This window comes from Bidens hawaiensis, unplaced genomic scaffold, assembly GCF_021521415.1.
Source record: "Bidens hawaiensis isolate Kalapana, Puna unplaced genomic scaffold, B.hawaiensis_p1.1 tig00009479_1, whole genome shotgun sequence".
NCBI classification, from domain to species: domain Eukaryota; kingdom Viridiplantae; phylum Streptophyta; class Magnoliopsida; order Asterales; family Asteraceae; genus Bidens; species Bidens hawaiensis.
Genome location: NW_027491704.1, coordinates 458,619 through 602,797, shown reverse-complemented (window position 1 = coordinate 602,797; position 144,179 = coordinate 458,619). Strand labels below are relative to the sequence as shown.

Sequence of the window (144,179 nt, the reverse complement as noted above, 5' to 3'; positions counted from 1 at the left end):
TCGACTGGAAACGAATCGAATCGGAAATTTGACTCGACTAGAAATGAATTGAATCGAATCAAGAAAACTCGAATCGATCGTGACTCGACTTGACTCAATCAAAACTCTACTCTATTAGAATGTACTCCATTCAGCTTGTCTGGACTTGACTCAAAATCATGAAAAGGTCATTTTATGATGAAATTTTAGTAAAGGCTTATTAACGAAAATAAAATTTTTCCAAGCTGACTTAGCAGCTCTGTTGGGTTGGATTTTTGATAAGGAAGATTGGAATCTTCTCAACCTCCTCAGAAAACGGCTAAGTATGGAATACGAGCAAGCCCAGACGATCGAGCATGGTTTTTACTAATTCTAGCAAGGTTCTGAACCTTAAATGGTTGATTCTTCTAAGTGTTGAAGGCTTCGAGAAAGATACACTTCAACGAGCAAGAGTATTCTTCTATCGAGCATGGATTCTTCTAAGTGTCACGTGAATCTAAGCAAAGACTTCGAGCACAGTTCAGTTACCGAGCAAGATTTACATCCGAGCATGCTAAAGATTGCTGAATAAGAAAAGCTGAAGACATCAAGAAGAATGAGCTTGCTCGATGGACTTATTCGAGCAAAGTTTGGACAAGTCAAGAGGAATGAAGCTTACTCGAAGGGAATATGTATTCTTCGAAAGAGAATATATTCTAAGTAAAGTCTGCTCGAAGACACTCATCGAGCACACCTAGTATAGGAAGTTTGCTCGAGCAAGGTATGTACCTTGCTCGAGGACTGAAACACTTGTATTAGATTTATCTTTCATTATGTAATGACTAGGACTTATAGAAGGAAAGTCAGAGTCTACTTTCACACAACATAATCCAACTCAAGGAACAGATTACCAGGCATTATTCTCAATGTTCACTGAGTCTTACCATGCCTTTGTGGCCAAGAATCTGATAAAAACAAGCATCGTGCAAGAAGACTTAGAACAGATAGATGCTGATGATTTAGAAGATATGGACATCAAATGGCAAGCGGCTATGTTGGTAGTAAGAAGCAAAAGGTTGTATAACAGAACTGGCAGAACCAGTTTCAATGGACCAAATGAAAGGATTGGATTTGACAAATCCAAAGCCATCTGTTATAACTGTCAACAACCGGGACACTTTGCAAGGGAATGCAACATGCCAAGGCAGTCTGGGAATCAAGTTAACCAGAATCAGTTCTATCAGAATCAGAACCAAAACTTTCAGCAGCAAAGGAATCAAATGTCCAACCAAAATTCCTATCAAAATCAGAATAGAACCCAGCAACAAACATTTCAACCTCAGAGAAATAATCAGATGCAGGTTCACACAAATCAAAACAGACCATCTCAAAATAGTGCGAACCAGCAAAGGGATCAAGGGAATGTAGCTGTTGCAAGGGTGGCTCAGGATGGAGAGTTTGACTGGAGTAATCATGCTGCTGAGATGGAAAGGGGAAATGTTGCATTCATGGCCAAAATAAATGACAAGGCTGAATCTTCCAACACTCAGGTAAATTCTGACACTTCTATTTCTGATCTTCTTGCTAAAATTGATGAATTAAATCAGGAGATTGGAAAATAGAAAACTGAATGTGGAAGGAAGGATGTCTTTCTGAATGTGTATGCGGATAGTGAAGCTACATATGAAAGTCAAATCAAGGGATTGGAGGATGATTGTATGGTATCATATCAAGTTCAATCCAGAATGAGAGTTGAGATAGAAGGACTAAGGAAGATGTTTGCTGATGAAAAACTCAAGAATGCAGAATTATTGATTGAAATGGAGTTTTTGAAAAATCTTGTCTCTACAGGAAACATTATTGGTCATGTTGACAAAATGACAGAAGAAGAGAAATACAAGAAGGTACCACCACCTTTTTGTGACAGTTATCCTTTGAAAGTTGATAAAGAGAGCAGAAATGAGTATCTCAAACAGTTCAAAAATGTGTTTGATGATAAGCCCGAATTTATCAAGCAGTATGATAATGTGACTGTAGATCAGAATGGAGAATTTGTGATGAAACAGCCTGATAAGTCAGAAACTGTGATTGGTGAAAAGCTTCCAGGAGAGAAAAAGAAGTGGAGTGAATACTCCAATGAAGAAAGCAATTGTAGCTGTGGAAGCTCTAAGTCATCAAAGAGGAAGAAGAAGAAAAGAACAAATAAGAAGAAAAGTGACAAAATTCCTCTTCTTCCACCATGACAGCACATGTAAGAAAGCACCATGAAAGAATGAGAAGAGAGCATGTTCCATTTGATATATGTGCTAGACCACAGCTAGTAATCAAGAAGAGAACAGACCCACAGACAGTCATAAAGAAGAAAACTGAACAACCAATGAAATCTTCTTATGATCAGAGTCATCCACCAATCTACCCAGTCTTTTCTAATCATGAATTGTTTGATGTTGGTGATGTGTATTATGCTCCAAAAAGAAGAAATTCAAAAGAAGAAGAGGGAAGTTCTTCAAGATTGCCATCCAAGCTGAAGAAAATCGTTTTTGTCAAAGAAAAATATCCACAAGCACTGGATCTCAGCAAGCCAATCAAGATGGATTTTTCCAACACTTTGAATCCAAAGACATCTTTAGGATTTGACTTCCCTAAACCAAGTGACAAGATCAAGGACAAGAAAATCCTTGAAGACTTGGGAAGCTTTGCTAAAGTATTCTGCACGAAATGTGATGCATATGGGCATCATACTGACTCTTGCTGGGTTCTTGAGGATATTTTTGAAATTCCAGATGTGGTTTGTGGCTATGACATGAAAAGCTACAAAGAAATGTATGAGAGATACTTGAATGGAAATAAAAACCCATCTGAAGACAAGAACCATCAGCCTATGTTGAATCAAAGGCTCAAAATAATTTTGAAAATCAAAGAAGATGACCAAGTCCTGACAACAACAGACAAGAACAAAAGGTCACCAAATGAAGTAAAAGCAAAGAGGAGACCAGGTGTTCTAAATGGTGATGAGAAGTTTCTATTGAAACAAGAATTTGAACCAAGAGGATTCAAGTGGAAGGCAAAGAAGGAAGTAGAAGAAGGGAAGGATAAGGTGATTGAGGAAGTTGATGATTGCACTAAAGAGTCTGCAGTGCACATTGGATCAGCATATGACACTGATGAAGATTGTGAGGTCGTATATGAAGATCCACCACTAGTTCCAATGCAAACTTCTGATGCATCCTCCACTATCTCTGAACTACAAACTGATGAAATTTGTAACTCAGAATCAAACTGATTCCTTTTGTGTGTGTGCAGGAACAGTCCATGAGTAGCAATGATTTATGGTATATGGACAGTGGATGTTCAAGGCACATGACATGTGACAAGTCTGCATTGATTAATTATGTGAAGAAATATGAGGGACCAGTTGCATTTGGGAGTGATGAAAATGGAGGAAAAATTGTTGGAAAGGGAACACTCACAAATGGCAAAGTATCATTTGAGAATGTTCTACATGTTGAAGGCCTAAAGTATAATTTGCTGAGCATTTCTCAAGTGTGTGACAAGGGATACAAGGTTGTCTTCAATGATGAACATTGCCTGATTTTGAAGCCAGAGTTTGTGATTCCAACTGAAATGATTATGATGATGGCTCCAAGAAATGGCAACCTCTATGAACTGAGAATGAATACTGCAATCTCAAGAGGTGGTTCATGCTTTGTATCAAAGGCAATTGAGAATGAAACTGTGCTATGGCATAGGAAGATGTGTCATGTAAATTTGAAGAATATGAACAAACTAGTGAAAGGTAAACATGTTGTTGGCCTTCCCACAAGAGAGTTCAAGCTAGAAGAAAAGTGCACATCTTGCCTAAAAGGAAAACAACACAAATCCTCTCACAAGAGCAAACTGATAAACACAATAGATGAGGTCTTGGAATTACTTCACATGGACTTGTTTGGTCCAGTGAGTGTTCCAAGTGTTGGGAAGAAGAGATACTGCTTTGTGATAACTGATGATTGTTCAAGATTCACTTGGGTATATTGCATGGGCACCAAGGATGAAACTCCAAATTTGATCAAATCCTGTGTACTCAAGATGGAAAATCAACTTGACAGGAAAGTGAAGGTAATTAGAAGTGACAATGGGTCAAAATTCAAGAATGACATTATAAGTGAATTCTGCACTTCTAAGGGTATTTTCCAGCAGTATAGTGCTTCTAGAACTCCTGAAAAAAATGGTGTTGCAGAAAGGAGAAATAGAACTTTAATTGAAGCTGCAAGGACCATGATTGCTGATGCCAACCTTCCTGTTACCTTTTGGGCAGAAGCAATAAACACTGCATGTTATGTGCAGAACAGGGTTCTACTCAACAAGGCTCAAAACAAGACTCCATATGAAATTCTCTACCAGAGAAAGCCTTATGTGAAGTTCTTGAAGCCTTTTGGATGTAAATGCTCACTCTTGAACACAAATGACTACTTGAACAAATTCTAGTCTAAATCTCTGTAATGTTTCTTTGTGGGCTATTCATCTCATTCAAAAGCTTATAGAGTTTATGTGAAAGAGCACATGGTGGTTATTGAATCATCTGACATCATCTTCAATGAAAACCAGTTCAACAATACTGATGGTCCAAAATGGCTGTTTGATCTTGAGAAAATGATCAAATCATTTAAAATCTATAGTGAAGACATGGATGATAGTATGTACAGAACCAGCTTTAAAGAAAAAGAAAAAGCAAAACAAGTTGATCTGGACAAACTATGGTCATCAGTTGCTCATGAAGCAAATGGTTTTGACTTTGGTAGAAATATCCAAGAGGAAGATGATGTAGAGAGAGTTGGACAAGAGGCTGCAGTTGAAATCTCAAATGAAGGTCCAAGTGTTATTGAAAGTGAGCCCATCCAAAGTCAACAACCCTCTCAGACTGAAGAAATGTCTCTGTTGCAGAACCTATTTGACTCATTGCAGCTAGGAGGAAATGATGCATCTACATCAGGACTCAATCATGTTCAAAACTCCACTGAGAATCAAGTCAGATCAGAAGATGAATCTGCTGAGATGAATATGACAAATCTAGAAGCAGAAGTGTTTGTACCACCAGTTGTTCAAACTACCTATGTTGAAAGAAATCATCCTGCAGAGAACATAATTGGAGATTTAAATGAAAGAGTTACTAGAAGTGCATCTGAAAGAGAAAATATCTGCCTGTATGCATGTTTTCTATCCCAAGTTGAACCAAAGAATATCAATCAAGCTTTAAAGGACAACAGCTAGGTGAAAGCTATGCAGGAGGAATTAGCTCAGTTCAGAGACTTACATGTGTGGAACTTGGTGGACAAGCCCAGAGGCAAGTATGCAATTGGTACAAAATGGGTTTTTAGAAACAAGAAAGATGAAAGGGGGATAGTGATTAAGAACAAAGCTAGATTGGTGGCTCTAGGGTGTCTACAAGAAGAAGGAGTAGATTTTGAAGAAGTATTTGCTCATGTTGCAAGACTAGAGGCTATCAGGATTTTTCTAGCATATGCAGCATCAATGAACATTAAAGTCTATTAGCTTGATGTAAAATCTGCATTTCTGAATGGAAATATTGATGAAGAAGTTTGTGTCACTCAACCTCTTGGATTTGAAGATCCAATTCATCCAAACAAAGTCTACAAGCTCAGCAAGGCACTTTATGGACTACATCAGGCACCAAGAGCCTGGTATGATGAGCTTTCTAATAATCTGTTAGAACATGGTTTCTGTAGAGGGGCCATTGACAAGACTTTGTTTTACAAAAGAAAGAAAAAAGATTTTGCTACTGCTGCAAGTGTATATGGATGACATCATTTTTGGTTCAACAAATGAATAAATGTGCAAAGAATTTGAGCAAGTGACGAAGTCCAAATACCAAATGAGCTCAATTGGAGAAATGAATTTCTTCCTTGGACTGCAAGTGCAACAGAAGACAGATGGAATTTTCTTCAATCAATCAAAATATGTGCAAGAGATTCTCACCAAATTCAAGTGCCAAGACTTCAAGACAGTGTCAACACCAATGGACACACATGAGAAAATGGTACCTGATGAAAAGGGGGAGCCAGTGGATCAGCATGAATATAGGGCCAAGATAGGATCATTGATGTATCTCACAGCATTTAGGCCAGATATTATGTTTGCTGTGTGTGTTTGTGCAAGATTTCAAGCAAACCCCAAGGTGTCACATATGCTAGCAGTGAAAAGAATATTCAGATACTTGAAAGGAAAACCAGACTTGGGAATTTGGTATCCAAAAAACTCTTCCTTTGATTTGATGGCTTATACTGACAGTGACTATGATGGTTGCAACATGAGTCGAAAATCAACTTCAGGAGGATGTCAGTTTCTTGGGAACAGACTCGTGTCATGGCAATGCAAGAAACAAACCACAGTGTGAATCTCTACTGCTGAAGCGGAGTACATTGCTGCATCTGCTTGCTGTGCACAGGTTCTGTGGATTCAAAACCAACTGCTGGATTATGGTCTGAATTTTTTACTCACACCTATTTTAATTGATAATACTGCTGTCACCCCCCGACTAGCACAATGCGGAAGCATAAAACGGGAATGTAACAGACACCTCTGGTATCAACACATTGTTTATAAAGAAACATTACAAACTAATTTACAATATATTACATTTCTTTGTTCTATCATTGTTTACAGTCTAGGTGATACAAACAAAACTAGTTCGTTAACTATACGTTCTTACTACTAACACCCTTGCCTCTATTCACATAGCATCAACACACACCTTGGGCAAGTGACAGATCACCAAATCATTCCGATTTAGGTATACCTGAAAAGCAGTTTAAAACGGGTCAACTACTAGAGTTGGTGAGTTTCACGAGTTTCAAGAAAACAGCAATGAGTATTCACAAGTTAACACTTGTAATCATGAAATAAGTATGTATGTATGTAAATGATGTAATTATGCTAAGCTACAGTGAAGCCTTGACTGTATGTGCTGCGTGCATCCATTTCCCATGCTCAATCAACCACTGTGGCCCCTTTTCGCCCACAATATGCCCCAAGTAACTATGTCTAACACTACATAGCGTGTTGTATAATTATGGTCATGTGCAAACGGGGTAAAGTCTCAGCAATACATGCCCGCTCCGTTTGGGTTTGTCAAACCAATAATACTATTCACAAGCCATCGGCTCGAAGTTAATCACTGTGATCGTGGGGACTTTCGTGTGTTAGCACTTAGATAATTCACATCAATACATGTTTCAGGTATGTATATATAATCAAACATGCTTTTCACCCCATAAGTTCGTAAAATAGTTTAGAAGTGGGGTCATGAAACTCACGGTTTAGTAGATAATCAGTACTGTATCAGCTCGTGGTTTGTTTGGTCCGCTATCAGTAGTTCCTATAATCAATATTATAATAATATTAATATTTTAATATTATTATAATCTCAATACTAAACTGGACTGTATAACTAATCTGGGTGTAGCTGGAACGCCCAGAAAGTGGCAATAGGCTTAGGTTGTGATGTTGTTAAATGTCTAATACTTAAAACTGAACTTGGCTCAGATTCCCGCTTTCCCAGCTGGGCCAAGTTGTTCGTTTACGCGTTCAGAAAACAGTTATGGGAAAATAAGCTTGGGTAAATTTATTGGTTAATAAAATTATTAAGTAATAAAGAAGGATCACATACTGGGGTCCCGGATTAGCCACGGGACCCGTTTCCGTTTATTCAGTTTGATTTGAGAAGAAACGCGCGCAATCCACCCGGATTGTCCAGGTTTCTCATAGAAAAGTTCGTTTTCACTTAATTAGTTCAAAAATATGATTTTTGATCACTCTTGGTATTTTGATATTCCCGCAGATTCGTTAATTGCGAACTTGGTGGTTTTTATAAAAACTGAATTTGCTTAATATTCAAATTAGCATAATTAATTAACCGTTAATCATTAAATTATGAAAATTTAACCAGTTATCAATTAAAATATGTAGATTTTTATAAAAATATTTCTGGAATTATTTACTGATTTATTAATTTATAAAAATTCATTTTATCAGCTATATTTCGCCTGAAAATCGTCCGTTTACCCCAAACAATTTCCAAAAATTCCACAAAATTTCCTAAATACTCAAATCATGTCCCAAAATAACTTGTAACAATTTCAGAATGTAAAAAGCTCGTGCGATATTCTTTTCGACCCAAATTCGACTATAAAAATTCACACGAACGCATATACACAAAACACCTTTAAACTTCTCCAAATGATCCAAAATTCATATGTGATCAAAATACATAAAATCTGAGTTCCCAGAAAAATTTCATAATTTTTGAAGTATTTTAGCTATTTTTCCCAAATAAACATCCCAATTCGGTAATAAATTCGCCAAATATTCTCGGATGGTCGAAAAATTACCAAATTTGAACAGGGACTCAATGATATGGTCCCTGATGTCCCTGAAAATTTTCATGACCTAAAAATATGCACATCACAACCATAACCTAAAAAGCCCGTAAGCGAGTATTTCGGCATTACCTTAGCGGGTTTGGCTCGTTTCCGACTTTCTAATAAAGTTTTCAGGTTCTTGTGCTTCTACGAAAGCTAGATACAAGTCCTATATCACAAACCAAGCAGGTTTCATCAATAGAACAGCCCTTTAACTTAGGGTTTCGGCTAGTGCACAAAAATGAACTTTTGAACCATAAAAACGCCGTTTCAACCCTTTAATCCGTGTTTATGGCCAAAAAAGATCATGATTCTGATTTGAAACTAGGTTTAACATCAAAGTATGTTTTTGAATGATTTTTGAGAGTTTTACATGGTTAACCATGAATTTTAACAATCAAGACATGTTTATATGTTGTTAAACGAGTTTAAACGAATCAAAAATCGATTAATCATAAGGTTTTTACCTAGTTTCTTGCTGGTTTTGGCTGTAGAAGAAAAGTTCCAGAAGTTTTGTTTGAAAATATGTGTAAAAATATCTCAAATCTAGTTTATATGTGAAAGGAAAAAAAAAGGGGTGTTGTGGCGGCTGCGGCCGGAAGCCCATGGGCCCATTTTGGGCCCATTTTGGCCCAAATTTCTGATTTCTCAAGCCCAAATACGAAAAGCCCAGTCCAAATTTAGTTCGGGTTCGGTTTTTGGTGCGAAAAAACCTATCGGGTGCGTTAAACAGCGCGAAAACGAGTGTTTTTCGGCTAGTTTTGTGTAAAATTATAAAAACATATTATATGTTTGTAAAAATCAAAAATATTTTCACAGATCGTTTAAAACATTTCAAATAAGTGTTTGGTAAGTCTTTTTCGGCTTAAGGGATGATACAATGCTTGGTTTGTAACTATCTTTCGCGTTTAAATCTATAGCGGGTAGTTAAACGAGCATGTTTTCGTTTAACTTGTTTTTTATCAAACTAAGGCCATATTTCTAATGTTTTAGCTTGTATTGAACGTATTTCACTTATAGATGCCCCCCCCCCGAGATATCTGGGTCATAACCCGACCCGTTCGGTTAATCGTTCGTTTGTTACGCAAAAGGCGTTTATTTGCTTAATCTGTAAATACGTACTGAGGTGTACCTTGTTTTGGCTCAAATGTCACAACTGCTGCTTTGTTCATAGTTAAGAATCCAGTCCAACATTCTAAGACTAAGCACATTGAAATTAGACATCATTTCATTAGGGATTGTCAGGAAAAAGGGCTTATAGAAATGAAAAGGGTAGACACGTCTGATAATTTGGCTGATTTGTTCACCAAACCTTTAGATAAGACCAGGTTTCACTTTCTGTTAAAATGCCTAGGAATGATAAATGCTGACGAGGTTTAATTTAGGATGTGTGCTTAAGTGAGGTGCTTACTGATGATCTATGTTACTCACTTTGAATGTTTGCATGATAATATTGTTATGCTTAAATGATTACTCAAATTGCATGAATCATGTTTGTGACTGTTCTTGTGTGGAATTTCTGTTAATCTTGAGAATTACAGATGTTAGTACTTTGATCTGTGCTTGCATGATGAATTTTTATGATTCTAAGTACTTCGAGCATGAATATGTTCTTGATGATGTGCTTATTGCTCTTCGAGCACAAGCATAGGTTTTAGTGAGACTATTCTAAGTCACTCGAGCACAGATGTCATTGCTCATCTGCTCGAGCATGTTTCGAGCATGCTTATGTGAAAGATGGGTGTTTAATGCTCTTCTGGCACAAACAATCCATACTTGGAAGTTCAGGATAAACTTATTCCTTGTAACTTACTGCTCGAGCACAAAGTTAAGTCTCTCGAGCACAATCATTAAACTGATTTCTAAAGTTGCTCGATAGATTTTCGAGCATGCTCGATGAAGTTCTGAGCATGCTCGACAGACTTAAGTGATGCTTTGTTGTTTTATGTGCTATCTGAAAGTCTGTGTCTTGATTCTATGAAATTGTGTGCTTCATTACAAATGCTTAAATGACAACACCATTTTTAAAATCACTGTTCTTCAACTGAATTTTCAAAAGGAAAATGGTTTTTAAATGGTAAAGAGTTTTCAGCAACACGGTTTTGGTGATCATACATGAGAGATGATAACATTATCCACGTTCCAAATCAGAAGTGAAAAGTGTTTTCAAGTGGAGATTGAATCCAACTAAAATGGGAAATGATAGTATATTGTCCAATCTCCTAACTCATGGATTATAGGCTTAAAAGATTTCTGTTCAGTAAACTGACAATTTGTGTAACTTCTTCTCATGAGTGCAGTGATCAATGTGATACAAATACTATAATCATGCTAAGTTTGATGTGGTGATTCATTTGAAAACTAAGGTATGTTTCCTTGCACATCTCTCCGAATGATAGGTAGAAAGGCAATTATCCAATCATACACGAGCCTGTTGATGTTCTGGTCTACCAAAAACAGTTTATCAAATTATGAGCAGCTACTAAATAGCTATATATATATATATGTATATTTATATTTGAAAGTTCATAAACAGAAAATGAAGCAAATGAAAAAGAGTGAAAAAGAAAATAAAATATGCTTCAAAATCATTAATGATAAATAAATATATCATGACCTTAAGGGGCACAATCAGAACTACAAGAGTCGGGCATTCAAATAAGTCCTAAACACTCTGAATGAAAGGCATGTAAGTCCGGATGGCTTGTAAGTCCAACGTTCAACCTGATGGTTTGATATCTAAGTATCTTATTACTAAATAAACTGCTCGGACAAATAAAATTTATTTTTGACCAATGCATCAGGGGGTTGAAGTCAATTCGGGGTGATTCGGAGAAAGCTAAATAAGCTTTGAGAAGAGATAAGGAACAACTAAAGTCTAAAGTGTGACCATTCTAACTCAAGAAACTAATTGAATCTTAAGAATATCACAAAAATTCATAAGAATCATGCTAAGAACCTACACCTAGTGTTAGCCTGACTTAACTCATAATACGGCTGAAAATGAAGTGGTGTGACAGTTATTGGACAATCTGATCCCATGTTGAGATCTTTCCAATGAATTGACATAACTTTTTGAACTGGATTTTGATCACTTGTTCACCTCAAACCCAAGCTTGAGCAAACGGAATGATTTCATTAACTTGTAATCTTAATTTTTGCAAAGTTTGAGTGTGATTTTTGTCTTAACTTCTAGGAAAATGATTATAATTTCACCGCTGTTATCTGTGTTTGTTCTAAGTATTTTCGAGTATGATCTAGAAATTAGAATGTACTTCGAGCCTACTTTTGATGTGTTTTGTTATCTTTGATCTTCTAGCACGAAGATATACTTTGTTATTTTACTAAATATCTTCGAGCATGATGGCATGAGTAAGTATGATTTCAAGTTTACGAGCACGAGAACTGAATGATAGGAAACATCTAAGTGTTTCGAGCAAGGTCTGTGCTAGGTGTCTTTGTGAGCGTGTAGAGATGATTGAGCTAAAATTTCGAGATGAGTAAAGATGATTTTATTGCTACGAAATTTTTGAGCACACTAGGGTACCAGTTTCTGTGCTCGAGTGCGGGATTACGAAAGATTTTAAGGCTTTTCAAGCACAATGTACTTCGAGCACACAGGAATGCATCTCGAGCATAAGAAGTTGATGATATATTTCTAAGTATGCTCGAGCAAGCATTGTACCATGTCCTTGTGTACAGGGGGAGCAAGTTTTTTATTTTGGCTGTATACTCGAGCAAGGGCGGTAAATGTGAATTTGAAATTAAATGACAACTGTCGTGTGCTAGACGACAAACTAAGGTACTGTACCACCAAACCGTTAAGTATAAAAAGGGGACTTAGTTTTTCACACATTGTTCTCTAATTAAACCTAGACGAAAACCCTCTTGCTCGTGCTATCTCCCCCTTGCTCGCTGTGTCAAGTACTTGTTAATTTCACTTCAATTATAGCTATTAGCTCTGTTTCGACTTCGGTAAGACATCGCAGTTCGATAATCGTCGCACCGTTTTTAAAATTAGGGTTTCCAATTGAACAAATTGACTAACTCTTTACTTGTTTTGCAGGTACGCATATTACTACGGAACATGTTAATTGAAGACGCCATTCATCATCTATCTTTTCTCATATATTAGTACTGCAACTATGTGTACTGACAACTCTTGTTGTTTTGCAGAACTGATGGCCTTAAAATTCGAAAAGAGGCATAATATGTGCGCTTAATTGGAGCTTGATGATGAAAATATGGAGCTAGAAGTTATGATAAACTTTCTACGAAACTCCAATCTACGGGTGGCGTTGACAGAGAACCCCATTATCTACAGGAATCATCTTACAGATTTCTGGCAGACAGCTACTTATGTCAGTGATGTAAACGGACAGCGAATCGAAGCATCAGTGCTCAACAATGATATTGAAATTACGGAGGCGTCAATTCGAGCTGCTTTGGACTTGAATGACAATGTTGGGGCTTCGCAGTTGTACTCGGTTCCTCGGTTACTGCGTATTTCATGAGACCATGGGATACCAAGGCGTTGTCAAGGAAGGTCAATTTCAGAAAGGGAGTTTTCCTTTGGTCTACCGATTTTTGATCCATCATGTAATTCAGTCCCTATCTCCTCGGAGAGGGTCTTGGAGTTTGCTTAGTAGAGAGCTTGGGTCTCTTACCGTAGCCATACTATATCGACAACCCTTCAATATTTCACGACTTATTTTTCAAGGGCTAATCTCAAATGCAGAGAAGAATGTTACTCAACGATTTCTGATGTATCCAAGGTTTCTTCAAATTTTAATCAACAGAGCTATACCTGATATTCACAGCACAGGTCAGGTTTTGAAGTTGCAAGACCCAAACATCTGCAAACGCATAAAAGATGCCAAAAGTAAGTTTGTTGAGAATAATGAATGGGATATTCTGCCATGGCTGCTTGTTCCGGCATTGGATGCCATTGATGTGCCGAGTACTCCGGGAAACAATGAATATGAGGCAGAAGTTGATGATGGTGATGATAATGATAATGATGATGATGATGGTGCCGATGGAGGCGAGGCGATGGTTATTGACAATGTTGCTGATACACAGGTTGTAGGTGATGAGACTATGTATGAAATCAGTCAAGTAGCTCATGAGCCAACTGCTGATGCTGAGATTCGTTCTTCACCTGTCACAATTGACCAATCAACTGAACCTACTCTCCCAACCCAAATCCCAGAACCATACCAAGTTCCATCCCCTGAAACTGAAGCAACTGAACCATTCTCTGAACCAGCTGCAAAACCTACTGCTGATACCCCACAATCAAGTCCAAACCTTTATGATGTGGTGTGTGAAAATGCCAAACTGGAGTTTGAGAACATACTGCTAAGAGAGAAAAATGCCATTTTGGCTGCGAAGAACTCAGCTCTGGAAGCTGCACTGAAGGAGGCGTTATTGAAAATTCAAACTCTTGAGGGGCAATCTGAGGTTGAGAAGACCTCAGATGCACCAAAACAGGGGGAGAATATTAGTGTTGAAGAGGAGGTTGGACCATCTGATGCTTTAAACATGCTAAACCAAGCATATGATGATGAAGAATTAGAGGATGAGAAGGAAGATAAAGAAGAAGATGAAACTGAAAAAGAAAATTTAAAGAGGAAAGAAAAGGGCAAGGGGGTTGCACTTACAGACGATGACTTACACCCCCTGCCTCAACACACAACTCAGTCTAATGACATTTTGTTTAAAGAAAATGTAGTTGATCAAGACATGGCTGAGGCTGAATACGTGAAAATAGCTATAGAACTGATGAATGAAGAGTTGGAGGCTCTTGAAAGGGAAGAAATGGTGGAAGAAGAGGAGGAAATCCCACAAGAAGTCATAGAAGCCTTAATAAACATGAAGGAAAAGGAAGAGGCAGAAGAGAGAAAATTAAAGGAGGCTGATGATGCTATTAAAGCTACAATGGAGGCTCTAAAAGCAAGGCAAAATGATGATACACAAGAGCCCATATCAGTTGAACAAGATGTTTTTGAGCCTGAAGTGGATGAAGAGTCTACAATGAATGAACAAGAAAAAGATGCAGAGCCTCTGATCTCTGAGCCTGAAGAGGGTGAAGTAAATGAAGATGAACTGGGATTGGGACCAGTTATTCATGAAGAAGAGGAAACCATTGAAGTCTCAGCAAACACTATGGTTAAGTTGATTATAATGAAGGATCTTACACTGATTCTGAATAATCCAGAGAGACATCACCCAGAGATTGTGATGGCAGCAAGAAAGGCTCAACGAGACTTTATAAATCTGAGCAAAGGAGAATCAAGATCTGAAGAACATGTTGAACCAAGTGAACCCATCATTCAAGAGGTCACTGAAGAAACTGAAGAAACTCATAGAAATGAAGATGTTATTGAAGAATCTGAGTCTGTGGATGAGGAGATACTTATTGAAGAACCAGAAACAGAAGTGGAGCAGCCCGAAACATCCACTCCAACTCAATCAAGTTTAAAAAGGAAAGACACAACTGATATTGAAACACCAAAATCCAAAAGACAAAAATCTGTGAAGAAATTGGTGTATAAGATGAGGAGAGACAAGCTAGAAGAAAGAAGAAGAGCTCAATCCAAACAAAATGATGAACCAATGATTGAGGCTCTTCATAACCTTGAAGAAGTGGTGGAATTGGATGGTGAAAGTGAAGATGAGGAAGAATTGAAGGAAGCTGAAAAGACAAATAAAGATGTTGAATATCTGATCAGCTTGGGTTATGATTCTCTGTATGTTCAAAGACTATCAAAAAAGGATGTGGCAAAAGAAGATGAGGGTTGGAGAGTAAGGAAAGGAAAGAGAGAAGTATTGATAAAGGCTGGTCACAAGCCTGCTTTCCTAAAATTACAACCATTTGACAAGATTGATAGTTTGTACAAAAGGGCTCTCATGGAGAATCTGTCTGACTATGTGAGAAGGGTGTCTCAAAGGAAGAAAGAGAAAGAAAAAGAATTCAAAGAATCAGACAGTAGAAAGAAAAGGACTGAAAAGAAACAAAAGGATGAAGAAGCATATAAATCCTTAAAGTCAAAACATAAGGATATCAAATTCCTTCAGTTGTATGGCTACAGCTACAACTTCCTGATAAATCTCTCTCCTAAAGAACTGAAAAGAAGAATTCAACAGATTAAAGACTCTCACAAAGATCAAGAAAGTCGAGAAAAGTTTGAAAGAGAGCAGGAGTTAAAATTGAGATTACAGAAGGAAAGGGAGGAAAAAGAAAAGAAAGATCAAGAAGCAAAGAGGTGGTTTGAGGACCCTCAGAGGGTAGAGATGTTAAAGAAAGTTGTGATGGAGAAAGGGATATCAGAAGAACAGTTTCAGAACATGCCTCTTGCTGAACTAATGGAGATATATCACAGAGAGCAGAGGATGTATCTTGAAACACAGAGGAAACTGCAAGAAGACAGAAGGAGGGCAGAACAAGAAGTTCATGCAGAAATGATGAATGCCCTCCACAAAAGGGAGTAAAAATGTCAAGACTGTTAATGCAAACTGAAGATACAATAAAGAGATGGTATGTTGAAGAGGGTCTTGATAAGATTAAGAAAGTTGAAATGGGGAGCTCAAGCAGAACCCATAGGTCAGAGAGTGTGAGGCCTGTGCAGCCAAGAAACTTGAATTTGCCCACACATCTCTATTTTGACAGAAGATCGAAGACCTTGAGGGCTGTGACTGAAGATGAAGCAGAACATCTCATCATCTTCAGAGATGATTTGAGAAACTTTACAACAGAACAACTGACCAAGATGGCTGAGCTGACTTTATATGACAATCAAGTAAGGAGTCAGCTATCTGGTCAACTGAGGAATGATCTCTCAAAGTTTTTAAAGGATCAAGCAGAAAAGGGATTCCCATTTCTGCAGCAGAAGAAGAGAGAGATTAGGAGCCAAGCAGAAAAAGAGAAGAGGAGGAAAAGAATAAGTGAAGTTCACATATCCGAGCTTTTCCTCTCTGAATCAAAGAAACAAAGAACTCTAGCAAGCAGCTCTCATCAGAAAAGGAAGACCTTAAAAGAGTGCTTGGCTATGAGAGAAGTGATGAAAGAACCCAACTCAAGAGTGCAACAATTTGGAAGAATCACATACATAACGTACAATCAAAATGATGATTCGACCACTTTGAGAAATGAGTCAGGGATACCAATTGCAGTCATAAGGGAGGATGGAGATCTGCATTATATGCATCCACAAGATTTACAAGATTTGATTAATGCAAGATTCCCAAGTGATGCCTCTAACTCCTCTGAACTTGACATGCTGAAGCAAAGAGCTGCATATGTGAAGAAACTAAAAGAAAGAGCTGAAGCCAAGAACAGAGGAAGAAGATAACAGAATGGAGCTAATGGATGATTGATTTTTATTTCTGTTTATCTTTGAATTTTGTTTGAGTTGTAAAAATTTAGTTTGTAATACCCATGTGGCAGTTATGTAATGAAATGACATGTTATTAAATGATTTATCTAGAAATCTGATACATGTGTAACTCTATGCAGGTATGTTTTGGTGCATTTGAGCTTGTTCCAATCTAGGGGGAGATTGTTGGGTTGGATTTTTGATAAGGAATATTGGAATCTTCTCAACCTCCTCAGAAAACGGCTAAGTATGGAATACGAGCAAGCCCAGACGATCGAGCATGGTTTTTACTACTTCTAGCAAGGTTCTGAACCTTAAATGGTTGATTCTTCTAAGTGTTGAAGGCTTCGAGAAAGATACACTTCAACGAGCAAGAGTATTCTTCTATCGAGCATGGATTGCCAATCGAGCAAACAGCTTGATCATACAAGTTCCAGCCAAGTGTTACGAGCACAGGATGATCGAGCACATGGGGACGAGCATGGATGCAATAAGAGGATGTCACGTGAATCTAAGCAAAGACTTCGAGCACAGTTCAGTTACCGAGCAAGATTTACATCCGAGCATGCTAAAGATTGCTGAATAAGAAAAGCTGAAGACATCAAGAAGAATGAGCTTGCTCGATGGACTTATTCGAGCAAAGTTTGGACAAGTCAAGAGGAATGAAGCTTACTCGAAGGGAATATGTATTCTTCGAAAGAGAATATATTCTAAGTAAAGTCTGCTCGAAGACACTCATCGAGCACACCTAGTATAGGAAGTTTGCTCGAGCAAGGTATGTACCTTGCTCGAGGACTGAAACACTTGTATTAGATTTATCTTTCATTATGTAATGACTAGGACTTATAGAAGGAAAGTCAGAGTCTATAAATAGAGGTCCTAGGGTACTTTTAGCAAGAGATTTTCAAGACGGAATTGGCAGGCACTCACTGATTACGAAAAACAGCCGCCGTCATACAAAACCCTAGACATTCCATTCACTGTACCTTTGACGTATCATTAAATATAGTGAATCTTTGTCTCTGAATAAGCTTTCACTGATTATCATTTACTGTTTTGTGTTTGATATATGTTCACAATTCCTCATTCTCAATCATTGAATATCCTGATTCCGCCAGGATATTCAATCGGTTTTTTGAGTATTTGTGTCGGTGTGTTCTTGTCAAACCTTTGCTAAGGTTTCACCCGATGGACGGTCCTGACAAGCTCGACCCCAGCTAGGGGCTCTGTCCCTTAGATCCTGCTAGGGGCTATCCCCTAGACCCCGCTAATAGGGGCGCTACCTATGGGCCCCCGTTCATTAGGGACTTCACTAACCTAGAAATAAGATTTAAGTAGGAGTAGTTAAGTGATGTTTGTAACTTGTTAAACAGCTAGCTGTGCCCAGCTGAAGAGAGGTGTGACCATAAACTTCGAGAGGAACAGAAGTCAGGTGAGTTTCTAGCCCCTTTTTCTGTTTTTTTTCGGGGCTGTGTGCATACTCCTATGTGTTAGTTAATACACTTACATTAACTGGTAAGTGTATGCTATATGATTGTTTACGAATGTTATTTGAATGATATAGAAAGAGTTAAGAGTATGTATGTGGATGCATATGAATACTTATATATATACATAACAAAAGATAGGTAAAGTATGTATGGTTGTACGACAAGGTATGTATGGTTGTATGGTTATGAGTGTGGCAGACCCTAATAATATCTGTGAAAGGAGGGTGGCAGACCCTAATAATATCTGAGAGGTTATAGGGTAAAAGGCTCTTTAAAACGTAGAAATAGTTATGTATGTATTAGTAATCTAAAACAAGAAAGTATGAAGGAATGTAGGTAAGAAAGTATGAAAAAATGTAAGCATGAATGTATGAAATTATGAACGTGTGAAGGTATGTATGAATGAAATATAAGCAGGCTATGCACGTCATATGTATCTCTGGATACGTATAAGTAAGTATGTGAAGTATGTTTCCTGATTAACTAGAACTTACTCAACGTAGCAAATAGGATGAGGCAACTAGCTTGATGGAGACGTATGACATTGGACTGAAGAGACTGGTATCTTAAGAAGAAATGTCATGATGTTTTATGTTATGTTTAAGACAAGTTTAAATTCTATTCAGACAAGATTTAATGTTTTGTAATGAATGGTTGATTTTTTTATATTCCGCGAAAAGTTTTAATTCACTCTGATATTTAGAACCGTGTTTATGAGTAAATCCAACACCAAATGTAGGGAACCGAGATCTGGGCTTTACACCAAAAAATACAAAAGTTGACTTACCTTTTTCATTGATTCATTCTGATGTGTAGGGCCCTGCTCTTGTTGGTTGGGGGGGGGGGGAATTTTCGATATTTTTTACTATTTGTTGATGATTGTACCCCGAATGACATGTTTGAAAAGTTAAGCATGTTTTATACCATGATCGGAACACAATGTCAAAGAAAAATTCAGGTCTTTCGATATGATAATGGATGCGAATTATTGCCAATTACTTCCCTTGCCATAGTTCTTAGTTATAAACTCCTTCTGGATTAATTAAAATGGAGAAAAATTTGAAGCATTTATTATTGTCAATTATGTTTTTGTTTAGGAGAGTGGTTACCTCAAACCAATCATATCAACTAGCACTTTCATTCTCGTCTTCATGCCACCCCGTACGGATTCCGCCTCAATGGATGACCGAATGCAGTCTTTGACCGAGAAATTTGACCAGTTTGATGCCACCACCGCCTCCAAATCTAAAACTACAACCCACTTCGAAGCTTTAACCACCTCAGTTACTTCCCTTGCCATAGTTCTTAGCAAACAGATTTTGGCTTCTCCCTCATCTAGATCTTCTCCTAATTCTAATGCTCTACCGCTGCCCATAATAATCCTTCTAAACCAAAAATAGTCCTTCGAATTAATGTTTGATGGATTCAACTCACTTGGTTGGATTTTTCAAGTAGACAATTAGGTCATCTTTTATACCGTATCGCTTCACCAATGGATTGTTAACCACGGCAACAACGGATTGCTAACGACTTGGCTCATTTTCACTCGTTCACTCAAGCTATGATTGGGTCCTTTCACTTACGAAAACCATCAAGCCACCCTTTTCAAGTTCTAATAAACCACGACCGTTATCGCTTATTATGAGTTGGGGTTTTAGAAAGTTTTGTAGGTCCTCTAGATGGATCTCAAGACTTGACTCGGATCAATCCGTGTTGTTGGTTAGCAGAAATCACCAACGACACTCGGATCTTGGATCTTAGTTTTGTATAGTTTATTTGCTTGAAGATAAGAAAGAAGAAGAGGATGGAGAGGAGAAACTTTATTTTCTAAAAAGTGTCTTGAGTTATGATTAGTTGTGGAGAAATGGGTTAAGTGGCCTTTATATATGGTCCTCATTTCTCCAAAGTTTACATAATAAACCTACAAAATAAACATACCGAGTACGTAATACACCGACTAAAAGCAAACTAGAACGACATATACAGTCCTAAAAACAATATATAATATTGGCCCTACAATCTCTCTCTAGGATTGAGTATGTCGAGGAACCTTCTTCAAGTTCTTTGCTTCGTCTTTATTTCTTAAACTTAGTACTTGTCTTGATCCAATAGCTTGAACGAGATTGGATCTTGGACAAATCTTTATTTTCCGGTCTTGTAGACTTGAATTTTCATCTTATATCTGGGAAGGATCGACAATTGCAAATTTTAGAAATATCAGATGCGGGAGGCTTGACATCTAATTTTCTTTTGTTGACTTTCTTGCCGATTGGTTTCTTTCATTGTCTTTGAATGCAATCAGTTCATTTTTAGCTTCAACCACCAGCTTTCACGTTCTCATTTTCTTTTCGCTTCAGCATCTGCAACTCCAAGCAGATTTGATCTTGATCTACCTGTCCATGTATAGCTACACAAAACTTAAATGATAAGATTCGTTCACAGACCCTCTCGAGGATCAAGAAGAAATCGTTCATAGGTCCTCCCAATTTCAGTCCCTCAACTTGTAAATGATTTGTTTAAGTCCCAGATTTCCAACGAACTTTGCATGAACGACCTTGACAACAAAACACATGATTTTGAATGAAACAAAGTTTAACAAAATATGTACGAACATAATAAAAACTTAAAATCTTTTTGGCATTTTCATATATTTTAAAAATAACGAAAATATATACATAACATTTTGAAGTTGAAACTAAAATAAAAAAAAATCAAAATAAACAATAAAAAATAGGAGTAAAGATGAAACTAATATTATATATCAATAATATTTACAAAATTTTCTAATGATTTTAATATTTTTGTGAGAAAGATCACAACATGGAATCATATTGATTTGCAATGCCCTAGATCGCGTTTCTATTTTGATATTATTATGTCATAATTTCATCACCGACTGTAGATATTGTTCGTTTGTTTAAATTGACAAGTGTTTTGATGCCAAAGAGATACATTTGAAGTACAATTAGGCACGGTGCTTATGTGGTCCCCACTTAATCTGACATGTTACTTATTCCATCATATCTCGGTCTTACTTTGTGTTAACATATCACCTCAACTTGACTTAAACCTTTTTTATTTGATCACAGTACTCTTATTAACATATTTGACACTTTGTGCTTTATTTTTGCACACTTGACTCGATCCAGAAAGATTAAAATAAAGCAGAAGATTCAGGACCTTAACAATCAGATCTTGTATGACTACAAACAGAGAAAGTCCAAGGCTTGAATCAAAATAAATGAAGAAATAAAGCAGAAGTTAAAATCCCTAAGATTGATTCTTTTTCAACTCTTTTTCTTGATTTTTCTTTTTCTTTTCTGCTTCTCTTTTTCTTTTCTTGACTCGTTTTCTTTTTCTTTTATTTTATTTTCTTTTCTTTTCCTGACTCGAAGAAAATTAAAAATTGACACTTATTTCATAAGACAACTGTGATCAGGTAAAGAGAGGCTTGGGTATGACATGTATAATTACATTTCTGCCTTCATGAATATGACTTCACGGAATCATGCAACCGCTTCATAATCGTATATCCACTAGTACCGGTAGTAATTTAGGTTTATATTACACGACACTTACTTGCTTGTCAAGCCTATCTACACATCTGTGAGTGATTTTGTAGACTTTTGATCTACTCTTTTTATGCGCTAGGATCATTGCATATCAATGTACTATCATTTTCCGATGGTCGGATCAATTTATCAAAATTTGAAAATTTTAATTATCCGACTCCATCTAAGCAGGAGCTTCCTCTAAATGGGACAATTCCTTTTAGATTTTTTTAAAAGTAATATAAAATCTTTTTGGTAAATCAAATGATTTGTTTTTGCTTTTCTTAAGATGAATTGAAAATCTTTTTGGTGAGTTAAACTTAACTCATTTTCTCCCTCTAAAATTGTGACATATTTGAAAAATATTTACAATTTTAAAACAAAAAGATAGATAGGTTGTTTTAATCAAAATTGATCATGCCGAGCGATTTGGTCAGAGATTCAAATCGGTCATGATCGATGGTTTCAGTAAAAAATTCAGCAAAGTTGTTGTCAGATGGACTATCTTAAGCATGCATCATCACATTGTATAACAAAGTTGAAAAGATTCAAACCGAGATCCAACAGCTGATGCTAGATCCATCACTTGAGAGAAGCAGTTGGACGAGGTTGGTTTGAGAAACGCTCGAAAGTTGTTGTTGAACCATTTAAACAAGGCTTCCCTTCCTTGAAGTTTGTCCTCCCAATGTCGCTTATGAAAGACTCAAATCCTCCATCGAATGGTTTAGCATCAAATAGCAAGGGTTCGTCTCCCATCATATGCCGGATGCAATCACTATCTAAGTACATAATACTATTGATAGTCCTCATTGATTGACCTTGCATGCACTAAGCGTTCAAATAGACATGGGTTCCCGGGATACCTTTGTCTCGGGAAGGTCAACTGTAAATCAACTAAACTTAATTTTATTTCCTGAAAACCATTTGTTTCTTAGTGGAGCCTCACTTGATGAAGAACAGTCCTTAGGAATCCAAGCAAAAACTTGTTCCTTGGTTTTGTCAATTTTGAACTTTTCTTTTTTTGATTTTGAAACTATTTTTGGTGAATCCCCAGACTTTACAATCTTAGGATCCTTTTTGATTTTATCCTTCTTGGTTTTCCAAAAAGGTTTATTTTTGTGTTTTACTTTATTTACTTTGGATCTAACATCCATTTCACTGGGTTCACTATCAGCTTGATCAGTCCTTGAATCAGGGCTACTAAAAGCTCCTTTTAGGGACTGACTAAGCCGCCTTTGAATATCAAGCTGTTGCTTGAACTAGTGCTTGCAATGTCTTGCAAGGTGAGAAGAGTGACCACACACAAAACAACACTTTCTCCTAGGAGTGCCATAGAACTCATCTGAACTATAATGTGGTCGGTGCGATGGGAAAGGTGATCCTTGGAAAGGAACATGATTATAAAACACATTTGTGTAATATGGATCAACAAAATTTTGTTGATAATGACCATAGTAGGTGTTGTCACAGAAGTTGTATGGCTGAGGATTTCTAAATTGATTTGTTGTTTGAGAAAATGATCGTTTATTTGGTGGAACATATTTACACGAAGTACTTGGTTTTTCATTTTCAAAAACTTTACTTTCACTTGAATTATCCTCAGTCTCACAACTTGATGATGAACAACTTGATATGTTCACCTCAACAGGCCTACTTTCATTGACACATTTTTCAACAAAAGTTACATCACAAACTGTTTCATAATCACAACTCGTGTCCGTTTCCACCGACCCACTTTCTTCTACACAACCAGCTTCAAAAGATACATTGATATTAGATTTATCAGATGATGGGACTGGAACAGCAGTTTGAGAAAATGGAGGGACAAATTTCACAGGTTTTGGTATTCTACCAACCCCATATGACATTTCTTCCTCGGGAGCAGTATTGTAGCCGAAGTGGGGTAAGCTGGTATAATTATCATTTAAATGTGGAGGTACAGCAGTATAATCATACCTCAGCCCCGTTTTCAGCTTAGTACTTCTCTGGGCTCCAAAGATATCATCCAACTTCTCAGATGATGTTTCAAATCTTTCGACTATCTTTTCATGTTTCTTTTTCTCAGAAGCATCAAGTTTCAATTTTTCAATTTCATCTTTCAATTCATTCACTATGTTATATATAACATCATGCTCCTTTTGAAAAATTTTAAGTTTAAGATTTGCCACATCATTACGATGAGTATCAATCTTCTCAACGTAAATCTTATCAGCCTTTACATATTCAGCATTTAATTGTCGAAGTTTTGCATTTTGGTTCAAAACTTCGTTTTGATGATATCTATAATATGTAACCTTATCAATGCAAGTCTGTGTGCATAAGTTGTGGTTTACCTCATCGCAAGGTGATGTGTCGGGAATGATAGGACATGCATGACTGCTTTCACCTGCAGCACTTGTCCCAACTTTATTACTTGTCCCAACTTTATTTTCTTTTGACTGATTGTTCATTTGAAGCTTATCTTCCATTCTTTCAAAAGACTTGATGGTAGAAGCCAACTCTGAGAGTATTATGGTATACAGGTTTGTGGTTCTCTTTATGGTAACAATATTGACGCACCATGAGTAAGGCAATGAATTCAATAGCTTCATATTGATCTCATACAAACCATTGATGATACCGACACTTCTCATTTTAGAGACGAGTGACTCAAATCTGTCGATGAGAGAGACAATCGATTCTCCTTTAATATGTATAAACATGTCGAATTCTCTTTTTAATATTTTCTTTCGGCTTTTTCCCATATCTAGATTTCCTCCAAGCTCAGGTTAGTAAGACAATTTTTTTTAACTCGGTTAGTTTTTTTTTTTTAAATAGAAAAAAAATTTAAGGTTTTTTTTTTTTTTTTTTTTGGCAAAAGTGCCAAGTCGCTACAGTGTTTCGCATTAGTTGCTACAGTGTTTCACATTAGTTGCTACAGTACCCCCGATGCAAAGCGATTGTTACAGTACCCGTGCGAAGCGAAACGATTACTACAGTTCCCCTGTGTGAAGCGAAACGATTTGCTACAGTACCCGTGCGAAGCGATTGCTACAGTACCTCGGCGATGCAATTGCTACAGTACCCCCCCCCCCCCCCCGCGATTTCTATAGTACCTCGGAAGCAACTGCTACAGTAACTGATGCGAATTTTTTTTTGAATATAACACCCAAACTTTTAAAAAGTCAAAAAGACTTTAGTCTAAAAATCAATAAATTGGCTTAGATCTGAGTTTTTAAGCCGAATCTGAGCTCAGACACAAAATTTTAAAATACTAAAAACTTAGATTTGGTGATTCTCGTGTATTTTTAAGGTGAAAGTGTAACATTTCGGTTTTTCGTTTCATGTTTGTACCCGACCCGATTCGTAGTCGGTTAAAAGTTATTAATAAAAGATCTCTTTTATTTAATTTTTCCTTTTATATTTATTAAACTATCAAGAATGACAAAAACAACCCCTAACTAAACTTTATACCCGTTTTGTACCCAACTCAACAGACCAAGGACCAAGTTGCAAAAAAATTCAACTCTTTTCCTCATTTCTTCTTCCTCACGCCGTATACCCTCCCCCCCACCTTGACTTGGACCTCAATTTTCGGATATAATCATGAAATTGATTCACACCAAATCGTTTATTACCAAAACACGATCTCACCGACACGTTAAAATTGGAAAAACGAATCAAATCAACAGCTAATACAATCAATCAAACCCGCGGCCTTATTGACATCTAAAACGCTATATAAACACAATTATTATACAATTAATCGTGCACACATCTTCCTCATACCCTCGCGACGCCAAACCCTAACCCAATTGCTAAATACGTAACCGTCAGGACTTGTTGATCGTTAAAGCTCAGCCGCGACCCGTTGATGCTCGTTAACCCTCATCCCGCCACTATAAACGGTAATTGAAACATGCTTATGATTCGCGTCTGATCAGTTAACAATACCCCTAAGTCAATTAAAACGAACAATGAACGAATCATCGGGTTTAAACGGCTAGGGTTTGTAATTGAAACTGGTTCTGGGTTGAGTCTTGTTATATAGTTTTGCGATGATTTGAAACATGAACTGAAGCTCCAGCCCGTTGGCTGGAGCGTTGTGATTAAAACCTTGTGAACCGGTCCAGGGCGCGGGTTCGAACCCCCTGGACCCGGTTTTTCATTTTATTTTTGTTTTTGTTTAAATCTTGGTTTTACTTTTATTATAATCATAATATAATATTAAATAAACCTTGTTTTAATGAAAACGAACCTCGAAAGCATTATTTTGGCCAAAGTTCTTATCTAGATATATATAATATGAAACAAAAAAAATGTATTTTTACCGATCTAGCTTAAAGATTCAATTAATTTTTCCGTAATGTATATACCTAAATATATATATATATATATATATAATTAAATAATTGACAATAATGGTTCATTTGTATATACCATGTTTATTAATACCTAATATTGGTTATTATTTATTTATAAAATCTAGTTACTTGAAAATACGAACATGATATATCACCTATATTAGTTACCAAATAATAATATTAACACTAATAATAATAATAATAATAATAATAATAATAATAATAATCTTAAGTATAAAAACAATAAATAAGGTATCTAAAACCTAAGCGACTCTCATTTATCAAACCGATTAAATCGCAATAATAACCTAATATCTAATCGAATCTCAAATCGTTATTGGTTCTTTTCCTCATTTATTAATATTATTGTTAAACAATTAGGACATTTTGGTTGACGTATCTCGAAGGCTTGAACGTGTTCATCCTTATTTTTTTATTATTATCTCATCCTCACTAATCCACTCACTAAAGGTAAGTAATTCACATCACCTTTTTACCGTTTTATATTTTGGGGGCATTATGCGTTAAATCGTTTTCACTACAATTCCACTATTTGCGTTGTATGATATTGCCCAATTAGTTATACGTGCAAATGTGAATATGTGTTTATTTTATGTATTGGTGGTTGGTATCTCATCCTCATCCTCATCCTCATTAGTATGATCATACGCCGTCGGAGTAGCTCGTTATCCATGGGATTCGAGTGAAAAGACAACTTTTATATTATTGTTATATTGTTGTTATGCTAGTTGTAGTATTTCATATTATCGCAAGGAATTGTCATTTTTATATTATATGTATTCAAAAACCGTGATTACTTGCTCAACTTTATGTTGACAAACTATGTATTTTCCCGCATGGCGCAGGTAGCTACATTGGATGAAGAATCAAGGGATTAAAGAGTAGTTGGACCTTAGGATGCATGATTAATTAAAGACTATATATTTCTTTATATTTAATTGTCAGGTTTATTTATATGAGACAATGTTTGTGCTTTTGCGTATTTGAATAATATGAATTTAATAATTTCGATATTGACACGTGGATTTATTTTAGTGTCTTTTGAGCTATGATAATTATGTCGCGCCCCGGTATATTCCGCCGTAGGTTGGGGTGTGACAGAAAGGGACTCCAAAAGAGATAAATAACATGAAATCAACCTCAAATCCAACAAAAACTAAGATCAAAATCCGAAAAGTTTGACCCGAAAAACACAAAAAGTCGAGCCGAAAGCTCTGATACCACTTGTAAGTCCTCTAAATGGATCTCAAGACTTGACTCGGATCAATCCATGTTGTTGGTTAGCGGAAATCACCAACGACACTCGGATCTCGGATCTTAGTTTTGTATAGTTTATTTGCTTGAAGATAAGAAAGAAGAAGAGGATGGAGAGAAGAAACTTTATTTTCTAAAAAGTGTCTTGAGTTGTGAAGAGTTGTGATTAGTTGTGGAGAAATGGGTTAAGTGGTCTTTATATAGGGTCCCTATTTCTCCAAAGTTTACATAATAAACCTACAAAATAAACGTACCGAGTACCTAATACATCAACTAAAAGCAAACTAGAACGACATATACAATCCTAAAAACAATATATAATATTGGCCTTCAAGTTTCCATCTGTGTCATAGGTCTAAGGAATCCCTTCTCAACTGTTAGAGCAACTCCAAGGTATTTTTAGGAGTTTTTACATCCTAGGTGGATGTTCTTATCCAATACACCATTGGAGATACAAGTTCTTTAAAGGTTTTTGAATGCCAAATTCTTGTCCTAAGAATCTTGTAAAAACTCATTCATGCAAGAAAAAAGAATATGAGTGGAACCATGGGTTGGGTAATATTTAAATTTAAAAAAAATATTCTTTGTTTTGAAGGTATATATAGATTATAAATTATATATATATATATATATAAGTAATATTAGAAAATTTAAAACTACTTTATAAATTACTAGTAGGTGTACCCGCGCGTTGCGGCGGGACTCAATGAGGATTAGCTCGGTATGAGTAAGGTTCACGGTGTAGATGCGACGGAAATTGAATGGCATTGGTACGGTTTGTGACGGTATCGTAGTTTGCTATAGGTTAATGCAACATTTGTCGGTGTGGGTTGAGTAAAAACAAGGCTAATAAGACATAGGATGATGTGTCTTTTAACATCAACACAAAACAATTTACAAGGCGATCATACACTTTACTAAGTTTTAATCACTAACAAATATTATGAACAAATTTTAATGAAAGAAAAGGCATAAAATTTAATATTTATGATACACATCATTGCGTCATCATCAAAACAGATAATTTGTAAATTGCACACCAAATGGAAAAGTAAGCATGATGGTAAAATGATTATGGTCAAATACTAATCTTAACAATCGCCCATGACCACTTACCACTACTTATGTTTGTTCACTCATAAATCTAATGTTAGTAATCGTAATAAATTACCGGTTACGATTCTTTGCCATTATGTCACGATCACGAATACGTTGTAGCACCAAGACATGTGAATCGAACAAGATGTACACATTTCAATGCACTACATGACGTCACACTCGTGCTAGATTTGGATACTTCAATGGACAGCTTGAGTATTGTGTCAAACAAGTGATTTTTTTACAAACCAAGTCAATCTAAAACATACTTTTGTACAAAAATTGCTAAATAATTTGTGCATCAAATAAAATTTAAAAAAAAAAATAATGCTTAACTTTTTTTAATACTATGGCTTATGAAGTTCCATGCATAACAAAATTACTTTCGCAAACTTTTGTCCCAAGTCACCCAACTCATTCAATATATTTCTGTTTAAGTCGGACATAAAATAGTAATACAACATGAATCAAACCATTCATATCCAGAATACTGAATATAACCCAAACTCATTTAGTTCATGTCAAATAATTAACTTTTATCTTGCTATGCAAACTTCCATGAATAATTAAAAATTTTAAAAACTTACATGAAAGAAACAAGGGATGCCAACCACCAATTTGTATCATTGGTCTATATTTGTAGTGCTGTAAACGAACCGAACGAACACGAACAAGGCCTTGTTCCTGTTCGTTCGTTAAGAAAATAATGTGTTCACGAACGGTTCATGAACACTTACCGAACGGGATTTTATGTTCGTGTTCGTTCATTAAGGAAATTAATGTGTTCACGAACACAAACGAACACAAATAAAATCGGTAGAGCCTAGAGATTGAGATCGATATATTCATTAATATGAATAATGAAAATCGGTAAACGAATCGAATGAACACAAACAAGAGCATGTTCATGTTCGTTCATTTAATTTTAAAAGAACACGTACACTTAATCGAACAAATATTTATGTTCATGCTCGTTTATTTAAAAATGGACATTTGTGTTCGTTTGTTTAAAATCTAAACGAACATAACTGAAAAAAGATAAACGAACATGTATGAAAAAATGTAAATGAACACAAATATAAACGAACTTATACGAAAACACTTAAATGAACACAAATTAACAAATACAAATGACCTATCCAGATAATATTTAATTATGTTCTATTAATACATAAACAAACATAAACGAACGTTCATGAACATAAATGAACGAACGGAACATGTGTTCATGTTCGTTCATTTAATTAAACGAACACAGATTTTTTGTTCATGTTCATTCGTTTATTAAATAAACGAACATAAACGAACTTCCTGCCGAACGGTTCACGATAGTTCACCGAACGTTCAGTTCGTTTACAGGCCAAATATTATTTGGTGTTTTGGCAATATCAAACATTCCAGCATAAGAGGTTTTCTTTTCACCTAAAAACTCGGTTTGATTAAAAAATCACAATTCTTAGTTAGAATTGGATTCTGATCTTGTCTAAATAAACCGAACACGATTTGGTTTGGTTCAAGTTTTGGTTTTTTCAACTAAAAAGTTTGTTTAAATCTTTGTTAATATGAAGAAACTGTTTCATTATTTATCTACATTAACATCTTATTTTGCTGCACACTATGAAGCTCCAAAACTAAGGTATACATGTTCATATTTTCTAGCTAAATATCACATATGGTTTTTCTCTAACTTTGGACACAAAAATATTTTATGTATTTGTTATTAATATAATTATTATTTACTGGATTTGAAAACAACTATGCCAGAGTTTTGTAATGAACTGAATTGACTAAAAAGCTGATTTAAGACGAATGAGATATCGATAGTAAAAGTACTTAAACATATGTTGTTTTGTGTTAATTTTGAAGACAAATTGCAGACAAAGTTGCAGCAGCTTGATTCTATGTAGTAGTGCCTGATTTCTTCTATGGAGATCCATATGTACCCGACACGTCATTGTCTTCCTGGTTTCCAAATCATCAATTCGTATATAACATATATGATGTTGTAACTTTATATTCAGCAATAAAAGTGCCAATAGCAATCTTAGGTATCGAAACCAATGAGTATTCTCCGCCTGAACAAATTAAAAAAATTGGCGAAATTCTATCAGCAAAACCAGTAAGACTTCCTGCAAGAATTTTTCATAATAAAATATTAAAATCCGAATGATATTTGATTTTTTGTATTTATTTTTTACATTTTGTAAATAGAAAATCAATATTTACAAATTATTACCTCTGTGGCACCATGACCCAACGCGTTCGGCTCCACCTTCCCTTAACTATCCTTGACTTTATATGTAGGTGATCCGCCTGCTTAAACCTAAAAGTAAAATAACTATACCATAATCATATTTTATAAACTAACTCTCTAAAAGTTTAAAAAAATTAGAACAAAGGTCTTATGGGGTTAAGTGTTACTCGTTTTGACCAGCCCACCCAATTCGACCTATACCAACAAATTACGCATATATTTAGAATGACCCATTTCAAGTAGGGTCCATTTGATTCGTTAGGTCAAACAGGTCAAATTTTTAAGAAATAGATAAAAGAGAAAGAAGTCACAAGGGTTGAAAATTACATGATATCAAAATTTGAGTGGTTTAAAGGGTGTTTTGATCCATATTAAAAGTTATTTGTTCCATTCATCATAGGCCCGTTGACCCGTAGTCTCAGATGGCAGACACGACATGCCACAATTAAAATGGGTAACAGACACGGACACGGCTTGTTTAAATAAACTGTCATGTTTAATAAATGGGTTACACGACACAGCCCAATTAAGATGATTAAATATAACCTGCTAAGAAGGAAAATGACATGGCATAACCCGGCCTTTTTAGAGTATTAGTTTTAGGAGTTTATTCTTGTAGAATATAATACATATATCATACACTCCATATATTGATATAATTATATTCTTTTAATAAGCTTGTTACAAAAGTGTCGTGTAGTTGTTAACCCGCTTAACACGATTAATTGACCTGTTTTGACCCGAACCCGTTAGGACCCGGGCGTTCGCCACATTCAGAACACCATCGATCACGAGTAAAATAAAAATGTACCTTAAGAAACCTGCCTCTAAATACGGATGTTGTAAAAATTTGACCTATGAAAACACAAGAATATAGTTGAGCTAATGATTTCTTTTAATTATAAACTGTGCTAAATTATTATTACCTGAAACTTCATCTATGTTGGTGGCCTGGTCCATGACTTCTTTTTTGCAATAGTTAAAATCAATTCTTCTGTAGAAAGAGTTGATACCGTTGGGCCTAGAAATTTGTGTATCAACCCTTACAAGTTAAATTTATTGATGGTGAACCTAACGGGCATCAACGGATAAAAAAAAATTTATTAAAAAAAGAAACACAATGCCGGATCAACAAGGGAATCGAAACGATGTCATCTGCGCTACAACCTGATGCTTCAATCATTCGAGCTACATACATTGTGTTGTGATTTCAATGCGAATAATACTTGAAAATGAAAAATAAAAATCTTGTCAACGTCAATGACATAGTTAAAATAACAGGGATGGGCTACTATGAGAATCACCTATGTTCAAATTAGCAGCCCATCACAAAGCATACATAATGCACATATATGAAGCTATTTTGTTGCAGATTGAACTAAGTGATAGTGTAATGCTTTTGGTGTTTATGATTCATATAGTGGTAATTAAATCATTAAATTTACTCATATTGTTATATAGATAATAAATTTCAATGAATATAAGCATAGTTTATTAGTAACTTATTTCAAGTTCCTATTTCAGATTACATCAATGAAAAGGAATGGGGCAAAAAGTAGGTTTGGTAAATAAACTCTAACCTATCAGCACCTCTATTTCTATTTCTCCACCTTGTCCGTCTTAACACTTTAATCAAACATGAAAACAAAAGTACCAGTAAAAGTTAAATAAAAAACAATAATTCATGAAATCTAATTTCATTACCTTTTAGCCGTAGCTTAAATAATCCAATACTACGTGTGATTTAATTTTGATTATAAATGTAGAAGCAATATCAACCAAATTGAGAAACCACCAAACCTTCTCAAAAAAGAAACATGGTCCTTTGCTGGAAGAATCACCAGTTCTTCAACTGCAGGGTTCCACCATGGGTCCTTCAATAATTAGCAATGGTAGTTTTGTATACAAATCAAGAAACGTAGTCAAAGTCAAAAGATCAACATGGTTACATACCATAAGAAATACATTAAAAATTACAATCAAATTCAAGCCAACTCCACCCGCTTTTAAGTACATTAACAACACCTACAAGAAACAATAACCTAGGATTTATAATTAAAAAGTAACTAAAAATTCAACCTTAATGCACCAAGACTCAAACTTGATAAAGGTAAAATAGCATTTTCACTATCTTTTTATAAGTTACGAATTCTGAAGTTTAACAACTATGCATTATGTGTATGATAAAAATATTGTTATTTATCCTCCTATGAATATCAGTATGTGTAAAAACATTAAATTAACTTTTTTAAAATAAGCGAGCAGGCTCGGGATTTTTACAAGCTGGTTTCGAGCAACATTTCAGCTCGTGAAGATAAACGAGACGATCATGCTAAGCTCGTTTACAGCCCTAGTTTTTATAAGAAAAAGAGTCGCCTTGAACTGTTTCAAGAAATGGGAGTAAAACCTAACACAATAATAGGTAAAGTACCGTTGTTTTCCTCTTCAAACCTGCCCATTTAATTACTCTAGCACACATTCACTTTACTCTCTTGTAAAGTGCTCTTGAGCTGCTCTTCAGTTTTGTTGTCCGGAACACCAAACACGGCGCCACAATATATGGCACATCGAGCTTCATCAGCGCCTCAACCGCTCTCGGGTGATCTTGCTTTGCGGTCCCTCCGACAAATGCAATCTCAGTCAAAGATAAAACCGAGTTCACAAACGGCTTCTTCGTGATGAGGTCAACCAGATAAAACTTAAGTTATTTAAAACTAAAATTGTACCTCAATTTATGCTACCTGAGACAAAAGTTAAAATCAACAAAATGAATACATGGATCCTAATATAGTCATGAACTTAAATCCTTTCCAAGGGGGGCAAGTAATAACTCTGATTACCAAATTATTAGCCAATCAGAACAAACATGAAAACCCTAAGCATGAATCTTATAATTTTGAGCTAACTAAAATCGCAACTCATTGATGTTACCTAAGACAAAAGTGACGCTCGACTCCTGCTACCATTCTTGTTGGATTGACTTGTAGACGGAGCAATTGCAGGTGGCGGCGAACCAATTATTGGCAAAGTCGATGGATTTTACAATTAAATAGGTCGGGGATTGAAGGTCGGCAAAGTTGTAGGGAGATCTGTAACGTCGCTGACAGTAAAGGGAGCAACTGAATGAGTAAGCCAAGTAAAGTGAGAATTAAAGTCGCCTGAGGTTGACTGTAACGTTGCCAGATAGTTATCAAAGTTGCCGGAGCCCTTAATTAACATTTAATTTCACGGCGTCTGAAGGAGAAGGAGAGCGGGTTCAGAAGATAAAAGGGCGCCAATATGCTTTATAAAGTAATATAGATATAGATACACATAAGCAGTAAATATTATAAACTAAAATAATTAATTAATTTATATTTAAATTAAATAGTCAATTATTTTATTATAATTTATTACTTTTTCTACTTTCTCTTATCAACAAACATATGCTTCTTAGGTATTGTGATGTTTAAATTAATTATGTAACGTTCAGGTATTATAATCTTTAACTTATGCGCTATTTGAAGTTCGAGTTTCGGTATTTAAAATTTTATCTAAAGCGAAAAGTGTATATATTTTAATTTTTAGCACAATGAAAAATATTTAAGTTTTAATTTTACCCTCCAACGGGAAAAAATATTTAACTTTTAAGCTTTTATTTAAAACGAATAATATATAAATATTATTCTATATAGTTTATAAAAATAAAATATTTGTAATTAAAATAAATATAAAAGGTGGTGATGATGTGACATTGTTTTTGAGTGTTTTTGAGTTTCCTTATTGAGAAGGTTTTTGAAGTTGTTGAAAAATGAGTGTTATTTTGATTTGACAGCTAAATAAACAGGTTTTTTGGTGTTTTTAAAGTTCCTTACTAGTGATATCTCTAGCCTTAAGCATAACATTCAAAGTGAGTTAGAACAACTACAGCCTACGAAATTATCGCAAGCCTGTGGGATGTCCAACTCGTTGAAGACATGCTTTTTGTTAGCCTCGCCATGTATACAAGGGACAACCTGTAGGTCCTGTGACGGGAGGATCTAACAACGTTCTTGGATCAACCTAACTTAGTGCTAGCGGAAATCACACTAAGCAACCTAAGAGGTCTCGGATCTTGAACTTTATATTCGGGTGGTTTGAAAGAAAGGGAGAAAGCCGAGAGAGAATGAGAATTTGGCAAAAAGGTTTCTTTTTATTAAAAATGAACAACCCATCTCTCATGGCATGCTTCTTATATATAGGGAAGCATGCATGAGAAGTAAGTCACATCAAATGCCCAATGGGCTTTTCAACATTATTTCCTTTGGGCTCATACATTCAAAACTAACAACTAAAGCCCAAAACATATAATTACAATACAAAAGACTAAAATAAAATGGGACTAACAATCTCCCTCTAGTCTTTAGTATTGGAACCCGTCGGTGTCGTAATCCAGCCAGCCGTCCTCGGGTAGTGGAAGTTCAACAACTCTTTTAACAAACTTGTTGAAGGCTTCAACTATCCAGTCTGTGTTTTGATGACCGATGTCCTCGACGGTTCCCAGGGGTGAATTGTAGAGCTTCTTGATGTCTTCTATGTGCAGCCCCATTAGATCGTGCTCATCAAATACACGAATCTCAGGCAGATCTTTGCAGCGTATGACGGCCTCCCCTGTTGTGTTGTCGAATTCCCAGCCAATGAAGTCTCGGAGGATGTTAGGAATAAAGGGCTCACCATGGTAGATGATATGACAGTTCTTTGGTGCCCTGTATCTCCACATTGTTCGTGGCACTCTGGTGGCTGGGTCTATCTCCCTTGGGTTCTTGTACTTCCGACCCTTATTCGGCTCAAAAGCTTTGTAGTCGACTTTCGATTGACGATGAAGATAATCCGGAATCCAACTTTCCAACGTACTCCCAACCGCACCATGGCCTAGAGCTTTTCGAAGATAATTAATGTCCAGTTCTGGTAACTACTTCAGCTTGTGGTGGTTGAGATAGATCATATCACCACTATATCTTCTGATGGCCCAACACGCGTTCTCCTTATTATATTTCGCATAGACAATCAGCGAATCGTCGTGGCGGGTAGATGAGGTCGCGGGCGCATGCATGACTTGACACAATATGATTCTTTCTCTTCTTCTTTGGTGGTTCCTGTGTCAAGTCGGCAGTTTGATTGGAGACGGGACCAGCAGCAGGAGTCTCTGAAGCTTGAACTTGAGCTGGAGGCATATCTGGATTTGGCGAGTAGTTAAGGTAGTCCTCTTCTATTGCCTCCTCCGTGATAGCTATAATATATTGTTTCAAGTCCACTCCTGCTTTAATAAAATCATCTATAACACCTGCAAAATCATCAGGAAATACATCTTTATACATGTCAGTTATCTGAGTGTCATGCTCCTTGACTTTGCCAGCCGAGTCGTGAGCACCAGGGTCTTGAACTTCATATTGAGTGTGTGGAGGTGATTGAGTGTTATCTCCACCTCCACCTCCTGCTGCCCCGGCTCCTCCATTTCCACCGTCTCCGCCTTCATTGCCATTACCATCATCATCATTATCTTCATCAAAACTATCATGCACATCTTCGTCATCGTCTTCACCATCATCATCATCTTCGTCATCACCATCATCACTTTCAACGTCAACATCTTCCTTTTCACTTTCCTTTCCACCACCAATACCACTAGACTGGCCACCTTGTTGTACTAACCAACCAATGGTCGCCTCACCTTCAGATGCCTCAACCCTAACTCCTCGCAAGGCCACACTTGGACCTACGGTAGGCTGCGAACCACCAGCCTGAGAAGTTTCACCAGACCTTCTCCAAATCCTGAAAACTGTATCAAGTCGATCCTCAAGACCGTGAAAGTCATCCTCATGAATACCCATAAGGTCTGAGGCTGCTTGATACTTTCTCACCAGGTCTTCGTTTGTCTTTAATTGGAGCTCATTAAGACGATCATGTTCCATTACCTTTTCTTGAATCACCTCCATTTCGGCTCTGAGTGTATTGAGGGAAGCGGATAAAGCGAGCTGATTCTCTAAATTTGTGACTCTAGAGTTTGTAGCTTCATTCTCAACATCCCATCTTCGAGTGGCATCCTCAATCTTCTTGTTGATACTAGTCCTGAGAACACTTGCAGATGGCAGGTTTCTTTCAAGAGTGGCCAATCTGTCTCCAAGTCTTGAATTATTTGCTCTCAGGTTTGCGTTTTCCGAGGCTTCTCGGTTCATCAGCACTTGAAGATTCTGGATTCGGGTGTGGAAGGTGTTAGTCAATAATATTTGATTTTCAGCAAGTGCGTCGCTTGCTTCCTTCTGCTCTTCCAACACCCTTATCCTCTCTCTTAGAGCCGCTGATGTGTTGTACAACACACGTATTTTCCGCACCTTTTATCTACGTATTGTATTACATCTTATGTATTTTAACTTGTTTTAGATAGGTTTTATATATTTTTATTTATCTCGTAGGCAAAGGGTGGAAAGGAAGAAAAACCAGACTTTTGGAGCAGTTTATGGCCTTTCACGCATACGATTTCAAGATCAAGCTCAAAGCCCGGCCCATATGCATCATGGAGGCCCAAGTCTTACACATTTTATAACATAAAAAAAAATATGGAACCCTAGCCCCCTTGGACTAGTCCAATCGGACTGTGGCAGCAGCAAGCAAGAAAGAAAAATGTTTTTTGGAGCTAGGGTTTGATCATCTAGCGGCTAAGGAAGGAAGAAGTCACAAGAACCAAGCCTCGGGATTGATTCTCCATCGTTTTTGACAGCCAAGAGCAGCCCGGAACTGCCATATCCTTTCATCTTTTTTTCATTGTTCATACACTTTGATTTACTTGTTCAATTGATTAGTAGTTTTGCAATTGCTTGAGATATTGACTTGTTTATGATATTTGTTGATCATTGAATGTTTGAATTGATGTTTGAGATGAGTTATAAGATGTTTTTATTGAGTATTTGCTGCTGTCCAAATAATATGCTTGGCTAATCTTGTCGGTTCTACCTAGGAATGATGATAATTGTTAGGTTTTGATAGGTTTTATGGATTGTTTGATTGATAGACATATATTGTTATTGTAAATTTTGATTTAGACATGAAATAGGTTGTGTTTAAGGGCTGGAAATTTTGGTCATTCATTGCTTAAACCCCGTGTGTCGGTTAATTAGTTTTGTGTTGATTGATCGGTACATTGTTTGATTCTAGACTTTGTGTTTTGGGTTTGTTTGCGGTAGGTACCACCGTAGGGTTTTGTTGCATGATTTATTGGATTAAGTACAGCGGTTAGGCACCTTCTTTGAGACCGAGAGGTGATAGGAAGTTAGGGTTGTCTCATTGCCTTTGCATGCTAGAATAAGAATTGCGCGAGAGCGAGTTCGTTTCTTGTCAGGTTTAGGTGTTTTGAGCGACTAGTTGATCTATTTTAGTTTAAGTTGAATTGCTCCTCTATCCTTGGTTGTGTAGTATTCATTGCCATTAGGGTCGAGTGTTGGTGAGACCGAGAGGTGATCCATCATTAGAACACGTTAGCAATTGTTTTCCGGTTTGGTCGTTTTAGCCAATTTTGAGTAGTTTAGGCTTGTTGAGTGAGACCGAGAGGTAATCCAGTGATCGAGCCCGAGCGATCCTTATTCGTGTCATCTTTAGGGACAGGTGTCTTGAAGTCATCCAATCCATTAGCTTGTTAGGCCTACAGTTTGATTCAGACCTAGGTAGACGTTTTTCTCCATCCTAAGTTAACACAATTAGTTCCCCGTTAAGTTTTCTATTTTAGGCAACTTTTGTCAGTCAGTCTAGTTAGTTCAGTTAAGTTAAAAGAATTCAAAAATCAATTAAATATTATTCTTAGGTAGGTCTTGTCTAGGGTTAGTGATCGTTAGCGTTCTTACGTGTCCACGTGTTCGATACTCGGACTTCCTATGTCTATACTACTTGCGATCGGTACACTTTCCGGTTGTGTGTGGTTTTAGGATTTTCGTTTTATATTTAAAGCTTAGTTGTGAGGGTCATTGTTATAGGGTTATCCGACGCACATCAGCCGCCTTCTCTTTTTCATCCTCAACCGCCTTCTGTTTTATGTCTTTGATGAATTTGAGGAGCACAATTTCTCGTTCCGCCTTTTTAGCGTTGGATTCCTCCAGTGCGACGATCTTATCTAGGATAGGATCGGCGTATACTGGAGGTGTTTACAATTTCCCTCAGGCAATGGGTTTGGGTGAGATGATAGTGGATGGTGATGTGAAGGACAATATGGGTGGTGAGGTTGTTTGCAAATGTAGGGTGATGGGTTGGGTAAGGATTGGTGAAGTTGTAGTGGTGGGTGGTGTTGGTTGTGTAATAGGTGGTGTTATGGATTGGGTTGGGGAGGTTATAACGGTTTGGCTCCATAAGCTTGTTGTTTAGATTGGTGAGCTGAAAATGGATGATGTGAATATGGAGGAAGTTGTTGGTTTAGTGATTGGTTGAGTGGGTGGTGTTGTGATTTGGTAAGGTTCGGTTTGGGTTGGTTGTTTGACTGGAGTTGTGGGTTGGTCTTGAGGTGGTGAGGGTGGTATTTGTGGTAGGAAGGTAGATATTGGTTGGTCTATTGGAGTGGGTTCAGGTAAGGATTTAGGTGAGTCATGGAGTAAGGTTTTGGTTTTCTTGGATTTGGCTTTCTTTCTGGTCTTTGGCTTTTTATAGGTAGGGATTTGGATTTTGGTTACGTCTAAGTCCTGGAGGGCTTTGGCTAAGGCTTCTTTTGTGATCTTGGGTTGGTCAGATGGCTTATCTTGTGAGGGAATCTTGACAGGAAACTTGGATGACTTTTGGGAGTCTCCAATCTTTCTGATACGCTTGAGCTGTGGCTGCTCCTCCTCCTCCTCCTCCTCCAAATCAACATCCTTTCTCTTCTCAGTAGCCTTCCTTTTTAAATCATGCTTGGCTTTAGTGTGGTCCTCGGCCGGCTCATCACTAGAATCAGCCTCAATCTCAGTATCCAACTCCTCAATCTCTTCACTTTCAACATCTTCATCACCCGTAGTTTCAGTCTCCTCAAACAAACCGAACTTAGGACCCGGCCTTGGTCCTTCATACTGATGTCCCTTTCCTTTGGTGCTAAGCAACACACCAAAGATTGACGTCTTGATTTCATTCACTTGATAGGGTTCGGGAAGAGATTTCTTGTCTTTAGCCTTCTTTGACCCCGGCCTTGGAACATCTGGGATCAAATCATCTAGGATCATCTGTACGAATCTCGGGTACATAAGCCATGTGGCTCCACTCCTGATGTTCCCCAAAATGCACAGGAATATTCTTCGAGAGTAATTGAACTTCTCTCGAGTCGTTAATGCAAACATGATCCTGACCCAGTCAACACTCATGCTATCAAATCCTCCACTAATATCCGCAAAGCAATGAGTGACTATGTGGAATAGAAATCTCCAGTATGGTGGGAGATGTTTCTTCTCAAGGCTCTTCCACTTTGTATCATATCCCATACTCGCCACAAAGTCTTCCAACTTCTTCCTGTCTCCCTTCTCATATTTGTAATCTGGCTCGTCAGCAATCTTTAACACCCGTCTAATATCTGCTTCAGTGATGGTCAACTCTTTTCTTGCAACCTTTGTTGTGAACGATAGGGAATCATCAGCAACCTTGGCAAATGCACAGAAATCCAAGACCCACTTGTAGTAAATGGCTGGATCAGCAGATATAGCATGTGCAACGGGTGATTGCTTAAGTCCCTTGACCATAGATGTGAACGCTTTGTCCTTTCTAGACTTTGGAAGCTCAAGAGCACAAAATTGATTATGTCCCTGAAATTAATGCCACAAGATCATGAGAATCATCATTAGATAAAAGCAAAACAAGATAAGTTATATACATATGCCTTAAAGATTTATCTTTTAATTAATTTGTAATAGTTAATTAATTATTTACATTTTAGATTTAATAAGTTAATAGGTTAATTTCAGTTTATTTATAGGCTCCTGATTCCAATATGTACAAGGTTCAAGTCCAAAACAGTCTGTGAATCCAAACAGTTCATTAGTTCAATATGGTCCAGAGGGTATCAGTCTGAAAAACCAAAAAAAAAATGCCAAGTTAGAGTTTTTCGCATGGACTTATTTCGCTTCGCATGAACCCAAGCGAAGCGAAACAAATTTGTTTCTCTTCGCATAATCTCAAGCGAAGCGAAGCGAAGCAGAGACTTATTTCGCTTCTCATGAACCCAAGCGAAGTGAAACAGAAATCCCATTCGCTTTGCATGAGACCAAGCGAAGCGAAGCAGTGACTTTATTTCGCTTCGCATGAACCCAAGCGAAGCGAAAAAGCTTTTTCATGCGAAGAAGTTTCACTTTGTCCTTTTTGATCTTTTGTTCATTTCGCGTGTGTCGCCAAGACCCGAATTGGGTTTCTGGAAAGTTTGAACCTGAAACTCTTTGGTTTACTTGGTCAATTGAACCTCAGAACCCATAAACAAACCTTATAACTACAAACTGTACAAAAACAAATCTAAAACTAACAAATAATGATGATAAACATAAATCTAAGGTCCTAATAACATATTATAACCATGAGAACAACACAGATAAAGAGATCTGTCTTAGATCCAGCCGATGGTTAGTAAGAACCGTCGTCTTGATCCACGAGAACCCAGAAACAAAGATGAAGGGATGAACTGAAATGTTTATGATGTTATACCGAAGGAGAATGATCTGGATTCAGAGGCATAATTTATAATGAAGGGTCGGATCGTTGAAAAATTGAACAATTGAGGGTTTGAAGGTTTGAAGATGAGAGAGAGTGAAAAGTATAAGTGTTAGGTGAATAGTGAAAGATATTTTGGGTTTCCCATTTATATAGGGTCAGTCTATCTTGCGATAAGGTTAAAACATCACGAGTATTCACCGAAAATACACTCTCAGTCCTCGGTCTTAAAAAGATTTTGCATTTTCAAACTCGAAAAACATTTACTCACCGAATCCAAACACTTGTTTAATTTTTTTTTATAGTTTTCTTTTGTCGGTCCGTTACTGTTAAACTTTGCACTAACGATCTCTTAAACATAAGCATAAAAATAAGATAAAAGATAAAATAAATGATAAAAAGTAAAAATAAAAATAAAAATAAAATTAAAAAATAAAAATAAAACTTAAAATATTTAAATGTACAAGTACTTAAAAATTTTAGAAAACAAAAACAAAAACAAAATAAACAAAAACTTTTAGATGAAGATAATATTAAATTAATTTACATAGTTATTTTCTTTATTTAATTTACAAAGAACGATCTTGACATGGAATCATATTGATTTGCAAAGCCCTAGATGACGTCTCCATTTTGAAGTTATTGTGACACAAATTCATCATTTGTAACATCCCGAAATTTCAAGATAATATTAATTATATTACTTAATAATAGAGGGAAAGTTTAGTCGGGTTATCGGGATATAAATAGAGTAGGAGTTGGTATGGGTCGGGCTAGTGTTGGGTAATGGATATGGGTTATGGACTTGGGTTATGAACGAAAGGAAGGAGAGTCCATGGGCTTAAGCCCATGATCCCTAATATAAATACCCTTAACCACCATTTCTCACATATTCCATACACACACTCAAAACACACATTCTAACCGATCAAGATTCGAAGCCGAGACCCGAGATTTTGTTGATAGATCTGAGTTGGTAAGGTAAGAACAAATCCAACAAAGCTAATATTACTGAAAATGGTTAGGATTGGATGGGTTAACCGGACCCGAAACCCAAACTGCCCAAATCGGACCCCTAAAACGTCGATTTTAGGCCGATTTGATGGTTGGGATTTGTAGGCGCCGATCATACGATTCCGTGGGTACCAAAATCGAGTTATTTGGCTAAGAAACGAAGGATTTATGGGCAAACAGATCTGCAGCGCGATAACTTCGCCTGCAAGATTAAGTTCGCCTGATGAACTTCGCCTTCAAGCGTAACTTCGCCTTCAAGCGTAACTTCGCCTAAGGATAACTTCGCCTGAAGCCAAGTTCGCCTAAGGATAACTTCGCCTGAAGCCAAGTTCGCCTAAGGTTTAACTTCGCCTGAAGCCAAGTTCGCCTAAGGTTTAACTTCGCCTGAAGCCAAGTTCGCCTAAGGTTTAACTTCGCCTGAAGCCAAGTTCGCCCGAGGTTTAACTTCGCCTGAAGCCAAGTTCGCCCGAGGTTTAACTTCGCCTGAAGCCAAGTTCGCCCGAGGTTTAACTTCGCCTGAAGCCAAGTTCGCCCGAGGTTTAACTTCGCCTAAAGTGAAGTTCGTTTAGAAAATAAATTAAAAACCTAATGGAAAATGTGTTAAGGCAGTTAATGTAAATAAAATTTTTCCAAGCTGACCTGGCAGCTCGACCCCAGCCAGGGGCTCTGCCCCTTGGACCCTGCTAGGGGCTGCCGCCCCTAGACCCCGCTGCCAGGGGCGCTGCCCCCGGACCCCCGTTCGTTGTGGGTAGTAGTTAAGACTGGAAAGATGATATGAGTAGTGATAGTTGTTTGATACGTGTACTTGTTATACAGTTAGCCGTGCACAGCTGAAGAAAGGGATTACGATTAACGGTGAACGTAACCGTGTTCAGGTGAGTTTCTAGCCCCATTCCTTGTTCTGTTTTCGGGGCTGTGTGCATACTCGATGTGTTGTTAATACATTTATCCTAAGTGATAAGTGTATGTTATATGTGATATGTGTGATAGATATGAATGATTGTTTGTCGGTACGCGAACGATCTTCGGATATTGCGCGTACTGTCAGGTTAAAAATAAAGGTACGAATATTATATATCGAAGAGGTATGAATATTTCAAATGAATACTTGTCGGGGCGTGAACGATCTTCGGATATTGCACGTAACGACAAGGGGTATGGTTGTTAAATGAATGAGGTAAAGAATGCCTAGAGTGTTCTTATGTTATAATGTAAGTATGTGTATATAGGTACACGAATGGCATGTGATTTCTACGTTCGACATAGTAAGTTAGGATGGCAAATCCCTCTAGCTTCTGTCGGACATAGACTCGGCTGGTAATGGCGTAGTTAAGGACTGCGAGCCTTATACGTGTAGTAGATGATATATGTAAACGTAGATAAGGACTGCGAACCTTATACGTAATGTAGATAGGCGTCAGCATAGGAAAGGACTGTGAACCTTATACGTGCTGTATTTGTAGCATAGGGGAGGACTGCGAACCTCGTACGTGCTATGAATTAGGTTGCAACATAGGGAAGGACTGCGAACCTTGTACGTGTTGTGGATGTATTTCAGCATAGGAAAGGACTGTGAACCTTATACGTGCTGTATTTGTAGCATAGGGGAGGACTGCGAACCTCGTACGTGCTATGAATTAGGTTGCAACATAGGGAAGGACTGCGAACCTTGTACGTGTTGTGGATGTATTTCAGCATAGGAAAGGACTGTGAACCTTATACGTGCTGATTTTGTAGCATAGGGGAGGACTGCGAACCTCGTACGTGCTATGAATTAGGTTGCAACATAGGGAAGGACTGCGAACCTTGTACGTGTTGTGGATGTACTATGGTATAGGGAAGGACCGCGATCCTTGTACGTACCATAAATGGTGAACATAGGTAAGGACTGCGAACCTTGTACTTGTTCACGACCTTGAGTACATGTATAGACGGTGAACTATGAACGTACTCTCGGTAGACTGAGGTTGGTGATTACAGATATGTATGTATGTATGGTAGCAAGTATGTATGTAGAACAGAAGGGTAACTAGTGAAGTATGGATATTTATCTACGGATATGTATGTATGTGTATGTATTGTATGGCGTTCGATTAACTAGAACTCACTCAGCGTAGCTGACTTTTAGTATGCACGCAGGTGAGCTGATTATAGAGTTAGCATGAGGATGACACACGGCATGGATTGAACGGCTGGCATCTGAAGAAAGAAGTAAAAATGTTTTGAATATAAATTTTTGTGTTATGGTAACCAAGAAAAGATTTAATGTTTTGTAACAAATGATTGATGTTTTATATTCCGCGAAAAGTTTTAATAAACTCTGATTTGAAGAACTGTGTTTATGAGTAAATCCGACGCTAAAGTATGGTCACCGGGTTCGGGGCCATACATCATTGACTGTAGATATTGTTCACCTTTTTTTTAACTTGACAAGTGTTTTGATGTCAAGTGATACATTTGAAGTTCACTTAGACACGGTGCTTATGTGGTCCCCACTTAATCAGACATGTTACTGATTCCATCATATCTCGGGTTTACTTTGTGTTAACGTATCACCTCAACTTGACTTAAACCTTTCTTAGTTGATCACAGTACTCTTATTACCATACTTGACTTATTGTACACTATACACACGACACTTTGTGCTTTGCACACTTGACTCGATCTAGAAAGATTAAAATAAAGCAGAAGTTCAGGCCATAACAATCAGGTCGGATAATACCATATTATCGCGCAGAGAAAGTCCAAGGCTTGAACAAAAAAAAGAAAATAAAACAAAGCAGAAGACTTAGGGCCTTAACAATCAGATCTTGTATGACTACAAACGTAGAAAGTCCAAGGCTTGAGTCAAAAATAAATGAAGAAATAAAGCAGAAGTTAAAATTCCTAGGACTGACTCATTTTCTGACTCTTTTTCTTTTGTTTTTCTTGCTTTTCTTGACATTCTACTTGACTCAATGAAAATTAAAATTAACAATGACTTTCATAAGACCACTGTGATCAGGTAAAGAGATGCTTGGTTATGACATGTGTAATTACATTTTATCCTTCATTGATATGATTTAAATGGAATCATGCAACCGCTTCTTAAGCGTGTAGCCACTAGCAACGGCAGTAGTTTAAGTTTATATCGCCCTACACTTACTTGTTTATAAAGCCTATCTACACATCAATGAATGACTTTGTAGCCTTTTGTTCTATTCTTTTGACTTGCTAGGATCAATACATACCAATGTACTATCACTTTCCACATGGTCGGATCAAATTCTTAAAATTTTTAAAATAGCCGACTCCCTCTAAGAAGGAGCTCCCTCTAAACAGGACAACACTTTTAGAGTTTTCTTAGGATTTTCTTAAATAGGAGTAAAGATAAATAAATATTATATATAAAAATTAAAATCTTTTTGTTAAGTCAAGTGACTTGAATTTTTGTTTTTCTAAACGCAGATTTAAAATCTTTTTGGTGAGTTAAAGTTAACTCATTTTCTCCCTCTAAAATTGTGATATATTTAAAAAATATTTACTATTTTAAAAAAAACTAAAAGATAAAATTTACTCAAAGGAAATCATGCCCAATGACTCAACGAGAAACAAAAATCGGGCACGACTAAAAGCTTTAGTAAAGAGATCTGCAAAGTTATAGTCAGTATGGACCCTTTTTATGTTGACAAGCTTACGATCATAACAATCACGAATAAAGTGTATTCGGATGTCAATGTGCTTAGTCTTTGAGTGCTGGACCGGGTTTTTAACAATTGCAACGGCCGCCTCATTATCACATTTGATCGTGGATCCATAGAAATTCAAACTGTAGTCCAGCAGCTGATGCTGGATCTATATCACTTGAGAGCAGCAGCTTGATGTGGCGATGTACTCGGCTTCTGCTGTGGAGGTGGACACGGTGACTTGTTTCTTGCACTGCCACGAGATCAACCGGTCTCCCAGTAATTGACATCCACCTGATGTAGATTTTCTGTCCAAGTTGCATCCCTCATAATCACTGTCGGTGTAAGCATGAAGTTCCAAGGGAGAATCTTTTGGATACCAAAGACCCAAACGTGGTCTACCCTTCAAGTATCTGAAAATACGCTTGACAGCCGTCATGTGGGATTCTCTCGGGTCAGACTGATATCTAGCACACTGATAAATAGGGAACATGATGTGCGGTCTGCTGGCAGTGAGATACATCAGGGAACCAATCATTGACCTGTAAAGGTGTTGATCGACTAGTTTTCCTAATGGATCAGAAGCGAGAACGGGTCGCGTAGCGATTGGTGTCATGAAAGATGCTGAGTCCTTGAATCCAAACTTCTGAACAATGTCGTGAACGTACTTCTCTTGGTGTATTAAAGTCCCGTCCTTCTTTTGCTCAACTTGTAAGCCCAGGAAGAAACTCATCTCCCCTAAGGAACTCATTTCAAATCGCTGTTGCGTAACCTCAGAGAACTCCTTGCACAGATCCTCATTCGTGGACTCGAAGATGATGTCATCAACATAAACTTTTGATCGACGATTCCTCTCTTGTATCCATTCTTCACTAAATGATCGGCCAGTGTGGCATACCATGCACGAGGTGCTTGGTGAAGACCATAAAGTGCTTTGTCAAGGCGGTAAACGTGATTAGGATGACTTGGATCTTCAAAACCTAGAGGTTGACTGACATAGATCTCTTCTTTTACTTTCCCGTACAAGAAAGCAGTCTTCACATCCATTTGATACACTTTGAAGTTCATGTATGAGGCGTATGCCAGAAAGATGCGAATTGCTTTTAGTCTGGAAACCGGTGCATAGACTTCATCGTAATCAAGACCTTCACGTTGCCAAAAGCCTTGCACAACGAGCCAGGCTTTCTATTTAATGATCACCCCTTGTGATCTTTCTTATTTCGGAACACCCACTTTGTTCCGATAGGCTTCTTATTTTCTGGCTTCTTCACTAGCCTCCAAACATTCAGCTTCTTGAACTGCAACAGCTCTTCTTGCATGGCTTCCACCCAAGAGTTTTCCTTCAAAGCAACTCTGTAGTCCTTGGGTTCCACCTGTGAAATAAAACAAGCAAAAAGACATCTGTTAATGTTACCGGAAGTACTGTGTGTCTGGATGCTAGCGGATGGATCTCCAATGATGTTCTCAATCGGATGCCGACGATGAATCGGTAATTGTGGAATTTGCTCGACATGTTCGACTGGTGTTGCTTCAAGCTGAATGGTCAAGCTCTCTATGGGATGAAACAAAGCATTCACATTGACGGGAGCATTTGGTTGAGAACTAAAGGGATCTTCATCTTGATCAACCATATGTTTCTGTGCAATGGGAACCTCCCATATGTTGTCATAGGAAGGGACAACTACTGCTGGAATAGAGGTTGTGTTGTGACGTGTGCGAATATATATATAAAATTTGAATAGAAGTTTCACACAAATCGGGTTTTAAAAATGGTTTTCACCAACAACCAAACCACACACGAAAGGCAAGTGTACCTATCGTTTGTGTAAGGCCCCGAACCCGGTAGCCTTACTTTAGCGTCGGATTTACTCATAAACACAGTTCTTACAAATCAGAGTTTATTAAAACTTTTCGCGGAATATAAAACATCAATCATTTGTTACAAAACATTAAATCTTTTCTTTGATACCATAACACAAAACTTTATATTTAAAACATCTTTTCTTCCTTCTTCAGATGCCAGCCGTTCAATCCAGGCCATGTGCCATCCTCATGCTAACTCTATAATCAGCTCACCTGCGTGCATACTAAAAGTCAGCTACGCTGAGTGAGTTCTAGTTAATCAAGCAACTTATCATACAACCACTACATGCATCATATACGTGTCCGAAGACACTTAACCCACTGTCTAAACCGCTACTTCTCAACCACTTAATTATCCCTACAGCTTAGCCAATTAATTACCCCTACAGCTTAACCATTGATGCCACTTATGCCACTTTATGCCACTTGTGCCACTTTATGCCACTTGTGCCACTTTATGCCACTTATGCCACTTTATGCCACTTGTGCCACTTTATGCCACTTATGCCACTTGTGCCACTTATGCCACTTTATGCCACTTATGCCACTTGTGCCACTTTATGCCACTTATGCCACTTGTGCCACTTGTGCCACTTTAATAACGAAGACACGCATAGACTCACTCTACCACGTGCTCACGTTATGCCCCTAACTCTATTACTAGACCCCTATCCACTTCTATCACACTATACTTCTACTTGTCTATAACCCACTTCCTATCAGCACATTATTTACATACTAAGCAAGTAACATCAACAATCATACACACATAATAACGATGGCACGTACAGGCTTTCCCTATCGCGCGCTCACGTTATGCCACTAACACCCTTACTAGATTCTTGCCACTTCTAACACACTCTAGCTCTACCTGCCTATATCACACTTCATATCAGTTCAGTATTTACGTAATAAACAAGTCACATCATAACATTCATACACGCTATCAACCACTTGGAATTTACTATCCTTGGCGATACGTGCAATATCCGAAGATCGTTCACGTACTGACAAGCATTATAAAATATATACCTCGTATAACATCTATAGCATACACTTACCACTTAAGGTAAGTGTATTCACACTTCACATCGAGTATGCACACAGCCCCGAAAACATAACAAGGAAATGGGGCTAGAAACTCACCTGAACTCTGCTTCTTCCTCTGATAGTTGTAAATCCCTTCTTTAACTGTGCTCGGCTGACTGTATAAGTTACACGTATCAATACTCGCCTGATCTAATCTGGTGGCCTAGTATTAGCTTACTTTTACTTATCGTTTTAATCTATTCTCTAATCGAACTTGACTTTAGGCGAAGTTAAACCTTAGGCGAACTTAGCTTTAGGCGAAGTTAAACCTTAGGCGAACTTAGCTTTAGGCGAAGTTAAACCTTAGGCGAACTTAGCTTTAGGCGAAGTTGTCATCAGGCGAACTTGGCTTTAGGCGAAGTTGTCATCAGGCGAACTTGGCTTTAGGCGAAGTTGTCATCAGGCGAACTTGGCTTTAGGCGAAGTTGTCATCAGGCGAACTTGGCTTTAGGCGAAGTTGTCATCAGGCGAACTTAGCTTGCAGGTGAAGTTCATCAGGCGAACTTAGCTTGCAGGCGAAGTTGTCGTCTGCAGCTACTGTTCGTTCTTAAATCCCTTAATCACCTTCGTTTCTTAACCAAATAACTCGATTTAGGTACCCACGGGATCGTCTGACCAGCGCCTACAAACCCCAACCATCAAATCGACCTAACATCGATGTTTAAAGGGTGCGATCTAGGCATATAGGTTACGGGTTCTTTTTATCAATCGATTAACCCATCAAATCATAACCATTTTCAGTAAGATTAGCTTTGTTGGATTCGTTTTTACCATACAAACTCAGATCTAGCATTTCTCAAATCAAACCGAACCTATACGAACGATTTCTAACTATAAACGTACCTTGAACGAGTCGAACTACGAACACGGTTAAGCCTTGATGTTGTTTTGGTCCGTCACGACGTTCCAGCACCAACAAGTCCGGGTTTTCGCCTTCGGATCTTGGTTCGGGTCGTGTGTGTATGGAATATGTGAGAATGAGGATTAAAGGGTGATTAATGGTATTTATATTTAGGGATCATGGGCTTAAGCCCATGGACTCGCCTTCCTTCTTTCATAACCCAAGTCCATAACCCATATCCATTACCCAACACTAGCCCGACCCATACCAACTCCTACTCTATTTATTTATTTCCCGATAACCCGAGTAAACTTTCCCTCTATTATTAAGTAATATAATTAATATCATTTTGGAAATTTCGGGATGTTACAGTTTGTAGCAAAGTATCGGTAAGAACCGAGTGTCAATCCATGGACACGGCTAACTTTTGATACAAAATCTTTGTAATTAATTTAACCAAACCAACAATCCAAATAATTTCTTTTCAATTAACTAAACTAGCATACAACAATGACAAAGCAAATTAAATACAACTAATAATCAATCCAAACAAGGCTACTTAGACTATGCATCCACTCAACTTAGTGACAAAATAGCAATGATAATGACAAACATCATGTATTAAGCACCAACATTAAATTCCAATCAGGACAACCTAATACTAGCAACAAAACAACATGATGGGTTTTCAACAAGTTAATAACCATAGATTAGTAAGTTTGTCAAAACTACCTAATCTTATAATTAAAGGAAAGCTAGAATGAAAACAACAAACTAACCACCTAAAATCATGTAAAATAGACAAGTTCAAGAACACTAGTTAAACACATGAGTCTTTTAATTAGCAAAATATGAACCAAGAATTATGGCCTTAATCCCTAGCAAATATTAACCAACTCAAAGAATCATATTATCACCATACAATTTTCCAATATCAAGTGATAGGTTTCATGCTTGTTAAAATTCATAACCAAGTTAATTTTCACTAGTCATTCCTAACTTAGTGATATAAACAAAGTATGCATACACAAACTAAATTCATAAACAAATACTTAACACATAGTTTTCCAACATACTATGGCTAAGTATCTATCAAACTAACAAGACTAGGAATTAAAACAAGCATTCAACCATCAAACTCTATTCAAGAACATATCATAAACTTGAAGAATACCAACTTGCCAAAATCATGCATAGATAAAATAACACATAAGTAGGAGTTTCAACATAATCTAAGTAGTAAAAGTATTAGCCCATAAGGCTTAATACAACAACCAAAATCAAAATAGTCTTACAAAGCATTGTTAGAAACAAGAAATTGCAAACTAAGATGAATGATGAATGCTACTTGCAAGGATGATCATACAAGATGGAAGCCTTGAATTCTCCCTAGCAAACACACAACAATTTTCCAGAAATTTTAGAGAATTCCCCTAAGGCTCCACACTTGAAATGGGGGTAGTGGAGGTATATTTAAGCTTCTGGACGTCTAGCACGGGCTCGTGCACGGGCATGCACGGTCGTGCATATAAGTGGAAAGTCAACACCCTGCTTTAGCCTGACCAAAAGGTCAGATTTCTCTGTTCTGGCACGGTCATCGGCACGGGCCCGCACGGCCGTGCAGATCCTGCACGGGCATCCGCACGACCATGCATGGTCGTGCACCTTTGAATTTGCGGCACTGGATTTGGCACGGGCAAGCATGGTCGTGCAAGTCTGGCAGATTGCCTATTTTGTCCTCGAAACGCCCTCTTTTCATGTTTTCTTTGTTGGGCGGGCGCCCGGACCTGCAAATTTACAAATAACTCTAATAAGTACCAAAACCAATGAATTTGCATGGAGTTTAACACAAATATGAGGATAATTCAATGCAATAAGATGTATACGTTGGGTTACATCATGTTGGTGTTATCAGAAGCTTCATTCTGACCGTGAACAACTTGCACCGTTGATGCATCGACCTCCACTGCAGGATCTTGAGTATCTTCTTCTGAGGGAAGTGTCGGGACAGATTCCACCACACTTGGTTCTGCGGGAGGTGGCTCTGCCTATTCAACTTGAACATTTTCATTGTTGTCGGCTGACACATATGAATCAGAATCTGAAACAGTCATGTCTTCAACAACCGGCATTTCAGTGGTGTCGGCAGAGGGCTGCTCAACATTAACTGGGGCTGGTGGATTAGCCACGGGTTGTATATTAAGTACGGGTGCAGGAGTAGCTATATTGACATCACCAAGATTTCTCAATACAGCATGCATTGATCATCAACAGGTTGAACCGGTTGAGCAATAACAGGGGAAACCGTTGGTATAGCGGGTGTCATATACATTCCACGAAATTGCTTGAACAAAATTTCATAATCAAACATCCGGTCCGGACCATTGTGTGCATCGGTAGGCTTCAATTCTTGCCAATCTATGTTGAAAGACTCCAAGATCACTCTAGTTTTCTTGTTGTAGACCCGATAAGCACATTTGTCGGCAGCGTAACCAAAAAAATAGCACTCATCCGCCTTTTCAGCAAACTTGGAGGTTGTTCTAGCATTTGTTTGGAGTATGGTACAGGGACATCCAAACGTTCTGAAGAAATTAACCCTTGGCTTTATTCCATAGAAGACTTCATACGATGTCTTGTTCAATCTTTTGTTCAGAAGCACATGATTCTGAGTAAAGCAAGCAGCGTTGATGGCTTCACCCCAGAAAATCAATGGTAGTTTGGAATACGAGAGCATTGTTCTAGCGGCTTCAACCAACGTACGGTTCCTTCTTTCAGCCACCCCATTTTGTTCGGGAGTGTAAGGTGCACTGAGTTGATGAACAATACCCTTGTTGTGACAGAATTCATTCACCACCTTGTTGCATAACTCTGTGCCGTTGTCACTTCTGATACATTTCACCTTCTTGTCAGTTTGATTCTCAACCAACACAATAAACCTAAGCAGAAACTGTGATGTCTCGTCCTTGTGCCCAAACAGAAATGTCCAACTGAAACGCGAAAAGTCATCAGTAATAACCAGACAATAGGCTTTTCGACCTATTGCCATTGGTTGAATTGGACCAAAAAGATCCCTGTGCAACAACTGAAGAGTGGTATTTATAGAATTGACGGTTTTGGGTCTGTGTAAGAATTTGTGCTGTTTGCATTTAGAGCAAGAAAAACATTTTTCAGCACAGTGAAAAGATTTTAAAGGTAAACCCCTCACATGGTCACCTTTAACTAACTTATTCAAGTTCTTAAAGTTGACGTGACCCAAACGTCGATGCCATAAAGATGAATCATTTTCCGAGGCCTTGGACATCAAGCAAGAAGCAGAACGCATGGAATAATTGCTTCTCATGTCTAGAATGTATGCATCGTTGTGCCTCGGAGTACGCAACATAATCCACTCTTCAGGGACTTTAAAACCTGGTTTCAATATAAGACATTCATTTTCTGTAAATAGGGTTGAGAATTTCTTATCGCAGATTTGAGAAACGCTGAGCAGGTTATGGTTGAGCTGCTCCACCAGATTGACCTCATCGAATGTCAAAGTACCATTCGAGACCTTCCCTTGTTTGGTTATTTCTCCTCCAATGTCACCGGCAAAGGAAACATGTCCACTGTCGAATGGTTTGATGTCGAACAACAGGGACTCGTCTCCTGTCATGTGTCGGGTGCAGCCACTGTTCAAGTACCAAATACTGTTGATAGGCCGTCCTGGCTAGACAACACACACAAACAACCAGTTAGTGGAGGGTTTCCCGAGACGTACTTGTCTCGGGAAAATTAAACACAAGATCACCAAGTTTAATTTTATGATTTCTAAAAATGTAATCTTTTGGTGAGTCAGAATCTGAAGAGCAATCCCTCGAGGAACTTGAATTATGATTTCCTCGGTTTTGAAGTGGTTTTCTTGATTGCCTTCGTTTTGGTTTAGGCTTAACCACAAAATATTCTTGATTAGCCTTCGAGAAAACCTTTGAAGAGTTCTTGGGCTTTTCAGCTTCAGATCCCTCAGCTAACCTTTTCCGTTCCCTTTGAGTTAGCCAGAAAGATTTCTTGGGTTTGTCGGTTCTTTTAGGTCTGAAATCCATCTCACTGGCTGAAGTGTAGGTTTGGTGAAGCATTTTCTTATTCTGAGCAGGAAACTTAGATAATGTCTGACCAAACTTACTGTTTAGATCTCTTTGTTGCTTATGCCAGTTTTTGCAATGTCTTGCAAGATGAGACGGATTGCCACAAACAAAACAACATTTTCGTTGGTTGCATTTATAGATATCTTGGTCACTGAGATATGTGTGATAGGGTGATGTAGTTGGGTTAACATTTCTATAACTTGTATCTGTCTTATAATGATGAACATTTGAAAATTTTGAAGCAAAATAGTTTGAATGTCTAGGTTTCTGTAGAGAATAATAATAGTCACTATCAATCTGATCATAATATTGAGCACTATTGTTTAAATTCGTATATTGGGAATATGAGGTTTTCTTCGGTGGCACGTATTTACAGGAAGTGCTTGGTTTTTCATTTCCAAATCTGGATTTCTCTTTTACTAAGTTCTCAACATTATGATCAGTTGATGAGCAACTCTGACTAGTCTGTTCATTAACCTTGACTTCAATGGTTTCATCAAAAACAGTTTCACATTCTGAATCAGAAGAAGAACATTCATTTTCATTACAAATATTTGTACAACAGTCATCACCAGATGTTTCACAAAACACAACTTTTGATCCTGACATTAAGCTTCCTAACATTGATTCACACACTTTATTACAGACAGAATTGTTAATCGTTTTTGTTAGACCCACACAAGATTCAAAACGAGGTTCTAACTCTCCTTTTGGTTTACAACCCTGGTTAACCTTTCCACAATCACCACTTACATCACCTGCTACACAAGACACGTTGACGTTAGACTTATCAGATGATGGAATTTGAGCTTTTGATGGAGAGGCAGCAGGAACAAATTTCACTGGTTTTGGTACCTTACCAATCCCATAAGCCATCTCTTCATCAGGAGAAGTATTATAGCTAAAGTGGGGTAGGCAGGTGTAATTATCATTCATTGGTGGAGGCACCGCTGAATAATCATATCCTAGCCCCGATTTAACTTTAGTACTTCTCTGGGCTCCAATAAGATCATCTAATTGCTCAGATGATGCTTCAAATCTTTCAACTTGTTTTTCTTTTTCCCTTTTATTAGAAACTTCAAGTTCTAACTTTTCAATTTCATCTTTTAAATCATTAATTATGTTCTTATAATAAATAACATTATGTTCTTTTTGAAAAATTTTAAGTTTAAGATTTGCAACATCATCGTGATGAGTTTTAATCTTTTCAACATAGATCTTGTCAGCCGTAACATATTCAGCATTCAATTGACGAAGTTTTGAATTTTCTTTCAAAACTTCATCTTGAAGATATCTATAATATGTAACCTTATTTACGCAAGCTTCAGTGCAAAGATTTTGGTTTACCTTGTCGAGGGGTGATGCATCAGAACTAGCAGCTGAAGATGAAGAAGCTTCATTTGTGAAAGCCATGCATGCTTGATTGAGTGGGTTGTTCAGCTCCTGGAATTGATCATCCCAATCCACAGTCTGGACCTCCGATTGGGAGACAAGGGCTCTTGAGGTTGAACTTTGATTGCCCTTGTGTGGATGACCTCCTATTCTTGCAGCAGAGCTGTTTGGCTCGTGCACTTCATGCTTCTTTCCTGCTGACTTGCTGTTTTCCTCATCGGTCACCTCAGTTACTCGAATATCGTTTGCTTGTTTTGGAGGATTTGTGCACTCCCTAGCAAAGTGACCCATTTTAGCACAGTTGTAGCATCGAAGCTTGTCCTTGTCAAAACCAATTCTCTTCCGATCAGAATCTTTGAAGCTGTCTTTCCCATACGTCTTCATGAAGTTGGTGGCTCTTTGCACAGCCATGGCCATCTGGTACTTGATGTCCATCTTCTCAAGATCCTTTGGATTAATGTCTTTTAAATCACCTATCTCAAACTGTGCCGGCAACAGATTTCCTTGCATCAACTCTTCATGACATGAAAAGAAAGCTTGAACCAATGTGACGTTTGAGTCATTTAACATGGGAATAGCTTCATAGTAGCTTGAACTTTTGCTTGGTTCAGGCTTTGATGAAGAGATTCCATGAGCCTTCAAAGCTTGTGCAACCGCACTGTCGACTGCCTTTTGAAATGAACTTGTACCGGATGGAACTGATTGGTTGCTGGTTGAGATGAATGCTATTGTTGTGGAGGCACACTTGGGGAGTACTTAGGAGTGGTCACAGGATACACATTCTGTTGAGTTTTGCTTATGAAGGCAGTTGGCATTGACGATGCAGTACTCACCCCAGCTTGATTCAGAGAACTCAGATGATTATTCATTCTCATTTGTCTTTTAAATCACCTATCTCAAACTGTGCCAGCAACAGATTTCCTTGCATCAACTCTTCATGACATGAAAAGAAAGCTTGAACCAATGTGAGTTTGAGTCATTTAACATGGGAATAGCTTCATAGTAGCTTGAGCTTTTGCTTGGTTCAGGATTTGATGAAGAGATTCCATGAGCCTTCAAAGCTTGTGCAACCGCACTGTCGACTGCCTTTTGAAATGAACTTGTACCGGATGGAATTGATTGGTTGCTGGTTGAGATGAATGCTGTTGTTGTGGAGGCACACTTGCGGAGTACTTAGGAGTGGTCACAGGATACACATTCTGTTGAGTCTTGTTTATGAAGGCAGTTGGCATTGACGATGCAGTACTCACCCCAGCTTGATTCAGAGAACTCAGATGATTATTCATTCTCATTTGTTCATCCATTTCAAATGATTTGATAGTAGAAATCAAATCACTGTTTGTCATGGCATTAAGATTGGTTGTTCTCTTGATTGTGATGGTGTTTGTACTCCAACTGTAGGGAAACGAATTCATCAACTTGTGATTGACCTTAGAGTTGGTTATGTTGACACTGGCAGCTCTGACTCTAACCATCAGCTTCTCAAATCTCTTTACCAAATCCAACACAACTTCACCTTGACGATGGTTGAACATATTGAACTCTTCCTTCAATAGGGCCTTCTTGTTTTCCCTAATTTCAACATTACCCTCAATCTTCTCAACAAGTGCTTCCCACAAACCCTTGGCACTTGTGTGTTCACGAAGAGTCTCAGTGATTTCATTTGAAAGACAGACGGTTAAAATGAGATAGGCTTTCTTGTCTTGTGCTAATAAGTCTCTGTTTGCTTGATCATAGTTGTCAACAGTCTTAAGTTGTTCCCCACCATCAGTGCAAGTCACAAGAATATGAGGACCTTGTTCAAAACATCTCATTAGGTCAGTTTCAGTCAATGAGATGTAGTTCATGAACCTCCATTTGAAGTCGGAAAAGTTATCATCTAAGGTCATGAACTTAGGAGGCTTCTGAGGGGTTCCCACTTGGTTTTCTAACAACAAATATCCCTTTAACAACTCAGAATCAGTGCTCGTCATGATTTCAGTAGTCTCAACCACTTAATAAACCTTAAAAAAAACTTAAATTTTAAGACAGTCAACTTTTTCGCGCGAAACAACTTTCAAGCGAAGTGAAAAAGATGTTTCAAGCGAAGCGAAAAAGTTAAGCAAGCGAAGCGAAAAAGTTAGGCAAGCGAAGCGAAAAAGTGAACAGTAACGCGAAGTGAAAAAGTTCCAAGCAAAGCGAAAAATGAAGCGAAGCGAAACTCCACGCGAAGAGAAAAGGTAGGCGATGCGAAAAAGTAGGCGAAGCGAAACCCCAACCGATGCGAAAAACTATGCGAAGCGAAAAACTTTCTTGAGCGAAAAAGTTCAGTTTTCTAGAAGAAATCTTTCTTGGGATCTGTTCCACCTAACTTATCAGTACAAGGTCAAAGGTTGGTACACTGATTTTCATGCCATGAGAAGCGAAATTTTTGACTTGTTAAATTCAACACTTTTCAAACCCGTAAACACCAACTTTAACACTTTTAAACCCAAAACCTTTGGATCTAAGGCTAGTACTCTTGTTGTTCTTCACCAAGAACACATTCTAAGACATTTTATGAAGCTTTTGACCGAATCTTTTTGTATTTTTGTGAATTTTCTTTACAAGAACACTTGTTTTCTTCTTCTCAAGATCAAAACCCAAGGTTGTGATCCAAAACCCTCAACTAGTGAGCCGAAGCTCTGATACCAATTGTAGGTTCCGTGGCGGGAGGATCTAACAACATTCTTGGATCAACCTAACTTAGTGCTAGCGGAAATCACACTAAGCAACCTAAGAGGTCTCGGATCTTGAACTTTATGTTCGGGTGGTTTGAAAGAAAGAAAGAAAGAAAGCCGAGAGAGAATGAGAGTTTGGCAAAAAGGCTTCTTTTATTAAAAATGAACAACCCATCTCTCATGGCATGCTTCCTATATATAGGAAAGCAAGAATGAGAAGTAAGTCACATCAAATGCCCAATGGGCTTTTCAACATTATTTCCCTTGGGCCCATACATTCAAAACTAACAACTAAAGCCCAAAACATATAATTACAATATAAAAGACTAAAACAAAATGGGACTAACACAACCGATTAGCTTCACTCAACCCTGACGCAATCCCTGTTGACGTGTGGGCGAAATATTTGGGTTAAGTGAGTTATATCGCGTGTTTTGTATGTTTATATACCAGGAACACGATTACTTTAAGTGGTTTTATGTTCACAGGTGCGTGGAGCTTAAAGGAGCTAAATTGGAAAATATGAGATAGAGTGGAAATGGAGATTTTATTGCATGGAATGATAGAGAATTTGAAGACGAAGACGTTACCGAAAACGGTGCGTAAAACGGAGCTATAACGAAGAAGTTATGGGCAAAACAGATCGAGGGGGCAGTCACCGTAAGACAGTGAGCTTGGACCGTAGGCAACGGTCCCCACCGTAGCTTACGGTGGGGAGACCGTTGGCTACGGTCATCTGGGCGGAAAAACGCGATTTTTAGGTTTTATCTTCCATATTTAAGCCCGGTTCAACCCTACGCTGCCTATGCTTCATACCCTAACATATTTGGGCGATTTGGGGGCCATTCTTCACCATTCTAACACCTCTCAATCACCATAATCATCCATGGTTTCATCCTTCCAATCCATAATCGAGCTAATCTTGATGAAGAGGCAACGCTAAACCACTCGTGACCACTTCAGGTGTAGGGTTTGCATATGAACTGATTATTTTAGTACATTACATGTATTGGGATTTAGTTTTGATTAATCTTTTAGTTGATTGAATCTATTTGTTTATTAGAACCGATTAACAGTTGTTTTTCTAGGACTTTGGTATATCATCAATTATTTGGTTTGTGTTCGTCAACATTTAAGATTAAGTTCTTATAGTCATTGAACCGTTTTCCATTAATCATTGATAGATGCTTAGTTTTGTATTAATGAGCTGATAATTAGGTAGACCGTGTTTAGTTGTGTCAGTTCTTCGGATTAAGTTTTGTGAATCATCATAACCAAACTATTGTATCTAGTAATCATTTATCTATTCTAATATTCGAATCATGTCTATGTGATTTCCCAATTGGTCTAAATTATCATCAATCAGTTCATTGCATTACCTAAACCTGAAGTGTGTCACTGTTTTCTCTAACTGTTTTACAAACAAATCAATATTCAAACCGCTTGACATCGTTTGTCCACCATAGTATAATTAATTAAAAATCATTAAACTTGATAAGCACTTTCCACTTATTCCCTGTGGATTCGACACCTTACTTGCCTTATCTAGTAAAGGTAATTTATAAATGTTTTTGATTGACCTTTCCACATCGATCACCTGTTCCCTCAAGCTCCTCTTCTGGTTAAAACCTCAGTTATGCCAAAATGCAAGCATAGAAGGCCGCTAGTATTTGCTTTCACCGTGATGATAAGTTCCAACCTGGTTCCCATTGCGAGACTCCAATTCTTGCTTTTTGAGCCGCTACCGGACCCATATGGCCCTGGGATATCACCCACATCACCTACCTTCACCTAGTCAAGCCACTAATTACCCACTTATGTTTATCCCTTTGAAGTTTATCTTTGACATTATCACTTTATGTTTGATTTTAACACTTTAAAGAACAAGTTAAAGACCAATGCGTTTCAGTGGCTCGAACTTGATAAGCAAATGAACCATTACGCCAAAAATCCGATAGAATCGGAGCCCTCTTAGCTCTATGTATAGATGTTTTAAACTGGCCCGTTATGGCGGAGACACGTTGCTAACTCAGTTGGTATCGGGCCAGTTTGATATGGTACCGTCAAAATAAAAATTTTGTGAATAAAGTTGAGATGCTAAAAATCTTGGGTTAAAAGTGTAAATGTGTAAAACTTAGGAGGCTAAAATTTAAAGAATATTTAACTTTGGTGGCTAAAATTGAAAATTAGAAACTTTTCAACTTTATTTTTAAACTTTTGATGATTAAAGTGAAAAGCTTTTAAATTTTCTAGTTTAAAACTTAAATTTAGAAAATTTAAAACCTTTTCACTTTAACCAAAAATAAATGCTTCCACAATTTTTGTTTGTTGTGTTCTTGTTTTGAAGAGTGGTTACCCCGAATCAACTACATCAATATATATATTTTGACATATCAGCCGATTATCCAAAGTCTGTGCATGGTCATATTAATACGCATAGCAAAGAGTCTAGTTTCATGAAATCTCAAAGCCTGATGGCAAAGGACTTTTGCAACCCGACCCAAATATTGTTGAGACTGATTTTGCGACTAGAATTTCCTTCAAAGTATTAGCGGCCATATTTTGCGACTCAGCCTTTTTGAGACCCTTTTTTGTGCTAGTCTTTTAGTGACTAGTTTAGAATGGTTTGCGACCGAACTGTTTGTAATCAAAACTACAGACTGTTTCTGTGACCTTAATTGTGACCACCAAGTGACCAAATTTCGTTACAGTAGATTCATGACCCAAAGAAACTTGAGATTGAGTTGCATGATAAAAGTTCCACTCAGTTAATGCAACAAAACTCATACATATAAACCTCATAGGTCACACATTTTATTTATTAATGCATTCATACAACATACATTATTATCCTCACAATAAAACGACATATCTAAAGTACAAAGAAACATATATTTTATTTATTTATGACATTTTTGATACGGTGTGTTGGTGACCTTTCTGCTAATAAATCACTGAGCTTACCCAATGGAAGGAGTTCGAAGAACCACCCCTTTAGAGTTCACCCACACCCACACACGGTCGCACCGAAATTCAGTTGTTACCATATCCCTTCCTTCCACTACCACAATAGCATCGACCCGTGGATTCTCTCTCTCAATAGTAGCCGTCGCGGCAGCTCCCTTTGTCCCTACAAGCTCCGGCCATGAATTCTTTCCTGTAACAATTATCCAAAATACAATTTGGTTCAAAATAATCATATGAAATAGCTAAAAGCAATCAGAAGTGAGAAACTGGATTTACCTTCACAGGTGGTTGACATTTTTAATTGTGCATTGAAGAACGTATTGTATAGGGGGTATAAATAGAGCATGGACTATACGGTTGCGTTACGGATTATACTTCCAAGTTTCAACTTTTGAGGGTTTTCAAATGTTCCCATTTGGATTGTCAATATTATAAATTTTTTTTGGAAAAGTCAAACTTCTTAAAAAAAAAAAAGTAAGACAAACTCAGCCAACATACGGTGACTAAATTAGGATAGTCTATAACAATAAAATAACTTTATTAATAACATGATTTACATATAAAAAAGAGGTATATGGTATAGTCACCATATCTCACGTATTCGTAGCAAATACCGGCTTTGCTTACTTTCGTGGCTAATTTACTTTGCTACAGAATTCTTGTACAAAATTATATTTGCTACGATTTTAGTTAAACAAGAGACATGCTATTTTAGATATATATGTGTTTTGTTTAGGGAAAGGTGCTACGGTTTTTGCTATTTGAAAGGGACTTTAGCTACATTTACAACCTGGAAATGTTATACGACGTAAATGAATTGAAAACATAAGGGTAAAAACTGATCCATGGTAAAGTGACAACAAAACAATTAATTATTAAATCAGGACCATATGTTTATGAATTAAAACGATCAATTTCCATAAACATATTATCCTACAAAATGTCAGCATATTTTCATAAATTTTTACATTCCTAGATTTTATTGAAGGATGTAGCTCAAGTAGAGATGAAAAAAAAAAAGAAAAAAAAAAACGGTTCCTGAATGGGCCTTATACCAAACCCAAACTGGTTTCCAGCCCGACGCAGACCAGCTGTTCATATACCAATTTGCACTTTGAAAATTCAAACCGGTATTGGGGAAAAAAGTGTTTTGTTTTGATTTTTTTCCCAAAACAAGTTTATAACATGAGCCGAATCAATTTGATAGGTTCGAACATCTGTCCTAAACTGACTTACAAGCCTAGTTGGTTTTTTTTCTAACCAATCTTTTAACCAGTTAACCAACCCATTTCGATTTAGAACCTGAACAGGTTTTGTAAAGAAAAGCTGGTTTTGTACATCTCTGGCTTGAAGTAACCGTTTGGAATTTTGTGTATTTCAAGCCCAGCCATTCTTAATTCATGCTAGTACTAAGAAATTCTTAATAAAGTATGTTCGTTACTATTTTCTACTTGTTTGATTTTCAATAAATATTTTACTTTTAAATTACTGACTATTTTATAACCCAGCTGTCAAAATGGTTTTGACTCATGATCTATGGATAGCTAGGATTAATGAGATAGAGATTAGAAGATTGGGGAGGGGGGGGGGGGGGGGGTTGACTATTTTAAACCCAATTGCCAAAATGATCCTGACCCTGGTCCATGAAAAATTAGGATGAAAGAGAAGAGAGATTGAAAGAATAGTAAAGAAAATTAAGTTAGAATTGAATGTGAGCTTGACCCATAAGGCTCATTATTTTACTCTATAATTAGAAGAGTCAGATTGGTTTTTTTGTTTTTGACTAAAAATACAGGTCCAGGCTTCATATAGGCCCCTAGAATGTATCTCACAACTTGTTCTTGAATCAATCTCGGTTGTAAACTTAGCGGAAATCGTTTACAGTGTAACCAAGATCTCGGATCTTGTATGTGTTTGGTTTATTTTCAAATGTGGAAAGGTAGAGAGGATAAGGTGTGTGTGTGCATATATATATATATATATATATATATATATATATATAGAGAGAGAGAGAGAGAGAGAGAGAGAGAGAGTTGGTAGGAGTAGTTTTTTAAAAGGTTAAATGTACGCATGGGCATATCTCCACTATATATAATGGAGTGTATGCCATGTATCATTCTATTATTACGGCCCAATGGGCTTTTGATTACATGGCCTCGGGCCCAAACATACATAGATTAAACGAAAGCTAATGATATACAACCGATAACAAAACAAAATAATACAAAAGACTTTATCACATGATTGGATACAATCTCCATCTAGTCTTTAGTATTTTTTGCAGCTTCCGTCTCTAATCAGTTTCGTACTTAAAAGTGTTGGGATGATCGATCAGTTGATTTTCAACAACGTAACCAACAAACTTATTGAACTTCTCAACTATTCGATCGGTGTTTAGCCGACCTGGATCTTCAAGTGTGCGTAGAGAAGACTTAAATAACTTCATGATATCTGCCTAATTGAATCCCATCAGCTCATGCTCGTCAAAGAAACGGATTGGGTGCGTCTGCTTGCAGTGTACAACTACTTCACTGGTCTCCCCATCAATGTCTCAACAAATGAAGTCTGAAAGCGTATTGGGCGTAAAAAGTTCTCCATGATAAAATTCGCGTCCGTCTTTTGGCATTTCGTACCTCCAGCCCTTCCTTCTCTTTCCTGTTGCTAGATCAATCTCTGTTGGATGTTTGTCGGTCCTTCTTATATTGAGCTTGAAATTTAGGAAGTCATCCTTTGCATTTTTGTGTACAAATCTCTTGAACCATCCCTCCAGCCCCTTTTCTCCAACATCATCACCTGCTAACCTTACAATATAGTTCATGTCGAGATGGGGCAGCGAATGCATTTCAATGTAATGCATATAGGTGAGGTCTCCATTTTGGCGCAGAATAGTCCAAGTTCACTTTCAGCGTGCCATTTGCAGTACAAGATGAGTGATTCATCATGATACAGGTAGTTCCTACATCGAACACTGGCACGTTTATTAACAAAGTGCTGCTTTCTTTTTCTTGACACAGAGACTTGAGTAACATCAAAAGTAGTAAATGAGACTGGATTATCAGCAGCAGTAATATGATCACTGACATCCGTATTTGGTGAATAATTGAGGTAGTTATCCTCATAGTCACAATCCAATCATGTTTCTTTCACTTTTGATTCGGTACCTGCAATGACTTTAGGACCAAAAATAGCATTAAATTCGTCCTCAATCGCAGCATCTCGATCTCTCGTTCTTTGGCAGCATCACCAGAGAAAGGATCGTCCCGAGGCATATCATCAGGTGGAGCAGTTTGATCTCCTACTCCACTACCACCACCAATACTATCACCGCCATTACCACCGTCATCACCATAATTATTATCATTATCTGAGTCATCATCGTCATCATCTGACTCATCATCATCTTCATTTATTTCACCTTCCTCCGTTTCATCCTCCTCATCATCACTCTCTTCATCATTATCACCAGCAACATTAGAAACAACACTAACACCATAGTCACCCCTAGTACTAACAACAGCACCAACAACTACAGCATCACCTCCAACTGTACCAACACCGGGCCCACCAGCACCACCATCACCACCAACAATAACCAGCCATAATAGACTGTCCTTTCTTCTTCTTTCCCTCCTCGTTATCAAAGTCTTCCTAGTTTCCAATAACTTCTTCAAACGCATTTTTAGATCAGACATATTCTGGTCCGACATATCCATAACCTCTGAGGCAGCCATGTATTTGCCCACTAAGTCTTCACTGATTTTTATTTGAGCTTCATTCAACTTGTTTGCTCTTTGTTTTCATCCTTTAGCCTCTAGATCTCTGACTTAATCTGGGTGATCTCTGTCCTAAATCGTTCTTCAAGGTTTCTAGAGGACTCGAGTACTTTCTCCAAGGTGACAACCCGAAACTCCAATCTTTCAACTTCATCAAATCTTTCAGCATTATACAATGATTGATTGTTCAATAAGGTTTGCTGGCTGTCTACTCGTAGCTGAAGGGGTGCAATCATTGTCTCGTGTCTTGTTATCTTGTCCTTGTCGGCTGCCCTTTCTTTCTCCAGACTTTCTATCTTTTCTTTATTCCTTTCTTTCTCCTTCTCAAACTCCTTCATTTTATCCTTTTGTTTCTTACTAAAGCCCATCATGACTTTCTCCTGCTCATCCCTCTTTTTATTTGATTCTTCCAATGCCATAATCCTCTCAAGGACAGGATCTGTAAACATCGTAGACTTTCTGTACTTGCTACTGGATAGAGGGGTTGGGGTCAGGATATTTGGTCGGGTAGTTAAGGGAGGAGTGTTTGAATGGGTAGGTGGGTGGCTGATAGGATAGGCATGGTAATTGTTTGGGTTTGGTAGGGAGTGAGTTGGGTTAATGATAAGGTTTGGATCTGGGTTGAGGTTTGGATTTTAGGTTGGGAAGGGGCAGGTATAGATATAGTAAGTGGTAGGGAGATAGGCGAGGATGCGAATGTGGAGGTCGAGAAATTTGTGGATTTTAATGGAGAGGTGTGAAAGGATGGTGACCTAAATGGTGATCTACTAGGTGATTTATGTAGAGAGAGATTTGTGGTTGGTCGGAAGAGGTTGGGAAGTCTATGGGTGAGGTTACGAGTTGGTCGGGTGAGAATGAGGAATAGAAAGATGCAGTTTGGTGTACGGGAGAAGTTTCGGGGCTTGGAGTGGGAGAGTCGTGAAGCTTAAACTTGGAAGGTTTGGATGTGGGTTTGGGTCAGGAACATGAACTTGGTTTCCATTTAGTTTGGCTAGTTCTCATTTTAGGGTAGTGGGAGAAATAGAATGTGGGTCTTGGTGAGTGGTATTGGGAGGTGGTGTGGAAGCGTGTGTCTTGTGGCCCTTGGAAAGCTTTATTATCAAGCTTGGAACCTTCTTGGAGTCTCCAAGCTTCCTCAATCTCTTCAACGGTTGTTCGGGCTTTTTTTCCTCTTCCTTGGAAGGATTACCAGCATGTCAAAATTTGGTATATTGATTTCAATAAATCTGAATGAATGCTAGAAGAGATCGATACAATATTTTTAAATTATCAAATAACATTAATTTCTCCTAACACTATGGCAATTTAAAAGGAAAAAATAAAGCCCATAATCTCTGCCAAAACTAACGAGATCATTTACTCCCTCTCAAGTTGGAGCGTGAATATTTCGAATGCCCAACTTGACAAGTAAGGTTTGTAGTTGTTGTGCTCCTAGTGCCTAGTAAAAATATCTGCAACTTGAGACTTAGTATCAATTTTTAGCGATTGAATTTCCATTGACTCCACTCGTTCCCGTACAAAGAAACAATCCATCTTCCCGTGCTTCGTACGTTCATGAAAAATATGATTGTTTTCAATGTGAGGCGCAACTTCATTGTCACAAAACAAAGTTGTTGGTCCATTTTGCTCAACGTCGAGCTCCTTTAATAACCATCTCATCCATAAAACCTCACTAACTGTGGATGCCATATCTCTATATTCTGCCTCTATCAATGATCGAGACACCACAGATTGTTTCTTCGACTTCCATGAAACCGGTGCCCACCAAAAAATAATAAATTACCAGTTCATGATCGCCTTGTGAAGGGACAACCCAACCAATCTGAATCACTATATGTGGTGAGATTCATCCCATTCCTTTGGTAGTAAAATTCCTTAACCCATAGTTTTCTTAAGATACCGTAACACACGATTGGCGGCTTCCATATGGACTAGTTTAGGGTCGATGACAAACTGGCTCAAAACATTGACTAAGTAAGCGATGTCCGGTCTAGTGGCTTAGAGGTAAAGGAGCCGACCTACAAGTCTTTGATACTTACTAGCATCTACTTGTGGTTCTGCATCCGCCTGATCTAACTTCAAACTTTGTTCCATGGGGAAATTGCTAGGTCGACACCCCGTCATGCCACAATCTTTCAAGATATCCAAAGTGTATTTCCTTTGGCTTAGCTCAAGGCCTTCTTTTTTTCTAGCCACTTCGATTCCTAGAAAGTATTTTAGCACCCCCAACGTTTTTAATGTTGAACTTTTTATTAAGATAATCTTCAGTTTGCTGAATTTTGTTAGGATTATTTCCCGCGATTATATCTTCCACATGAATTAGGTCGAGACATACAGATCTCCATTTTTGTAAATAAAAAGCGAGTTGCTTGTCTAAAACCAATCTCAACGAGGGTAACAGTAAACTTTTGATACCAGTTTCGCGAAGTTTGTTTTAGGCCGTATAAAGACTTCCTTAGTTTACATACTCTTATTTCTTCATTCTTGCGAAAACCATGTGATATCTTCATGTAGACCTCCTCATCCAAGTCACCATGCAGGAATGCATTATTCACATCCAGTTGGTGAATGGTCCATCCTTTCTTGACCGCAACAGCATGTAAGGTCTAAACGGTGACCAACTTTGCAACTGGAGCGAATGTTTCGTGGTAATCAATTCCTTCCACTTGGGGTAAAACCCTTTGCCACTAACCTTGCCTTATATATTTTGATTTCTCCATTTGGTTTGTATTTTATTTTGTAGACCCATTTTGAGTCTATCACTCGTCTTCCTTTTGGCAATTTTTCTAATGTCCACATTCCGTTTTCTTCAAGTGCTTGGTTCTATTTTCTCATGGCTTTAGTCAATCTTTTATCCTGCACGGCTTGGTCAAAATTTTTAGGCTCATCGTTGGATCCGATGGCTGCCAAAAACACCTTGTGTGAATTAGAGAAATTATCATAAGTGAAAAATCAGTTAGCGGATGTACCGTTGAGGACACTTGATCGTTGTCAGATTGTGCATGGTTTAGGGATGGAGGAAGATTGGCTTTATAATATGCCAAATGCTTTGGTTGAGTTCGGTTCCTTCTTTCTCATGCTGGCCCAACATTATCAATGTTTTCACTTGTATTTATTTGGGCCTCAAAATTATTCTCGGTAGCTATAGTGGCATTTTCTCGGTCCATGGGTTCAATCACATTTGGCACAATTTGTTGGGCTTGTGGCTGGCCTACAACCAAGTCTTCAGTCTCAAGGTCCTTTTTGTCTTCGTCTAGCCCATAAACCAAAACAATCTCATCAATATCTTCATCCCAACTAGTGGGGAATAGGAACATCTCTTCCTTGTCATTTTCTTCAACCACGTTGGCATATGGAAAAGTGTTCTCAACAAATTTCACGTCCCTTGAGATAACTACATTCTGATTTTTTATGTCATATATTTTAAATCCTTTGGCTTCTCTTAGGTAACACAAGAAAATACCCGGCCTCTCCATCACTTCAAACTTATTTCCTCTTGTTTCTGTACTCCTGTAATAAGCAAGACAACCAAAAACTTTCAAATGGTCATACTCCGGTTATTGGTTGTATAATATTTCATAAGGAGTTTTGAGGGCAAACGATCTATTATATATGTGGCTGCCAAAATGCATTCCCCCAAAACATCGTGGGAAGCTTAGCTTCAAATCTAAATGCGCGTGCCGTTTCAAAAAGGTGTCTATGCTTATGCTCCACGACACCTTTTTGTTGGGGCGTATGTGGGCAACTAGTTTCCAAAACAATTCCTTCTTCTACATAAAAAATAAGCATCTGAATGGAAGTGAATTCCCCACCATTGTCACGCCGAATTTTCTTTATAACTTTGTCAAATTGTCTTGATCATCTTATGTAAGTGTATTAAGCAAGTGCTTGATTCACTTTTGTGTTTTAGTAGGAATACCCAGATGGATTTGCTATAATCATATACTATGATTAAGAAATAACTTGCTCGTATGACGGACAACGCACGATATGGACCCCAAATATCGCAGTGTATTAATTCAAAAAAATCATGCATTTTTATTGAACTAATAGTGTTAGGGCACGGATTTTCAGTATCCTCAGCAAACAGTATTCAGGCTAATCTAAGATACGATATCCTCCAGAGGCGACAGGTATCCTAATTACATTATATAACTAACACATTGTCAGCTACTTCCTTTATTTACCAGGTCAAATACCGTTGCCATGATCTCCCAAAGACTCGCACTTGCTGTTATTAGAGTGTGGCCGATAAGGAAATGGCTGATTAGAGGAATTAACGGCTAATTGGACTCATTCTAAAGTTTCCTAATTTATAGGCCATATTGTTAGCTTTGTTTTTGTAAAAATAGAGCTACAACCTTTCATCGGCACTCAAGAACTTACTAGTACTCGCATTCTCTGTAATCACGATCAAGTTTGAGCGCCACAATTGTAATCACCTTTATTATTAATAAACCGGTGGTGATAGTTTTCACCGCCCGGGGTTTTTTACTTGTTATCCTAAGGATAGCGGGTTTTTTCCTAGCAACAAATCCTCGTGTTCAAGCACTTTTACGTTCATTTCATACAAGCACCAACTCCCGATTACTAATTTGGTTACGAAATCACTCTTGTTAATTTTTTACCAAAACAATTTGGCGCCCACCGTGGGGCTAACGGTGCTTTAATCCATTAAATCCGTTTATTTCACTCACCTTCATTCTCTTTCCAATGGCCTCACAACCAAAAACCAGTTCAGTCTTTGCTCCGGTGGTCACTACTGCTTCAAATGTCAACCAAGGACCTCCACCGCTGCCGAAGAAAAATACTCAGCTAAGAGGAGAACTTCCACCATTCGCGGGATCCTCTACACGGGTAGACCCGGTTATTTCTAACAATGATATTTTTGCTTTGATGAAACAGGTCAAAACGCATATGGAGCAGCAAGAGAATACCAACTCAAGGCTATTCAAGGAGATTGAAGGAATCAAAAAGAAACCAGGGCAGGAGGCCACTCCAATCATGCCCAGGGTCCTTGATTTTGATTCTCCAGAATCTTCTATCCTTCAGAATCCCGGATCCTTGGGAACACAATCAGCAAGGATTCCATCGTAGCAGCAATCAGGATACTGGGGAGCTTTTCCTTCGGTATCCTCAGAGTTACCCGGACCAACGAGACCAGGGCCCATCAACATGCAGCCTCGCTCAACCATGCCAACTGGCATATTCTCGTCAGAATCCCCTATGGTGTCCTCGGAAGTGTATGTTGGGGATGACATCCCTATGCAGGCATCACCTTATCCTGGGGATACCATCAATGGAGAAATTAACCATCCAAGCTCAGGATACCAGAGACCTAACCAGAATCTCGGTAACAGTTTACTTAAGTCTAATTTATACACTAACCATGGATCTATGCAAGATAAGGGGATATCCCCCGATATAGCCAGGGAATTGCAGAAAATGAAGGATATGATTTCCAGTATCCCAGGAATAATCCGTCCCATAGCTGAAGTTCCGGTAGGCAGTCAGAGATTATCCAGGTTCACTTGGCCCATATGCGACGTGGAAATCCCCAGGAAATTCCAGACGCCTAACATGAAACTTTATGACGGCACAACGGATCCTGAGGAGCGTGTAGCTCAATACAGAGAAAGGAAGGAGGTCAACCCTATCCCCAGAAATCAAAGAAGCCTGTCTATGTAAAGGGTTTGGTTCAACACTAACAGGGCCGACCCTCAAATGGTTATTAAGTATTCCTTCCAATACTATCACTTCCATTGCTCATTTAATTAACTTTTTTAATAATCAATTTTCTTGTAGTAGATCTTTTGAGAAAATGACAGGTGATTTATATAGAATTGTTCATCATAACAATGAATCCCTAAGGGATTACATAATCAGATTTAGCAGGGAAGATTTGGAAATCCCCAACCTTGATATGGCAGATGATGTTGAAGCCTTCAAGATGGGACTTAGGAAGGATTCTCCTTTCTACGACGACCTCGTCATGACTCCATGCAGGAATCTTGACGAAGTCAGAAACAGGGCATTGAGATATATTCGGCTGGAGGATGATAAAAAGGCTCATGGAAATTTGGTTATCCCGAAGTATGTGTCTACCAACAGAAATCAGAATCTCCCCAAAAGTTCTTTTGGCCGAAGCCTTATTCCAAGCAGGAAAATCCCAAGATCAACATTGTGGAAGATGACGAAGAATATCCTAAAATATCCGAATATTGCTTTAACCTAAATATTGGTGGTGTAATTTGTGTCATGCAGGATCTAGGTGACAAGGCTAGATGGCCTAAGAAAAATGAGAAGCCTGGATCCAACAAAGACAAGTCAAAATGGTGTGCATTCCATAAAGACTTTGGCCATCGGACAGACGATTGTATATGTAACGCCCATTAAATTTCATTAATAAGAAAGTAAGCCTTGTAGAGTTTGTGCATTAACCGAGACCCGATTTGGCATCTTAAAGGACCCTCTAGACATCCTCGAAAGTCATTTTAATTAACCTTTTGGCTCAAGACATCTCGTTTTACAAGTTCGAGGGTCTAAGTGTAACATTTTATAATAATTAACCCTAACCTTGCCTCTCTTCTCTACCAGCCCCACACCTGCAGTTTTTCCTTTTTCCAGCCATTCCCGAGGTTCCAAACTCCAATTCAAGGTTAGTATAATGTTAATATAACTATTTTTCACCATTAAACCCTTTGTTGAACATGTTAGGGTTGAGTTTTGATTATAGCCGTTTCTGACAGATTCGTACTCATTTATTGTTCGGTCTGTAACTCGATAAAAATTTAATTTTTTTGATCGATTCTTGTTTCTATGATGTTCTACTTTGAGTCTAGTTTCCAGAAAGGTATAATATGTAATTTTTGGACAAGATTTGAATGGTTTTTATGATTTTATAAGATCGAGTGTCAAAGCTGATTCGGGATGACGGATTCTGGTCTGTATTCCCGACATCATAACTCTTTTTCGACAAGTCCAAATTGGTTGTTTCCACTTCTGGAACTTAGTATTTTGAGTTAGGAATCAAAACCAATTGGAATCGTTTAATTTGGTTGGGTAATGATTTTTATAAAAATAAAACCATTTTGTTGCGCACTGAAATAGTTGCACACACCTTTCTGGAAAAATATAAGAAAAATATTTTTAGAAATCTAATACATTTATGCAACTCTGGTAAAAATTTCATAATTTATTTCTATGATTTTCCTATGTAATAAAATACATCTTTACATGCTAAAATTTGCACGTCATACTCATTATTGATCTATCGTTCGTTTTAGGCTTAACCGGTGGCTGTCCATTCGAGTACCTTTCAGGGCTGTTTTAAGTGAGGTTTTGCTCCATAATCTTCCTAGGTATGTCTAATATAATATACTTTTGTATCGTGCACTTTGGCGCTCGTTTGATTGGTCAACTAGTGGTAGATTGAAAGTTAGGATTCGGTTGTCTAGAATAGTGAATTGTCGCGTTTAACGCGAGTGTTGAAGTAATTAATGACCAATTCAGTTCGGGGGACCTCGATTTTGATGTACGGGCTGTTGGAAAATTGTTTTTATAAGTAATGGGGCTGAATTGGTTGTCGGTTACTCAAATGGGTCGGTACAACGCGTATTCGCGTTTATTGAATAGTTAGTGCGTTGTACTTGCGAATTACCGACCCATTCGACTCGTGTAGCGTTGTGTGGACTCGTTGGCTGTGAATTTATCATAATGGGTCCACACGGGGCTGAGTTGGATGCTAATCTCCTAAATAACTCTTAAACGTGCGTGTTAGTATCACCTAGTGCTTCCAGGGGTAATTTGGGAATTCTTTATTCCCGGGAGTATCTAAGGGCCGTGTTGGTAAATGTAAGGCCCCGGGGCTGTTATGATTGAGTTTGATGAGGTCGAGGCTTTAGGTAACTCGAACCGTGTTAGAACGTCTCGTAGGATAAACGAGTCCTTTCGGTGTCGTTAGTATTGATTGTATGTTAACCGACAGGCGTTTGAGTTGTGGGGATACTTAGGGGCCCTCTAGATTGTGGTGAATTCGTGCCTTGTGTCATGTGAGTTCATGATGCCCTTTTTACTCTTTTTACGTTTTGGGCTAGCATACACACCCTATTACAAATTTTACCCGATTTTAATCGCTTAAATTATTTGGATTGTATTATATGGTCTTATTCGTGATTGTGCATTTTGAAAGCTATGTTTGAATTATTTTCTATGCCTTAGGATATTTTAGACTCGTTTATGGTCTTATATTCCTTAAGGTTACATACATTATTTATGGTCTATGCTCGAGGATACTATTAGGCCTAGTATTAATTCATAGATTATCCATTATTTATGGATTGAATGTGATGATATGGTTTGGTTGAATGCTTGAAATTGATGTCGGTAAGTGTGTACGTGGATGTGTATGTGTGGGTAAACTGTAACCAGGTCAAATATATTACTTGGGGAAGACCCGGGTTGAGGAGACCCATGTTGCATGTTTATGTCCAGGCGGGTCAAATATATTACTTAGGGATGACCCGAGGTGAGGAGGCCCGCCGTCCTGCTAAACCGTGGTCGGGTCAAATATATTATTTGGGGAAGACCCGGGGTGAGGAGGCCCATATCACGTGTTTAGATGTGTTAAACTGTGACCGAGTCAAATATATTACTCGGGGATGACCCGGGGTGAGGAGGCTCGTGTTGCGTGACTTTGTATTATTAAACTGTGACCGAGTCAAATATATTACTTTGGGATGACTCGGGGTGAGGAGGCTCGTGTTGCATGATTTTGTTGGTTTTTGTTAAACTGCGGCCGGGTCAAATATATTACTCGGGGAAGACCCGGGGTGAGGAGACCCGTGTTGTGTGTTTGATCAAGAAAAGATGTTTAATGTTTTATTTACTTATGATTTGATCAAGAAGAGTTATTTATTATTTTATTTACCTATGACTTGACCAAGGAAAGTTATATAACTAATTACTTATGATTTTCTCCTACATTTTATACTTATGGAGTCAAATTGTTTATTGGATGTTACTTATGGAAAACTTGAACTCACTCAACTCAAGCTGACTTTGTGTGTATGTTAGATTGATTTTCAGGTTGAGGATTGGAGATTACCGCTTGGACGTGCTGGAGACTATTCGAACGGTTGAAGGCACATCTAGTCGAAGAATTAATAACGCAAACTGTTTCTTTTATTTATTATTATAAGCATTTAAATTTTGGTTTTGGGCACTTTTCCTGGTTTTTGGGAATTTTGTTGTTTATTATTCCGCTGTTTAATTACTCTGATCGGATTTTAATAAGATGAACTTGTTTGGTTTTAAAGTTTTGAGAATTTCGGGTATGATTACCAACTGTAGGATTCCCGGGATTCGGGGTCTTACAGTATAGCACTCCGGAAATAAATAGGATACCTTCTCAGCAAGGGACACCTGAAGGAACTATTTGGAAGAAATAAGAACAAGAGTCAGGATCCTGTCAAGATACCTGAAAGGGCACCTTCTCCACCACCCAGAGCTAAGGTGGTATCCTTTATCTCGGGAGGATCTGACATCTGCGGGACCTCGTATTCAGCAGCCAAGAAACATTCCAGAGAAACGAAGATGGACAACGGAGAAAGACCTCTCCGTACTTTCACATTGACAACTCAAAGGATCATATCCTTCGATGAGGAGGATAGATGAGGCCTTGTGGATACCAACCATAATGATTTGGTAATCACTTTATGTATAGCTAACTGTTTTGTGCGCAGGATACTCGTTGATGGAGGTAGCTCTGTGAACATTATCCAAATGGATGCCTTGAAGAAGATGGATATCCCGGAAACGGAGATTATCCCAAAATCCTCAGTTCTCGTAGGATTCAGCGGCAAGACCAAGAACACTTTGGGAGAAATCAAACTTCCAATATATATTGAGGGAACTAACTCCCTACAAAAGTTTTGCGTTATTGACTCTCTATCTTGTTGTAATGTGATTTTAGGCAGGCCCTGGATTCACAGCATGAAGGCAGTACCCTCAACTTATCATCAATGTGTGAAGCTCCCAAGTCCTTGGGGAGTTATCAAAATTGAAAGCGATCAGCAAGATGCCAAGGAATGTTATGCTTCATCAATGAAATGGACTACAAAGCCTACCCAAGCATAGCAATTATAGAAACAACCGGGGAAGGTCCTGCAAGCAAGAGAGCAGGATGTGAAGGAAGTATCTTTGGATCCTCAGGATACTGAAATCAAAGTATTATTAGGATCAAGTATTTCTGAGGATATTGAAATGGAGTTAATGTCCTTCCTAAAGAAAAGAGCTTCTACCTTCACCTAGAAACATGAAGATAAGACAGGTATCTCTAAATCCATAATAACTCATAAACTTGGTATAGACAAATCTTTCAGACCAGTACATCAAAAACGAAGAAAGTTTGCTCCTGAGAGAAACATTATCATACAAGAAGAAGTGTAGAAGCTGCTCAAGACCAAAATGATAAGGAAGGTCCATTATCCTAGATGGTTGGCCAATCTAGTCGTGGTCCAGAAGAAGAATGGAAAGTGGAGAGTGTGCGTGGACTTCACAGACCTGAATAAGGCCTGCCCAAAAGATCCATTTCCACTCCCACACATCGACTCAATGGTGGATGCAACCGCTGGCCATGAACTGCTAACCTTCATGGATGCATCCTCAGGATTTCAACAGATTCAAATGGAGCCTTCAGATCAAGAAGATACAGCCTTCATGACTCCCACAGGTATATACTGTTATACTGCAATGCCTTTTGGACTTAAAAATGCAGGTGCAATATACCAAAGGCTCGTCAACATGATGTTCAAAGACCAACTGGGGGACACGATGGAAGTCTACATAGATGACATGGTTGTGAAATCAAGAAAGGCCGAGGATCATCTCAAAGACTTGGCAACAACATTTTATATCCTGGATGAATACAACATGAAGTTGAATCCAGCAAAATGTCACTTTGGGGTCAAAGCAGGAAAATTACTGGGATACATGGTCACCAAGAGAGGAATAGAAGCAAGCACAGAGCAGATCAAGGCTATCCTGGATATTAAATCACTAAGAAATGTCAAAGATGTCCAAAGATTGACCAGAAGAATAGCTGCTCTCAACAGATTCATCTCAAAATCTTCAGAGAAGGGTAAAGACTTCTATGATATCCTGAGGAAGAATCAAAAGTTCGAATGGGGAGAGAAGCAAGAAAGGGCATTGGTATCCCTGAAGGAATACTTATCCTCAGCACCACTTCTAATGAAGCCAGTTGATGGTGAGCCTTTATCCCTATACTTAGCCGTTTCTGGGAGTGCAACCAGTGCTGTCTTGGTCAAGGATCATGAAGGTCAACAACATCCAATATATTATGTAAGTAAAAGTCTACTAGATGCTGAATCCAAGTATTCCTATCTTGAAAAGTTAATTTTAGCACTTATAATGGCTTTTACTAAACTAAGACATTACTTTGAAACTCATGCTATACATGTAAAAACTAACTATCCTATTAAAGCTGTCTTGAGAAAACCAGAAATGTCAGGTAGGATGGCAAAATGGGCTGTGAAACTTAGTGCATATGATATCTCATATGAGCCAAGGACAGCCATAAAATCTCAGGCACTTGCCGACTTTGTGGCTGATTTTAGCCACGATATACTTGAAGAAGTTGAAATGGAGGTTCAAAAATTGGACGTCAAGGAAAGTTGGACTTTGCATACCGATGGTGCCTCCAACATAAGAGGAACAGGTCTAGGTATCCTACTAAAATCGCCACAGGGGGACATAATACCTCTATCTATATCTTGTGAATTTCATGTAGGTCCCCCAGGGGGCGTCGCCGATCGATACGAGATCCGCACGAGGTCTAGGAGTGCGGAATCCTCCTAGACTCGTTAATGGTGTACAAGATGAAGAACACAAACACGTACACGAACAAATACACGAACAAATACAAGAACGGGATAAACAAATCTGCAGATTCTTTATAATAATAATTAAACAAACACGTTACATACCGTAACATAAACAGAAACACGTCCGACCTGAGGTGAGCTCTACCTCGGGTCGTCCCTAACGACACTCTCTCTCTGTTTGTTCTCTCTCGACACTCAAACTGTAACACACAACTCTCTGAATTACTGGATTCTTAACCTAAACAAGACACACGTATATATATATATAAACTTCAGTAGGCGTCAGTAGGCGAAGTTGTTCATAACTTCGCCTATGGCGAAGTTGTGATAACTTCGCCTAAGGTGAAGTTGTCCTAACTTCGCCGTTGGCGAAGTTGTTCTAACTTCGCCTAAGGCGAAGTTGTTCTAACTTCACCTATGGCGTCTCCGCTGGTCTGAATTGCATAGCGACGGTCACAAAATGCACCAACAGTCTCCCCTTTGACCGTTGCTCTCAATTCTAACAAACACGAAAGATCATCTGTTACAAAACATGCACCAACAGACTCCCTCTTAACTGATGATCTTCTGTTTGCTCTTCAACCAGCCGTGTCTGAAACTGTCCTGTAGCTTCACAAATCTACCAATCACCCAGCGTCTTCCATATCAGATCTCCCCTTCAGTGTAAGCTTCTCCGACTATAATGATTGAGGTCTTTGAAATGCATGCATCCCCGTGCCAAATTGATCATCTCAACCAATCACGTGAGTCCATCTGACTTCACCAACACGTGAAGTTGGGCTTCCTCCACAACTTCACCAACTCGTCGGCATACGATAAGGTTTAATCTTCAACTACTCAACATCAAGTGATCAATTTCATCACAAAACCACCTTGACAGAATCTAACACATGACCATTAATTAATCTGAAGCATCTTCAATCACCAGGGATAACGATCAAGAACATAAATACTTTAGTTCCCGATTAAATCCAACTTGTTCCAGAATTTTCACTCTAATAAATAAGCATCACGTTTCAGGATCCAATTCTCGAACGCCTTGAAAATAACATAAATAATATGCTCTGACCGCAATCCAGTAATGACAAAAACCTTCAGTTCAATTTGACTTTCTTCAGTTGGTCAACCTCGAACAACAACAATTTCATTGCCCACAAACACCCAAATATGTGTCAATATCCAGTTTCAATCAATATCCCATTCTCAAACTCAACTCCATATCCAGAGTTGACACGTATTTGTTCACACGTAAAACCAAGAGATAACAAGTTTCACTCGTTGACGGAACAACGTCTTCGGTCTCACAATAATCGTGTACACCTGGCCATACAGACGAAAACTCCAAATACTTTTTCTTTTTTTACTTTTTTTTTTAACTTCGCCGAGAAGTCAACTTCGCCTAAAGTCAACTTCGCATGTTCATAACTTCGCCTGGCTATAACTTCGCCTGTCCATAACTTCGCCAGTCCATAACTTCGCCAGACCTTATATCTTCGCTGAAACCCTACGAACAGTGACGGCAACTTCGCCTGATGAACAATAACTTCGCCTGCGGCGCTGTTCGGCCAGAAACGCACAGAAACGTGCCAGAAACACCAAAACGCAGATCTCGAACCATAGCATAAGAGCCTAAGGCTCTGATACCACATGTAGGTCCCCCCGGGGGCGTCGCCGATCGATACGAGATCCGCACGAGGTCTAGGAGTGCGGAATCCTCCTAGACTAGTTAATGGTGTACAAGATGAAGAACACAAACACGTACACGAACAAATACACGAACAAATACAAGAACGGGATAAACAAATCTGCAGATTCTTTATAATAATAATTAAACAAACACGTTACATACCGTAACATAAACAGAAACACGTCTGACCCGAGGTGAGCTCTACCTCGGGTCGTCCCTAACGACACTCTCTCTCTGTTTGTTCTCTCTCGACACTCAAACTGTAACACACAACTCTCTGAATTACTGGATTCTTAACCTAAACAAGACACACGTATATATATATATATAAACTTCAGTAGGCGTCAGTAGGCGAAGTTGTTCATAACTTCGCCTATGGCGAAGTTGTGATAACTTCGCCTAAGGTGAAGTTGTCCTAACTTCGCCGTTGGCGAAGTTGTTCTAACTTCGCCTAAGGCGAAGTTGTTCTAACTTCACCTATGGCGTCTCCGCTGGTCTGAATTGCATAGCGACGGTCACAAAATGCACCAACATTTCAGACTACTAATAATGAGGCTGAATATGAAGCCTTAATAGCTAGTTTGCAATTAGCTAAGGATATGAAGGTCAGGTATCTGCAAGCTTATGTTGATTCTTTGTTATTAGCTAACCATTTCAATGGCTCTTATGCAGTGAATGTAGAAAACTTAGCAAAATATTTAGAAATAGTTAAGCAATTAGCTATGTGTTTCAAAACATTTGACATAGTGCAGATACCAAGAGAAGAGAACACTGAAGCAGATGCCTTAGCAAATTTGGCATCACCTCTCAAGATACCAAGAGATGTCAAGATACCTATCGTGCATATCTTGACTCTAGCAACAAAAGAGAACCTCGAAGTCCTAGAGACCTCAAATTCTAAGGATAATCCAGCATCTTGGACCAAGCCCATAATACGGTATCTTCAGGATAACGAGATCCTAGAAGGGGAAAATCCCAGAGCTTTCCGAATGAAGGTAACCCAATACATTGTCTTAAATAATGTTTTGTATAAAAAATCACTTGCAGGTCCATACTTGAAATGCTTGGAATATCAAGAAGCACAAGAAGTTCTTAAAGACATACACGAAGGCGATTGTGGAAACCACACTGGGGGCAGAGCCTTAGCACCCAAGATACTAAGGACATGTTACTTCTGGCCAACAATGAGGAGAGATGCAATGGATTTCTCCAAAAAATGTGATGCTTGCCAAAGACATAGCAACATATTGCATCAACCAGCCGAACCATTATATCCTATCATATCCCTATGGCCATTTATGAAATGGGAATGGATATTGTGGGAAAGCTACCCAAAGCTCCCGGTGGAAAGGTCTTTATGCCCATGACAGATTACTTCTCCAAGTGGATCAAAGCAGAGGCATTTGTCCAAGTTAAAGAAAAGGAGCTGATCTCATTCATCAAGCGCAATATCCTGACAAGATTTGGTATCCCAGGAGAGATTGCTTGCGACAATGGATCATAGTTCATCGGAAGAAGAACAACCAACTTTTGTGAAAGTTGGGGAATTAAGATGGTGACTTCAACTCCAGTACATCCTCAGGCTAATGGTCAAGAAGAATCCAGTAACAAGATCATCATCAACAATCGGAAGAAGAAATTGGGGTCCAAGAAGGGAAAATGGGCTGAAGAACTACCATTTGTTATTTGGGCCGATAGAACCACTTCAAAAAATGCAACGGGACAAACGCCTTTCTCCTTGGTGTTTGGGGCCGAAGCTATTATCCCAACAGAGATGGTGATCCCGACAGCAAGAAACAACATCCAGGATACTGAGTCCAACAACAAAAATCTTACCGAAGATCTGGCTACCATTGACGAACTCAGAGATCTCGCCAGAATCAGAATGGCCGCATACCAAAAAAAATAGCCAAGTCCTACAACAAGAATATCAGAATTCAAAGATTTCAAGTAGGAGACATGGTATTAAGAAAAGCATTTCAGAATACCACTAACCCAGCAGATGGAAAGCTAGCTCCAAAGTGGGAAGGTCCTTACCTAATTGATTTGGAGGCAGGAAAAGGGGCCTACAGGTTAATTACTATGGAAGGTGTTCCTATACCAAGAGCTTGGAATGGTATCCACCTCAAGGCGTATTATTGTTAATATACTGGTATGTTCGTATCCCTAGGATAAAGGTATGTTCCCTCATCTATTTTTACATTTTTTGAATTTTATTATCTCCAAATCAAGTTTACTGACTTAAGCATCGGAGGGGTGTTAGCCAGACTAACACCCACCCCTCATCAAGAGCTTAGTGTTTTGCAGTTATCCAAAGGATATGATATCTCGACAACAGTCAGAGGCTGATCACCTCCCACACGAATGTGATATCCCTGATATCCCTTAAGGTTTAAAGGTCTTCACCTTTCCAACGAACGCCAGGGGCGCACGAAAACGATATCCTGGATATCTCAAAAGGTTTAGAGGTCTTCACCTTTCTAACGACGCCTGGAGCGCACGATGATTCGGATATAGTTCGAGACAGGCTGACCAGACCAGCTGACAATCCGTCTGCTGTTGGCTATATACCGGATCCTTAAGATTGGTGGCAGACGTGTCACACATATGGTTTATAACATTTTCATGTTATCTAAGGTTTATAACTCTTTCATGTTATCTAAAGTCTTGGCATTATCATGCCCACGCGTTTGGGACCGTCCCCAGTTTCATCTCAAGTCTAGACATTTTCATGTCTCTAAAGTAAAGGCCTAGTCGCCAGTAAAAAGGCTTTATCGCCAGTTAATGGGCTTTGTCGCCAGAATTATCTAACTTTGTTTTGACAAATCGCTAAATCTAAGAAGGTTACTAAGTTGTGTTCAACTTAGAAAAATCCCATAAACTTTATGCTGGTAAAAATCGACGATTGGTGACATCACATGTAAGACTATTAAATTTATAAATGATCTTCACAAAGGTACTCATTGCACTTAGTTCTATCACTCAATTTATATTTCGAGGTATAATCTTTTGATTTGATTGTGATAGCTCATACAAGGCATAAGGATATATTATCCTTAAGATATTTTATAGCAATTCCTAATAAGTCTTTTGATTATGTTTTATAAAAACATAAAAGTATTTTATGTTCAGGATATATGATCCTCAGGATATTTTAAAACAAAGTCTTAAAAGATACTTTTTCCGAAAACGTTATTCTCGAAATATTCAAAAAGCATACACTATTCAAAACAGTAATTTATTTCAGAAAATTAAAAACATGTGATATTCCAACTAAAACTTGCAAGATATTGATTAACTAACCATAAGTGCAGGAAATTAGAAAGGCAACACCCGGGTTTCGTCTTGAAAAGTCAAGATCCCTCCACCCGAATATTGCCAGATATCCAAAAGTCAAGATAACATGGGTTTCGTCTTGAAAAGTCAAGATCCATCCACCCATGTATCCTAATATCCTAAGCATACTATTGTTCAAGACAGAAAAAGGAAATTGTTCCAAACAACCATTACAACCTAACATCAAAACCAACAAACACATAAAAATTGGGCTCAAGCTTTTTCTTTAACGCCATCACTGCCCAATTGCACCTCGCCACCAACCGCCTTCGCCGCTCCCTTGGTCGCCACATCCACTACCTCCTCCGCAACCTTCTCCGCTCCGCTCGGACCAGCTTCCTCCACCGTTTCTCCCTCAAGCTCATCCAATATCTTCTCCCAACCAGCTACATCCCAGAAGGGAGTATCCAGACCAGCATCCTTCGCCTCTTTAGCCATCTTGAGCCGGGATTGAAATACGGAAACAGCAGCAGACTTTTTCGCCTCCTCCATAGCCTCATAAACCATTACCAAGCATTCAGCCTCTTGATGGACCAGCTCCTTCTTGGCCAGTGACAGCTCCAGTTTCATGTCGTCCAGCTCTTTGGTCTTCTTATCAAGAAGACTGGTCTTGGTGACCCCTATCTTCATCAGTTCAGAGATACGAGTGTGGGCTTCATGGAGTTCAAGGCTCATGGCAGCAAACCGGGATGAAAGATACTCAAGGCCCTACAAGGATAAAGAATCCTCAATATAAATTATCTTCAAAATATAGAAGATCCTGACAAACTGAAAAAGATACCTGCTGAGTCTTATTCACGGCATCATGGAAGTCGACGTCGTGCACGGGAACGGATTCACTGGTATCTTGACTCTTCCGCTTCTTAGAGCCCTTTGCGCGGCTGCCTTCGGGTCGAGGGATAGAGCTAGGGACATGTTCCTTCTTGATAGTGCTTCGGGTGGATACCATGCTGTCAATATCTTCAAGAGCAAAAGTAGAAGCAGACTTGCCTACAAATACACAAGTTAGTATCGCTGATCCTCAAAAATCATACTAGCAACTCGAATGTTTCTTACCAGACATAACGGAACTCGAGGACGGAGATGGTTCTTGAAAGCTTGATTGAAGATAAAACGTTCTCTCTTCCTCGTCAATAAGAAAGAAGGAGGCAAGCTTATCCTTGGTTTCTCTGATGGGAGGAGCGATCTCAAAGAACTTCAAAGCTGCAAAAAAACAAAAGAATATATATCAGTTAAAAGATGTCAGCACGTATTTTCAAGATATAGTATCCTACTTTTGGAAACCTAGAGATACGGAAGAGTATCGGGCTGTGGAAGAGAATCTCTCCTAACGAAGAAAAATTGTCTCTTCCACTGATCATTATTCTAGGTGTTTTTCAAAACCAATGGAGATTGACCGGATTTAATTTTAAGAAGATATCTTGAAGACCCATGGCTGCGAAGGTCATACACCGAAGCAAGCTCTGATAGGGTAAGGTCTAGGGCATGGTCAGCAATTAACCTCTCCAAAACGAACAAGGTCCTCCAAACCATAGGCATGGTTTGGGCATAACTCAGACCCGTTTTGGAAAAGAACTCGGTGGTGAAGGCAGGAAATGGGTAAGAAAAACCGATTTTAAACGGCAAAAAAAGGAAGCAAATCCAGGTTTTAGAAACAAAATCAGAACATAAAGCGGCATCAAAAGGTTGGAAAATAGTTCCAGCAGGAAACCAACCCCGAGATCGAAGGTTCGCGATATCGGTGTTTCCAAAAATACATATCTCGTTCGTAGGACTTGCGATGAGATTCTGAGACACAAAATCCGCAATACCGGAAGAAGAAAGCTTTGGACTCATGATTTCACGAAGATACAGAAGAAAGAAAAGAGAGAAGTTACCTGGATAGAAGAGAAAATGGATGGAAATATTATTTATCCAAGTAATTATAAGGTCGGTCTAAGGTTTACCCAAAGAACGGATGAGTGACACGTGCATCAACAATCTACCACACATGCGAAGATTTGAAATTCAAAATTCAAAAATTTTACAGCTGTAGTGCATATCTACAGCCATTAAAATTTGGGGACAATTGTTAGGGCATGAATTTTCAGTATCCTCAGCAAACAATATTCAGGCTAATCTAAGATACGGTATCCTCCAGAGGCGACAGGTATCCTAATTACATTATATAACTAACACATTGTCAGCTACTTTCTTTATTTACCAGGTCAAATACCGTTGCCATGATCTCCCAAAGACTCGCACTTGCTGTTATTAGAGCGTGGCCGATAAGGAAATGTGCTGATTAGAGGAATTAACGGCTAATTGGACTCATTCTAAAGTTTCCTAATTTATAGGCCATATTGTTAGCTTTGTTTTTGTATAAATAGAGCTACAACCTTTGATCAAAACACACTCTAGCACTTGAGAACTTACTAGTACTCGCATTCTCTGTAATCACGATCAAGTTTGAGCTCCACAATTGTAATCACCTTTATTATTAATAAACCGGTGGTGATAGTTTTCACCGCCCCGGGTTTTTTGCTTGTTATCCTAAGGATAACGGGTTTTTTTTCTCCCAACAAATCCTCGTGTTCAAGCACTTTTACGTTCATTTCATACAAGCACCAAGTCCCGATTACTAATTTGGTTACGAAATCACTGTTGTTAATTTTTGATCAAAACAAATAGGAAATAGTGACCTTGTGTGTTTAGCCTTGACACAAGAATCACAAAAACTATCTTTATCTTTCAAGGAGAACTTAAGAAAATCAAAATGACATAGTTTAGAATTTGAACCATGACCTAACCGCTTGTGCCAAACATCCATAGTCGTCATAGCTCGTCTCTTATCTTCTGGCATCCCGAATCCACTACCCATGTGTCCTTTAAAGTCATGTTACCCATTGTGTTTGCGGAAGGCGAAGTTTGAGCCATGTTTGCTGTTGGGTTGATGTTAGACTTTTGTCCATTGGTGAATAGATTTTGGAATTGCTTGTATTGTTCATCTGTTAGGTCCAGTAAGTAACTGCCATCTGTGCTGACACAAGCAACAGTTCATGTTTTTATCGTTTCTTCTTTCATTCCGATAGCGGAAACATGAAAATTTGATGCATTGATGATGAGTTTCTTTCTCGCTGCACCAGCTCGTTGTTGTTCATTGTCACACCCCGACTAGCACAATGCGGAAGCGTAAAACGGGAATGTAACAGACACCTCTGATATCAACACATTGTTTATAAAGAAACATTACAAACTAATTTACAATATATTACATTTCTTTGTTCTATCGTTGTTTTCCAGTCTAGGTGATATAAACAGAACTAGTTCATTAACTATACATTCTTACTACTAACACCCTTGCTTCTATTCACATAGCATCACCCACACACTTCAGGCACGTGACAGATCACCCAATCATTCCGATTTAGGTACACCTGAAAAGCAGTTTAAAACGGGTCAACTACTAGAGTTGGTGAGTTTCACGAGTTTCAAGAAAACAGTAATGAGTATTCACAAGTCAGCACTTGTAATCATGAGATAAGTATGTATGTATGTAAATGATGTATGTGATGTAATTATGCTAAGCTACAGTGAAGCCTGGACTGTTCGTGCTGCGTGCCTCCATTTCCCACGCTCAATCAACCACTGTGGCCCCTTTCCGCCCAAAACATGCCCCGGTAGCTATGTCTAACACTACATAGCTGGTTCGTAAAAATTATGGTCAGGTGCAAACGGTTTTGGTGTCTCGGCAACCCGTGCCGGCTCCGTTTGGGTTTGTCAAACCAATAGTACTATTCACAAGCCACCGGCTCGAAGTTAATCACTGTGATCGTGGGGACTTTCGTGTGTTAGCACTTAGATAATTCACATCAGTACATGTTTCAGATATGTATATGTAATCAAACATGCTTTTCACCCCAAAAGTTCGTAAAACAGTTTCTAAAAGTGGGGTCATGAAACTCACGGTTTAGTAGATATTCGGTACTGTATCAGCTCGTGGTTTGTTCGGTCCGCTATCAGTAGTTCCTATAATCAATATTATAATAATATTAATATTATAATATTATTATAATCTCAATACTAATCTGGGCTGTATAACTAATCTGGGTGTAGCTGGAACGCCCAGAAAGTGGCAATAGGCTTAGGTTGTGATGTTGTTCAATGTCTAATACTTAAAACCGAACTTGGCTCAGACTCCCGTTTTCCCAGCTGGGCCAAGTTGCTCGTTTACGCGTTCAGAAAACAGTTATGGGAAAATAAGCTTGGGTAAATGTATTGGTTAATAACATGATTAAGTTATAAAGAAAGATCACATACTGGGGTCCCGGATTAGCCACGGGGCCCGTTTCCGTTTATTCAGTTTGATTTGAGAAGAAACGCGCACAATCCACCCCGATTGTCCAGGTTTCTCATAGAAAAGTTCATTTTCACTTAATTAGTCCAAACATATGATTTTTGATCACTCATGGTGTTTTGATTTTCCCGCAGGTTCACTACTCGCGAACTTGTCGGTTGTTATAAAAACTGAATTTGTTTAATATTCAGATTAGTATAATTAATTAACCGTTAATCATTAAATTATGAAAATTTAACCACTTATCAATTAAAATATGTATATTTTTATAAAAATATTTTTGGAATTTATTTACTAATTTATTAATTTATAAAAATTCATTTTATCAGCTATATTTCGCTTGAAAATCGTCCGTTTACCCCAAAAAATTTCCAAAATTTCCACAAAAATTCCTGAATACTCAAATCATGTCCCAAAACAACTTGTATCAATTCCAGAATGTAAAAAGTTCGTGCGATATTCTTTTCGGCCCAAATTCGGCTATAAAAATTCACACGAACGCAAATAAACAAAACACCTTTAAACTTCTCCAAATGATCCCAAAATTCATATGTGATCAATATACATCAAATATGAGTTCCCAGAAAAATTTCATAATTTTTGAAGTATATTAGCTATTTTTTCCAAATAAACGTCCTAATTTGGTAATAAATTCGCCAAATATTCTCGAATGGTCGAAAAATTACCAAATTTGAACAGGGACTCACTGACATGATCCCTGATGTCCCTGCAAAATTTCAAGTCCTAAAAATATGCACATAACAACCTTAACCTAAATAGCCCGTAAGCGAGTGTTTCGGCATTACCTTAGCGGGTTTGGCTCGTTTCAGACTTTTTAATCAAGTTTTCAGGTTCTTGTCCTTCTAGAAAAGCTAGGTACAAGTCCTATATCACAAATCAAGCAATTTTTCATCAACATAACAGCCCTTAACTTAGGGTTTCGGCTAGTGCACAAAAACGAACTTTTGAACCGTAAAAACGCCGTTTCAACCATTTAATCCGTGTTTATGGCCAAAAAAACTATCAAAACAGGTTCCTTACCATGTGTATGATCAAAACATGTTTATGGACCATTTTTAGGATTTTTGCACGGTTAGGAATGATTTTTAGTAATCAAGACATGTTTTTATGGTATTAAACAAGTTTAAACAAGTATAAAAGCTACTTATTTAAGCTCCTTACCTTAGGGTTTGAAGGTTTTCTGGCTGGAGCAGAAGTTGTGTCCATAATTTTCAAGAAATGAGGTTGAAAATGGCTTGAATCTAGTTTATATGTGAAAAGAAAATGAAGGGGGGTGGGGTGGCGGCTGCGGCCGGAGTCCATGGGCCCCTTTTTGGGCCCATTTTGGCCCAAGTTTCTGATTTCTCAAGCCCAAATACGAAAAGCCCGGCCCAAATTTAGTTCGGGTTCGGTTTTTGGCGCGAAAAACTTATCGGGTGCGTTAAACAGCGCGAAAACAAGTGTTTTTCGGCTAGTTTTGTGTAAAATTATAAAAACATACTATACGTTTGTAAAAATCAAAAATATTTTCACGGATCTCTTAAAACATTTCAAATAAGTGTTTGGTAAGTCTTTTTCGGCTCAACGGATGATACAATGCTTGGTTTGTAACTATCTTTTGCGTTTAAATATATAGCGGGTAGTTAAACGAGCATGTTTTCGTTTAACTTGTTTTTCTATCAAACTAAGGCCATATTTCTAATGTTTTAGCTTGTATAGATCGTATATCACTTATAGATTGCCCCCCGAGATATCTGGGTCATCACCCGACCCGTTCGGTTAGTCGTTCGTTTATTACGCAAAACGCGTTTATTTGCTTAATCGGTAAATACGTACTGAGGTGTACCTTGTTTTGGCTCAAATGTCACATTCATCCTCCAACACGAGATGGTATGCTACTCCTAAGGTTGGTTTAGGACTCATTGCAAGAATTTGGGTGATGGTGGCAAAATCATTATCTATGCCAAGAAGGAATTCATAAAGCCTTTGTTTCTCCTTTACTTTGGTTAGTTTCTTCCCTACACCACATGAGCAGCCATTGCACGAACACTTAGGATTAGGAAGAATAGATTCTAGTTCATCCCATATAACCTGAACTTTTGTAAAATAGGTTGAGAACGATGTCCCATCCTGTCGTGTGAAAGTAAGAGTTCGCTTTAGTTCATAAGCCCTTGGTGTGGTTTTGATATGCTGAAACGCGGTCTATAAAAACCTAACCTAACTTAGACACTCTAGTTTTAAATTTATAAATCTAGACTCTCCTAATGCTAGACCACTAGACAGGCAAGTGTACCTATCGACTGTAGTAAAGCCTAATGAAGTCCGGATATCGAACCCACAAGATACTAGCGACACCTTAACTAGACTCTGACTAATAACTTAAATAAATAGATTTAATTGATTTTGTGTTTTTAATTATTAACTATAAACTAAATATACTTAAATTAAGACTGACACGGAAACTAGACACGAACAAATCGGACAGGAACTTATATAAGGGGAGACAACTACCTAGGTAAGGAATCCTACTAGTAAACTTGTAAACTCTCGGAATGGATTTATGATTAGTAACCGGTATCTAAAAATATGACACTAAAAAATAACTAAGGCATGCTAGATCACCTCCCGGTCTCACCAATAATACCTAAAAAAAACTCTAATGTCGTGTAAAGCTCAACGGTTTAACGTTTCGGATCACCTCCTGGTCTCACCTTACCTAACTATGCCAAGGTACCCAAAGATTAAATCACCTCCCAGTCTCTCTAATCACAATATACTCTAAGGCGTAAAGGGGTATTCTTATTAAATTCGATATGCAAGAATCTTAAGAAGTCTAGGGTAACTCACTCCCGTGCAATTACTACCCATACCCGCAAAAGACCAAAACATATGACACTCAATTACCTCCCGGTCTCTCAAGTGGCAGAATATAAGGTATCTCTAAACTCTCAATTACCGTTCCTATGGAATATGTTAACAAGAAACCATAAACTAGTTGTAAACACACAGTAAACAACCTAATACGCATCCATACATGAAAGACGTTCACAAAGATGCATATGGAACAATAAATTAATAACAAATACGCATAAGCATCACAACCAAATATAATAAAAACTTTTACCAAAGCAAACCAATCAATAAACAATCCAAAACCAAAAATAAAACAAGTCTAAAAAGTATTCATCCAAATCCAGACACTATAACAGTCTAGCCGCTCATAATAATTGATGAAACAAAAATAAAATATATATTACAGTTCATCGTAAAACAAATAAATATAATTAAGCTACTAGCCTGTGAGCTTAAATTAATTGAGTTGTGTGCTTGTGTGTTTAAATTAATTCTCGTGCTTTCCTGCTTGCTTCCAATTAATTTCAGCTGTAGCTTTTGGGAGAGGTGCTTGGGTACTCGCTTGTTTGAGGTGCTAGCTTGCCTACTTTCTAACTTTATTTTCTTTTTCTGGAGTTCCGCACAGGGGCGGCTCCTCTCTTGGTCCACAAATTCTTTGAAGCCTATAACTAATTCATTCCTTTATATCTTTTGATGTCAGGCTCCAAGTCTTCATATCTAAAATAAATTAAACCAACATAAAATAATATTCAATGCTTTCAACGTTGGTGTGGTTAAAAGTTACGTTCGTCGGTCACAAATTTAGTTAATATATGTTTTAGCTCGTTGCCTCTTCAAATCTTTAGAATTTCAATATGAACCAGAAACGTCTATAAATTAATAAAACGACCCTAAATATAATCAAAAGTGTAGGAGATATATACGTAATTATATGTATAATTTAGACCATATCAGGTTTGCTTTGAGAAACTACTTTTTAGATCGAGCAAGATCTCCTTCACGGCACCGGCGTTTTCTTTTCCTCCGACCATCTTTAACGGTGATGATGACGATAGCTTTTTTTATTTTTTTTTATTTTAGGGTTTCGAGCGCTCCCGCTCTGATACTCTCAAAATTTGGTATATTGATTTCAGTAATTTAAGGTGATTATGACGGCAGCTTTTTTTATTTTTTTAGGGTTTCGAGCGCTCCCACTTTGATACTCACAAAATTTTGGTATATTGATTTCAGTAATTTAAATGAATGTTAGAAGAGATCGATACAATATTAATCTAAACGAGCAAAATAACATTAATTGCTCCTAATATTATGGCAATATAAAAGTCAAAAATAAAGCCCATAATCTATGCCAAAATCAACGATATCCTTTGCCGGAGGTTTGCTAGTTGTCTTCCGCTTTTTTTCCGCCTTTACACCCCTTGTCATGGGCTTTCTCACTTCAACTTGTGTAATTTTTATGTTATCATGTAATTAATCATTCAAACACTAGTTTGTTAGCTAAAAAAACAACCGAATTGGAACACAAGGGGCATATCACATATGTGAAACTCATGCCACACATTTTATTTGTTAAAACATTCAGCACATCAAACATTTCTTATACCCTGGGATTATCATAAAGCTTAAACAACATAGTCATAAATAATAATTATACGCCATTTATTTATTTATTTATTTATTTATTTATATGTTTTAGAAACGAAGATCGTGACGCTAATGGTCTTTAGTTCACTCATTGAATGATAGGCGATTGAATCACCACTCCATTAGCATTCACCCACACCCAAACACGGTCGCACCGGAGGTCCCTAGTGGTGGGAGTTCCATCCAGTAACACAATAGCATTGACCCGCGTATTCTCTTTCTCAATTGTAGTAGGTACTGCTTCTCCTGTTAACCCTACAAGCTCTGGCCATGAACTCTTTCCTGTGTTAATTAATCATTCAAACACTAATTTGTTGGTTCCTTCTTTTAACACATATATTTAAGAAAGTTTGTTCAAGTAATATATATAAACTTAAAAGAAATTAGAAGAGAGCCATAGTACTACCTTCACAGTGTTTTACCATTCTTAATTCTGGTATTGAAGGAGATGGAAAATATGGTGGGCATAAATAGAGTATTTTTTTGTATATTACGTAATTGATTCTACTTTCAAGTTTGAAGATTTTCAAATGCTCCCATTTGTTGGTCGCAAATTTGGATAGCTAATTAAAGCCCAATTTATAACTGTTTTCCTATTAATAACATGAACTTTATGAAAAAAAATTAATAAATGACGTGATTTTAAATTTACATGTGCTCTACTTTAGTAAATGAGATGCTTTTATTATGGTGGTTACTTCTATTACAATTGATCGACTTTCGGCTATAATACTTCACACTTGTTTTTTCTTTTGATCAATGTGATGCCATGCATATTTCAAAAGATAAAAAGAATTACGATTAGAAGAGAAACAGATAGATAATAAAGACTTGAAAGATATCAAGATGTCAAGCTAGCTTATGATCACATGTGTTTATTTAAGAACACATACCTAACATGTAAAGCGTATGGTTAACCACTGCCCATGTGTTCTCTGTTTTCCACCAAATTAAGCCTAATCGTGTATAGACAATAATTAATAAGACACGATTTATGTGTTAATTCACTAGCACGTCAAATATTCTAAAATTTGTGTATGAACACCAAGCTTAACAAAATGAATAGGTCAAATCAGGGTCTGCACATCACAACACATGGTCGCATTGAAAGTCGTTAGGTCGTTCGTTATACAAGCACCTCAATGGTGAGGGGTCGTAACATGTGTTCTCTCGTACCACCAATATATGTTGTTTGCTTTGCTCATAGGACACCCAAAGAGCCAAGGATGTAAAGCATGTTAGAACTAAAGTCAAATTAACAAAGTCAACTGGTCAATAGTGGTGAAAGTTATAGTATAAGGGTGATTATTTCATTCTGTTGGCTATTGGGGAAGTTCTTATAAATCTCAGGGGATAGATGTGTTAATTGGTAACTCAAGTTGTTATCATACTGTTAATGGACATGCTGAGGATTAAGGTCTATAAATAGCTCTCAGGTTCAATCGCTTTCGATAGTCAACCATTTTGCCAATCCTTTTGTAATCGTTTGCGGTTCTTGTTTGTAATCAATAATAATACACTCCAATTTATTCGATTATTTAATTCTTGGTGTTCGTTGTTGGATCAGTTTAATTAATTAGAGAAGTAGTCGAATGATTGGGGGATACTTTCATTGAATAATCAAAAGCCTTAAATAGGCAAACATACAATGTAAACAAAAGACTTGATCAACAATAAACAAACTATCCTATCAAACAGGAAATAAACGTTTATCAAAACTAAAGACAAGGACTTCTTGACTTGCAGACTTATTCTTCAACAAACTCCAACGGTATTAAATTTAACAACCATTAGTTTGAATTAATTCCAACATCCTCCCTTAATTCAAACTTTCTAACTCCCAATCTTGCTCGTAAGTAAATAAATTGTTCAGTACCAAGTGCTTTGGTTAACATATCAGCAGATTGTTCTTGTGTATTACATGGCTTGAGCTCCACTTGTTTTGTGTCAACTAAACTTTTAATGTAATGATATTTGATATCAATGTGCTTACTTCTCTTGTGAATGGCTGCATTTTCATTTTTAGACAAAAATATTGCTGACAGGTTATCACAATAAATGTTAGTTGGCCCTTGCTGTGTGTAGCTCAATTCATCCAACAACTTTCTTAGCCATATCGCCTGACATGCTGCACCATTAGCAGCTACAAACTCCGCCTCTGTTGATGATAATGCTACAACTGATTGTTTTTTAGAACTCCATGAAACTGCACCAGCTCAAATGGAGAACACATATGCCGAAATACTTTTTCTATCATCAATAGAACTTGCCCAATCACTATCCGTGTAACCCTCTAGACATACTTTCATACCTCGTTCATACCATAATCCATAATCAAGAGTGCCAGCAACATACCTTAACACTCTTCTAGCAGCACCAAAGTGACAAGCAGCAGGTTTGTGCATAAAACGTGAAATCAATCCAACCGAGAAGACCAGCTCAGGTCATGTATGCGTTAAATACAGCAGCCCACCAACTAAATTTCTGAACATTCTTTCATCTACTTGATTACGTGTGTCACCAGCTTGCAACTTTTCACCAGAATTCATAGGGGTGATTGCAGCGTTGCAATTTCCCATTCCAAACTTCTTTAACATATCCCTAGCATACTTTTTTTGTGACATGAACACACCATCTTTTCTTTGTACAACTTCCAAACCAAGAAAGTAAGTTAACTTTCCAAGATCAGTCATCTCAAATTCCCCGATCATCTTTTCTTTAAATTCACACAATAGTTCTTTAGAAGAACTAGTGTAAATTATATCATCAATGTATAAACATACAATAATTAGATCGGTTGCACTAACCTTTTTAATGTAAATTGTAGGCTCACTTTTGATTCGAATGTAACCATGTTGCTGAAGATAAGTGTCAATACGCTCATACCACGCCCTTAGCGCTTGCTTCAACCCATACAAAGCCTTGTGTAATCTATAAACCTTGTGTTCTTGTCCCTCAACTTTGAACCCCGAAGGCTGAGTAACATAAACCTCTTCCTGAAGAGACCCGTTCAAAAAGACAGATTTCACATCAAACTGGAAGATATCCCATCCCTGTTGAGCAGCGAGGGATATTATAACCCTAATGGTCTCAAATTGAGCAACCGGTGAGAATGTTTCTTCATAATCAATACCAAATTCTTGTGCATACCCCTTCACAACTAAACGTGCCTTATACTTTTGAACATCACCATTAGCTGCAAGCTTGAGTTTGTACACCCACTTTAGTCCAATGGCTCGTTTGCCATCAGGTAACTCGGTCAATGACCAAGTGTTGTGTTTCTTTAAAGCACGTAATTCAGCCTCCATTGCTTCTCCCATTCTTTATGAACAACTGCGTCATCAAAGAAATAGGGTTCCATGGAAGAGAGGGCCAATTGACAAGCCTCAAAGTCTTCCATGGGACTCGTACATTCATATACATCTGCTAAGGATCATACCTTGGGAGTCTTGCTTTCTGGAGTTTCACTTGAGTTAGTTCCAGCCCTTTCACAGTTTGGTGTAGGTGACATATCTTCTCTACTTGGACTTTCTTTATTGATCATTTCTTCATTTTAACCATAATTAACATTAGTATTCAGCCCACTGCCACTTGTACTTCCTGCCTTGCTTACAAACTCAGTAGGTAATTCATGTTTACCTTCACCAACTGAGTTCCATTTTGCCTCTTCATCAAAAGTAACATCCCTGCTAATTACTACGCTCCTTTTTGCAGGGTCATAGAGTCTATAAGCTTTAGAGTTTGGTGCATAGCCATTAAACACACACTTTCTAGTTTTTGAATCAAATTTCTTTTGGTGTTGCTTAGGTTTTAACCCATAAGCGACACGCCCAAAAACCTTAAGATGATAAACACAAGGTTTTTGCTTGTACCATACCTCATAAGGAGTTCGTTCATCAACAGCTCTTGTTGGAGATATGTTTTGTATATAAACAGCCATGGCCACAGCTTCACCCCGAAAAACTTTGCTCAAATTCTTTTCTTCTAGCATACTTGTGGCCATTTCAACAATTGTTCGGTTCTTTCTTTCAGAAACTCCATTTTGTTGTGGAGTATAAGGGGCTGTCAAGTCTCTTCTTATCCCTCCTTTTTCACAAAAATTCATAAACTCATGTGAAATGAATTCTCCGCCGTGATCACTTCTCAAGGCTTTAATCTTGAAGCCTGTTTCAGTCTCAACCTTGGCTTTAAACAGCTTGAACTTATTAAACACATCAGATTTTTCAACCAAAAAGTAAACCCACGTCATACGACTAAGATCATCTGTGAATAATAAGAAGTAATTGTTACCTCCTAATGATTGTGAAGGCATTGGTCCACAAACATCAGCATAAACAAGATCAAAGACTTCTCTAGTTCTTGAGCCATGTTTAGGAAACGTTTCTCTTGCCTTTTTCCCTTGAACACATCCTTCACATACATTCCACTGTTCAACCTTTGGCAGCCCATGCACATACTCTTTCTTACTAAAACTTTGCAAGCTTCTTTCATTCAAGTGACCATACCTTAGGTGCCATATGACGTCTCTTCACTAACAGCCAAGAGCCCAACACCATTAGAAGGTGCCACATTAAGGGAAATGTGTTATTGCTAGACATAGGAACTTTGCACACAACCTTTTGAGTTTGTTTGTTGGTTATGGTACACACACCCTCATCAAACAAAAGCTTATTACTGGCTGTTATAAGCTGCCCTACACTCAAAAGATTAAAACCGAGCTCAGGTGCATATTGAACATTGCTTAAAACCTTTTTATTTCCTGGTGTAACCTCGAGTGTAATCATGCCTTTGCCTTCTACTTGAATCTTCTTGCCATTCCCCATACGAACGCTTACTTTAGTTGAAAGATCAATGTCTTTAAACAAAGTGCGTTGCCCTGTCATGTGGTTTGAGCAACCACTGTCAAGGAACCAGACTTGTTGTGTTGCCCTACCAATGTTACCAACATTAGCAGCCATAACAACATCAATATCTTCTATATCATCATCTTCAGCAAGAGCCATGTGTAGTTGACCCTCTTAGTCTTCATCACCGTCTCCTTCTAGGGATGCACCTGCTTCGGGCTCACTCCAGCAGTCCCTACTCATATGCCCCATTTTACCACAATTGTAACATTCAACAATGTTAACTTTACTTCGTCCAGATCCCCTACCACGGCCTCGTCCATGGCTTCTAAAAGACGCACCTCTCCCTCGTACAAAGAGACCAGCATTATCTTCTGATTTTTCCTGAAGCACATGTTCTTCAACAGGAGTCTGGACACCTCGATTAACCCTAGTTTCATGGGCTTGCAATGACCCCATTAATTGATCATATGAAATCCTGCTTAGGTCTTTAGACTCTTCAATTGCAGCAACAAAATGATCCCATCGGGCCTGTAAACTTCGAAGAACTTTCTCAACAACCGTTTGATCGGTTACAACTTCTCCATAAGAACGTTTCTGATTGACAATCTTCATGACTTTTGACAAAAAAATCTGCCACCGGCTCTCCTTCTTTCATCTGTATTGTTTCAAATTCACGACTTAACCCTTGTAATTTCACCATTTGGACCTTCGAATCACCCTGATATTCATTTTGCAGGAGTGTCCAGGCTTGCTTGGACGTGGAGGCTCCTGCAATTCGAGAGAAGATCTCATCATGCACAGCGGATTGAATCAGTGACAGGGCTTTTGCATCCTTTTTTCTATTCTCTCGTAACCCTTCCCGATCCGCATCTGCGTCAACGTATCCGGTTCCCACAAAATCCCAGAGATCTTGTGATATTAAAATAGTTTTCATACGAATTTTCCAAAATTCGTAGCCGTCTCCCTTGAAGATCGGCAATGGAGTGGAAGGTAGACCACCAGTGTTGGCTGCCATTAGAAGGAGTAGCACCAACAGTAGATACTCAATAATAGTCGCTCTTTGAAAAGCTTCACAAGAACATGATCAAAGATATCAGATGCAACCAAGCTCTGATGCCACAGTGTTGGATCAGGTTAATTAATTAGAGAAGTAGTCGAATGATTGGGGGATGCTTTCATTGAATAATCAAAAACCTTAAATAGGCAAACATACAACGTAAACAAAAGACTTAATCAACAATAAACAAACTATCCTATAAAACAGGAAATAAACGTTTATCAAAACTAAAGACCAGGACTTCTTGACTTGCAGACTTATTCTTCAACAAACTCCAACGGTATTAAATTTAACAACCATTAGTTTGAATTAGTTCCAACATTTGTTGTGACAATTGGTATCAGAGCTAAGGAGTGGCCCAATCCAAAGAATTTGTTCGTTTATTCGGCAATTGAAGATCTCGATGGCGTCGATCGGTGAAGTTCAAATTGGAGAAATCTATGGCCGAAATGTAGAAACGAATTCAGTATATGGAGGCTGAAGATGAGAGCTTTGTTGGTTCATCGGAGCATTAGTAATGCTCAGCGATGTAGTTCTCATTAAGAATCAAAAGAGATATTGGCAACTGGGGTTTGGTCAAAGTTGCAGTCATTGTACATGACTTAAGTATCTGGCCTATCGATTGTACTTGAAGAAGAGGTCATTCATGTTTCATATGGTGTTAAGGACGTCTCTTGATGATCACACCAATTAGTTGGTGTTGCATATTGATAACATAGAGGTGGAGATAGATGAAGAAGATACGGCAGTTATATTTCTCACTTCATTACCATGATCTTTATGAATATTTTGTCGATACTTTGATGTATGGACATGGTTGGGAAAAATAAATTTATATAGGCATATAACAATAAATTTCCAAACCCGCTAAAAATTTGTTAGGACCATTACTCCCTTGATAAAAAGTGACATCTTTTAGTAATCAGTGTGAAGAGTTGGTGATACATCGGCTTTAATCAATTTTGTTGATCAACATTGACAGAGAATGTATCAACCTGAACAAGAGGATTAACAATGGCAAAGGTTAAGTGCAAATCATATGCATGGTTTTGTTTGGGGTGATTTGGAGAATTTAGTGTGTAAGAAGATACTGACATTTCACACATTATAGAGGTAGTCCATACGAACCTTATGAAAGTTTCGCAAAGCTGAAACTTGAGATCTTCAACTTGGTCGGCTCAACATTTCTCAAGCCCAACGCAAACATTGAAATTGAAGCCTTATATTGAAAACCATAAAATTAGGAGGCCTCACTTGGCTTTATAATTTGGAGGACTACAGTGCCAGCCCGTTAATGTTACAAAAATAAGGTTAGCCTTAGGGCTTTGGGCCCCCATAATTTTTTAGGCCCCAAATTAAAAAAATATATATGTACTTAATATAAAATAACGATAGTTTGATTTCGGAAAGAAACAAGCAACTCTAGTCCGTTGGTAAACCGAAACCTATATAAATTAGTTGGTAGGTGTCTGACGAGTGTTTGAACCCCATTGAGATCACTATTTTATTTTTTCTGTATATTGTAGTTTGCAAAGAGCAAAACTGTTTCTAGTTTAGAAGATTAAATTATATTATTTATAACACTCATTTTCTTCAAGACAAAATGGAATATAGACATTATAATTGTAAATGTCTATGTTAAAAATGTCCAAATGTGTTTGGTGTTGTTTTCAAGATGTGTTTTCATTATCTTCCAAGCAACTTGTTTTCATGTCGTATTTCAACACATTCGCATTGGTTGGTTTCTTTTAAAAACAAATTTAACATTGTCATCTGCTAACTTACATTACAAAATATATGGTCTAAAGAGAAATGAAACTATTTTGATATATTTTTTTAACTTATTCGTTTAATTAAATGCGAAGCATAATGAATAAAAATTTGAAAACTACGAACTCAACTTTTTTTGTAAAAAAAGCCCCGTATTTTTTGTTTGCTTTAGGCCACCAAAATGGTCGAGCCGGCCCTGAAACTAAACCTCCCTCACTTGGCTTATGCTAGGCACGCTCATGTTCTTCACGCACTAGTCTTATTAATTCTATTGAAACTTTAATAATCCATTATAACAAACTTGTTCTGAAATTAGAAAATATTAATAAAAGAAAAGCCCTACCCAAACTTAACAGTATTAAACCACGGATAATGGTTAATGCCTAATAAGAGTAATTTTCCACAACATCATCATCATTTTTTTTAAGCAGAAATGTGTATAATGATTAATGTCTATTCAATCATTACTTTTTCATGTCACATTGGACTTTATTATAGAAATGTCCATGTCCCTTCAAATCACATGGGACTTCAAGTCACAAAGGGGTTTAGTAGTGGAAGCGTGTTAAGCATCTCATATATTAAGCGTGATTTTATTTTATGGATTAAATGATCAGATAACCTCTAAAAAATCATAAAAAAACCGAATTATAACATACGTGTACATATTTTATTTATTAACGCATTCATACATAATTCGGTTCCACCCAACAAAGTTTAAACAAAAGTAGTCACAAAAATGTCAAAATACATAGCAAGTACGTACGCATCATTTATTTATTATTAAATTTTGGTACGTAATGATCACGCTTAGTTAACTAGCCAATGGTAGGTATTTGAATCACCACATCCTCAGAGTTCACCACAACCCACACACGGTCTGTCCTAAAGTCCAAAGGGATGGGAGTTCCTTCCAGTATCACATTGGCAGTGACCAATGGATTCTCTTTCTCGATTATAGCCTTCGCCACTTCTCCTTTTCCCCCTACAAGCTCCGGCCATGAACTTTTCCCTGTATTACATGGTGTTTCTTTCAAATCATATTTTAACCAATTTAAAGAAATGAGAAAACAGCCACTGTTTTACCTTCAACGATTAGTTTTCCACCTTCGTCAGATGTGACAGCAGGCTTACCTTCCAAGGAACATCTCAACTTCCCCATCTTTCTCAACAATGGCAATCCTGATCAAGATTAACAACTATCCTTACTACTATATAATCGACTAATTATCTAGTTTGATTATTTGAAACATACGTAGAACCGGAGAACCATGGGTGGTGATCATAGGCTTTTGGAGCACAGTGAATGATGGTGAGGAGGTAGGATTGGGAGTGGAGATGGATGCCATCTTCTTTTTCACTTGAGTTGCAAAACTCTAAGATTCAAATTAGGAGGTTGCACTTCAAAGTTTTAGCTTGTGGATTATATATAGATTGAGTGATTTTGTCTGGTTTCTTATAAGAATATTATTTAAATGCAACCACATAAATTAACATCTTCATCGCTGGCTTCATTGGACCTGGCCTACGATCGGATATTTTCCTGCAGGTTTCTAAAATATGTATGATTTTTAGTTAGACTTATAACTTTTAATAGTCACTTGTATAATGTATGGGTATCCAACTTTCAATTTCATAACAATAGTAACAATGCAAAAACAAAAGTTAGACGTAGCTTCAGAATTTAGGCAATGTAACTTCTTTACGTTGTTATGCATAATAACTTAATAAGCGTTCATTCCATGCAAAAGTCGTCATTAATACTAATTATCAATATTTAAGTTGTTTAAATATGTAATTTCGTCCCTATGTTTGTTAAAATATGATATTTTTGTCCTAAAAACATTAACGAGATGGACGAAAATTACAACAAAAATGAAATTCTATAGACGAGAAGAAAACAAATTTTAACCTTTTAGACTGAAATTGCAAATATGAACAGAGCACGAAAACAATAACCAAGTTTACTCATTAAATGATAATATTAAAAATTTATATTTGTAGATATTTAATATAAATTTAATTGTGGATATCTATTATGGATTTATTATATCCTTTACCATTTAAATTTAATATGAAATTAATTATGAATTTTCTAAATAAATTTATTTTCTTTTCTTAAAAGCTTTTATTTAACTCATCAAATATCACAATGTTTAAAATTATGTTCGCTAATATATTAAAAAAGAAAAGGTTTATTGGATTTTAATAATCCTGACTGGTATTGGCCGATAATAATCCCTATTCATTTTATCATTGCTGGCGGTCCCAAATTTAAAAAAGTTGGCCCCATTAAAAATGACTTGACGAAGTTATACTTTTTTTCGAATTTCAAACTATTGTTTTAGGGCTTTTGTTCGGAAATAGGATGCGAGTCGATTGATGTAAAACTTAGCTCGAAACAGTGATCCAAACGACTTGATTTTTGTTAATTGTAAGTTCAAACATCCGAATTGAAGCATTGTTTCGCCGTTTTGGAGCAACGTTTCTAACGAAGCTTTACATCAATCGACTCATATCCTCCCGATTAAAAACCCTAAAACATTAGTTTGAAATTTGGGAAAAAGTATAACGCCGTTAAGTCATTTTTAACGGGGGACCATTGGAGGCTAACTTTTTTAAGTTTGGGACCGCCAGCGGTGATAAAATGAATAAGGATTATTATCGACCAATACCAGTAAGTAGGGATTATTAAAATCCAATAAACCAAAAAGAAACACTAATGATGATAATTATTCATTACGAATTAATTTTAAATATTTTATGTGATAGTTTGAATGATTAAAATATAATGAGCCCAATTAATATATATATATTTATTAAAAGGCAAGATTGTGAGAGAGTTTTTACTTTCAATTTACTGTACACTTATTATTATATATAATAATTAAGAAGTTTGGCGACGCAATTATGTGATTGGTCCACGTATTTTTACGTGTTTGGTCGGCCCTTTTATTTGCTTTTAATTTGTTTTCCGTTCTTAAATTCGTGTCGATTACCTGCCGTAAAATACGGGTTTTTTAACCATTGATACCGTCAAATGATTCCGACCAAATTCACGTTAGCTCGTGGTCGCAACCTAAGGTTTTTTCGCGTCAGGTCAAAACGTGCGTATATTTTTTGCGTCAGGTCACGGCCAAAACGTGCGTATATTTTTGTTTTTCGCCACGGTCTTTTTATGTAAATATGTTAATTTGTTGTATTTTGAGTGTGGACGAATTAACTTATTGCTTTAATTTCAGTGTCGTAACCTGATTCCAACTGAACTCGTGTCAGTTCACCACCACAACAGATGGTTTTCTATGTACGATTTAGTCCTGACAAAGTCGATTCCTACTGAATACGCGTTAGTTCGCAAACGCAACGTGTCGGTTTTTTTATTACCTTTTTTTGTCCCGCGATTCCAGTTCAACTGCAATGCGCTTTTTTTTTGTTCACCACATTTTTTTATATCTTAAATATGCTAAACTGTTGTATTTGGGTGTGGACAAATTTATGATTTGCTTTGTAACCAGATACCCACTGAAGTGTCATTGGTTTGTAACCGCAATGCGTGTTTTGTATGTTAATTTGTTGTATTTTTCCGTTAACAAACTTTTTTTTGGGGAAGGGGGGGGGGTTATTACTGGTTTCGTAACACAGTATCGATTGAATTCACCTCGACTCACAGACGTATTGCACGATTTGATAAGTTGTACGAGTACGACTTCCAATAACATTGACCCGACGTAACGCGCCGGGAGTCTACCTAGTTTTACTACATTTACAACTTCATGACATTTACAACTTCATGTACCATTCATTGTTGTGGGTTAGTAAATGATCTAGATTCCACGTAGGTTCCACGTTTTGGAATTTAGAATTTTTAGTTTTGCTTTTCATTTTTTTTTTTACCTTTGCTTTTCTACTACTCGCTTTTATTAGCTTATGTAATTTACAAACACCTCTAACTCTTCATGAACATCGGTTAGGCTTTATTATTGATTTAGATTAATGTTTGATAATTATAAACCTCTTTATGTTGTATGAATCAGTTTAAGGATTTGGATCTTTAATTATTTTGTTCTCAATTTTATATCAGATTGCAATATGATTGTTTAACTGAGACTGTTGTTTTTCAACATCGACTTGATATAGGATTTTGATATAGAGTTTGAGAGTTAACATTTTGGATCTTTAACATTTTTACAAACGTCCTTTTTTCTATTTAAAGGTCCCGCCGCAACGCACGGATCTGAATACTAGTAATATAAAAGTAGTTCATAATTTTTATATGCATTTGTTTATGAGGCATTGGATTTTAATAATCTTTATTCAATGGTATTGGTCGATAATAATGATCAATAGCTATTTATTTTATCATCACCGGCGGTCCCAAATTTAAAAAAGCTGGCCCGATGGCCCCTCATTAAAAAGGCCTTAACAGCGTTATACTTTATTCTGAATTTCAAAATAGTAATCAATAGCTTTTGATCGGAAGGAGGATACAAGTCGATTGATGTAAAACTTAGTTTAAAACGGTGCTCCGAAACGATGAAACAATGCTTCAATTCGGGTGTTTGAACTTACAATTAACAAAAATCAAGCCGTTTGGATTACCACTTCGAGCTAAGTTTTACATCAATCCGCTCGTATCTTCATTCCACTCATAAGCCCTAAAATATTAGCTTGAAATTCAAAAAAAAAGTATAACGTTGTAAAGTCTTTTTTAACATGTCCATTAGGGGCACTTTTTTATATTTAGGAACGATGGTGACGATAAAATAAATAGGGATTATTATCAACCAATGTCATTCAATAGGAATTATTAAAATCCAATAAACCTTTATATATTTATAATGCAATTTAACTTAACTAGTTATGCTAAAAGAATATTTAAAGGACTAAATTTAAGTGGATGCTAAATTTAATTTTTATATTTTAATATTCAAGGACTAAGTACACTTTAATTAATTTAAAGTTTGTCAGTTACATAAAACAAATAAGTTAACTCAATCGACAAGAGTCTTAATTATAGAGTTAACAGGATTTATAATTATCAGGTCAAAATTTTTTTTTAAAGACATATTCTTACGATTTTATATATTAAAATTAGATCACATTATATATTATTCATTCCATGTAATATATGATTTTATTTAACCCGTTCTGTGTATGTGTTAAACCCATAATGTTTTTCTATGTTCAAGTAAATAATATTATATAGATTTATTTGACTCGTATAATATCTAGTATTTTAACCTAGGTTAAATAATATAAAGAGCAAAGTGGGTATTCTCATAGTTTTTTAGCCACAGCATTTTTATTTTTTAGTTCACATTCTAAACGTTTTTATGAAAACTATTCCAATCACTTTCAAATTATTTAAGATCTTTTCACGGAGTGTTTGTCTGTTTGTGAGGACGATTGTGGCCTCCACATGTTTAATGCACATGTTTGTGAGGCTTTTTTCATATTATTTTGTCCTCCTTGAAAATCTAATGCCCGGACATCCGACTAACCCACTTCAACCTCAAAATCAAAACGTGATGTCCCAGCTCACTCACAAACTCACAAAGAAGCCCGCAACTAAGAAAATCTCATTGCTTAACCCGATAACAAATTGCTTCAGGTAAGACTCAGACACATGTAATACACAACTCAGGCCATGCTTGAACGGAACTAGAAAGTTGTTATAGACTCTGAATGTCCGCACTACTTTCCAATGGCACACGTTGTTGTATAATTGCGTACCTAGATGATGAATTCAAATCAATGATGCAAATCTGTAATCTTGATTTCAATCTTGGTTGTTTGAACAATTTCCTGGATTAATGTCTGAATCGTGAATCACTTTCAGATAAACCTATTTGCGGGTTACACGCAATGATTTATCAGATAAGACAAAGATTTTTCTGTAGATGGAATTGGATTTTGATGATTCTTTGTGATGATCAAGAACCAGAGAGAAGTAACCACTTTCTCTGTTTTGTGATACGACCCATTAGCTGTAACTCATATGAAAAAAAAAAGGTATTTAATGTAACTTAAATCACAATAACTTTTACTAACCCGTTACATCTAATTTTACTATCAGATATAGAATGTTTGACTATGATTTTTAATAAAAACATATAAACTATTGGATATCTATAATAAGTTTAACATCAAACAATGAATTATTAAATTAGTTAAATAATAATCTACGAACCATTATCGTATAATATTTAGTGACTTATGTTTATAATAGATATTTAATTACGCGTGTACTTTAAAGTTCGTTTAATAAATACAATATTTATAATCTTACAATTTGTAAAACACTATTTAATTAAATTCATATTGATCATAACAAACATCTTTAATATGTTTAGGTACCAATAATTGATTTTATGTCATCTTAAAGCATTATTTCAATCTTAAGAAAATATAAATTTTAAATATGTAGCATTTAAAGTTTGTATGATAATATTAAAATTAATCTATAAATTCAAAAGAAAATCCATAAATTACGTATGATTAAATATCTAAATTACGGTGATTTGACAAATCGTGTGTAATACACGGGTTCAAAAGCTATTATATTAATACAATCCAAATCCAATTCCTTTATGAGCCCAAATATATTAATTAAAAGCCCATTTATCATTATACTTGAGTCCAAGTATAAAACCAAATAACAAAGTCCAAATAACATTATTGTTAAACACGCATGCACTCCCGCTTCACCTAATTCGTTTAATCTCTTAATATTATTTCCTCCATCAACAAGTTAATCCAATAACACTAAAATAACCAACACACTTGAACTCGTGCCTTGTCAACCTCGTGCTAACGTGATTGGTTTCAATTAGCTTTATTGCTATAAGTTTGACATGAAGTGTCTTCAGAGATTAAAAATCTTACCTCGTTGCTCAGGGTTCTCTTAAAAACAGAGTCTTGACTATGATGAGACTTTCAGTCCACTTGTAAAACTTCCCATCTATAGCCATCTCTTGACATAAGCATATGTATCAACTTGACATCAAAAATGCATTTGAAAATGGTGGTCTAGCCGGAAACAACCTTATGGCTATTTGACCCTATTCGATGCTTTCATAATTTCAGGCTTCGTAAGGCTTTTTGTTGCCTTAAGAAAGCCTTATTGCTTTGGTTCTTCTGAGTAAGCGTGCCTTAACTTCAATGAGACTTTCAGTTCAGTTATCAAATTTACCACAATTCGCATTGTTCTTAGTATTATCATCTCTAAATGTTGGCCAATTTATTAGCTTGGCGTCAACAACGCCTTCAATTCCTAAATGGTGACTAGCTGAAAACAACCACAGGTCTATTATGGCCCTATTCATAAGGATCATGTTTGCAGGATTTGTAAGACTCTCTATGGCTTAAGCAAGCCGCTTATGCCTCGTATCATTGATTATTAATTGTTTGCATCGTCTCTCTTGGGGTCACTGGAAGCAAATCTGATAGCCCCTTTTTCATGTTTCATCGAGGCCATGATATTATGTTTCTCATATTATAAAGGATAGGTGCACACCATATATTTTTAGTAATTAGCATAGAGATTTGGTAAAAGATCAGCTTCGATCAATTTGTTGATCAATATAGACAAAGAATCAACTTGAATAAAAGGGTGAACAATGATAAAGGATAGGTGCACACCACATGCCTGGTTTTGAAAATATAGTGTATCACCAAGAAGATCCTTACATTTCACACATTAAAGAGGTAGTCCATATGAACCTATAATGCTTCGCGAAAGCTGAAAACTTTAGATATTTACACAACTCATATAATTAATTCTAACTAGTGATTTCCCCGCGCGTTGCGCGACGAAGTCCTTTTTTTCTCGCGGCGATTCGACGCGAATTCGGTTGGAATCGGTAGTGTTCGCTGCATTACCAGAATTAAGACAAAAAAATAAATTTGTTTAATAAACACATAAGAAATTTTAAAATATCTAAAACAACGTATATTATGTCGTTAAACTTAGGCGTTGGTAAACACCGAGCGCTGTCGGCAAAACTCGGACGTTAGTAAACCTCGAGCGTTGAAGCTTGGGCTTTGGTAAAACCCGGGGGTTGCTGGTAAACCCGATAAAAAACAACATATTTAAAACGACGTTTATTCGGTCGGTAGAACCCGAGCGTTATGCGAGCTGACGTAAATTTAGCCAGTGTCGGTTACGTTCGTTGAATTGGTAAAACCCAGACATTAGTAAAACCCGAACATTACAACAGCGTGTCGCAATTTCAGGGGGAGAGACACGAACAACACAAGGCTTAACAACTCAACATTAACCAACTTACCATGGAACCATGATGTGCTTGTAATGTGAAATTTATTTTTTAACCCGTAAGCTCAGGATCTCTTAAAAAAGCTGTGGCACCGAGTGTTGCTATTTATATATAGTTATAATGAACCTCCAAATAATCCATTAGAACAAATTAACGAACCTAAGAAGGTTTGAGTTCTCTAGTAGAGACCTAAGTTTGATCCCACATGTGTCACTTTTGATGGATTACGGCAATAAGGGATTTTAGCTAGGCCTTGTGAGGTCAACTTGAATTTGGAGCCCATCTGGGCTTTCGTCCAACCGTGTGTTACGCGAAAGAGTTCTGCTTTTGTGGTGGCAACGACTGTCAAGTGGCAGCCGGCGGTATGGTTTCCCGTGAACGTCCAAGCCAAAACTCCGAAGCCAGCGGGGGCCGATTATGACAACATAGTCTGGCCAAGTGGGACAAAGAGACTCTTCAATTTGTAGAGTGCGATGGCCTGAATACAAAAACAAAGTCGTCGTTCTAAAAAAAACAAACCTACAAAAGTATAATAGTCAAATATGTAACTCATGTTATTTATATAAACTAAAATTGAAATCCACATATATCAACAATATAACAGTTATTATTACTAGTGTATAAAAAAAAGAAGTTTGATGTTGCAAGTGTCCTGTTGGGTCACTTGTCGGCACCAAATTGTTCGTAATTCTTGTTTTTTGTTTACTTTTGTTTTTTAGTTTAGCTCACGTAACGAATGTAACAGAAATCGACCGAGCGTTATTTTTTTGTTTTAGTTCCGGTACCATAACTAATGTGCGGGAAACCAACCAAATTCGCGTAGACTCACCGCCTCAACACCCAGAACTGATAACGCCTGAGTTTTACCAACCGACACCACATCATTGGTCTACCTCAGTTTTTATATTAATTTTTTTTTGTTTTAGTTATGGTACAGTAACGAATTTAACCGAACAAAAAAAAATTTTTAGTTCCAGTACCATAACGAACGTGACAAAAATCGACTGAATTCGCATACACTCACCACCTCAACGCCTGAGACCGACAACGCTTGGGTTTTCCCAATGCCAGAGTTTTACCAAACCACACCACCCCATTGGTCCCCTGAAATTTTTATATTTTGTTTTTGTTTATGTTTTTGTTTCTGTTTTAATTTCTAGTATCACAATGAATGTAATTCTTTTTAATTTGATAATTAAAAATTTCATCGGCTCACTGTCGCAGTGTTGGGACCGACTACACTACAACACCTAGGTTTTACCAAACATTTTATTTTAGTTCCGGTACCGTAACAGATGTAACTGAAACCAACCGAATTCCCGTCCACTCACCACCACAATGCACGGGATCAACAACGCTCGAGTTTTACCGGCCGAATAAAGTTTGTTTTAAATATTTTATTTTTTTATGTTAATTTGACTAATTTATTTTTTGGGTTTTAATGCTTGGATTTTACCAACATTTTTTATATAGTACTATAACGAACATAACCGAAACCGTACGAATTTGTGTCAACTTACCCCCCGCAATGCATGAGACCTGCAATGCTCGAGTTCTACCAACACCCCTGTTTTACAGACCGAATGTCGTTTTAAATATTGTATTTGTTTATATGTTAGTCTTTTTATATGATAATTTGACGATTTTATTTTTTATGTTTTAACGCTTGGGTTTTAGCAACGTTGCTTATATCAAAATGAATGTAATCGATATTGACTGAATTCGTATAGACTCGTCGTCGTAACGCTTGGTTTTACCTGCAAGGGTTTCAACGATTGGGTTTTACCAACCGAATCTTTTTGGTTTAATTATGGTACCAACTGAACCCACATTAGTGCATCCCTGCAAACCGAGGGTATATAAACAGATTCGATCTGCCTAACGTAACACGTCGGATAGAACAGTGGTAAATAATAAAGTTCGTAAATTTTTTTGTTAAAGGATGTAAGCTAAGTTGCAATATTCTTGAAATGGTAATAAAAATAATTATATATACTAAATGATATCCCATATATATATCATAGTATCTCACAAAAAAAATACAATTTTTACCACTTTTCACTTCCACATTAAATCCCATCATTTTTAATAAGTTTTTATGTTAGAAATTTTTGCTGCAAACATTGCTAATTTAATGTTTTCTAAAAATTGTTAATTTAATATTTACTTAATGTTTTTACAAATATTTGAAATTTATAATTAACGTTTCAACTTTATTACACTTGGATGTTCATCAAAATTTTTACTATTTATAAAAATAACCATAATATTACATTGTGTCTCTCATTCTTGTTTGCACCCTTAATAATTTAAATTGAGTAGATCTTTACTTTAAATTGAATAGATCTTTATTTCGTAAACATTACACAAGCGCGCGCACACGTATCGGGTGTCGTATACAAATTCTTTAACTTTCATTGCTAGATTTATGCACAATCAGGTTTTTGAAGGCCTAACTAAATCAATAGAAAACATTTATGATTTACGGTTTAAGTTCTCTTATGATGGATTTAAATAATAAAGTATATTGCTATTAACATTCTTTATTTATAACTTTTCTAAGAAAGTAAATTTGTAAAACTTTTAAGGATATTTTCTTGATTTTTGGTTTATTAATTTGTGTCAACCCCTCATAAAATAAAAGTTTATGGTGTTAAAAACTAAAAGCCCTTTTAAAAATAAAATTGTTTAAGAAACTATTGTACAATTACTATGTATAAAATAAGTTTGATAGGTTTTATTGGTTGTTATATATTGATGGGTTAGGTTATAATAAAAAGTATAGTTTTGTAGGAAGGATAAGAAGTAATTTTGTCCATTGATTTTGAATATGAAGGGTTGAGATTAGTTTAGGGGGAAATCAAGGGTGAAAGAAAGGGGAGGGCATAAAAGGAATAACACATTTGTTAACTTTCTCTCTCCACATGCATAGCACATGCCAAATTCCCCCATCATTTTAAAACGTCCATAACTTTTTTTTACGACGTTTTTATTGAAAAACAAATTCACCATAATAACGAGTGCCTTTTTATCTTTCATATGAGTACCATATTGTAATATAAAATTTAAAAAAATTAATGGGTATTTTACAAATTATGTTTTACAAAATTGTGTTATACAATAGTATTTTTCATTGTGTTTTTTCTATTATATTTTTTACATTTATATAATTGTGTTTTTTATTTTGTTTTTTTCATTGTGTTTTTTACATTGTATTTTCATAGTGTTTTCCATTGTGTTTTTCCAGACTTTTCCGGCCAGGTGGTGGCGGTGGGTGACGGTTGTGGTGGCGGTGGGCGATGGAGTGGTGGTGGTTGTAGAGAGTAAATATGTAATTGGGTTTTATGTAAGTGGGTTTTTGAAATTAAATTAAGTGGGTTTTGATATTTAAGTATTAGACTAAAATACCCTCCTTCCTAGCCTTCTTAGGAAAATCAAACTTCTTATTTGAACCTAACCCATATATTGATTACTAGATTTTATCCCCCGTATTACGGGGGCTGTTTTACATTATTCGTTTTTAATATTTATATATGTATATTTGGATTTTAATTTTATTTATTGTAAGAAAGTTAATAATTAATATACTTGAGGTTTGATAATATAATGGTTTCACAAATAAATGATATTTTATAATCCGTTTTAAAAGCTATTTGGGTTTGGTGATACCCATTACCCGTTTATTTTCTTTATTATAAAAGTGTTTCTTAATTATAAATAATATCTTTTATTTAAATAAAATAGGATATTAATTTTTATTATATCCCTATTTTATATGATTTTCATATCAAATATTTTATGAGATTAATTTTTAATATAATGAGATGTTACAACTCATTTAAGAGCTATCTGGGTTTGGTGAGACGTTTACCCGTGAATTCGGGTCAAATGCGTGAAAACTTTCATTTACAAATAAAGCAATCAGATGGCTTGAAAGAATGCTTGTTTTACATTTTTCATTTTTTAATATTTATTTTTTGGATTTTAATTTTCTTTATTGTAAGAAAGTTAATAATATACTTAGGGTTTGATGATGAAAGGGTTTCATAAATAAAGGATATGTTATAAATCGTTTAATAACTATCTGGATTTGGTGACCCATCACCCGCTTATATTTTTTACTATAAAATTGTTTATTAATTATAAATAATATCTTTTTCTTTTTAAATTGGATATTAAATTTTAGTAAATTCCGATTTTAGAGGATTTTCATATCAAATAATTAGTAAGATTAGTTTTTAATTTAATGAGATGTTATAACCCATTTAAGAGCTATCTGGTTTTGGTAAGACCCATACCCATGAATTTGGGTTAAATCAATGAGAGGCCTCCATTTAAAAATCAAGCAATCTAGTGGCTTCCATAAAAAGGGGGAGCGACCACATTGTGACATATAGGATTTTAGGGTTTTCGTTTATATATATTACTAGATTTTATCCCCCTTATTATGGGGGTTGTTTTACGTTATTCGTTGTTAATATTTATATATTTATATTTGGATTTTAATTTTATTTATTGTAAGAAAGTTAATAATTAATATATTTGAGGTTTGATGATGAAATAGTTTCACAAATAAATTATATGTTATAATTCGGTTTAAAAGCTATCTGGGTTTGGTGATACCCATTACCCATTTAAAAGCTGTCCCTTTTGTTTTAGTTCTGGTATCGTTACCTACATAAGCAAAACTAACCGAATTCGCAACGAATCACCACCTCAACGCCTGAGACCAACAACACTCGAGTTTTACCAACGTGCGGATTTTAGTAACCCTTCTGTTTTAGTTCAAGTACAATAGTAACAGACACTTTCCGAATTCGCGTTGACTCACTGCCCCAACAACCAAGACCGACAACGTTAGGTTTTACCAATGCGCAGGTTTTACCAACTCACCACCGCAAAGCATAGAACCGCAAAGCCCGGAACCGAATTTTACCAACCGAATAAAACGTCGTTCAAAATATTTTATTGTTTTATATTTTAATCTTTTTATTTGTTAATTTTACAAATTTATTATCTGGGTTTTAACGCTTATGTTTTACCAACGTAGTTTATATAACAATGAACGTAAGTGATACTAATCGAACTTGTGTCTACTCGTCGTCGTAGCGCTCGATTTTTTACCTGCTAGGGTTTTACCATTGTCTGGGTTTTACCTACCGAATAGACGTCATTTTAAATAGTTAATTTTTTTGTATGTTAATATTTATATATTTTAATTCGAGGAATTTATTTTTCTGGTTTAACTTTGGTACCGTTACGAACGTAACCAATACTGAGTAAATACGCGTCAACTCGACGTCGCAATGCTTGGACTTTACTAAACAAATTTTCCATTATGACCGTTACGAAATTTATAATACGTTAATTTTTTTATTATAAGATATACCAGCGCCGATACTATTTTCTATATTGAAAGTTTAATTTTTTTTTTAGTTTAGTGTCGGTGTCTAAATGAGCTTAACCCATACTAACAAAATCCACATTAGTACAATACCATAAAGTGACGGGTACATAAAATGATTCAACTGTCCGGCGTAACGCGTCGGGTTAAACACTAGTTTATATTAATTATAGGGCCGCACTCGAAAATACAAAAAATAAATAAATAAAATAAATCGAGGACCTCGTATATGAATAATGAAACACCTTGAACCTAGAGATCCAGTATGTTGGAATTACACATGCATAAATAGTTCTTTAACCTCGAATTTAAACGTAAATTGTAGCATAAATAAACAGTACAACTAGTCTTGACATCAAGCCGTTACATAAACCAATTAAACATATCAACCTAAACTAAAATTTGGATGCCACAAGCTGCCCGGATAACTCATAGAGTCACAGTGTTCCAGCAATCCTTACTAATTTTTTATTGAACTAAACTTGGATGCCACCACATGTTAGTCCACGCATGTTTAACGTTGTTATGAGAACTTTCCAAATCACTTTCATATCATTTTAAATCTATTGTCGGAATGTTGTAAGGACCATATATTTGTGCATACGTACAAAGAAATATACTACAGGTTTTACATGTTAATGAAATTCTACACCATACATTCCTTATCCTCAAACAATATGATTTTACTTGAGCATTGTAGCCATAAAATTTGAAAATGATATGATAGACTAATATTTCTTAAATGTTCCCAGTCATATAGGTATATTAAAAATGAGTAAATAAACAGGAAAACAACCATAAGAAATATCAATCTTAAAATTCAGTTAAAATTAAAATAATAGGCTTATATCTTACTAGTATTTAAACCGACGTGTTGCATCAAGCTGTTGGAATCTGTCAAATAAACATGTAAATCATCAATAATTTTTGTTGACGTTTTTATGCATGCATTCAGACAAATTGAAGCATTGGAAACACATATGAAGTCATATACACTAGGATGCATTTGGGACTTTTCATTTTGTAGCCTATAGGAATAATATGATGTTATATTTTGGGGACAAGATTTGCATTACATATTAAAATTTTTATTAAACAACCGATTAGAGCTGCTCGATGTAAAAAGTGACTACGATCCATGACGTCGTCACACCCTCGCATTTCCTGCTGCCGACAAGGGTGTGACATGACATGTGTCTCCGGTTACTTAACAGGTCTTCGCGTATCACGATGACTCAATGGGTTTGGTCGTCGTGTAGCGCGATAGGTTTTGGAAATTCAAAATTTTCATTTTCGTCCTTCAACTTTTGAAAGTTGGCAAAGTAGGCCCGAAACTTTAGGGATGTTACAGCTCAGTTATCAAATTTTCCACCATTTGCATTGTTCTTAGTATTGTCATCTCTAAATGTTGGCCTATTTATTAGCTTGACGTCAACAAATGGTGACTAGCTGAAAACAACATGGCCATTTTGACCCTGTTTGTCAGGATCATGTTTGCTGGATTTGTAAGGCTCTTATGGCCTTAAGCAAGCCCCTTATGCCTCGTATCATCGATTATTTGTTTGCATCACCTCTCTTTGTGACACCGACGGCAAATATGATAGCCATTTGTTCTCGATTCACTGAGGCCATGATATTATCTTTCTCATATTGCATGCCAATGGCATCATTCTTACTGCCTACTCACCGACAAGCACTGGTTTCTCATGTCATTTTCCGTCTTTATGCTGATTTTTCTAAACTAACTGTGGACATAATTAATCCTTCTTTCTTGGTATTGTTGCCACTCGCTACATCTAACTTGTTTCTCTCATAAACTGCAATTGCTCAAGATATTTGTGCACACGCCAAAGTGGTCACGTGCAAGCCTTGCAGTAGTTCGACAGATATTAAAACCAAACTTTCGATGCAAGATAAACTCGTTGTAGATCCTACATTTTGTTATAGCTTTCTTTGTGTCCTGTAGTATTTCACCTTAACTCGCCAAGACATTGCATTCTTTGTTAAGTAGGTTTGTCCTTTAAATGAAAATTTAATGATCATTAATTGCAAATGTTGATGCTACTTGTGTTATGAGCAAATTTTAAAATAACAGAATTGCTAAAGAAATGATGGTTATAATCAAGTTATCTTACGAGATCAACTCGTGAAAAATCTTAATCGAGCCGAGCTTAAAAGAGCCTGAGCCCTAGCTCTGAAGGCCTCAAGGATCGATTAACACAGCGATCATTGGCGGATCTTTCTTTGGGCCAAAGTGGGCCGTGGCCCCATCATGTTTTTCGCTCAGTAATGTATTTTTTCCGAAAAAATGAAAAATATATATACATGTATGGAGTTCGGCACAGCCAAGCTATTTGAGTTTGGCCCATCCATATTAGTTGAGTCTGGCACAGCCAAGTTTGTCTAAAGCCGAAGAACGAGAAATCGTTTACGAAATAAATGTAAAGATAAAGAAATGCTAAGAAATAAAACTCCATAAGACCAAGCCCAAGGCCTAGCCCAAATAAATTTTAAACAAAAAAATAAATATTAAGCCAAAAATCCAACCCTACCATCTAGTCGATGCTCGAACACAACAACAAACGGAGTTTCCAATGTACTCTGGCCACTGTGTGACTTAGTGACTTGTGCGTTTCGACACATAAGTCAGAAGAGAAGTTGGAAGTAAGTAGGTGTATTGGTGAAATCGTTTGGCTGTGAAATCGATTAATCGATTGGTTGGGCATTGCCGCTGTCTACTGAGGCCTAAGGTTCAAAACTGACTTGTGTGGGAGTAAAATCGATTAATCGAAATAGTCAACAGAAGTAAATAACGACTAGGTTCGACAATTCATATTTCACCATGTTGTATTTCTTCCAATTTGGCAGGTTAAGGTTTGGAATTATTGTTTGACCCGACCCTAAAACTTAGAAGTAGGGAAAAAATTTGGGTCTTGTGAATTTTGGGCCCATCCAAACTATATGTTCAGGATCCGCCACTGACAATGATAATACGCAATCACCAATAATTAATTTATAACGATTTTGTATCATGAACTTTGTCTTGAAAATGGATAATTACAACGACAGTGGCCATAGGTTTTGATACACTGGTATGCAATTTTAACCGGTCTGTTCCTAAATGACGCGACCACCAGTATATTTTACAATATTTACATATTAAGATACAAACCGCAACTATATAATTACATTTTACACCCTAACTACGTTAACTGAACTTTCTAACAAAGTTTAACTATTATATAATAAACTAACGAAAATATTTAACGAGATCGATGATTAACCAACAATCACCTCATTAATCTCGATCTTCAACCCAAGTTGTTTTGTCTTCATGATAGTGTAGTTAAACTGTCAAATCCAACCTAAGACGGAAATGCCGGGGCGTGAGCATGATTGTTCACAGCTCAAAGGTAACTATCATAAAATAAAGTTGACAATAACTATTAAATTGATTATTTCATTCAAAAGCACACATCATCCAAATAAGATAAATAATCCAAGTAATAACTTAAAAATAAATTGTCTTTTAATAAACCCTAAGGTCTCGTCTAGGTATCCAAACTTCAATCTTCAACTTAAGCGAAAATCTGCATATGTGTAAAAAACAAAATAGAGTTGTCAACATAAAGTTGAGTGAGATTTATCTTTCATATTTATATATATATATATATATATATATATATATATAAGATAAGCAAAACGTAATAAATTGCGGTAAATATAACCAAACCATGAGCAAGTAAAGTGTCAATTGACCATTTCCAAGCGAATCGGGCGCCGGTTACTATAACGGTCATATGATCATACTATAAGGAGAATATGTTAGACCTCTCCGAATGCGTAAAAGTAAACAAGTAATCATGTAGCAAGTATATTCGATTAATCACACACAACGTCATGTTTGCTAGTTTAAGATATATATAATAAGAAATACTAATAAGTACGCATACATCTCCAAAACGTTTGAAAACATGGTAAAATAGGGTAATGACAAAACTCACCTTAATTAATAGGCAAGTATAATAAATAAGAACAAAAATATGCAAGTCGCCCGTTAACGCGTCAAACGAGATAAACCAACAGAACCTGACACTTTGAGATAAGAAACTACAAGTAAAAACAAACTCGTTACCGTTGGAATCAATCCAAATGGATAAGTAGAACTCCGGTTATGTCAAATATAATATTTAAACGAGTCGGTACTGACCAGAATCCGAACAGCGAACAGGTTTTGGTCGGTAGCCTTAAAATTTCGTTATGAGAATAAAATTCTTCTGTACCGAACATTGGTTTTGACCAGAAGTGTGAGAAAACGTAAAGTCAAACTTGTTGACTGTTTTGGCCTTCAATATCAGAAATATTGACTAGGGAATATGAATGAACAATTACTCAGTTTACAATTTGCCCGGAAAGTGGAAGAATCAACCAAAACGAAGAGTCAAAGGTTGAGGAATAAACAAAGTCAAACGTTTATGCTTGTATCTTCAACAACAATGCAAAAACCGAAGGATTTTATTAGGGACAGAGGAGAGTGACGGCTGGAGATGCCCTCTTAGGGTTTAGGTAAAGTTTGTGGCAGGTTATAATGAGTTGTTTATATAGGAATTGCTAAACCGAACCAATTATGGTTAATATGCTCGTTTAAGCAACCGAATATGAAATTAATGACAAAATCAATATAATATCAGTAAAACTTCATGCTTGATCAATAAGAAATGAACTTGGACATATATATTAGTTATATTCCTTTACTTGGACCTTAATTTACTCGATTTATGCCAAAAATAAGCGATTTACATGCTAAAAAAACGAACTAGGAATGTGTAACAAGAAAAGAATCTGTGCAGACGTCTCATAGCGCCGTGCGGCCACAAGGTATGGCTGCCGTCGCACGGCGCCCTAGCACCAAGAGGGTAGGATTTTGAATTTTGATTGTTTTGATCCTTGTAGTTTGATAATTGGCTAAATATTGAATCTTTTATGCACAAAATAAGAAATGAACATCCTATGAAATATAAAGGGTATAAAATGAACATGGAAAACTTAAATACTTATAAATGCATCATATTATTAAGAATTAAGATCCAAATAAGGTTCGCAAATCGATAAAATGAAAAAAATAAAGAATATGGTAAAACCCGAAATTTTACATAAACTATGTATGATATGAGTCTCCGGATCTTTATCTTTTTCTTTGGTTTTCCACTTTGGACATTCATTTGCAAATGATCATATTCATTACATTCATAGCACTTGAAATCACTTTTGTCTTTGTTTCCGATGCTCATATTTCTTCATTCTCTTTCTTCTTTAAAATGTTCTCTTCCTTGATCTTTGTCTTGGTTTCTATTACCACGACATCTTCCATGATGTCAACGGTTAGGATGACTACGTCTTTGATATCATCTTCTAGTTTGTCTTTATTTTTTAGGCGTTCTTCAAAGGCTATTGTTCTTCCTATTGCTTCTTCAAATGGAATTTTGTCAATGTCTAAATATTTCTCGATAGACACCATGATTGATAGAAAAACTTTTTCATAAATGAATTTAGCAATTTCCTTACAGGTATCTTATTTTTGAGATTGGAACCAAGAACCTTTAAATTGAGCTCTTATGTTGCTTAACCTTTTAGATAAATCACCCACGGTTGGATTTGCAATTATGCAGTTATTCTGTCGATTGGCAATTGAAATAACACCCCATGTTATCATGTTCTTCTTGTATGAATTCACAGTCTAGAAATTGAAGCTGTTCTTGATTTTCGACACCATATAGGGTAGCGATTTTGAACTTGCGAAATGATTACAATGACCAAAATCAAATACTACCATTGATTTGTGCAGGGATTAGGGTTCTTAGAGCCTTATGCTGCGATACCAATTGAAGGCCTCAAGGATCGATTAACACAACAGTAATATATAAACAATAATTAATGTGAAATTATGTATTATGAACTTTGTATTGAAAGTAGATAATTACAATATTGGTGGCCGTATAGGTATTTACACCCTTTACGACGGTTACCTTCGAACCGATGCGCATGTTCCAAAACGACGCAACCATCGGTATAGTTTACAATATTTACATATTAACATACTAAGTATAACTAATTACGTTTTGCACCCTAGCTACACTAACAAAACTTTCTAACATAGTTTAACTATTCTATAATAAACTAATGAAACATTTAACGAACTTTAACGGGAACGATGATTAAGCAACAAGCTCGAGCCTAAAAGTAAGTCCATTTAATAAACGAGCTCAAGCTTGAGCATCACTTATCGAGCTCGAGCAGGCTCGCGAGTCTTAACGAGCATCTCGCTAATACTCACTAATATAATTTTGATAACACACACACACATATATAATTATTAATTGATATGTACAACTAGTGTTTTACCCAGCGTAACGCGCCGGGTAGATAGGTAAACCCGGGGCTGTAATAAAACATAAGCGTCGTTGGTCCCAAACGTTCAAGCGTTAATTTGACACAAAATCCATCGGCTTTGGTTATATGCGTTATGATACTGGAACTAAAACCAAAAAAATATGAAAATTGAGGGGGGGGGGCAACGGGGAGGTGTTAGTCAGAAAAACCCGGACGTTGGTAAAACTTGAGCAATGCTGATCCCGAACGTTGAGGAAGTGAGTCTACGCAAATCTAGTCGGTTTCCGTCACGTTCATTATGGTATCAGAACTAAAAAAACAGTTACAAAATTGGCATTCGATTGATTTTTCTTAACTTTCGTTACGGCACTTGAATTAAAACAAAGCATGTGTACAACCTCTTTGATTGCCAACTCAGTGACGTAGGTTGTTGCGGTCTACTCAAAAACAGTTAATTAAAGACTTAAATACCTATAACTAGTACGGGTAAGTAAGGTCATCTCCACAAGGACTCAAGGAAAGTGCATGTAACATCCTAAAATTTATAATGTTGAATAAAGAAAGTTATGTTTAGTGATTTCGCGTTATTAATTAATTAATATCGAGTAAAGAACGGATCATGGATTTAGATTAATTGAGATGGGATAAATGAGAATGGGCTTTAGGTCCATGGGCTTTAAGGGATATAAATATCCCCTAAACCAACCTAAAACCCTAAACCCTCATTTCATTTCCATCATAATCTCTACACACTCCAAAACACACACACACCACACACCGCCATATACGGCCGGCGGCCGAGGGAGAGAAACGAGCAAGATCCGAGAGAGAGTAAACGATTAGTTGTGATTAAACAAGTTAAACGAGATCCAAACGAGCACAAAAGGTATGTTCTTGACCTTTAAAGTTTATGTTTTATTGAATGTCCTTAAGTTTAAAGATCCAAGCTTTATAGTATATACGGGATATATATACGAACGAAATGGTTAGGGAACGTTAGTGGGTAATGTCGAACCATAACAAGGGTATTAAAATCGCCAAAATGCTTGATAAAAACCAAACCCGTAGCTGAACTGGGCAACTTCGCCTGCGAACTGGGCAACTTCGCCTGCAAACTGATAACTTCGCCTGCAAACTGGTAACTTCGCCTTCAAAGCTTAACTTCGCCTTCAAAGCTTAACTTCGCCTACGGCCAAGTTCGGCTAGCTGGTAACTTCGCCTAAAGCTAAGTTCGCCTAAGGTTTAACTTCGCCTAAAGCTAAGTTCGCCTAAGGTTTAACTTCGCTTAAAGCTAAGTTCGCCTAAGGTTTAACTTCGCCTAAAGGTAAGTTCGCCTAAGGTTTAACTTCGCCTAAAGCTAAGTTCGCATAAGGTTTAACTTCGCCTAAAGCTAAGTTCGCCTAAGGTTTAACTTCGCCTAAAGTCAAGTTCGATTAGAAAATAAATTAAAAACCTAATGGAAAATGTGTTAAGACAGTTAATGGAAATAAAATTTTTCCATGCTGACCTGGCAGCTCGACCCCAGCCAGGGGCTCTGCCCCTTGGACCCTGCTAGGGGCTGCCGCCCCTAGACCCCGCTGCCAGGGGCGCTATCCCCGGACCCCCGTTCGTTGTGGGTTGTATAAAGATAGAAATACAACATGAGTAGTAGTAGTTAATTGATACATGTAAATATTATACAGTTAGCCGTGCACAGCTCAAAAAGGGAATAACGATTAACGGAGAGCGTAACAGGATTCAGGTGAGTTTCTAGCCCCATTCCTTGTTATGTTTTCGGGGCTGTGTGCATACTCGATGTGTTGTTAATACATTTATCCTAAGTGATAAGTGTATGCCATATGTGATATATGTGATGGATATGAATGATTGCTTGTCGGTACGCGAACGATCTTCGGATATTGCGCGTACTGTCAGGTTAAAAATAAAGGTACGAATATTATATATCGAAGATGCATGAACATTACAAATGAATACTTGTCGGGGCGTGAACGATCTTTGGATATTGCACGTATCGACAAGGGGTATGGTTGTTAAATGAATGATGTAAAGAACGCCTAGAGTGTTCTTATGCTATAATGTAATTATTGTATATGTGAAGTATGTGTATACAGGTACACGAATGGTATGTGAGTTCTACGTTCGACATAGTAAGTTAGGATGGCAAATCCCTCTAGCTTCTGTCGGACATAGACTCGGTTGGTGATGGCGTAGTTAAGGACTGCGGGCCTTATACGTAATGTAGATGATAGATGTAAACGTAGATAGGGACGGTGGGCCTTATACGTGTTACAGATAATAGACGACAACGTAGTTAAGGACTGCGGACCTTATACGTATTATAGATAGGCATCAGCATAGGAAAGGACTGTGGACCTTATACGTGCTGTATTTGTATTGTGGTAGCATAGGGGAGGACTGCGGACCTCGTACGTGCTATGGTTTAGGTTGCAACATAGGGAAGGACTGTGGACCTTGTACGTGTTGTGGATGTAGGATGGTATAGGGAAGGACTGCGGACCTTGCACGTACCATAAATGGTGAACATAGGTAAGGACTGCGGACCTTTTACGTGTTCACGACCTTGAGTACAGGTATAGACGGCGGACTATGAACGTACTCTCGGTAGACTGAGGTTAGTGATTGTAGATATGTATGTATGTATGTATGGTAGTAAGTATGTATGTAGAACAGAAGGGTAACTAGTTAGGTATGGATATGTATCTTCGGATATGTATGTATGTGTATGTATTGTATGGCGTCCGATTAACTAGAACTCACTCAGCGTAGCTGACTTTTAGTATGCACGCAGGTGAGTAGAATGAGACAACTAGCTTGAGCGGGCACATGGTGGGCGAATAGGAGACTGGCATTTGAAGACTCAAGATGTTTTAATGTAATTGACGTTTATTTTGAAAGACAAGAATGTTTAATTAAGGCAAGTTTTGGATTGCTGTAACGTTTCATGAAAGTTTTTATATTCCGCGAAAGTTTTAATGAACTCTGATTTGTAAGAACTGTGTTTATGAGTAAATCCGACGATAAAGTAGGGCTACCGGGTTCGGGGCCTTACAGTGCAAGTTTATATTTTTAACTAATTAATTATTAACTAAAGTGGACAGACGATGTCAAGCGGTTTTTAGAAAAGATTACTTAAACTAAACGATTACTTAGAAAAACTTTGTAGACAATATTAACAAAAAGTATTCATTCTAGGTTCGGGTTATGTGTTCCATACGTCAATCACAGATTCTTTAGTCTTTGGTTTTTATAATAATTGCTAGTCCTATGGTTTGATTTATGATGACAAACGATGCCCTAACCGAATTGTTGACACAAATGAACCCGGACTCCACAATTGTCAAATCTATGTCTAGGACAACTAACTCAATGATAAGGTTTGATGATTCTAGTTCAATGACACAAGAGCTTAAACCCTAAATGTTGATGAACAACCAAACAAACGTTACACAAATCAATAATCGCAAACACAAACTTTAATCAACCAAATAACTAATTAAGTAAGACAAATTCATATAAAATCAATCAAGCTATAATCATTAAGCATAAGAATCTGATCATAACAGTATTTCACACAAAACCTTAGCCTAGAACGAACACACACGACTAGCCGGATATCGACATAATCGTTAAAGCACTTATCTTGATAAACATACGATCGTAGGACAAACCGGAAGCTTCGGGATGGATGAAAGTCGCCCTAGAACACCTCTTCTGCCTCTGGAAGTCGTAATATCCAAAATAGGGTCGAAAAATCGTTTATATAGTGAAAAACCTAACTTTAGCCGACTTTGAGCATCTTCGCGTATCGCGAAGTTTCCATGTGGTGCATCTTCGCGATACGCGAAGATGCAACTGATTTCAAATTTAGATTCCTCTCGTCGAGAAACATGAAATTCGTATATTGTGGATTCCGTAACTCATTTTCTAGGCCAAGATATGCCCGTTTTACTAAAACACACTTTTCTGGTAACCCATCTTGTTCAGTTTTCGCTTCGGCTTCATATTTCTCATCCAATCCTCTCCCGAATCCTTCTTAACCCTCAATACATGTTTCCCCATACTTCCATCTTCTCGAGGCTTGGTTAATCTTCATCTGGATAGCTCTGAATTAGCTCGTTTAAGCTCCTTAACTTACAATGTCCTGAAAACACATAACAACGCTTGAAGTACCAATGTTCATTCGATTATTTAACTATAATTAACTAATTAATAAATGAAATAAACTAACTTTTACCCAACCATCACTCAGCAAACGCCTTCTCCGATTGACACATGTATACAGCTGTTGAGAGGAGGACAAGTGCCCAAAAGTTTTTCTTTTATTATATAGAGGGATTTACTTTAAGCAAACTGTTATGATTATTGCTTTATGCAACCTACAGCTCTAAAATTGTAACCTTTTAGACTTGAGGGACGAAAGATGTAATATAGTCAAACCATAAGAACCATTCATATAATTGATTTTAAACAAATTTCACAATTTTGTTCAAAAATTACATACAGATGGATTTTAATATGCAAAAAATTGTTGAAAGACTTTTATAAGCAAAATTGAAAAGTACATTGATTTTTTCTAGTATTTGCCAACTTAAATATATGTAATGAAAATGTTAGTGCTAATAGAATTTAGTAATATTCAAATTAAAAGGTTATAGCAATTTAGATAATATATAGGGGTTGTTTGGGTTTCCTTATTTTTACCTCCTTATAACTTATTAACTTTTATAAGATAAACTAGTGTTTGGCTAATATAACTTATTAAACCTTTTAAAGAAGAAAAAATGAGTTTTCATAAGTTAGGATGGAATAACTTATGAAAACCTCCTTATATAAGGTATAAGGAGATGCAAATAAGGAATCCCAAACACCCCTATAGAGCAAAAGTGGCTTGTAGGGTTTTAGCACGAGAATTTCATATATACATACCTTTCAAATATACTCTTTCTATTTATAATAGCTACTTTGATTTTATACAGAAAATTAAATAATGTTTCAACATGCCATTTATTTATTACATTCAAAGTTTAAAACAATATTTCATTGATTCTCGTCTGTCGACAACTAGGGCTGTCCGAAATGCTCTCCGTTCAGTCTGGTTTGAAAATGAGTCATTTGGCTCGGTCCGATTTGAAAACAAACCAAGCACGAACAAAGCCTCGCTCGATTCAGTTCGGTTCGTTTTTGCTTGAATTATTTTTTATTATATATATATACATATATAATAAAATATTTTTTAAAGTTTTTAAAATTTCCCTCTTTTGTATTGACTTTAAAGTTCATTTTAAACTCTATATGCTCGTTTTATATATATTTTCTTGTTAACTTTGAGTTATAGACATTTTAGAGTTGGAAGTTTAGACATTTTAAGTTGAAAGTCTTGAATTAATGATATTTTTACTTTTAGAAATTTAAAATTAAAAACTTTGTACGAAACCAAGCCAAACCAAGCCGCTCGGTTTCAAACCAAACCAAGTTCAAGCATAAAAATATCCTTCATTTCTTAAAATTCAATCCACTCGGTTCGGCTCGCTTTCAAACCAAACCAAGTATAAGCAAGCCCGCGTTCGGTTCGACTTGGTTCGTGAACAACTCTGTCAACAACTAAGAAATCATAGTTCCTTATTTTGTTAAAATCGAATAACCCCAAACGAATATGTTTCAACACAAGTCGAGAAGTGGAATGTAACATCCCAATGTTTTGAAGAAATTAAATGTTTGAACGTTATGAATAATCTTTAAGTCAAATGTCAAGCGGGCATATTTATGTATAAGTTTGTGAACTGTAAGTTCAATTTAAATTAATTTGTCCCTATTTAATGTTATAAATAATTGTATTTACAATCTTTTTTAATTATAAATGTTACGTCTTATATAAACCTCGCCATATATTTTAAGACATCACTACCGAGCTATTTTCACGTACCATTTTCAACGTAGAAGAAAAAAAAATTATCGTGGTAGGACTACCAATTTCCAGGTTTGAACGAGGAGTTGAATATTCCATATTTGAACGAGAAGCTAGGGTTTGTAGATGTTAACGAGCTGTCTTACCGAATTTGAACCAAGTAAATGATCTCTTATATTTAATTTAACAGTTGTTAGTTAGTTTTTAAATAAGATATGTTAAAATTATACGTTTTGTTAGGAGGTTTTATATACCGTAGTCACCCTTCGCGAGGGGGGGAGGCAGCACGTTGAATACATGCAGCTAGGGTGTGCATGGGTCGGTTTGGGACGATTTTGCGCAAAACCCATAACCGATATGTCGGTTAATGGATAACCATAACCATAACCGATCCGTTATGGCGGTTGCGATTAATTGGTTTTGATGGTTATAGCGAGTCGGTTATGGGGCGGTTAACCGTAACCAAGACAACGTAATTGAGCCTAAAAGTTTGGTACCAAATATTAAAAAATATGAAATAACATAATCGAACAAAATATATATTCGGTAGCATTAATAACAAATATTATAAAAAACAACTTTATATAATCCATCAATGAAGTTCAAGTTAATTCGATTACTAACGTTGAACCGAAAACATAAAAATGGTACAATATGACAACATTTTTGGTGAAAGTTAATCCCAAACATATTGTTGGTTAAATAAATGGATCGGTTTGGTTATGACGGGTTTGGAATTATCAATAACCAAAACCGGCCCGTATTAGACGGTTTTCAAAAATTCATTAAACCGACCCATTGATTATGTCGGTTAGCAGTTAAAATCGGTTTGGTTATGACAGTTAACGATTATAGCGGTTAAGTTGCTCACCCCTACATGCAGCTATCCCTCAACCCAGGTACCTATAAAAAGGACGTTTGACAGCAGTCGCCCTTTGTTCAAGTTTCCATTAGAAACTTAGTAAGCATCTCATATTGTCATGTGTTCATGACAATTTTTACTTTTTAATTATATGAATGCGTGCCAGTATAATATCATTGTTTATTTAGAGACAAAAGATTGTAAATTCTAATATTTTAATATCGGACCATATCGAGTTGTTGGATCTCCACCACCTTGGACTAATATGGCTGTCCCATTAATTTGTGTTTACACCGGCTAATATATATCTGAAAATGAATAATAAAAGAACCATGCTATTACATAAATAATCGATAGATCTAGTCAAATGCAAACATTTTATTTATTAGAACATTCGTACATAATACAGTTCTTACATGACAAAGTTTAAACAATAGTAGACGTAAAACAAGCACACACCATTTATTTATTCATAAAGTTTGATACAATGATCACGCCAATAAGCTACCCAATGACTGGTGTTCTAGTCACCAATCCCTCTGAATTCACCACAACCCACACACGGTTGCTAACATAGTTTAAAATCATTGGATCATTTTCACCCAATATCACGGCATAAATAAGTGGATTCTTGAAGAGGTAGGTCCCAGCAGAGTCCAGTTGGACTCGCAAGACTCACCTTGAAGAGGAACGTCTGCGCAGAAACCAACTGGATCCGCAGGACCAACCATGCTCAGAGACGTGACGTCCTTAATCGCAGTACGCAAGCTGGTCCCGCAGGAAATGCCTCCCAATGGTGAAGGACTCCGCCTGTCCCCGCAGCCTCGGATACAAGCCATCAGGGAAGGCCACCCGCGCAGCAAGGCTACACGCACAAGACACTTAGCTCTCAATCACTCAGTGTCACCTGAAGGAACGAGCGAAGCCGGGAACAATCCCGCACAAGGGCGGGAGGGGGAATACTCCCGCCCAAATAAGCCAGTCCGTACGATACAGGAAGATCTTCTGTACTGTACCTGACGAGGTATGGGAAAAAGATCTGACTAAAGATACGACAGCTTATTGACAACAGTATGGCGAGCAGCATGCTCCTGTACTGTATGTCACTATTAGCCGCTGCCTACTCACCAACTCTTGTCATACCACGTGCGTAGCCGGCAGTTGGTGGAAAAGGAATAGTATACAGCAGGCCTGGTCGCTATCAGCCGCTGCCTACCCACCAACTACCAGCAGGGCATGTGCGTAGGCTACTGTTGGTTGAACAGAAATACTGTCGCAGCCGGCCACACCTCCTTGGAAACCTACCTTCGGCTATAAATACCACAAATGGTATGACCATCTCATCTTATCTTGTATCATCATATTATACCTGATATCTGCTCTAGCAATCTCTTAATATACATTTATATTTAAAGAGCAATCTAGTCTGATTCTCACGCCGGAGGGTGGTCACAAGGAGGAACCCCCCCTTCTCAGTGACAAGCTCACGGTGTCTGTTTTGCAGGTTATCAGAAGAACCATCTTCTCAGGGTCTAACCCCTCGTGGGAAACATCTATCTAACCCCCAGGTTACCAGTAATCTGTCCGGGGTCCGGTTAGTGTTTCTTCATTGGCGCCATCCGTGCATAAAGCTAGAACTTTATTTTTCTCCAGTTTTTTCAAACTTCAAAGATGGTTAAAGAAATTCCGGTAACCACAACCCCAGCTACTGGGGGGAATACCGGCAACACAGTATTTACAAACACTACCCCGGTTACCCAAGCCGGGGCAAGTGAAGTAAATTTTACGAACACTACCCCAGTTACCCAAGCTGGGGCAAGTGCAGTAAATAATCGCTCACTGGGATTCACCGATACCCAGTTTGAGAAACGAAGACTCCCCCGCCAAACTCTCGATGAAGTTAAGGCATGGGCGGAGGCACGACAAAAGGAATTCCAGGCTGAGTTGGACGAACGCTTGCGTTCCGTACAACAGACCGACGAATTCGAATACTTGGAGGATGACTCGAAGGAATCCGACTCCGACGCGAACCCTCGCCACAGGGCAAAAGGGAAGCGTAAGGAAACGGACTCCCAACCGAGAAGGCATTTTGGACAAGCCTTCAAACCAAAAAGCACAGGAGGAAGTACACGTGACTTCTCCAAAGCATTCAGACCAAACGTTGCAAATGCGGGAACGTCCAAATTTGCAAGGGACATTGCGGAAGCAATCGCCCCAAAAAGTGCCAAACAAATGTCAAGCATAGGCACATATGATGGTATCTCTGACCCCGATGATCATTTGAACAGATTCATAGCGGGGGCAACCGTCAGTAGTTGGACGGAACCTACATGGTGTTACATGTTCCAAATGACACTGATCGGGGCTGCTAGAGCGTGGTTCGACCGTCTACCGGTCAACCACATCTACGACTGGGCTGACTTCCAACAGAAGTTTAGCCAACACTTCAGCCAGCAAAGAAAGTATACTGAGGAGCAATGGACAATCCTCAAGTGCATTCGAGAAAAAGACGAATCTTTGCTAGATTTCATCACTCGCTTCAACTCGAAGAAGCTAAGTCTGGGTAACATTAGCGAAGATCTTGTTCGCGCTGCCTTTATCCAGGGCTCGAACGACCCAAAGCTCATCCGCACCTTAACAGGTAAAGATGGCATGCCATCCACATGGGATGCCATCATGACAGCAGCAAAACGCTTTGCTGAAACGGAGAAGCAACTGGGTAGAGATCTCCCGCAGAGCACAAACCTCTACACCCAAAAAACAAGAGAAGACAACGTCCTTACCGCCCGATTAAACAAAAAGCGAAAGCTAGGCATCTGGCAGTCGAGGGTAAACTTTGACACCTCATCCGGCTTGCAACATCGGTTGGGCGGAATGGATAATGTACATACAAACAAGAACTCCAGATGGACGCCGCTCACCAAAAGCGTCACCGAGATATTCGCCACCGAGGAGCTCCCATGGCCAAAGCCTCAAATAATACGACATCGTCACAATGCTGATCGGAGCAAATACTGTGACTTTCACAGGACAAAAGGCCACAACACCGAAGAATGCATAGACGTAAAGGACATGGTCGAAGCATTCGTCAGAGATGGGACGCTCGCGCACCTCGTGGCGCAATGAACGCTGAGCAGGCTGATGCGTGTAGAACCCCAGCTGGGGAAAACACTAATAAAATTCCAGCTTCAATGTGAAGACTACATGCTGCGTAAAGAACGAGATCCCGAACCAGGTGCGTATCGGCTCGATGGCACTCCCATCCCGACAACATGGAAGGGAGCTCATTTACACAGTTTGCATGTAAATCAATTCCAAATTTGTAAAGAAAAGGCCAAGAGCCACTTCTAATGGAAACGATTCTCCTTAAAACATTGACGCTGATGATTTTACATTTTTATGAACTATCAACACGGATATGCCGGTTTTCACCGCATAAATACGTGGAAAGTCGTTGCGTGGGGAAGGCGGCAAAACCCGCATAAACCCAAAAAACGACAAACCTTCACGCAGGTCAGTCGAAGGGGAAAAGTTCAGTCCTCCCATTAAATGAAAGTGCCGGTCTATCCGCATGAATCATGAAAAAGGGAACTGAACACTAACCTATTGACAACCGCGCGTCGAACGGTTAATTTATTTAACACGGATATGTCGGTTTTCACCGCATAAATACGTGGAAAGTCGTTTGCGTGGGGAAGGCGGCAAAACCCGCATAAACCCAAAAAACGACAAACCTTCACGCAGGTCAGTCGAAGGGGAAAAGTTCAGTCCCATTAAATGAAAGTGCCGGTCTATCCACATGAATCATGAAAAAGGGAACTGAACACCAACCTATTGACAACCGCGCGTCGAACGTTTCAAAACAAAATTCCTAAAAAAGGATAAGGAAAACCTACACGCAGGTAAGATATGGGTAAAGTTTAGCCATCCTACTACGTGCAAGTGACGGTCCTACCCGCACAATCACGAAAGAGGAAGCAAAACTTCACACCTATTATCTACCACGTTCAAAGGTTAACTTATCCTCAAAAGGATAAGGAAAACCTACACGCAGGTAAGATATGGGTAAAGTTTAGCCATCCTACTACGTGCAAGTGACGGTCCTACCCGCACAATCACGAAAGAGGAAGCAAAACTTCACACCTATTATCTACCACGTTCAAAGGTTAACTTATCCTCAAAAGGATGAGGAAAACCTACACGCAGGTAAGATATGGGTAAAGTTTAGCCATCCCACTACGTGCAAGTGACGGTCCTACCCGCACAATCACGAAAGAGGAAGCAAAACTTCACACCTATTACTACCACGTTCAAAGGTTAACTTATCCTCAGAAAAAGATGAGGAAAACCTACACGCAGGTCAGATGGTAGAGTTTAGCCATCCTACTACGTGCAAGTGACGGTCCTACCCGCACAATCACGGAAGAGGAAGCAAAACTTCACACTTATCTACCACATTCAAAGGTTAACTTATTCTAAACACTTGGAAAATTGCTAATTTAAACTAAAGTATGCAAGTCATACAACGTTTACAAAGCAAGGAATCCAATAAAAGAAGCGGTCTTACCCGCACAAAGATTTATATTTCACAAAGATTCATTACAAGAATGGCAGGGTAACTACCCGCCTTCAAGAAAGTAAATCTATACAATCAAAATCTATCCTAGCAGCGGGAAGGGATCTTCAGGATCAGGCTTCAGGGCCACTTCCACTTGGACCAGCCCCATCAGTGGAGCGTGGCAGTTCAAGGAAAGCTTTGAGGATAGCTAGCCCATCATCAGCAGCAGCAACTTCGTTTACCTTCTCCACCACCGGATGCGGGAAGGCGGCGTATTGATTTACTGCTTGGTCATATATAGCTTCAGTATCCACATTGTATAAAGGGAAGTTGGAAGGCGGGACGCCTTTCTCAACGAACCCTAGACCAAACAGGAAGCCGGCCCGTTCCCCATCCTCGTGAGAAGCGTTGAGGGCTGCGCTCATAGCATCGTCGTAAGATGTCTCTGAGAAGACCCGATGCACAACCTACAAAGGAAAATATACAAGTGTCAACACCTTTTCTATTTGCAAAGAAAAGCGTAAAGACATGAAAACATACCTGAGACAACGCTTCTCGAAGAAGCCATTCCTTGGCAACCAGAGCTTCTTGGAGGGCAGCTTGAGCTTCGTTACGGGCGCGTTCGGCTTCATTCTTGTTGAGGTTGGCAAGCAACACTTCTTTAGCCGCAGCCTCTTCGACGCCCTTTAGCTTCCGCTCAGTATGGTCAAGCACCCCCCTCTGGTCCAAGATCTCCTGGAGCTTCTTGGCGTCTTCCATCGCCAAGGCATCATGAGCCTGTTGGAGAGCCTCTAATTTGGCTTTAAGCTCTTCATTCTCCACGCGTAGAGGCTCAGCAACAGCTTCAGCCTTGGTGGCCCTCTCGGTTGCGTTCCTCGCAGTCTCCTTAGCCAGCCGAAGCTGTTCATTAACAGCTTGGGCAGCCTTGGAACGGGCCTCGAGTCGAGCCTGAACTTCAACCTCGAGGGCCTTGAAGGCCTTCTCCTTCTCCGCAGCCACTGCGGTAAGTTTTTGGTTCTCCTCCCGGATAGCCCGCGCCTGAGCTTGTTCTTTAGCGCGAGCTGCTTTTAACTTGTCGTTTTCACGACAAAGCAGCTCGACGCGCGGCTGCATCCGGGCTAGGAGAACCCGAAGCTCATTGCTTAGCCTACCCTCCTGGTAGCTAGCCATGGCTTCCCCCAACGCACCACTGGGAGCAGCGTGACGAGCCCATTCCACGCACTCCACAGGGGTGCGAAGGGTTGTTCCTCGGCGAATGTTCCATCGTGGAACATACACTTCATTGGAATCCGACACTGCAAAAAAAAAAAACAAAAAAAAACAACACAAAGCAGTTAGGAAAAGATGATAAAATATAGAAAAAAGGGCCAAAGGAACCCTACGCACCTGTAGGGTCAATAACAGGCCGATAGCCGCCGAACCCATCACCTGAACCCAAAGGAAATCCATCCAAGAGGTCAGGCAGATGGGAAGGTGGCAAAGATTGGCGGGAAGCCCCACGCGTACCTGATGGACCGGCCGTCGTTGCCGATGGCGGGGGCATGGTAGCAGCTGCCATGGTCGCCGCAGCGGTCGCTGCCGCAGAATCCGCAGCAATAGTAACCGCCGGCTCGGTGAATGATGCTGTAAAAATCGCACTCACAGCCGGCGGTGACGTCATCTCGGCTGGAACAGTCGGCTCAAAGGAGTGAGCAACTGATCCAGCGGAAGCAGGCGCAGGCGCCTGGGTCGACGCCTCAGGTAGGCTGACCAAGCCTACCGTCATTGGCGGAGAGGTACTACTCGGCCCTTCACCCTGGAATGCGCCAACATCCACGCCTGCGTAAAGAAGAAAAGTGTTAAAAGACTAAGGATTAAGCTATGAAGATAAAAGCTAAAGGAAATTTGTACTTACGGGTTTTCTTGAGCCTGAAAGTACGGACGAGCGGGGATGAACCCGATGGAGCCGGCCTCTTCACGCCGGTCACCGTTGTCATCCTGGGCTCTTTGGTGACAGTTGTCACAGCCTCCGGAATGGTGATCTTGTCACCACCGGGATTCCCCGCCACCTCTTCGCTCTCGGTCTCCGAGTCAGACCGAGGCGCTGGATCGGCTGTGGAGGCCACCTTCTCCTTCCCCTTCCCGCCGGCAGCCTTCTTCTTCCGCACCAACGGAGGACCATCTGCGGATTCCTCATCAGAACATACGATTAGAGGAATTCCAGCAGAGGTTTCAACATTGAGGGGTCGAGGGTCGAAGAGCGCCTTACCTGGCCGACAGGCGCTAAGGATTTCATGGCCTAGCGGATAGACCTCCACGAACCGATCCGCAGTTTGTTCGAGGATGGGCAACTCGTTCTCGTCTAGAGCGCGAGTACCCATCCGAGCGGGACCGTCAGCCTCCCGCGGGTTAAGGAGCGACTGCAGGTCGTTCCCCTCTGAAATAAACAGGAAAAAAGTTAGAAGAAATCCAAAATAAACAAAAGGGAAAAAGGCATACCGTAAGGAACAGAGTTCGAACCGTATTCGAGGACGATCGGAATCTTGCGCGCATCAGCCTCCTTCCACACCCGGCTCATCCCCAGCATCACCATCCCGGACTCCGCAAACCGGTAAACCGGAGATTGGACCCGAGATATCTTCGCAAACCATTCCGCCTCCTGGTAGCTGGAGGCGTGAAGGCTGGGAAGTGCCTGCCCGTTCTTGAATTTCATGGCAATGGGGATGGCGCGGGCGGATATGAAGAAGAACTCCCTCTTCCACGCGCGAAGACTGCGCTCGGTCGCGCAGATCTTTAAACCCTTGATTCGGGTTGTCAGGGTATACCACCCCTGGATGCACCTCCAAGTGTAGAAGGTCATCAGGCGGTCGACATAGGGCTCAACGCCCAAAATCCGGCACACCCACTCGAAATGGCGAATCTTGGCGATCGCCATGGGGTGCAACTCGGTCAAATGAACACCGTGCCTCTCAAGGACACGGTAAACAAACTTTGTCAATGGGAACTTAAGATTCCCATAAACAAAGAATGCTGCATAAACCCCGATCTTGCCTCTGGGGGCATCATACACGGTCTGATGGGGTTCAGGAAACTCAGGCTCGAGAGACTCGAGCATGAACTTCCTGACAACATACCGGTACAGATAGCCGGGCAGAGCACACTGGCACTCGCCAGCAGTACTCTTGTCATCAGCTGTAGACTCATGATCACGTTAAGACATCTTGCAGAAAGAAGAAAACGATTTCGGGAAAATGCTGGCCTGAAAAGGTGAGTATTTGCCGGAAATCGCTAAGAAGATGAAGAGAAGAGTGAAAGTGTGGATTACAAAGAACCCTCTCCCCCTTTATATACTAATCGCAATTAATGCGATGAATTTAATGCGGAGGAGAGAGAAATCGAAGGTGCAATGAAACTATGACACGTGGCAAAAAGAAAGCTGGCAACAGCTGTTGACAGGACGCGTACCATTAATTTCGCGGCCACGCGCTCAAAAAATCGCGCCAACGCGCCTGAAAAAGCGTCTGGAATGACCATGTACTGTCACGTCACCATAACTTCCTGCACGATCTGACACAGTCAGAAGAAACCGTCGCACGACGTTTCAGAGTTTTGGACTGTTCTTATCTTTCCACCAACTCTTCGAATTTCAAAATTCAAAATTCAAAAAGATTCAAAAGTAAGCGGGAAAATACCCCTAACCTTGGCGAACAAGTAACCGTAAGACGGATGCGGGTACAGTGTTAAGGAAAAACCCTTCACATACCTAGCACCCGCAGGGAATTGAAGCCAAGTATACCTCGGCAACCAAGTAACTATAAGACGGGTGCGGGTACAGTGTAAAGGCAAAACCCTTCACATACCTAGCACCCGCAGGGAATTGACGCCAGGAATACCTTGGAAGTAAAGTAACCGTAAGACGAGCGCTGGTACAGTGTTAAGGCAAAACCATTCACATACCTAGCGCTCCGCTGGGAATTGAAACCAAGAAGGATCTTCTGGGCAATGCTTGCGGAAACGGAAATAACATCCCCGCATAGCGGGAACGTCGAGAACTACGTTGTTTGAAGCTCCAGGATGGAATTGGTGGTTTTAACATAATTGATCACTATGTTCAAAACTACCAAAACCTCATGGAGAATCCACACAAGTGGGACTCAACGCTCCTGACTTGCGAGGAGGTTACAGCCTACCCGCATCATACCCAAAGACCAAGCAGGAAACTCGGGAATTTCTGCAAGTGACAAGGACTTCCGCGGGAGGAATCCCCGTGGAAAACCTTAAAAAACCCTTTTCAAAACCCTTTGCTAAAGTCCAAAAGTTCACCTCACTTTATTAAACACTCATGAGAAGAACATTGGACTGGGGGGACTTGAAGAGGTAGGTCCCAGCAGAGTCCAGTTGGACCCGCAAGACTCACCTTGAAGAGGAACGTCTGCGCAGAAACCAACTGGATCCGCAGGACCAACCATGCTCAGAGACGTGACGTCCTTACGCGCAGTACGCAAGCTGGTCCCGCAGGAAATGCCTCCCAATGGTGAAGGACTCCGCCTGTCCCCGCAGCCTCGGATACAAGCCATCAGGGAAGGCCACTTGCGCAGCAAGGCTACACGCACAAGGCACTTAGCTCTCAATCACTCAGTGTCACCTGAAGGAACGAGCGAAGCCGGGAACAATCCCGCACAAGGGCGGGAGGGGGAATACTCCCGCCCAAATAAGCCAGTCCGTACGATACAGGAAGATCTTCTGTACTGTACCTGACGAGGTATGGGAAAAAGATCTGACTAAAGATACGACAGCTTATTGACAACAGTATGGCGAGCAGCATGCTCCTGTACTGTATGTCACTATTAGCCGCTGCCTACTCACCAACTCTTGTCATACCACGTGCGTAGCCGGCAGTTGGTGGAAAAGTAATAGTATACAGCAGGCCTGGTCGCTATCAGCCGCTGCCTACCCACCAACTACCAGCAGGGCATGTGCGTAGGCTACTGTTGGTTGAACAGAAATACTGTCGCAGCCGGCCACACCTCCTTGGAAACCTACCTTCGGCTATAAATACCACAAATGGTATGACCATCTCATCTTATCTTGTATCATCATATTATACCTGATATCTGCTCTAGCAATCTCTTAATATACATTTATATTTAAAGAGCAATCTAGTCTGATTCTCATGCCGGAGGGTGGTCACAAGGAGGAACCCCCCCCCTTCTCAGTGACAAGCTCACGGTGTCTGTTTTGCAGGTTATCAGAAGAACCATCTTCTCAGGGTCTAACCCCTCGTGGGAAACATCTATCTAACCCCCAGGTTACCAGTAATCTGTCCGGGGTCCGGTTAGTGTTTCTTCAATTCTCTTTCTCAATTGTAACCTTCGCCACTTCTCCTTTTTCCCCTACAAGCTCCGGCCATGAGTTCTTTCCTGTATTAATTAATTAAAACACGGTATTTTGTTCAAATTAATCACATGGAATAACTTAAAAGAATTAGAAGAGATAGTCACTGGTATGTGTACATAATTACCTTCAACAATAATTTTTTCACCGTCAGTGGATGTGGCAGCGGGCTTGCATTTCACGGAGTATCTCACTCTTGCCGTCTTGCTCATCAGTGGCAAACCTGATCAAGATTAACTACTTTTTTGTTAATTATATATAACCATGGTATAATCGTATACTCATTACTTATAATTATTTTAATTATCTTAACATACGAAGAACCGGAGAACCGTAGTTGGTGCTCATTGGTTTTTGGAGCAGAGAGAAGGACGGTGAGGAGGTAGGAATGGGAGTGGAGATGGATGCCATCTTAATTCTTCTTCACTTGAGTTACAGGAACTTGCAATATTGAACAGTTGGAGGTTGCACTTAGCGGGTTCCGTTTGTGTTGTTTATATACAAAGTTTGAGTGCTTTTGTTTTTTTTTATTAAAATTATTTTAAATGCAGCTGCATAAATTGAAATCTTTTACTCCACCACTAATTTCTCTACACGCCGGATAGTTTTTTGGACTCCACTAGAATAGTTCACATGTTTAACGTTTTGATGAAAACTTCCCAACCCACTTTCATATAATTTAAAAAAGGACCATCATTGACCATCACATATTTAGTCTACTACACGGGTGCCCGCGCGATGTAGCGGGAAACACAGAATTTAAAAATCACGTATAGATTTATGGGCGTTATTTGAAACCGTGAAATCGTTTGCCGGTATATGTAGATTAATAATTCTTATTTTAAACTCAATTTATTATCGAAGTACAAACCAAATCGTTGGTAATGATTCGGTTTGGTTGGTTTCAATTCTCAACGGTACGGTTTCAGTTTTCGATAACAAAATACCATTACTAACGATTTGGCTCACAGTTTAATTCAAAACCATCAAAACCGGATCACGAACACCTATACATAAAATGTTATTTTTATAACTTAAACAAACTATGGTAATACCATACTCAAATTAAAGAGAATAAAATGTTCGTTTTTATGGTGTAATTTTTTTAAAAAAAATATTAACGTACAAAAAATTTATGACCGTTTAAAAATCATAGGGGAAGTTGGGTTAAAAGTGAAACTAAAAAGAATAGATAGGTAAAAGATAGAGGTTGAATTTGTAACTATTCTTTAAATTTACATAAACTTGATTAAAGTAGAGGAAACAAGATTGTATCTATATTGGTAAAATATGAAAGAAATGTGATATTTGTGTTACAAATGACCACTTTGTCTCTCTTTAATCTTAAACCATTTGCTTAAACAATTGTAAAAACCTTAAAAATCCATTGTCTTAGTTTGCCCTTCACTCGTATATTATATAATAGTATATAGATATATAAATATGTTTGTTAAGATTTTATTTAAACAAGTATTTTGAACCCCGCGCTGCCGGGCGATCAATTCCAGTAGCCAACGGTATTTCGACCACCACCAAGGGTTCCGAATTGGATCCTGACAACAGTAGACAGCAATCACGATATTTCAAACCCCACCAAAAGTTCCGAATTGGAACCCAACCCAACTATCACCATAGGCTCAAATACATGATCATCATAGCCGTAATCAACCAAATTGATTCATAAGAGCTGCTGTCAACCAAACTGCATTTATGTCTAGCAATAACTTATGTTTGCGGGTTCAAAGTAATTGGCAGATTTTGTATAAATTATGTAATTTAACATCAAAGAACTGTAATTCCTTTGCTACAATTAGTATAAAAAACAAAAAATCCAAAAAAAAAGGAAAAGAAAAGAAAAGCCAGGCTCTCTATCACAACTGTAAGTAGTCCTAGTTTTCAGTCCATACCCCAAATCAACAAAATTGGTATTTAATGAACTTCTGGCGACCACAATGATTTACCAAACGCATAAGAGCTTTAATTCGTAAATTTGGAATCCAAAAATATTACAAACAGCAAACAAAGAACTTTTAATTGAAGTCAATAACTCAAAAGAACTGTAATCAAAGAAACAGCAAACAAAGAGCTTTAAATCCAAGCCAAAAAGTCTTGACAGCCTTCAAATTAAACAAGTCAAACAACTGTATGTAATCCATGAAGATACAACCTAAAAATACAACAAATGAAATCAATAAATATTCTACAAAATTGTTAAATACACATTCGATCTGAACAAGTAACATGCATGCATATGGTTACTTTTGTCCTTTTACCTCCACAGACGGCTCGCAACCACCACTCCATTGACGCAGCCAAGGGTGCCGGATCGGAGCCGACAGATGGACGAAAATTACAACAAAAATGAAATTCTATAGACGAGAAGAAAACAAATTTTAACCTTTTAGACTGAAATTGCAAATATGAACAGAGCACAAAAACAATAACCAAGTTTACTCATTAAATGATAATATTAAAAATTTATATTTGTAGATATCTAATATAAATTTAATTGTGGATATCTATTATTTAACTATGGATTTATTTTATCCTTAACCATTGAAATTTAATATGAAATTAATTATGAATTTTCTAAATAAATTTATTTGCTTTTCTTAAAATCTTTTATTTAACTCATCAAATATCACAAAGTTTAAAATTATGTTCGCTAAAATATTAAAAAGAAAATGTTTATTGGATTTTAATAATCCCTATTAACTGGTATTGCCCGATAATAATCCCTATTCATTTTATCACTGCTGGCGGTCCCAAATTTAAAAAAGTTGCCCCCCATTAAAAATAACTTAACAAAGTTATATTTTTTTCCGAATTTCATACTATTGTTTTAGGGCTTTTGTTCGGAAATAGGATGCGAGTCGATTGATGTAAAACTTAGCTCGAAACAGTGATCCAAACGACTTGATTTTTTGTTAATTGTAAGTTCAAACATCCGAATTGAAGCATTGTTCCGCCGTTTTGGAGCAACGTTTCGAACGAAGCTTTACATCAATTAACTCATATCCTCCTTCCGATTAAAAACCCTAAAACATTAGTTAGAAATTTGGGAAAAAGTATAACGCCGTTAAGTCATTTTTAACGGGGTACCATTGGAGGCTAACTTTTTTAAAAAAATTTGGGACTGCCTGCGGTGATAAAATGAATAAGGATTATTATCGACCAATACTAGTCAACAGGGATTATTAAAATTCAATAAACCAACAAGAAACACTAATGACGATAATTATTCATTACGAATTAATTTTAAATATTTTATGTGATGGTTTGAATGATTAAAATATAATGTGCCCAAATAATATAATATATAAATATATATTAAAAGGCAGATTCGGATTGTGAGAGTTTTTACTTTTAATTTACTGGAGACTTATTATTATTCATAATGATTAAGAAGTTTGGCAACGCAATCATGTGATTGGTCCATGTATTTTTACGTGTTTGGTCGGCCCTTTTATTTGCTTTTAATTTGTTTTTCGTTCTTAAATTCGTGTCGTTTACCTGCCGTAAAATATGGGTTTTTTAAACGTTGATACAGTCAATTGATTCCGACCAAATTCACGTTAACTCGCGGTCGCAACCTAAGGTTTTTTCCCCTTGATTTCTTTTTTAGTCCATCGATTCCAAACGAATTCGCGTCAGGTCACGGCCAAAACGTCCGTATATTTTTGTTTTTCGCCACGGTCTTTTTATGTAAATATGTTAATTTGTTGTATTTTGAGTGTGGACGAATTAACTTATTGCTTTAATTTCAGTGTCGTAACCTGATTCCAACTGAACTCGTGTCAGTTCACCACCACAACACATGGTTTTCTATGTACAATTTAGTCCTGACAAAGTCGATTCCGACTGAATACGCGTTAGTTCGCAAACGCAGCCTGCAGGTTTTTTCAATTACTTTTTTTGGTCCCTCGATTCCAGTTCAACTGCAATGCGCTTTTTTTTGTTCGCCACATTTTTTTATATCTTAAATATGCTAAATTGTTGTATTTGGGTGTGGACGAATTTATGATTTGCTTTATTTTTAGCATTGTAACCAGATGCCAACTGAAGTGTCGTTGGTTTGTAACCGCAATGTGTGTTTTGTATGTTAATTTGTTGTATTTTTCTGTTAACAAACTTTTTTTTTTGGGAAGGGGGTGGGGGGTTATTACTGGTTTCGTAACATAGCATTGATCGAATTCACCTCGGCTCGCAGACGTATTACACGATTTGATAAGCTGTACGAGTACGACTTCCAATAACATTGTTGCGCCGGAAATCTTCCTAGTTTTACTACATTTCCAACTTCATGACATTTACAACTTCATGTACCATTCATTCTTGTGGGTTAGTAAATGATCTAGATTCCACGTAGGTTCCACATTTTGGAATTTGGAATTTTTAGTTTTGCTTTTTATTTTTTTTTTGTTTACCTTTGCTTTTCTACTACTCCCTTTTATTAGCTTATGTAATTTACAAACACCTCTAACTCTTCATGAACATCTTTTAGGCTTTACTATTGATTTAGATTAATATTTGATAATTAAAAACCTCTTTATGTTGTATGAATCAGTTCAAGGATTTGGATCTTTAATTATTTTGTTCTTAATTTCATATCAGATTGCAATATGGTTGTTTAGCTGAGAATGTTGTTTTTCAACATCGACTTGATATAGGATTTTGATATAGAGTTTGAGAGTTAACATTTTGGATCTTTAATATTTTTACATACGTCCTTTTTTATTTAAAGGTCCCGCCGCAACACGCGGGTCTGAATACTAGTAATATAAAAGTAGTTCATAATTTCTATATGCATTTGTTTATGAGGCATTGGATTTTAATAATCTTTATTCAATGGTATTGGTCGATAATAATGATCAATAGCTATTTATTTTATCATCATCGGCGGTCCCAAATTTAAAAAAGTTGGCCCGATGGCCCCCCATTAAAAAGGCCTTAACAACGTTATACTTTATTCTGAATTTCAAAATAGTGATCTATAGCTTTTGATCGGAAGCAGGACACAAGTCGATTGATGTAAAACTTAGTTTAAAACGGTGCTCCGAAACGATGAAACAATGCTTCAATTCGGGTGTTTGAACTTACAATTAACAAAAATCAAGCCGTCTGGATCACCGCTTCGAGCTAAGTTTTACATGAATCCGCTCGTATCTTCATTCCGCTCATAAGCCCTAAAATATTAGCTTGAAATTCAAAAAAAAGTAAAACGTTGTAAAGTCTTTTTAATGGGTCCATTAGGGGCACTTTTTTACAGCAACGATAAAATGAATATGGATTATTATCAACCAATGTCATTTAATAGGAATTATTAAAATCCTATAAACCTTTATATATTTATAGTGCAATTTGACTTAACTAGTTATGCTAAAACAATATTTAAAGGACTAAATTTAAGTGGATGCTAAATTTAATTTTTATTTTTTAAATATTCAAGGACTAAGTACACTTTAGTTAAATTAAAGTTTGTCAGGTACATAAAAAAAATAAGTTAACTCAATCGACAAGAGTCTTAATTATAGAGTTAACAGGATTTATAATTGTCACGTCAAAATTCTTTTTTAAAGACATATTCTTACGATTTTATCTATTAAAATTAGATCACATTATATATTATTCATTCTATGTAATATATGATTTTATTTAGCCCGTTCTGTGTATGTGTTAAAACACATAAATTTTTTCTATGTTCAAGTAAATAATATTATATAGATTTATTTGACTCGTATAATATCTAGTATTTTAACCTAGGTTAAATAATATAAAGAGCAAAGTGTGTATTCTCATAGTTTTTTAGTCACAACATTTTTATTTTTTAGTTCACATTCTAAACGTTTTTATGAAAACTATTCCAATCACTTTCAAATTATTTAAGATCTTTTCACGGAGTGTTTGTCTGTTTGTGAGGACGATTGTGGCCCCCCACATGTTTTATGCACATGTTTGTGAGGCTTTTTTCATATTATTTTGTCCTCCTTGAAAATCTAATGCCCGGACATCCGACTAACCCACTTCAACCTCAAAATCAAAACGTGATTAGCTTGGCGTCAACAACGCCTTCAATTCCTAAATGGTGACTAGCTGAAAACAACCACAGGTCTATTATGGCCCTATTCATAAGGATCATGTTTGCAGGATTTGTAAGACTCTCTATGGCTTAAGCAAGCCGCTTATGCCTCGTATCATTGATTATTAATTGTTTGCATCGTCTCTCTTGGGGTCACTGGAAGCAAATCTGATAGCCCCTTTTTCATGTTTCATCGAGGCCATGATATTATGTTTCTCATATTATAAAGGATAGGTGCACACCATATATTTTTAGTAATTAGCATAGAGATTTGGTAAAAGATCAGCTTCGATCAATTTGTTGATCAATATAGACAAAGAATCAACTTGAATAAAAGGGTGAACAATGATAAAGGATAGGTGCACACCACATGCCTGGTTTTGAAAATATAGTGTATCACCAAGAAGATCCTTACATTTCACACATTAAAGAGGTAGTCCATATGAACCTATAAATGCTTCGCGAAAGCTGAAAACTTTAGATATTTACACAACTCATATAATTAATTCTAACTAGTGATTTCCCCGCGCGTTGCGCGACGAAGTCCTTTTTTTCCCGCGGCGATTCGACGCGAATTCGGTTGGAATCGGTAGTGTTCGCTGCATTACCAGAATTAAGACAAAAAAATAAATTTGTTTAATAAACACATAAGAAATTTTAAAATATCTAAAACAACGTATATTATGTCGTTAAACTTAGGCGTTGGTAAACACCGAGCGCTGTCGGCAAAACTCGGACGTTAGTAAACCTCGAGCGTTGAAGCTTGGGCTTTGGTAAAACCCGGGGGTTGCTGGTAAACCCGATAAAAAACAACATATTTAAAACGACGTTTATTCGGTCGGTAGAACCCGAGCGTTATGCGAGCTGACGTAAATTTAGCCAGTGTCGGTTACGTTCGTTGAATTGGTAAAACCCAGACATTAGTAAAACCCGAACATTACAACAGCGTGTCGCAAATTCAGGGGGAGAGACACGAACAACACAAGGCTTAACAACTCAACATTAACCAACTTACCATGGAACCATGATGTGCTTGTAATGTGAAATTTATTTTTTAACCCGTAAGCTCAAGATCTCTTAAAAAAGCTGTGGCACCGAGTGTTGCTATTTATATATAGTTATAATGAACCTCCAAATAATCCATTAGAACAAATTAACGAACCTAAGAAGGTTTGAGTTCTCTAGTAGAGACCTAAGTTTGATCCCACATGTGTCACTTTTGATGGATTACGGCAATAAGGGATTTTAGCTAGGCCTTGTGAGGTCAACTTGAATTTGGAGCCCATCTGGGCTTTCGTCCAACCGTGTGTTACGCGAAAGAGTTCTGCTTTTGTGGTGGCAACGACTGTCAAGTGGCAGCCGGCGGTATGGTTTCCCGTGAACGTCCAAGCCAAACTCCGAAGCCAGCGGGGGCCGATTATGACAACATAGTCTGGCCAAGTGGGACAAAGAGACTCTTCAATTTGTAGAGTGCGATGGCCTGAATACAAAAACAAAGTCGTCGTTCTAAAAAAAACAAACCTACAAAAGTATAATAGTCAAATATGTAACTCATGTTATTTATATAAACTAAAATTGAAATCCATATATATCAACAATATAACAGTTATTATTACTAGTGTATAAAAAAAAGAAGTTTGATGTTGCAAGTGTCCTGTTGGGTCACTTGTCAGCACCAAATTGTTCGTAATTCTTGTTTTTTGTTTACTTTTGTTTTTTAGTTTAGCTCACGTAACGAATGTAACAGAAATCGACCGAGCGTTATTTTTTTGTTTTAGTTCCGGTACCATAACTAATGTGTGGGAAACCAACCAAATTCGCGTAGACTCACCGCCTCAACACCCAGAACTGATAACGCCTGAGTTTTACCAACCGACACCACATCATTGGTCTACCTCAGTTTTTATATTAATTTTTTTTTTGTTTTAGTTCTGGTACAGTAACGAATTTAACTGAACAAAAAATTTTTTTAGTTCCGGTACCATAACGAACGTGACAAAAATCGATTGAATTCGCATACACGCACCACCTCAACGCCTGAGACCGACAACGCTTGGGTTTTCCAATGCCAGAGTTTTACCAAACCACATCACCCCATTGTTCCCCTGAAATTTTTATATTTTGTTTTTGTTTATGTTTTTGTTTCTGTTTTAATTTCTAGTATCGCAATGAATGTAATTCTTTTTAATTTGATAATTAAAATTTCATCGGCTCACTGTCGCAGTGTCGGGACCGACTACGCTACAACACCTAGGTTTTACCAAACATTTTGTTTTAGTTCCGGTACCGTAACAGATGTAACTAAAACCAACCGAATTCCCGTCCACTCACCACCACAATGCACGGGATCAACAATGCTCGAGTTTTACCGGCCGAATAAAGTTTGTTTTAAATATTTTATTTTTTTTATGTTAATTTGACTAATTTATTTTTTGGGTTTTAATGCTTGGATTTTACCAACGTTTATATAGTACCGTAACGAACATAACCGAAACCGTACGAATTTGTGTTGACTTACCCCCCCGCAATGCATGAGACCTGCAATGCTCGAGTTCTACCAACACCCCTGTTTTACAGACCGAATGTCGTTTTAAATATTGTATTTGTTTATATGTTAGTCTTTTTATATGATAATTTGACGATTTTATTTTTTTATGTTTTAACGCTTGGGTTTTAGCAGCGTTGCTTATATCAAAATGAATGTAATCGATATTGACTGAATTTCTATCAACTCGCCGTCGTAACGCTCGGTTTTACCTGCAAGGGTTTCAACGATTGGGTTTTACCAACCGAATCTTTTGGGTTTAATTATAATACCAACTAAACCCACATTAGTGCATCGCTGCAAACCGACGGGTATATAAACAGATTCGATCTGCCTGACGTAACACGCCGGATAGAACGCTGGTAAATAATAAAGTTCGTAAATTTTTTGTTAAAGGATGTAAGCTAAGTTGCGATATTCATGAAATGGTAATAAAAATAATTATATATACTAAATGATATCCCATATATATCT

The 144,179-nt window shown here is 37.7% G+C and overlaps 2 protein-coding genes and 1 pseudogene across 3 annotated transcripts; 1 reads left to right on the top strand and 2 right to left on the bottom strand.

Moving 5' to 3' along the window:
• Positions 1 to 30,090: 30,090 nt before the first annotated feature.
• On the top strand, positions 30,091 to 32,354 carry LOC143532591 (uncharacterized; annotated as a pseudogene).
• Positions 32,355 to 60,905: 28,551 nt separating this feature from the next.
• Positions 60,906 to 135,532, bottom strand: LOC143532573 (glu S.griseus protease inhibitor-like). Of its 2 annotated transcripts, XM_077027594.1 has the most exons (3): positions 135,399 to 135,532; positions 135,209 to 135,304; positions 60,906 to 61,276 (listed from the first exon to the last, which is right to left on the bottom strand). In XM_077027594.1, the coding sequence occupies exons 1-3, from the start codon at positions 135,490 to 135,492 to the stop codon at positions 61,080 to 61,082; spliced, it is 387 nt and encodes a 128-aa protein (XP_076883709.1). In that variant the 5' UTR covers positions 135,493 to 135,532; the 3' UTR covers positions 60,906 to 61,079. The 2 variants fall into 2 exon arrangements, 1 of the variants encoding a protein (XP_076883709.1); XR_013135200.1 differs by lacking the exons at positions 60,906 to 61,276; positions 135,399 to 135,532 and adding an exon at positions 135,037 to 135,107 and having other exon boundaries at positions 135,209 to 135,288.
• On the bottom strand, positions 99,088 to 99,711 carry LOC143532572 (inhibitor of trypsin and hageman factor-like). The gene is made up of 3 exons (XM_077027593.1): positions 99,548 to 99,711; positions 99,379 to 99,474; positions 99,088 to 99,304 (listed from the first exon to the last, which is right to left on the bottom strand). The coding sequence occupies exons 1-3, from the start codon at positions 99,639 to 99,641 to the stop codon at positions 99,111 to 99,113; spliced, it is 384 nt and encodes a 127-aa protein (XP_076883708.1). The 5' UTR covers positions 99,642 to 99,711; the 3' UTR covers positions 99,088 to 99,110.
• Positions 135,533 to 144,179: the final 8,647 nt, after the last annotated feature.

What these genes read in the sequence shown, in the direction of transcription:
- LOC143532572 (XM_077027593.1), bottom strand. Translation starts at nt 99,641, where the DNA reads ATGGCATCCATCTCCACTCCCAATCCTACCTCCTCACCATCATTCACT. An exon ending in CCATGGTTCTCCGGTTCTAC is followed by an intron (nt 99,475 to 99,547) that starts GTATGTTTCAAA and finishes AATCTTGATCAG; the next exon opens with GATTGCCATTGTTGAGAAAG. An exon ending in TGGAAAACTAATCGTTGAAG is followed by an intron (nt 99,305 to 99,378) that starts GTAAAACAGTGG and finishes CATGTAATACAG; the next exon opens with GGAAAAGTTCATGGCCGGAG.
- LOC143532573 (XM_077027594.1), bottom strand. Translation starts at nt 135,492, where the DNA reads ATGGCATCCATCTCCACTCCCATTCCTACCTCCTCACCGTCCTTCTCT. An exon ending in CTACGGTTCTCCGGTTCTTC is followed by an intron (nt 135,305 to 135,398) that starts GTATGTTAAGAT and finishes AATCTTGATCAG; the next exon opens with GTTTGCCACTGATGAGCAAG. An exon ending in TGAAAAAATTATTGTTGAAG is followed by an intron (nt 61,277 to 135,208) that starts GTAATTATGTAC and finishes TAATTGTTACAG; the next exon opens with GAAAGAATTCATGGCCGGAG.